At 38.0% G+C, this 144,179-nt stretch overlaps 1 protein-coding gene and 1 long non-coding RNA gene across 2 annotated transcripts; one reads left to right on the forward strand and one right to left on the reverse strand.

Annotated features, from left to right (window-relative positions):
* Window positions 1-12,999: 12,999 nt before the first annotated feature.
* Window positions 13,000-92,938, forward strand: tdrd3 (tudor domain containing 3). The gene is made up of 14 exons (XM_039745315.1): window positions 13,000-13,301; window positions 34,385-34,472; window positions 36,980-37,045; window positions 55,771-55,931; window positions 57,026-57,167; window positions 57,717-57,788; window positions 61,548-61,697; window positions 62,391-62,537; window positions 65,951-66,107; window positions 66,306-66,431; window positions 72,003-72,865; window positions 78,618-78,743; window positions 79,871-79,995; window positions 92,677-92,938. Exons 1-13 carry the CDS (start codon window positions 13,264-13,266, stop codon window positions 79,985-79,987), a joined length of 2,253 nt encoding a protein of 750 aa, XP_039601249.1. The 5' UTR covers window positions 13,000-13,263; the 3' UTR covers window positions 79,988-79,995; window positions 92,677-92,938.
* A 31,938-nt stretch (window positions 92,939-124,876) lies between these two features.
* LOC120524661 lies at window positions 124,877-138,302 on the reverse strand. The gene is made up of 3 exons (XR_005632808.1): window positions 138,216-138,302; window positions 133,680-133,750; window positions 124,877-125,243 (listed from the first exon to the last, which is right to left on the reverse strand). It is a non-coding gene; the product is annotated as an uncharacterized LOC120524661 (long non-coding RNA).
* Between the last annotated feature and the right edge of the window lie 5,877 nt (window positions 138,303-144,179).

A 144,179-nucleotide genomic window follows, 5' to 3' on the forward strand; every position in this document is an offset into this window, starting at 1 on the left:
TTCATACTGTCTTGCAATCTTGGTTGATTTTAATGTTATAGATTCTATATGAAATAAATATTGCTTGATTGAAAGTGTTTCCCAAGGATTTTGAAAGCTTAATGATCCTGTCTGGAGTAACATTTGGAAGAAAGATTAGTCGGAAAGAGCATTCATTTTCGAAACAGTGCAAAGGCAGCCATTTGTGAATCTGGAAAGAATGCTACAGCTTTAGGAAAAGGAAAAGGTGTGACATGCATTAGGAGAGATGAACCTTCATCTGTTTAAGTCACCTCAGTTTGCTGCTGATTTAAAGTGGGCAGTATTCCAAGCACAGTTTCTGTCTGCTTCTGAGCTCATGAAATGAGTGGGGGTTCCTCAGTGCTACTTTCAAACAGCATGTCCATACAACAAAGACAAAAAGAGAAAATTTTACAGTATCTGAAGTGTATTTGCTTGTCAAAAGATCACATTTGCTTCACACTGCTGTCATTCTCTCCTCTTTTTATTCATAATACACACAACAACATAGTCTTTATCATTTTTTTGGTGAAGGAATGATGTATGGCAGCACTTAAGAAAGATTATTATCTTTAAATTTGTTTGGGCAAACAGTACCATACACAAGGGGCAGTGGCTAAAAGCACGCACACAATACAAAAGAGTAAACACCTGTGTCAGTTTCTGATTGGACTAGTGGCTCTGACAGACAGCACATTTGCTTTGCTTATCCACCTTTGCTTTTCATAACTATTCCCTCCAGACTCATAATATGCTGCTTTTCTGCTTAGTAAATGAGACAAGACGTGTAGTCCACTATTTCAGGAGGTAATTGGTGAATTTAGTTCTAAAATCAATCACTCCAACTGCCTCAAAAGTGGATATAATGAATTATCCATGTCCACCTCAAAGTACCCTTGATTTCTGCCTTTGTGCCATGGCCATCTTCACTTCTGTTCTCTAGGTTTATATGTTGTGGAGCCGACCCGGACACAGACAGGCGGACATGTTGTTTGTCACCACCACACGTTTTTATTTACAATATTTACAAATATACGTGTCACTCAGACACCGAATAATAGTCCAGTGCACACTCACAAACCCCAAACACACACAGTCCAGGCCTCGCAATGCCTTTCTTCGGGCCGCCTCCACACTCTCTCTCTCTCTCGTGCCTCGTCCGTCTTCCACACAACTCCAGCCCTGAATGAAGGGAGACGGCACCTTTTATACTCTCCCGGATGAGCTCCAGGTGGTTCCCGGCATTCCCCTCCCGGCAGCTCTCCGGGTATCTTTTTAATTCTTCCCCCCAGCACTTCCTGGTGTGGCGGAAGTGCTGAGGCAACAGGTCCCCAAGGCATTGGGGCGCCTCCTGGCGGTGACCATGAGCCCCTGCAGGGTGGGCCTTCCATGCCCTCAACTCGTGGCCCCCAAAGCAACCAGGAAGGCGGCCCCCACGTGATCCAGGGTGGGCGTAGACCCACATCCGGTCCCTCACGGCGTCCCGGCCGGGTCGTTGCCCCTGGCATCCCTGACAATGTCTAAATACAGTTCACAAGTGTCTATCACTGGTCTTGGATCAGGCATGGCTTTTGCTCTTCTCCTTGCTAGTAGTTAACCTGTATGCTGAGTCCATATTGCCAGACTTGACCAGGTTACTTGTATTATCTGGGTACCAGATGCTTGATGGCACAAATAAACTCCAGGTCTGGCTCCAGCACTTGACCTTGATACCTCTGTTCTGCATGAGTGTTCATTTATTGTAATCAGAAATATCATTAGATACATCACATTTTTGGACATATGGCCCTTCCATTAGACTTTTTTGTTAAGTTACCCTAAAAAGAGCATATACTCTCCAATCACATAATTCCTTTATCCCTGTATTACTGCAAATATTAGTTGTTAGTATCTACCATTCTAGGAAGGACTACATAGTCATTTCTAAGGCTCTGGAACTCCACTGAACTACCAAAAAGAAAACACTTGAAACAGCAGTGAATCCTCCCAGGAGTGGTTGGGCTGTCAAAATGACTTGCACAGCATAAAAAATTGCAGGAAGTCCCAAACAATTTTAAAAATTATCTTATGATGATGCTTGCTCTTCTCTGGCTATAACAATGGTCAGTGTTCATGACTCCATAAAAATGGGCTGAGTAGCAAGGTGGAAGTCATTAACAACCAAATGAAGACAAAAATTATTTTATCTTATTTGCCAGGAAGTAACAGAATGATCCTCAAACCTTGACAGAATGTTCTATAGACAGATGAGACAAAAGTGGAACTGTATGGACAGCATCAGTCCCATATATCTCTCTATTAAAAAAAACCTGGAAAGCAAAAGCAAGGTGACGATATGTGATCTTCTTGGAAGCTCTCAGAAGACATTTAAAAGACCCGCGAGACAAAAGAGACTTGCCATGGAGCGTCTCGCGGTGACTGTAAACATGAGACTTGGTGCAAAGAGATTGTCCCAGGGCTGTCTCATGGGGACGTGGAACAAGAGATTCTTGCAAGAAACGCCCTACTTACAAAAGATATCATATAAGAGCACACCCATCAAAAAAACTCAGTCGTGTAAAAAGCACGTAGTACACATAGATCCTGTGCTCTCAGCACATATAAAGTGTATAAGGACAATACGGAGAATAGAGACCCAAAAGTGTTGGGGAGAAAAAAAGGCAGATAAGAAATTATGAAAGCAGTGGAATTCGAAAGGGTCAAACAAACGATGGCGCGATACACATGCAGAGAAATGTACAGAATATGAAAACAGTAAAATTTGAAAGTATTGTAGCGTCCCAGGCAGGTTGAGGCCTTTTTGGTTTTAAGTGACTGTTCGGTCTGATTGAGGGAGGGCGTAGTACAGCACGGAAGACTGATAGCGGGGTATTGATTGATGCGGTAAGGGGGGGCGAGACAAGGGGGAGGAGGGGTTGGAGAGGGTGCTAGAAAGTTGTGTTTGGGGTTAAGTCGGCGATTGTTCAAGTAAAACTTTTTTTTTACAGTCGCTACAGTATCAAAGAAAAGATAGAAAAGATTGCATTACTGCAAACAAAAGGTGATTAATCATCAGAACCAGGTGTAATTGAAAAAATAGCAGGACAAGTCGAGCTCAGAAATAAAAGGCAAAGAGTAGACAACTAAGTCTTTTCGCATTTGCATCATTCAAAGCACAAAACATGGATTTACACAATAATGGACCAAACGCTATGAGAATCTGTGGTCCTAGAACAGTTAAAGCAATGACAAGTTGAATTTCAAAGAATACACAGTTCGGTCAGGTGTATATTGATGATCACAGAGAAGCGATGCAAATTTTAACAGGCAAAAAGATAGGTAATGTATATATTCCGCAAATAACATTACACACCAAAGGAGATCGTGTTATGCCATTTGTATTAAAATGTTTACAGTTTACCGTGAGAATAGCTTTTGCTATGACAATCAATAAATCACAGGTACAAACATTAGAAAAAGTCAGATTATTTATTAGAGAAACAAAAACAATAGTCACTCACGGGCAGTTATATCAATGATTACAGCATGCCTGTAGAAGGGGCCTGAGTTGCCTCGAAAGCTTGCATATTGTAATCTTTTTAGTTAGCCAATAAAAGGTGTCATTTTGCTTGGCTTTTCTCTAACTAACATACTGTAACTTTTCAGTTACAAGTCCTTCTTTATTTGATGCATCCTCTGAGCAGGTCCTCAGAAATTCATGCGATGTGTGTGCGAGTTACAGTACCAGCAAAAAGTCGGGGGGCGCAATGTGCTAAAAGTTGGAATGTGACGTCAGAGTCTCTGTTTACTATCTACATGTGACAGAAAGCTTTGCGGGTCCTACAAGATCGGTGTTTGCACTTTGATGTTTGATGAATGGTTCGATGAGGTGAAGCATAATGCCGACATACAGATGTATCCGTGGTGCTTTTATATTCAAGCGTTGCATATTCCTGATCATAATGACATGATACATTTTAAAAGTCTCACATACCGTCTTCTGTGCCGTCTTTTTTTCTAGGGCTTCCATCTGGTCCTGACAGCAGCGGATCGCCAGATATAGATCACCACATCGAGCACATTAAATGTATGATATTCCAACTCTCTGCACATTTAGAATCCTTAGATGTGTACTTGATATCACTTTTATGAAGAAATGCATTAAATACGTATGTTACATGTTACAGATAGATCGGTAATTTTGTTTAAATAATGAATACTGTTAATAATTACACACATGGGGGAGACACAGTGGCGGACCGTTAACGCTGCTGTCTTGCAGGGAGTCATGTCGCTGGAGTTTACATGTTTTCCTGTTGGTTTTCCTGTTGGTTTTCCTCAGTGTGCTCTGGTTTCCTTCCACAGATATGCAGATTTGGTTACACTAAAATGACACTAGTGTATGTTAATGCTTGTATTCACCTTGCAATGAGCTGATGCCTTGTCCAGGGATTGTTTATGCCTCGTGCCCAATGCTAGCTGCAATGGACAAATCCCTGGACAGATGGATTTAATCATTAAACATCCTTTTCAGAGATACTGCGGTAAGGTGTCATCAGAATGTAATGGGTGTTCCAGGCAATTCACAACACAGCGAAGCTGAACCTGTTCTCAACGTGATAATATCTTGTACTGCCACCTGCTGGATTCCTCCAGATTTACATGAAATACGCGCCCAAGTTAAACAGTATAATGCTTCCGTAGCAGGAGCGTCCGCTGGAACATACGTCGTGTCACATGAAGTATAACCCCGGCCTAAGACGTCTACCATTGACCGTATCCTGGCCATGAGGGTTCTCATGGAGCGCAAACGTGAATATCGGCAGAGTTTCTTCGCAGCCTTTGTCGATTTTCGCATGGGGGGTCATGAGGTTGCTGGAAAGGGGTGTGTGGCGCTCCTGATATCTATCCAAAAGGTCCAAGTCTTTAGAGTCCTGGTGCTTCCTGTCTTGCTATATGGTTGTGATGCTATCCAGTGACCTGAGATGAAGACTGGACTCCTTTGGTATGGTGTCTCTCTGGAAAATCCTTGGGTACCATTGGTTTGACTTTGTGTCGAATGAGCGGTTGCTCATGGAGTTCCGGATGAGGCACATTACCTGCATTGTGAGGGAGTCTCAGTTACGGCACTATGGCCATGTGGTGCGTTTCCCTGAGGGTGATCCGGCTTGTAAGATCCTCATTGTTGGGGACCCGAGTGGCTGAACCAGGCCAAGGGGTCACCCACGTAACACCTGGCTGCGGCAGATAGAGGGTCATTTCTGGACGGTGGGACTGGACCACATGTCTGCCTGTGGGGTTGCAAATCGGAATACCAAGTTGTTTCGTTGTGTAGTGGGTGCAGCAATGCACTGTACCACTGCATGCTCCCGAACTTGACTTGACTTGACTTGTCCCCCGTAGGATTTTGAGTGGCTAGATCAATTAATAATAGTTTAAAGAGTGGGTTGCTTCTGGGTTTATCAGCAGTGGGACTCCTCAGACTGGTGACAATTCATAGCCAGCCTTTCACTGATCAGTAGTAGCTAATAACAGAGTTAATATACTTGCTCTTCCTGAATTTTGCAGACTGGCAGAAAATGTCTACGGACCATTGCCAGTCCATTGGAAACAATGGCTTAAAGCAGGGGCCACCAAGTCTGGTCCTGGAGGACAACTGTGGCTGCAGGTTTTCATTCTAACCCATTTTTTAATGAGTGCCCTATTTGTGCTGCTAATTAACTTCTTGTGAATTAATTTTAATTGACTTCTCTTTTAAGATTTGTTCCCCCTGAATTTCTTCACCATTCCTCTGAATTGCTTAATTTCTCTTCTTAAATGGCACCCAAACTGAAATGAAATGTGAAGTGAGGGAGTCAAGAGAAGACCAACTAAGTCAGGGCCTCAAACCCCAACCAATTTCACTCCAACCAATTGCTTAATTAGGCGCTGAGTGTTTTCATTAAATAAACTTGTTTTTTAATTCCGTGGCTTGTTACTGCTCTCATGATGCATTGGCAGACGTACAAAACTGTTGATTTTCTCTTTTCTAAGAGCACTGATACAATGTTTTGTGGACCTGAGCAGATCAACATTCCCGAGTCCTTAACCTTTCTTTATTTTCAGATATTGTGTGATGGACACCAGTTGTTTTGGCACATTTTATATCTCATTATTTTTTGGCAGCTAATTAAGAAAAAAGAAACAATTAAGGGGACTGAGTCTGTAAGAGCAAGTCAATTAAAATTAGTTCAAAAGAAGTTAATTAGCAGCAAAAACAGGTCACTCATTAAGAAAAGTTGTTTGAATGAAAACATGCAGCCACGGTCATCCTTCAGGACTGGAGTTGGCGACCCCTGGCTTAAAGAATTTGGTGGTGTGAAATGCTGGTGCACTAATTCTTTTCCCTTTGTGGTCAAGCCCACAAAAAGACTTCATAAAGCAGAAATAACTTGCTGATAGAAAGGTTCCCATGCGCACAAATGGGACTTGCAGATACCAGATTGATTTCCTGTCCAGATGCCTGCGAAAACAGCCAGTGATAGCAAGTAAATTTCTATCTATGCATGCAATTTACTGGTGTTTATCTTGTTTTGGGGAACTTTCCACTGTCAGCAGCAGGTATTGGAGGTAAAAAAGTGGAAAATATACAAAATATACAAGTCAGTGTAAGCACAGTCTAAGTAAAATTGAAACAACCAAGTAATTGTAGTTCAAGTTGTAAAGAATGTTTCTCTGCTTTAAGATGAAGTCCACAGATTCATCAATATTTTTCAATCGAAGATTCTGAAATTTCTAAACTTTGTACAGCCTGATCTGTTTAAGATATCTCAAAGAAACTGAACTATCTCAACAAATTTCCTTGATGTGTGCCACATTTAAACAAAATTGGTCCACTGAGGGCAGAGTTGTTTTGTGCGAACATATGGATGGAGAGACATGGGCTATTGCAATAGGTGCTTCATGTATTATACATACGAATGAACTAAAAATTCAGTCTCTTTACCCCTCTCACTTCATGACTACAGTCCAACTATCACTGCTAAAAACAAATTAAGATAAAAACTGTAAAGGAGATGTGGGAAAATAGGGCGCACCGATACATTAATTGATGCATGCTAAATGCCTGCTGATGCAAAATAAGAACTTTTTATTCATCATTAACCTTCGTTTGCTTCTGGGAAATGAATACCTTTTACATTCACTATATACAACAGCTGTGTACTGTGCAAAATGATCAGGCAGCCATACTGGTAAAACTAGTTTGAACTTTATTTAACTAGTTTGGCATTGGGCTTGGATATTATTTGACCGGAAAGCCCACTGTCAATGGCGTAAGAGGGAAGACAGCAGAAAATTCTTGTTCCATCCCGGGTATGTGGTTAGAAAGAGATATAATATGTAGAATATCATAATAGTAACTGAATAGAATTACTGTCAGGCCTTACACCACACTAAGTAACATTCTAATTGCATGTAGTTTCATTTATGCATGGGCTTGGCTAACCATTTTTCTTAAATAGCTTCAAAAGAATAAATTCAAAAGTGAATCTTTAGTATCAGACTATTCTAAAATGGAAAACAAAGATTTAACAGTCTCAGAGTCTTGAGTTCTATTGATCCTACTTAGAATTTAATAGGGTCTTTCTTGTAGTTTCACGTCAATTTCAGCTTTAGAGGTTTATTTCCCTGGAGGCCAATACACACTGTAGTTTTAAAAGCTGTTTCACAAGACCAGGTTAAATAGGAAAGCAGTATGGTAAACATTTCAGTTAGAAAATATGTCATGTCAGCCAATATTACATTCCTTAACATGCAGCACAAGTTTTAAACATTTTTCTTAAATGCTAGAATCCTATAACGCATTTCCTTGGATCAAATACAATGTGTTGTGTTTCTTTTTTGGTGTATCTTCTAAAACATTATCATTTTAAAATGAGTTACTTTCTTGAATGTTGGCTTTTAAACTGGTCCTGAAATTATGAGAAAAGTTTTTATATAAACTGCTCAAAAAAATTAAAGGAACACTTTGAAAACCCGTCAGATCTCAATGGGAAAAAAAATCCTGCTGGATATCCTGTGTTAGGAACTAAAGGATGCCACATCGTTTGATGGAAATGAAAATTATCAAGCTACAGAGGGCTGAAATCAAAGGCACCCAGAAAATCAAAGTGAAAATATGATGCGGCAGGCAAGTCCATTTTGCCGAAATTTTATTGAAGCAACTCAAAATCGTATTCAGTAGTTTGTATGGCCCCCACATGCTTATATGCATGCTTCACAATGTTGGGACATGTTCTCAATGAAACAACGGATGGTGTTCTAGGGAATCTCCTCCCAGATCTGGACCAGGGCACCACTGAGCTCCTGGACAGTCTGAGGTGCAACCTGGTGACATCGGATGGACCGAAACATAGTGTCCCAGAGGTGTTCTATTGAATTTAGGTCAGGCGAGAGTGGGGGCCAGTCAGTGGTATCAGTTCCTCCAGGAACTGCCTGCATACTCTCGCCACATGAGGCCAGGCATTGTCGTGCACCGGGAGGCACCCAGGACCCACTGCACCAGCATAGGGTCTGACAATGGGTCCAAAGATTTCATCCTGATACCTAATGGCAGTCAAGGTGCTGTTGTCTAGCCTGTAGAGTTCTGTACATCCCTCCATTGATATACCTCCCCAGACCATCAGTGACCCACCACCAAACCAGTCATGCTGAACTATGTCACAGGCAACATAACGTTCTCCACGGCTTCTCTAGACCCTTTCACGTCTGTCACATGTGCTCAGGGTGAACCTGCTCTCATCTGTGAAAAGCACAGGGTACCAGTGGTGGACCTCCCAGTTCTGGTATTCTATGGCAAATGCCATTCAAGCTCCACGGTGCCGGGCAACGAGTACAGGGCTCACTAGAGGACGTCAGGCCCTCAGGCTACCCTCATGAAGTATGTTTCTGATTGTTTGGTCAGAGACATTCACACAGTGGCCTGCTGGCGTACATTTTGTAGGGCTCTGGTAGTGCTCATCCTGTTCCTCCTTGCCCAAAGGAACAGATACTGGTCCTGCTGATGGGTTAAGGGCCTTCGGCGGCCCTGTCCAGCTCTCCTAGAGTAACTGATTGCCTCCTGGAATCTCATCCAGGCCTTGAGACTGTGCTGGGAGACACAGAAAACCTTCTGGCAATGGCACATATTGATGTGCCATCCTGGAGAAGTTGGACTACCTGTGCAACCTCTGTAGGGCCCAGGTATCGCCTCATGCTATCAGCAGTGACACTGATCATAGCCAAATGCAAAAGTAGTAAAAAAAAAGTCAGAAAAGATGAGGAGGGAAAAATGTCAGTGGCCTCCACCTGTTAAACCATTCCTGTTTTGGGGTTGTCTCATTGTTGCCCCTCTAATGCCTCTGTTGTTAATTTCATTAACACCAAAGCAGCTGAAACTGATTAACAACCCCCTCTGCTACTTAACTGACCAGATCAATATCCCAGAAGTTTCATTGACTTGATGGTGTACTCTGAATAAAAAGTGTTCCTTTAATTTTTTTTGAGCAGTATAATATTCAATGACTCTAATTTTTTTCATTCAGCCAACTGCTCTCAGAGAGACTGGCATAGCACTGGTCCTTAAACCAGACACTTGATTCTAGGATTCATATTCTTTCCTTAATTGGAATCATTTTATAAGCACATTAACAGAAGTTAGGCATGTAGTAAAAATACAGGTATGTAAAACAATAAAACACCCACTATATATGCCATGTCAAATCAAGTCAATTATTATTTTCGGGCCTCTCTCCATAGGTTGGTGGTTCCAATGGTGTTCTTTGTTTACTCTCCTTCTATACGAGAGTTCCTCAGTCACCCTTTCTTTTATTTTGTCATTCTGAGTCACCTTCTTTCCTTCTTTGAAATCAACTCCATTCAGTGTTTAGTCACACAGTTTCTCTGTGTAATCACTTGGGATTGGGGATTGTCAGTGGAGGCCCTTAAAAAGCAGCACCTCGTCCAAAGCAGGGGTTCTCAACTTCAGTTCTAGGGTGCCTTTATGGCTGCATTCCAACCAGTTCACAAATAAACGGATCAGCCTTACTTCTAAATTATTTGTCTTTTTCTTCTTTAATTTTGCATTCAAAAATATGTGCTAGTATATTTACATGGACATACAAATCCAGAAATGAGCATTTTTGCCATATATTTAAATGTGAATTTTCTTTTATCATATTTTTTAATTTGCCTTAATCTGTGAAGTTTACCACCTTAATTATATCCAAATACTGATGATTATTGATAAGCAGTAAATACAGAGTTTGCGAGTTAATTAAAATGGAATGTTTAAATATCTAGAATATAACAATGAGCAAAATGTTAAAAATTAAGAAAAAGAACAACAATTAAAGTCACACACATTTCTCCAAAAACTTTGCAAACGTACCATTTTGCAATTTCTAGATTGACACAATAAAGGTAGCAGCTGTGAAATAACAGCTTATTAAATAAAGACTGCCCATTTAAACTAAAGTTGGTTTTATTACTAATTAGGCTATAAATTAATGTAACATTGAAGTAGTGCCTCTGCTTTAACATTCAGAGTGTCATTTTACCGGTGTCTGCACTAATAGTATTTGGATACAAGGAAGTAAAGTCCACAGGAAAAGGTGAATTAAAAATATTGTAAAACAAAGTACATACTGTACATAGTACATAGTGTGAAAAACTATTTGCCCCCTTCCTGATTTCTTATTCTTTTGCATGTTTGTCACACAAAATGTTTTTGATCATCAAACACATTTAACCATTAGTCAAATATTACACAAGTAAACAAAAAATGCAGTTTTTAAATGATGGTTTTTATTATTTAGGAAGAAAAAAAATCCAAACCTACATGGCCCTGTGTGAAAAAGTAATTGCCCCCTTGTTAAAAATAACCTAACTGTGGTGTATCACACCTGAGTTCAATTTCCGTAGCCACCCCCAGGCCTGATTACTGCCACAACTGTTTCAATCAAGAAATCACTTAAATAGGAGCTGCCTGACACAGAGAAGTAGTACAAAAGCACCTCAAAAGCTAGACATCATGCCAAGATCCAAAGAAATTCAGGAACAAATGAGAACAGAAGTAATTGAGATCTATCAGTCTGGTAAAGGTTATAAAGCCATTTCTAAAGCTTTGGGACTCCAGCGAACCACAGTGAGAGCCATTATCCACAAATGGAAAAAACATAGAACAGTGGTGAACCTTCCCAGGAGTGACCGGCCGACCAAAATTACCCCAAGAGCGCAGAGACGACTCATCCGAGAGGTCACAAAAGACCCCAGGACAACGTCTAAAGAACTGCAGGCCTCACTGGCCTCAATTAAGGTCAGTGTTCACGACTCCACCATAAGAAAGAGACTGGGCAAAAACGGCCTGCATGGCAGATTTCCAAGACGCAAACCACTGTTAAGCAAAAAGAACATTAGGGCTCGTCTCAATTTTGCTAAGAAACATCTCAATGATTGGCAAGACTTTTGGGAAAATACCTTGTGGACTGATGAGACAAAAGTTGAACTTTTTGGAAGGCAAATGTCCCGTTACATCTGGCGTAAGAGGAACACAGCATTTCAGAAAAAAACATCATACCAACAGTAAAATGTGGTGGTAGTGTGATGGTCTGGGGTTGTTTTGCTGCTTCAGGACCTGGAAGGCTTGCTGTGATGGATGGAACCATGAATTCTACTGTCTACCAAAAAATCCTGAAGGAGAATGTCTGGCCATCTGTTAGTCAACTCAAGCTGAAGCGATCTTGGGTGCTGCAACAGGACAATGACCCAAAACACACCAGCAAATCCACCTCTGAATGGCTGAAGAAAAACAAATGAAGACTTTGGAGTGGCCTAGTCAAAGTCCTGACCTGAATCCAATTGAGATGCTATAGCATGACCTTAAAAAGGCGGTTCATGCTAGAAAACCCTCAAATAAAGCTGAATTACAACAATTCTGCAAAGATGAGTGGGCCAAAATTCCTCCAGAGCGCTGTAAAGACTCATTGCAAGTAATCGCAAACGCTTGATTGCAGTTATTGCTGCTAAGGGTGGCCCAACCAGTTATTAGGTTCAGGGGGCAATTACTTTGTCACACAGGGCCATGTAGGTTTGGATTTTTTTTCTCCCTAAATAATAAAAACCATCATTTAAAAACTGCATTTTGTGTTTACTTGTGTTATATTTGACTAATGGTTAAATGTGTTTGATGATCAGAAACATTTTGTGTGACAAACATGCAAAAGAATGAGAAATCAGGAAGGGGGCAAATAGTTTTTCACACCACTGTATTTAAAGATATCAAAAATGCAATTTCTGAATTTTGTTTACATGTAAATATATTGGCATGTATTTCTGAATGCAAAGCAAGAGAAGAAAAAGGCTAATTAAAAAATTGGGCAATTTAATTTGTTTATTAAACTGATCAGACTGAAAATTCTCAGTCACTGAGGTACAATATTTTTCTCTGGCAAGATTGGAAACTCACCCAACAGTGTATGTAACAAAATTACTTTATACATTTATTACTTTTTAAATTAGGACATACTACACCATACTATTTAAAATATATTAAAATTGAAAACATTGCATAATACTTAAAACATCAAAGATTACAGAATGAAAGTCGTAAATTGCCAGAAAATATCATAGACTCAAGTAAATACTTACAGAAGAGTACATACGTTTCAAATAACTTATGACAGAGTAACATTATAAATACAGAAAAACCCCAAACTATGTATAAAAATATATTAGTGTATAACTAGGATACATTTAATGTACCCAAACATGATACTTAATGTATTTAATGTTAAACACTAATTACATTAAGTAGCAATCTCAAGCAGACGTCATTAAAAGAATTTTAAAAGCAGAGTACACTTGGTTGTTCCGCATGAGGTTACGCTGGATCAAATAAATTACTCATAATCTACCCGAAAGTGAAGATGAGTAGGAGAATGCCAGCAAATGATATGGCGCTCTTCGGCTTCATACGTCTGCGTCACAAGGAGCATGCGCAGGGGTCACGCACTGCTCTTTCACCCTAAGTGGGCGGTGCTTCCACAGTAGTTTTGGAGTTGTGCTTTGTTAAATAATGAAATTGTATACATGTCAGCAGTATGAAGAAGAAATCTTTAATATTTAAAAAGTAACTGGAATTACACGCAATCACAAACATTGTATTGCACTTAACTGCTTAAACAAATGGAGCAATGAGCGCCCGTGAGTACGGAGCACTGCAAGCATATCGGGCCTTATTGTTCTGAGAGCATATTGTAAAGAAAAATGGCTGATTTTGGATCGGCCTTGTCAAAAGAAGGCTGGTAAGTAAAATCTGGTAGACGAGATTTCAGATTTGATGTTAAGAAACTCCCTTGCGCCGCCCCAACAATGCGCTGAATTTTAACATTGACGGAGATATATTTGCAGTTGGCTTTTGTGTCCCGGGTCATACCCAGGCCTCGACTTTTGTGCAAATCCTCTTAACGAGTGCAATTTGCAACCCGTGGCAGTTGTGAGAAGAATTCTCACGTGATGTGTTTTATTTTATTCTGTTTAATTATGTGTACTGTTCAGAACTTTTTTTTTTTCGCTTGGCAGTATATGTATCGTTAAATGATATTTGGTGTGGACAATAACAGTCATTACAATTTGCGGCCGTCGAACACTTTCCTTCTTATTCCTTAATTTATTGTTAGTATTTTTTTTGAGTGACTTCTACTTTATACGACGTATACAGGTGGAGGTGATTATGCCTAGACGTGTTTTTGTTTTAATTTAAAACTTACTCTTTAATGTATTCTGCATAAGGTAACATATGTGCCTCGTGTCTTGTTTGTTTTGTATCATAAACATGATGAAGAAAGTTTCCATCTGTCATTTATCTTGCCACTTTGTGTCGCCATCAGATTGTCGTTTTATACGTTTTGTTGCTAATAGCTAACAAAGGAGCCCAAATTGTAAGGTTGCTGTTAACTAATTTGTGGTGTGGCAGTCCAACTGATTTCCAGAATATGGTTAAATTGTCGAGAGTTAATAGTAAACGTCGTCTTTGACAAGTTCAGTAGTCAGTTTCTCCGCCCTAACTAGTTTATATTATAGTTTGCGGGACGCACCCGGTTATACATTATTATTTAGCTTTGAAGTCATGAGACAACGGTGATGTTCTAACGTACATACCAAGTGAAACAGTTTAGCTAAATGTGTAGGTGACAGTATGTCAAAACAGTTTTTGCTTTTTGTCATTTAGGACGTTCCACTTAAGGGGCAGATGGCATGGTGGTGCAATGGTTGGCCTTCATACTGTACAGTGTCATAGTCCAGTGTTCAGTTCCCAAGTCATTCTTGATCCGCGTTGTATTTCTTTCGGTTACTCTGCTTTTATCCCACATCCCAAATGACAGCCTTGCACATTTTGATGGAGCGTTATGTGTGACGGAAGTGACCTATGACCTATTAAGTATTTTGGACTTAATCCTACCTTTAATGAGAAGCCAGTGGGATAGGCGGTCCCATAAAACAAAAACTCAACAATGATGAAACAGTTGACCACTTTCTTCAAAATTGTATTTTTTTTTTTTAATCAGAATCTCATCAAAGAGAAAGCTGCTGCATAGAAGCAGGCAAAAAATAATGCCCCAATTTTTTTCTTCTTCAGTAGAAAGCCCTTTTTGATTTCAGTTTAAGTGTCATTCTTTAAGTAATGTAAAAATGTGACAATGTATACCAATGTGTAAAATAAGTCTTGTTAAAACATATGAATCAATAATGAACTTGTGTAATAATCAGTCTATAATCCTTTGAGGTGTCACTAATTCTTTTCACCTTCACTTTACTCACATTGTCTCTGGCTGCACCATAGAACTCCTCGTCATCACAATACAATTCATGAAAACAGTCATTTCTTCAGTTTCTGTTTAAAATGTTCAGGCCACCTCAGTTCATTCAAATAGCTTTAATTATTACACCTTCTCATTTGTGGCAGTGAACTGTTGTTTCCTGTCCTATTACATTTGCTGAACAAACAGGCCCTAGCCTAATGTCACATGATTATTTTTGCTTCTGTTGTAAGCTGCTTTGGATAAAAGCACCTGCCAAGTGAATAAATGTAAATGTATTGTACTAGCTGTGTAAGCCCATGCTGTAAAAAACCCGGGGTCCTAGAAACTATTGAAATCGTCAGAAAAAAATTGAAATGTAGAGATGTCAGGTAATTAAAAGGAACTACTCTGGAGGAGGTTTCGTTTTGCTGACATGCTCGCATCGCTTGTGCATTAGCGGCAGGAGGAAAAGTTAAAGGGATAATGTTTTGCTGATGTTAGCGGCTAAGTGACTTTGTCTTTCTTCTGAAGTTTTCTTTTGCTGACGTACTGGCCCCGCTTGTGTATTAGTGGCTAAGCGGGTTTGTTTCCCTCGGAGATGCAGCTTTTACCCCAAATCCACATTATACTTCCGGGCTGGACGGACACACACACTTCCATGCGTAGACATTTATTTATAAGAAGACTTTCCTCTTCATCAGTTTTTCCTCATTTTATTTGTATTGCTCTTTCTCAGACGGATACAGCACACTACCACCACTTTGTCAATTCCAGTTTAACTTTGTGATCAGTTTTGTCCCTGTTTCACATACAACATGTAGCTATTCACTTGTATTAACTATATACTTAATGGTCTAGTGGGAAACCAGTTGATAACAAAGACACAATTAAAAAAAAATACTTTAAAGAAATAATTTTAAATGAATTTAATTATTTTTCTTTTTGAAATAGTTGCCTTATCAGGCATTTTTAAATATTTTGATGTGTAATAGTTGATTTATGTTTCAGTAGCTCTTGATCATTCTCATCTCTTGTGTGACCAGTTATTTTATATCTTGGTATGATTTTCATACATAGTTTTTTGTAAAATATAGCTGGGTTGTCATTGCTTACCTTCGATCTGTAGTGTTTATTGGACTTGTGTCTTTCTTGATTTCAGAAGATGCAGGTATCTCAGTATAACTTAATGTTAACAGGTAGTTCTTATTTATCGTGGTGCTGGAGAGTGTATACATTGTTACATGTTGGCTGGAGATTAAACAAGAATTTCTTATGTACTCTGTACATATTAGTTAGTACCATTACTGCTATTTTTCCCCATTTTGCATGTCAGTTGAGAAAGAGAACTCCTTTTCTGGTGGGATGCACAAAAACATTTCTTGTTGGCCAACACATAGTTTGATAATTAACTTTACAGTATTTCATTTATATCAATATTAATTTTTTGTTATGATTTGAAATGTACTTATCAGTATATAAGTGTATCCTGGTATGTGTGCCATAATTGCTGTTCATGTCAATCCTAGTATACAAGTTGCATGACTTTAACATCCAAGAAGAGTCAGCAACCAGAAGCATTGGTTGGGGTTGCAGTAATTAAAATCTTTTTTGTAAAATATATCAGAAAAATAGCAAAGTGAAAGATTGTATTTTGTAGGTATTATGAAATATACACTCACCTAAAGGATTATTAGGAACACCATACTAATACAGTGTTTGACCCCCTTTCGCCTTCAGAACTGCCTTAATTCTACGTGGCATTGATTCAACAAGGTGCTGAAAGCATTCTTTAGAAATGTTGGCCCATATTGATAGGATAGCATCTTGCAGTTGATGGAGATTTGTGGGATGCACATCCAGGGCACGAAGCTCCCATTCCACCACATCCCAAAGATGCTCTATTGGGTTGAGATCTGGTGACTGTGGGGGCCATTTTAGTACAGTGAACTCATTGTCATGTTCAAGAAACCAATTTGAAATGATTCGAGCTTTGTGACATGGTGCATTATCCTGCTGGAAGTAGCCATCAGAGGTGGTCATGAAGGGATGGACATGGTCAGAAACAATGCTCAGGTAGCCCATGGCATTTAAACGATGCCCAATTGGCACTAAGGGGCCTAAAGTTTGCCAAGAAAACATCCCCCACACCATTACACCACCACCACCAGCTTGCACAGTGGTAACAAGGCATGATGGATCCATGTTCTCATTCTGTTTACGCCAAATTCTGACTCTACCATTTGAATGTCTCAACAGAGATCGAGACTCATCAGACCAGGCAACATTTTTCCAGTCTTCAACTGTCCAATTTTAGTGAGCTCGTGCAAATTGTAGCCTCTTTTTCCTATTTGTAGTGGAGATGAGTGGTACCCGGTGGGGTCTTCTGCTGTTGTAGCCCATCCGCCTCAAGGTTATGCATGTTGTGGCTTCACAAATGCTTTGCTGCATACCTCGGTTGTAACGAGTGGTTATTTCAGTCAAAGTTGCTCTTCTATCAGCTTGAATCAGTCGGCCCATTCTCCTCTGACCTCTAGCATCAACAAAGCATTTTCGCCCACAGGCCTGCCGCATACAGGATGTTTTTCCCTTTTCACACCATTCTTTGTAAACCCTAGAAATGGTTGTGCGTGAAAATCCCAGTAACTGAGCAGATTGTGAAATACTCAGACTGTCCGGTCTGTCACCAACAACCATGCCACGCTCAAAATTGCTTAAATCACCTTTCTTTCCTATTCTGACATTCAGTTTGGAGTTCAGGAGATTGTCTTGACCAGGACCACACCCCTAAATGCATTGAAGCAACTGCCATGTGATTGGTTGATTAGATAATTGCATTAATGAGAAATTGAACAGGTGTTCCTAATAATCCTTTAAGTAAGTGTATTGTTGCCACATTTAGAATTAGCAAAGCAGTCATTCAGTAAAATTAGAAGCCATTCATTGAGTTGAATCAGCATCTGTAATGTTGAAGTCACCCAGATATGTGTATTGTCTTTTTAATTTAATTTTTGGGCGTATTTTGATTTTTTATATCTGTATTTCTGTTATTTCTAATGAGCACTAGACATTTCCCATGGATGTCAAAAGAGATTTTTAAGGTGAGATATCTGTAATTAAATTTTGACCAGTGGAGATTACAATTACAGATATTATTAAAATCTTATAAAGTAAACATATTTTAATATAATTTAAGATATCAAAAATTGTAAGTTTTTAACTTTGCAAATTCTGGTTGACCATATCAGTTATTCTAATTTTTTTTTCTTTATTTCACCTTATACAATTTCATGTATTAGGAATTTGTTAGTTTTCGCATGCCCTTTGGTGTCAGAGCGCAGGGTCAGCCATTGTACAGCACCCCAGGAGCAATTACACGTTAAGGGTCTTGCTTATGGGCCCAGCAGAGTAGGATCTCTTTTGGCAGTGACGGGGATTCGAACTGGCAACCTTCTGGATACCAGCACAGGTCCTTAGCCTCAGAATTACAGGTTTCTCTGCAGATGTCTGGAATTATAAAAGAAAACTTGACGCGAGAGCTTGTGTGTATTTATTGCGACTCCGGCCTAGCCATACTCAACATTTCAGGAAAACTGGGAAATGACGAAACCCTGGATCAAGTAGGGAAATGCAGCCAAACCAGCTACAACTTACACTAACAATATAATAATTCATATCGCCTGTAATCCCCGCAAATGCAAATTTTTAATATACAAATTCCACACACATATTTGTTTGGTAAGCACTCCTTGTTGCAAGAGTATTCAACACAAATTTTTAAATAACTATTACATAATTACGTCAGATTTATTACTTTATACTGCTCTAATGTGTAGTAAAAGGAAATGACATTAGTTATCTAACTACTCGCATCTATGTACTAGCTCACAGCCAGCTTCTTATTCACTTAAGTTAGGAAAGGAATCCATATTTCACATATTGATTGCATGTGAAGTGTACACAGACAATTAGGGTATAGTAATTTAATTCTTGGGTAAACTTGACACACTCTTGTCTACGCCGATGGACTGTGGTATTTGATATGCATTGTCACACTTGGGTCACAGAATTGCACAGAAACACAGGAGATTGTAGACACAGGATCTTTATTGAAACACTTCAGAGAAACATGTCTCTTTCAGAAGTAAAATGAGCTCAGTATGCAGTTAGTTCTCGATTAAAGATTAGGCAAACATCATAGGGGAGCACAGCGGGAGCGGGACCCCCAACAGGAGCAGAGGACGTCTGAGGGATGAGAGAGAAACAAAACAATCAGCCAAAAAGGACAGGTGCTGTTCAGGCTTTTAAGTATGTGAAGCGTCGCACGAGAAGCATATCATGCGACAGAGCAGCCACAAGTAAGGGAGCAATTTGAAGGTAGTCTTATCAGCAGTTTTTAAGAGGGGTTTCTTGAGGAGCGTCCGTGTCTTCTAGGGTTGCGTTCAGCCCCCCTGCTCACAGCATCTGAAGAGTTAAATCCAAAGTGGGCCACTTTAATTCTCACCATTTTCAGACAAGAGATGTGCCCTTTTGTTAAAAAGTGAAATTTGAATATTAAATCCACTGGCAAACCTGGCACACTGGGTTATCTCTAGATTCAAATTTTGAGGCTAGTGGGACATCCCTTACACTAATGGATAGATCATTCCAAATCTTGGTGTTCTGTAGCTAAAAGGCTCTGACTTGCGCGTTGGATTTTAATGATATAAGAAATGTATGCATTATTTTAAGTCGAAAAATAGAAACTCATTTAATTCCAAAGGAAGTTGCATAATGTGCAGCAGCAATCATACCACATAGAATCGTAAAGTACAAACAACAACTGAATATCTTTTCACAGAATAGAAGATCAGCTTAACCTCAGCAGCCTAGAGATTCATTATATTTTTTTGGCTGCAGGTAGAAATGTGCTGTGTACAGCAGCAGCACACTTGGATCAGTCTTTTGCTGCCACCTTGCCAAAATTACATGCAGAGGATGAGTATCTTTGTCCATAATGTGTAGTAGTTTCTTAAGGCGCCTTTCAATCACTGCACTCAATCTGTCTTTCAGGACAGAGGCAGCATCCCTCATTAGTTTATTGCATTTGCTGATTTTACCTAAAGCAACACTTTCTCTAGGATTTCCTTGTAAAAGAGTGCACTTGCTACAATAGAATGATTAAACAACTGTAGCAGAGGCTTGTATAGTGCCAAGTACCCGAGTTTTCTCCTAAAATAGAGACAAATATGACACTTTTTGTTTGTAGTCCACTACTACCTGTTCTTCAGATGCATCCTCAGTTACTTGTAGATTGTCACTGCCTCTACACCTCTCTATAACTATTCATTGAAGATAGAGGAGACTTCAGGAAATCCACACCCATCTCCTATGTTTTGCCAGCACCTTATTTTGTTAACAACAAAGTCACCTTCCAAAGTCATACATTTATCCTTTGGACAATGTAGTATAGTACAGTCTGAGGTGAACGTGAAACTGAAGTAATCAAAGTAAAGTAAAACCTTGATTATCCATCAGGGGTCAGGACCAAGGCCGTTACAGATAGACAGATAAAAGAGGAGCTATTTTAAAATGATACACACACTGTAGATTAGTGAATAGTCATATTTATTTACAAAACAAAATATAGTATTAACAAAATTAATTCATATAATATTGTAACAACATAATAAGGAAACACATCTCTGAGGTACTAAAGTTTTCTACGTTTTACTTGGAGTCTTCGTTCTGTAACAAACAGTGCCCTTTTTTATATTCCCTTATCTGGGTTATGTAGCACACCTGCTAAACAAACTGATTGGAAGGGAAAGCTTTCTCATTATCTCCATTCATGTTCCTTTGTTCTCTATACTGCAAACATTTGTGCGTATTATGTTTTGGTTCCCTACTCAAAACTTGCTTATGCTGCACCTTCCTTTTTCTCCTAAATTCTCCTGTTACTCCCCTCCTAACAGATGTGTCTGCCCATACAGAACAGAAGCCCTTCACCCAGTCTCTTTACTTACAGCATTCATTACACACTTTCTGCTCCCCAACAGCACATCACAAGCTGCCTGCATGTCACAATATACAGGTAGTCCTCAAGTTACGGACATACGACTTCTGAACAGGGCCGCAGCTGCTCCTTCATCTGTCTGGGGGATGCAATGCAGGCTCCTCAGTAACTGCTGCTCTGTTATCTCCATCCTGGGGACACTGAAAGTGGTGGATGGAGGGGAGCGGTTTCGCTGCTCGTGTAGTGTATTGTCCCTTAGGCGGCTCCGGTTGATGAATGGGGCAGTGGGGGCCGCACCCCATTCATTCTCAGTGGGCGGCTGGGTGTGCGGCAAGCGCCCCTGTGCAGGGCAGAGGCTTGATGGGGTGGATGGGGGAGGTTTGCTACCAGCCCATCACAACGCTGCAGCTACTGCTCCTGACTGGATTGAGATTGGGTGGGGCAGAGTGGGGCGTTTCACTGCCTGCCCACCACACAGCCTTGCATTGTTACTCGAACGGCATCCCCGTTCATTCTTGGTGTGCGGCTGGTGATACTGCAAGCGGTGACCCGGTTATGGGTGAATTGGGTTGCGGGGGACAGCATTGTAGTTTGCCTCGGGTGGCTGCCTGTTGAATGGGGTTGGTGGTGAGCGATTTACTACCCTCCGTTGGCTGCACCCTGTTCACTTTTGGTGGGCTTACACTGCAGGCAGCATACTGTGTGCAAGTGGAGGTGATTGTGTGGTGGGTGGTGAACCGCTCCTCGCTGCCCCTATTCATTCTCAGTAGCAAGCCTGCTTGTATTGTTACACACATAGCAGAAAGTTGTCTCTTGTCAGTACATCAGACGTGTTGACGAGGGGTGCCTTCCTGCTGTGATAGCGTGTGTAGTGCTGTGCAGATGAGCTCATCTTAACCTTTTGTCTTCACCCTTCAACAATGTCTCTGAAACACAAATCTGATGCAAGTGCTGGTGATACAGTAAAGAAGAGAAAAACCATCACCATGGAAATGAAGTAGAAATAATAAAAAGATCAGAGAGAGGTGAAACTCTCATCATTCATTGGCAGTGCACTTGGTTACAGTCGGTCAACAATAGCATTTATTAAAATAATGTACCTGTTCCAGTAATTTGTGTATGTATGTTCCAGCATCACGTCCGAACAGCTGGAGCAATTTTCATAAAACTTGGCACATGTTTCTCAATGGTTGACTAAAAATACTGTAGGGTGAAATCAGCCCTAACTCTCCCCCTTCTGGGTAGGGTGGGGGGTGATCTTGCGGTCTTGTATGCATGTTATCATCTAGTTGACACTTGGAACGACCACCAGAGGGTGAACTGGAGGTGACTGCCAGCATTCTTTATGTTTGAGCACCATGGTGCCCCAGTTGCTTTTGAAATTAAATAGAGTTCTACATGTGCAAGTGTGTGTGTCTTTCCGGCCTGGAAGTGAAATATAGAGTTGGGGTGAGAGCGCCAGCTCCAAGGATATGCAAGCGATGCCAGCACACCAGCAAAAGGAAACCTCCTAAGAAAGACATTCGCTTAGCTACTAATGCACAAATGATGCGAGCACGTCTGCAGTATGAATCCTCATAGCAGAGAGATGCCCAGAGTAGTTCTGACGATTTCAATACTTTCTAGGATCCCGTGCTTTTAACAGCATGGGCTTACAGAGTTAAAGAATAATGGCAGTCATCTATCTATCTATCCATCTATCCATCCATCCATCCATCCATACTGCTCAAAAGAATTAAAGGAACACTTTTTATTCAGAGTATAGTATAAAGTCAATGAAACTTATGGGATATTAATCTGGTCAGTTAAGTAGCAGAGGGGGTTGTTAATCAGTTTCAGCTGCTGTGGTGTTAATGAAATTAACAACAGATGCACTAGAGGGGCAACAATGAGATGACCCCCAAAACAGGAATGGTTTAACAGGTGGAGGCCACTGACATTTTTCCCTCCTCATCTTTTCTGACTGTTTCTTCACTAGTTTTGCATTTGGCTACAGTCAGTGTCACTACTGGTAGCACGAGGCGATACCTGGACCCTACAGAGGTTGCACAGGTAGTCCAACTTCTCCAGGATGGCACATCAATACGTGTCATTGCCAGAAGGTTTGCTGTGTCTCCCTGCACAGTCTCAAGGGCATGGAGGAGATTCTAGGAGACAAGCAGTTACTCTAGGAGAGCTGGAGAGGGCCATAGAAGGTCCATAACCCATCAGCAGGACCAGTATCTTCTCCTTTGGGCAAAGTGGAACAGGATGAGCACTGCCAGAGCCCTACAAAATGACCTCCAGCAGGCCACTGGTGTGAATGTCTCTGACCAAACAACCAGAAAGACTTCATGAGGGTGACCCAAGGGCCCATGTCCTCTAATGGGCCCTGAGCTCACTGCCCAGCAGCATGTAGCTCGATTGGCATTTGCCATAGAATACCAGAATTGGCAGATGCACCACTGGTGCCCTGTGCTTTTTACAGATGAGAGCATGTTCACCCTGAGCACGTGACAGAAGCGAAAGGGTCTGGAGAAGCCATGGAGAACATTATGCTGCCTGTAACATCATTCAGCATGAGCAGTTTGGTGGTGGGTTAATGATTGTCTGGGAGGCATATCCATGGAGGGTCACACAGACCGCTACAGGCTTGACAAAGGCACCTTGGCTGCCATTAGGTATCAGGATGAAATCCTTGGACCCATTGTCAGACCCTATGCTGGTACAGTGGCTCCTGGTGCACGACAATTCCTGGCCTCATGTGGTGAGAGTATGCAGGCAGTTCCTGGAGGATGAAGGAATTGATACCATTGACTGGCCACCACACTTTCCTGACCTAAATCCAATAGAACACCTCTGGGACATTATGCTTTGGTCCATCCAATGCCACCAGGTTGCACCTCAGACTGTCCAGGAGCTCAGTGATGCCCTGGTCCAGATCTGGGAGGAGATCCCCCACAACACCATCTGTCATCTCATTAAAAGCATGCACCGATGTTGTCAGGCATGTATACAAGAACACAGGGGCTATACAAAGTGCTGCGTACAATTTTGAGTTGCTGCAATTAAATTTTGGCAAAATGGACTAGCCTGCCACAAAATTTTTTCACTCTGATTTTTGGGGTGTCTTTGAATTCAGGGCTCTGTAGGTTGATCATTTTCATTTCTATCAAACGAAGTGGCATCCTTTCGTTCCTAACACATTACCCAGTCTATATCAGTATAGATATCCAGGAGGATTTCTTTTTCCCATTGAGATCTGATGCGTTTTCAAAGTGTTCCTTTAAATTTTTTGAGCAGTGTGTATATGTATATATATATATATATATATATATATATTATAATACACTAAGGCAAGACACCCATGGAAAGTACGCCGGAAGGGGCGTGGATTCACTAAGCCACCGACAAGTGAGACACCTATGGCGTACGCAGGGATGAGCCACGCCCACCAACTCCAAGACCATTGGATACGAAGACAACTCGCAGAGCCACGCCCACCAACTCGGATGCGACGACATAGAAAAAACGGCGTCATTTATATTCGTCTATCGTAGAGGCCACATGCACCTCAGACCCATGCTGACTGTTCATAGAGGCATGTTTCTCGCGGAGGTGAATCGCCATATGCAGCGTGTAAAACGGTTTCGAGGGGTATCCCATGGGATCCTTAAAACATTCCTTTACAACTGAGGTTAAAACACAATGAAGAAAGCAGTCTTTAAAAACCGAGTTTTTGGTTATGACGCACGACTGCATGCACCATAGCAAACTGTTTTACACGTTACATACAGCAATTCGCTTCCGCGACAAACATGCGTCTTCTTAGATGCTCCTGCACTTTGTACACAACCCCCTCCCACCTCGCTACTACTGTGGTCGGGTGTCTTGGTGGATTATATATAGAAAGGCAGCCAAAACCGCACAGAGCAATGAGAAGTCTACGTGAGTCGCAGGTGCATCTGGACTGTGCAAAGACAACAACTCGAGTGACGAGTTGGAGGTGGGCACATGAGCAGGCAGTGCATACTGAACGAGAAATCAGCAGACTAGCATGACGGAGGAAGCGGAATGGACGTCCTTCTTCTCTCCTCCCGTTCCACCCTCCACGCCTGAACGCCGCACAGACGATTGTATGTTGGTTCGTTCCGTGCATTGTTACAATGTTGCTTTTCTTGCTGATTTATTACATTACCGATTTTTCAAATGTTATTTTTCTCGCTGTGCTTAAAAATCATTAAAAAACCGGCCTGATTATGCGGCGTATGGTATGCCGTGGGTTGGCTAGTATACTATGTTTAAGCAGCACTGCGCCCCTGTTGCTTTTCAAATTAAATTGAGTTGGCTGGTTCCGAGTGTCAGCTGGATGATAACATACATACAAGACCGCAAAACAAGCACATTAGTGAGTCTTTATTGTTTGTTAATTTATTTTTATTTTTAAAGTTGTGTTTGAGTCACTGATAATCAAGGTTTTATTGTACGTAAAATTTTGCAGGATTTTAAAATTAGCTGTAATTCAAAATTTAAATTTGAAGCTATGTTCTCCTTATGTGACTGTTGGTAATCCAACAAGATACTGGAGACCTGTATTTATTGGCCCTGTCTGTCAGAAGATGGGTGTGTGATAAATGTTTAAATGAATCAAGTCCAATTCGAAAATGATAGGATGGGTAGAATTTTAGCTAGAGAGAATGGGTACAAAATCAGAAATTTTTAAGGGACTTCCAGATTTTATAAGTGCCACTGTAAGGCAACACTTGGGCACTTCTGGTATTGAATTTGGTTAGAAATCCAAATTCTTCTGTACCTTCTGTGTCATGTACTGTACTTGGTTAAGAGTTGGGTGCTGGCAGTAATGTACAGTAGGTCATATAAGACATCTGACATTTTGACTCTAGAACCTTTAGAGATCAAATGTGCATTTTCACATCAAATTGCTCAACCTAAAACATGGATCTACCAACTAGTGCTTTTGTTGTAGTATCCTTTGTAACCTGTTTGACCTGTATTTCCAGCCAGTCAATAAAAAGTCTTAGTCATCGCTTAACAATGTGCCAGCTTATATCACCCAAAGTCTAGCTGTTAAGTAACATGTTAGGATATCTGAATGCTAAATTATTAGAAAAACTCAGTGGTATGTCATTTTGCTGCTATCACTCCCTCTATTTCATTTTCATAATGCTATTAATGATTTCAAATATCTGTTATATTACTCTATGTATTGTAATCTTAGCCCAGAAATATTTTGAAAGATTAATAATGTATACATAAGTTATGGGTTTTTCACAATACTGAGAAATTTCTTACCTTGTGAGCAAAAAACATTTCTGCATTTGAGTTGAATGTTGTCTTTTCCTTTATGAGGAGGAAAAAAAATAAGATTTTGAACTTGATTCTAAATAAATCAAGTATGCACTCAGTAATAACTATTTTTGCAATTAAAGTATTTTTATTGGTAGTTTTTCATAATAATTTTGAAATGCTAACTTTTGAAAAACTTATTTTTGAGAAAACAACTTATGCAGGAGCCTTGTAACCAATTAAAATGAAATTATAAAAATGTTGGTATGCAGATTTGTAGAAAGAGAGATATATTTTCCTCTCATCAGTTAGGTTGTAATTTTGTTAAAGATTTGGCACGCATTTTCTGATTATTACAGCAGTGCCATTACAGAAATGTCACTCCGATCACAGTAGGTGCCTTTTTGAAAACCTATATGAAGTACTGTTAAAAATGATTTATTTCATTTTGTCAAAAGGCACATGAATCTTAAATTTAATTATTATGTTGACTTTATCATCCAGAGACTTGACAGAATAAATTGCGTTTCTCCATTGTTGTTTTAATACATTTTATTTCTGAAAAACAGATTTAAAATATGTACATTTTGTTACATTTATTTCTTTGATAACTTTCTATTGGTAGCAGGATGTCAAGGTGATAAATAGTAATTTTATTTCTGTATTTTAAATACTCTGCAAATTGTATTCACTTCTTTTTTTAATAGAGATGCAGTTTCAGGCTTTTTTTTTTTTTTTTTAACTCTGCTGCTAAATCATTAAACCACATCTATCTTCAAAAAAACCATGAAAGGCTTAACCTGCTAAACATCAGAAGAAGAATACTGTGTCTGATAACAGTTTAAGCAGTTATTTGTTAGATATATTTAGAATTTAATCATTAAAAACTCTAGAGCAGACCTTAGTGTACTCTGAAAAATTAAAAGTTTTAAGTATTCATTGGCGACAAATAAATAAAGAGCACCCATGGAGTTTTACTGCCCTGATATTTTCTTCTCTATGAAGCTGAATTTAGGGTCTGTGCTTCAGAGAGTTGACCCTGTATGTTTTGGTCTAGGACTCCCTTACGTAACTTACATTACTTACATGCCATTGCACCCTGGGCATTTTTTAGTCTCCACCTGAAGTGGGGGATGTACTTGGCACTTTTTACACCATCCCCTTGCTTCATTGTTGTGCCTCACTGCCCAGCTCATTTTTTTCATGTTATAGTACTAATGACAAAATGTTAACATGAAGTGTATAATATGTAAAGACTGAAGTCCAAATATTAAATAAACACTTTCACAAAAGGTATAATAAAACAAGTGCGCTTTAATTCAAGAATATAACTGAAGAAAAAGAAATTGGGTTAGGGTAAGAGGTAGACATGTCCACTTGGATGGTGCAGAGGTAAGATCTGCTATCTCATAGTCAAGAGGTTTCAGGTTCGGTCCTGGGTCCTTTCTGCGCTTACAGTTTTGAGTAGTGAGCTGCTATTATTATTATTATTGTTATTATTATTATTATTACTATTATTATTATTACTATTATAGAGTAAAAACATGTATTTGATTTGAGTCTGTTACAGCTGGTGTAAATTTAAGGAATTTGTGAAAGATATCGCTGAAGGTGTATAAGTAGACACACAAATGCTCGTTAATCATGTCTTCTTGGTATCTTGTTGTCACTTGAATTTTTTAGTAAAAGCACACTTGTTTCATTATAACTTTGTGGGGGTTTCATTCTACCTTTGTGGGTGTTTTAAATGGTTTTAATAATTACAGCAAAATCAGTATTATGATATTTATTTTCCATTTGCAGTAATGAAAATGTCTTGGTATAAATCAACAGTCAGGGATATTTGGTTTAAGAGTGAATAGGATCAGGATGAGATGCAGAATTATATTTTTTATTTTACAGGAGATGTTAAAAAATCTGCTCTGAGTATACTTGTAGATCAAAAAAGAGCAGTTGGGTAGAAAAAAACTCTGCTAAACCACATTATGAAGGTGTGTTACTGTAAGTTTTACTAATGAAGACCACAAGCTAACCATTCAAAATTACGAAAAGGCTGATCTTGTAATTGATGTGCAAAAGCAGATCTGCAAAATATCAGAGCATTGTGTAGCACGTCTAGAGTAACACAATGCCAAATTAGGGCGAGGTAAAACGAACAACTATGATTTTGCAATTGAATGTCAGCCTTTGACTTTGAATAAGACCTTTTTCAAATAATTTCTAATTATGTATGAGTAGTGACATTCAATCTGTCTGCTGTACTGTATTTAAGTGTATTTTAAGAAATTCAGCAGCACAAAGGGTATTATAAAAATAGGTAGTACAGAAAGAGAGAGAGAATTTGGACAACTGAAGTTATTGAGTACTTTTACATAGACTGTTGCCTGAGGATGTCGGGCAATTTCCTTTATTAGTTGAACTTTATTTTCTAACCACTGCACGTGCCATCTTCCCCATCCTGCCAAAGACCTTGTGTTCAAAATTTCAAAAAATGAATTACCTGAGTGTGATATAGTGCTGCCACATTCATAGAATTTCAAATATAATGTTTTTACAGTTTTAATATTCAGAGGATGTGTCTGATCCATATCTCACTTGGAAAACATTTGTTGACATTTCAGGGTGAGCCTGTTTGTGTATAGCTACAAGTATCATCTTTTAAATAATCAGTTTAAATATAGAAAACAACCATTTCTTTTTGAAATGTTAGCTGCTTTTTGAAGTGCCTATATAGCTTAGCTGTAATTCTCCTTTCAGCTGCGGTAGGCGTATGGCACTTGGGTCTTAAATCTCTAAACTGTAGAGTTCAGGAAGAGTGGTGTTAGGAGACGTGAGTTATACGTCATGTAGAGATGAATTTTAAAGTCCCTGCATGAACAAACTGATATAATCAACAGGAAACAGGAGAAATGTGCATTTTGCACTTGGGGTCTTTGTTTCTCTATATGTCAGTTTTCTGCAGTGGAAACACAGGTAAATGTAGAAAAACAGAAAAAAAGTTTTCTTTCAAACCCCTCAGTGTTATCCTGTTTTTGCTGGTGTTCTTGTGCTTGTAGCAGTGGTGCAGAAACTGTGCACAGTTGATGTTTGCAGATGCTAAATTCTGTCAAAAATGAAGCGTAAATAAGGCTATAATGAAATGCTGAGATCAAGAGAAAACCTTTATTTGATGGCTGATTTAACCTGGCAGTTTGATTGGTTTTCCTTCTTTATCAACTATTCCAGAAGAGTTTAAATAATGTAATAAATACTTCTATACATTTTAGCTACTATGATCTCAATCTTTTTCACTTGAAATTTTCTTCTAACCTGTGATTGGATGATTGCTGTCTTTTCTTCATATGGCAATTTGTTATGGCCAAAACAGACAACTGTGTTCTGCATTTAAAGCTGACTTTTTCCAATGATATATGTCCACAGCAAAGGAGTAAGAAAGACATTAAAGACTTAAGTACAGGTGTACTAATTTTAGTACAGTACATCTGTTATGCTATGATATTTATAAAGTGGCTGATTTATTTTTGAGTTGTAGGAATTTGCTGTTAACTTCAGTAATCATTTTCCAAAATGATTCAGTATGTCTGTTTAATAAAATGATTTGCTTAAAAAGATTTATTTCTCTGGATACTATACATTATTTACAGTATTGTGGGCAAATAAATAAGCAGCTTTTTTGACTATTATGTAAGATCAGTGTCAGAGAGATAAATTTAGCAATTAAAAGAAAAAAAATGTGGGTTTTATTGCTCAGGATTGTGTAAGCTTATCATAATTTTGCAATTTTTGATAGAAGTCTTTTGTTGACCTTAACTCCAAGAGCAGTTAGGGGTTGGTGATCTGTTTTGCCAGGTGTGTGTATTTGCAACAATTATGTAGGCTAGCAGAGTTGGAAGTCTTTACGTGGAAATGGGCAAAAATTTCATGGTGAAGCCCATGTGCAAAGGGTTACGCTAAGGCAACCTACATTTAATAGAAGAATTATTCTTTTTTTCCCTCAAGTTTTCCTCAATTGTAGGGTAAATGTAAGGGGTCTTATTTAAAAAAAAAACAAAAACAAAAAAAAAACCACTTTTTTTGCTTTTTTTCCCCCAAAGTAATGTGAAATAAACCCTTTAATATCATTTCAACTAACCATAAAAGAAATTCCAGAGATAAAGGGATGTAAAAAAAATGCATGGGTACTCGGCATGTAGCTAAGAACTCTTAAATGTAAAAATTTCATAAATATTAATGTAACTGGAGATATCACCTACTTTCTTGTTATAATCATAAAAATGTACTTTTGTGAGTGGACCCAGGCAATGTAATTACTTTGCGATATATAGTGAGAAGCATTCCTAAGAAGATCAAACAAAAAGAAAACTACAGAGCTGCAACATGATCAATTAAACTGAGTAATATGGTGGCAGTGTAGTTAGTGTTGCTCCCTCATGAATCCAGCATTCAAGGTTTAAGTCCTGCACCTGGTCATTATATATGACAGGTTTACACATTTCTCTCAAATGTGTATGGATTTTCCTCCATATAATCTGGTTTTACTCCCACTTTCTCAAAAATGTGTATGTTAGGTGAATTGCTAATTCTCAGTTGGGCACACTGGTGTCTCTATAACAGAACCCAGGGAAGAACTGGAGTCATATTACCAGCTGAAAAGCAAATTTCCAAAGTTGAAAATGGAGAATAAAAAAGTTTTGCAAAACTGTTGAAACAATCTCCTTTAATAATAATAAACAAATCAGTGCAAAGGAGCTCTACATTATGACTTGTGCTGCTTAGATATACTTTGAAAGACTGTTGTTAGTGCTTGGACATTTTAGTAATACAGTGCATTAGCAGCAACAATAAATGAGTATACAAAAATAGTCAGGCTCCCTCCCCCCCTTCAGTAGAGTCCGACAGGTCACATAGTGAGTAGGAGACAAGGTTATTATAGTTTTGCCTTTTTTATATTAGTTTTTATTTCTATATTTTTTCTGATCTTACTTGGAAATTTAGTTTAGTTTTAGTTTTCCTTCATCATGTATTTTTAGTTTAGTTTTTATTTCACAAAGGCATTTCTATTTTATTTTTATATATATATTAGTTTTAGTAATTATGGCATGGAGTACCTAGTTTTGTGTCACAATCAGGCATAACTGTACTGTACACTTAACAGATTTGGATATGAGTTTAATGTTAGTGGAAGGTAACTATACAGCCTGGTTTATTATCTGGTTTTATTTTTGTCTGATAAAAACAAGCATAATCAAAACTAGACACTGAATATGAACAATTTTACACAATTTTATAATTTTTAAAATATTTTCTCATGAAAATCACAGGGGCTTAGGAAGAACAGGGCTCTTAGACTTGAATCAGTGTACAGACCCCACCCAGCTGTATTGAGGGAAACAAAGAACAACAAGCATGTAGTGTCAAGGTTAGGGGTGGTGAGTCTTGAATAGCCCAACATAAAGGACAGTAAACCTATAATGAGCAGGCAATAGGAGTACAGACAGGCATAAAACAACAGAGACAGCATCTGAGATTAGGAACAATATATACATTATCTAAACCTGTTTATCCATAGTAGGCTTTCAGAAAATCTGGAGCCTACTGCGGCAGGTTTGGATGCAAGGCAAGAAAAATCCCTGGTATGCAGTATGTATGATAAGGCTAAGAACAAAAAGAATATGATATTTCAACTGTCTATTTTGGGAGAGAGAGAAAGACATTGAAAAAATGGAGACAAATATTTTAAAATATTCTGCTAATGGATTACTTTCACAATATCAGGTATTTTGAGTTGTGAAAATGATCTAAAAAAGATAAATTAATAAATGTGGAATAAATACAAAAACCCATTTGTACTTTTTCATCACTTGTCAGACTTTCTGCCTTTGTTCGTATGGCTTCGTTGTTAAACAATGTTTTTAAAGCAAAAGTGATTGGTCAGTAACAATATGCTGATCTTGTATGATGACCTAGTCAGTCTCTCGATTGCCACCGTTTTATTTTTAAAAATCGGGAGTGATCTCCCCTCGACTTTCTTGTATACTCAGATATTGGGATGGATATCTGAGGAGTAAACTGCAAGACAATGATTATGTTTTCATATTATGTACATTAAGGAACCATCAACAACAAATCAAATGAATAATATATTGAACAATTATTAAAAAAGTAAAGTTGAATAAATCGGACTCTGCAACTGTATAAACAAAAAAAAAATGAGTATGTGTTCAGATAAAGTAACACTTCTGGGTGATGGATTTGGCCCAAAAGTTAATACAGATCTACAATTGTGGTGTAACAACCACATGCTGAATTTCATCCATTTATCTAGTTATGTTTTTGAGTTATCGTGTTTACACATGCACAGAGACGTGCACACAAGCAATTCCAAAAAACAGTATTGTTGGACACTGGTTAGTGTATAACATCAAGATTCATCAAAATATCGAGGTCGAATTTTTTCATGATTACTATACTTTCTGTATATTTCGTATATGAGAAAGTAAAAACGATTTCTTCTGTGCGAAGTGGCAGGTGAATTACTGTCAACAAAAAGCAGACCCCTGAGAAATAAACTGAAACGTTACTCACTCGTGATTTTTCTATGGTAAACGTTTTGTTGACCAGCACATTCTGATTTCAGCCATTTGAATTACATCTTGATATACAAAAAGCACAAAGAAAGGCAGCACGCAAATCGCTTTCTATTTCTCATGCTTTACGCACCCACACTCGGCTTGCGCTGTCACCACAAATGCTGTGTGAACTGCCGCCCACCTTCACCAGCTGCCGTTCACTGGATGAATATATGCGGGCGGCTCCTGGTGGATGACTTTCTGTTTTAGAGTTAAAACTTACAAGGGTTAAAGACTAACAGCAATAATGTTCATTCAAACACGAAAACTAAAAATATTTTAGTAAATTATTATTTTATTTCAGTTATTTTTTCCAGCTACTTTAATAGTTTCGTTTAGTTTTAGTTTTTCATTTCGGTTTTGTTAATTATTTTATTTCAGTTTACAAAAATGTTTTTTTAATAATAGTTTCAGTTTTAATTTTGGTTTTCGTTAACTATAATAACCTTGGTAGGAGACAACATTGCTTGATGAAGTCTGAGACCAACTTTGTATTAAAATGAAGTGAGTTGCTTGTGTATTTTGAGTGAGTGCTCTTTTTCTTTTTACAAATTACTACAGCTCTTGCTATGCTTTATTAAAAACCCAATTTTGCAGGTTGGTGAAGTAGTGGAACATTTCCTGTGCATGTTTTGATTAGTGGTGTTAGTTCTGTTACTAGTGTGCTTGATGAAAAGCACACCAAGTATATTCACTGTGACAGTGTATAGAAACCAAGAAAACCTTTTGTATGTACCCCATGTTCTTAAGTTGATGTGGCAATTATCACAGCAGATGTGTGTAACATGTATGCCAGATATGCAGTCTTCTTCATGTGCCACTTAGCACTGCAAATATAAGCAGCATGATTTTCTACTCAATGTAAATGTAAGTTTGTCATCTTTGGATTTGAATGGAGGACAAATTCTATCTCACAAGCCATTTGTTGTGTCAAAGTATGCACTATTTGAAGATGACTCCTTTTTATACCGTGCTTTATGCTGGGTTTCTTCTTCAAATCTGTGTTTCGTGTTGAAGTATTTGGTGGTAGAGCCTTGCATAACCATAGCTTATCACAAAAAACTTAGCATTTAAGTTGCATTGAAGCCAACATCTGGCAGACTTTGGATAAATAATGTTAGCATCGGTATAGAATAAAACAAATAGAGCCACCTTAATGGTAATTTAAAAAAATATTTACCAAAGGGGTGTAAAGATTGCTGTAATACCAATAGAAAAGTGTTTTCACAAGTTCAAACACTTTGCAAACCTTTATTGATGTGTGGGCCTTAGTTCGCCCATAGCTTTGCCCCTTTGTAAAGTTGCCTATATTAATACATATTGCTATATACTACATAAATAATGTCCAAAAACTGCCTTAGGTAACATCATATAACTTTTTCTTCTTAACTACCTTATGTATGTTAAGATGTTTGTTGTGTATACTGTGTAAAGCTAAGTGATGTCTTTTTTTGATAGCTAATATCTGTCTATTTAAAAAAATAAACAAGCAAATAAAATGTAATGTATTTTTACTACCTTCTACCAAGCCTTCTACAGACATACCTTTTATTGCTTAACACCTTTAAAGCCAAAATTTCTTACTCTAGGACTGGTGCACAGTTATTACCAGTTTACTGTTGAACTTTCATTTTATACATTATTCTTCTTTTATTCTTATTAATATTTTAATGTTGTAGGTATCTGTCAGATGAAGGAATTGAGGCATGTATTAGCTCATTGGACAAAGCACCTGCTGTTAATGACATAATCCAGATTGCACTTAATGTAGGTATAATCTTATTTAATATTTTTATTATTAGTTTTGTCTCGTTAGAAGAGGTACTGGAACTTCTAATGGTGGTTTTATTCTTAGTCAATTTTTAATGTACCATTATGCTACATTTCACCCTGTGGTAAAATGAAAATAGTGCTTATATACAGTACATTAATGTGACTAAATCTTACAATGTCATTATGTCTCATTCTTTCAGGAGCCCCTTTTGACCATTCATTTTCATTCCAGTATGATCACTATTAGAGTGCATTCTTATTTAAAATATAATTTATATATTTTCATTTCTGGCACAGTAATGTATCGAGGAATATTTCCTTCATTACAGGTTATCATTAGTCCTAAATGAAGATTTTAAAAGCACTTGGACAATATAATCCTTTTTGCATTTCTCACCCATAAATCAAAACTAGGAACCAATAAACAGAACAGGGATTATAACAGAACAATTCCTAACAACTAAGGATACCATAGATATTAAAACTGAAAGGAGAATATGTAAAATTATAAAAAAACAATTGAATAGTATGATTTGCTTTTACAATCTTACAGTACAGTCATGCACTGCTTTACGGCTAACTGAGTTGATGTGATTTGTACTTGCAACTGAGCATCTTAGGAAAACATTACGGTAATATTGTTCCAGAAAATGCTAAAACCAGTCAGCCAGTAATAAATCTTTCATTATTATTAATTATTATTAATATTATTTCACAGGGTCTTGCATGTTTTCTGACTCTTTCAGAGAGCCCTTGAAGGTTTGTTTTCATCAACGTTGTTTCACGTAGCTAATTCTTATGCATTTGGCCTGCACCACCTTCCTTACACCAGTGTTGCTTAACCTTTATGGTTCAGTGACACAGCTTTGTCTTTTAAAATTCATTGACGACTTACTAACAGCTATCTCAAACCGGTCCCTTGGTGAAATGAGCATGATCGGAAACTTCTCCCCACACTGGTCAAATGAACTCGAGGGACAAGGCCAAAAATCAGTATTGAGTGCCTGTGATCTTCAGGCCCTCGGGCGGCACTGCATTAAAAACAGGCATGATTAAGTCACTACAGTGTCAGTGTGCCATCCACAAATGCAGTTTAAAGCTCTGTCATGTAAAGAAGAAGCCATATGTTAACATAATCCAGAAATGTTACCAACTTCTTTGCGCCAAAGCTCATTTAAAATGGACTGAGGCAAAGTGGAAAACTTTTCTGTAGATTGACGAATCACAATTTGAAATTCTTTTTGGAAAGAATGACCACTGTGTCCTCTGAACTAAAGAGGAAAGGGACAATTCGGCTTGTTATCAGTGCTCAGTTCAAAAGCCTACTTCTCTGATTGTATTGGGGTCCATTAGTGCCTATGGAATTGGTCAGCTTGCATATCTGGAAAGGCACAATCAATAATGAAAATTATATACAGGTTTTAGAGCAACATATGCCCCTATCCAGACGATATGTTTTTTCAGGGAAAGCCTTGCATATTTCAGCAAAACAATGCTAAATCTAATGCTGCATCTATTACAACAGCGTGGCTTCGTAGTAGAAAAGTCCGGGTAATGAACTGGCCTGCCTGCAGTCCAGACCTTCAGTCAGTCAGTCAGTTAGTCATTTTCCAACCCGCTATATCCTAACACAGGGTCACGGGGGTCTGCTGGAGCCAATCCCAGCCAGCACAAGGCGCAAGGCAGGAACAAATCCTGGGCAGTGTGCCAGCCCACAACAGGGCACACACACACACAGACCAAGCACACACTAGGGACAATTTAGGATCGCCAGTGCACCTAACCTGCATGTATTTGGACTGTGGGAGGAAACCCATGCAGACACGGGGAGAACATGCAAACTCCATGCAGGGAGGACCCGGAAAGCGAACTCAGGTCTCCTTACTGCGAGGCAGCAGCACTACCACTGCGCCACTGTGCTGCCCAGTCCAGACCTTACACCCATTAAAAACATTTGGCACATCATGTAACAAAAAATACAACAAAGAACACCCAGGACTGTTGATTTTCAAGAATCCCGAATCAGACAAAAATGGGACAGCATCCCTCTCCCAAAAGTTCAGCAACTGGTCTCTTCAGTTCCCAGACATTTACGAACTGTTGTTAAAAGAAGAGGGGATGCTACACAGTGGTAAACATAGCCCTGTCCAAACTTTTTTTGAGACGTGTTGCTGCCATCAAATTCAAAATAAACTTATTCTTTTCTTAAAATGATACATTTTCTCAGTTTAAACATTTGATATGTTTTTGATGTTCTGTTGTGAATAAAATATGGGTTTATGAGATTTACAAAGCATTGCATTCCATTTTTATTTACATTTTACTCAGTTTCCCAACTTTTTTGGAATTGGGGTTGTACAATAAATTCTTGTAGTATGCTTAAAGAATTATTTTAATAGCCAATGTAGGCATCATTTGTTCTGTCAATATATAATTAATGTCTCTTACAAAAATAAAATTTTCAGCTTGTATTGCTTATAATAAAATATTTTTCTTTCCAGAGTGATCTTCGGCCAATTGGAAGGAAGTTTCTACCTACTGATATCAACAGTGGAAGGGTAGAAAAGGTAATTTACACTGATGATTATTTATTGATTTTTGTAATGTAACATTCTCCAGCCTGCTTAGTCCACTTCAGTTTAAATACATTACTACTTCGTGTAATTCAGCAGCTTTGAGTAAAAAAAAGCTTTACTCATAAACAAGTAAAATTCATATGGAATATTTTAGTTTTTAAATGTTTTATGCTTTGAAGCTACTCTTTACTTGGGCTGGTTGAGATGAAAATTTGCATGTAGTCTGTTTTAGAGAAATTGCTTGTTAAAAAGTGAAGTTGTCTCTGTGCAGTATTGATGTTTAAAAAGTGTACAGCAAGTAACAAAAGTGTATTTGTAGATATTTTTAATTAAATATTTATGAAGCAAGAAATTAAAATATTGCTGTGTAAAGGGAAAATGGAAGGACTTTGAGGTGAAGAAAACCACTTGCTTCTCCTCAGCCCTTTTCTATAACTCAAAATCTATGAAATCCAGTCTCTATGTATAGAATTTTGGGCATTATTGTTTCTAGACATTTCTGGTAACACTGCTGGCTTTTAGCAGATCTGACACTTTTCATTTTGACACCAGGCACTCCTGGTTCTGTATTACTTGGATAATAAAGGTTCCCCTGAGTAGCCTTTTAGATAACCTCTTATCTTATTAGTTGTAATCCTCGCTGATCCAGTCCATTCTTTAAGCTGCTTCTCCAGACTCCTGCTATTTGGCTTCTGTCTGCAGTCATCTAGGGTGCCTTGATATATGTTACTGTTCCTGAGGTGGTTGTTTCATCTTGTATGTATCTTTATCAGCATCTCCATCATAGCACATACATTCCCAAGGCCTGCTTCACATAATCACAGCTGGAAGTTCACCTGGTGCCATAATGTGAAAAGCAAATGTGGTTGCACTCTGACTTGCTGATATTATGTGCTTGTGGTATTCTTAGTTAAGGCTTCCTTTCCTATATGGTTCATTGGTGTAATTTCATCTTTGTTTCAACTTGGTCCTAACTTGACATAGAAGTCAGAGCATCTTTCAAAAAGTGAATGGGGAAAAAGTGTTTAGTGCAGTTGTGTAGTATATAATATAAAATAACATTATTGGGATAAAAATCAACATTACTATTGCAAACACTTCTACCTGCTGAATTCTAATAAAAAAATTAATGCAGTGTTCCCAGTTGAATTTCTCAATTGGAATTCTCAAAGCTACCTGATTCTAATCTGTTGGGTTAAATTTTAAAAGTTTTCTTTAGTTCCTTCAGTTCTGCTTTATTACTACTCTTACAGCCACATAATTATCGCACCTTAAATCAAAATTTAAATAAAAAATATAATGAAAGTGATTTATGATTGTTTTTAATAAGTAATATACAGTACAAATCTGTGTGTATGCTCACACTGTGTTTTTTCAGGTGTAGGTAAAATGAGGAATATAAAACAATTATTAAAGATGTAGAAAAATATATACTTTTAAATATTCTACCATTTGGATAGATGGGAGTGTAGTTCTTCAAAACCTATTAGAGGTGTTTAATAGGTAAACGGTGAAATCTATGCAAAAACAAAGCCTTGATTGCTGCTAGGCGTTTACTGATGCTCATGTCAGTATACTGAAGCATTGCTGAAACTTAGTCTTGCATAATACATGCGTCAGGAGTCAGCCATGAGTACATTTTTAAAACTGAGTGAGAACAATTAGACAGCCCACTGAGTGTCATATTTCTAAACCAATCCAACACCTTATGAAGGTGGCCCTCAAATTAGGGGTGGTGATCTTGAACTGCAGAGAGCAAATGTGCTCATGTTAAACTAGTCTGACAGAAAGCAAGCTTCTGATTACAATGAAAAGTCTTTTTAAAAAACAGAAACAAATAAGTAAACATATAAATGTGTGTTGTGTGTGCAGAGAGTAAATTGCATGTTTTAAATATAAATGTAACCTGTTGCAAGAGAAAAACCTTTCTGTAACATCAGATTATACATTGGCATTCGAACACATTAATGGACAAGTGCTAAACTTGAATGATACGTTGTCATAGGTACCTTGTGTGCTTTCTGTTGTTCAGTTACAGTGATGGTGTAGGAGTTGATAAAAGTTTTAAATAATTTGGCAGCTGTATTCATAAAAATATGAATAACAAAATATGCATTTGAAGTAAAGGTATGTTACACCCCAGCAAAAGGATTGCCATTAAGCGAGATGGTAATGAAGAACTACAGAGATGCTGATTTCAGTACTCAGAATAACACAAATCAACAAATCTGCATGATTACACCAGTAAAGGATAGACATGGCAGCACAGCCTCACAGAAAGAATACATACGAGTTGCACATGTATAGACCACAATGCTGTAATCAAAGTGACAGAAAGATATTGTAGTTTTCAAACATGGAGCTCAGTAGATAAGACTCCTTTTATATATGTCATGTGAATGTCAGCTTAACAACATTAATTGCATTGAATATTTAGAAGAAAGTCATTACTGTTTTTTTTTTTTTTTTTTATAGCCTAATCATTTTACCTTTATTTTCAGATCATAGTTACTCATTTATATCTTTTTACTGAACATGGCTATATCTAGCAGTGCCATGCACAGCCGTGACTGTTTTTTTTTTCAGTGTCAAAAAAACACCTGATACGTTGATTTAAAATGGGATGAAAGCTCAGTATGTTTTAAACTGAAAGTAGAGGGCAGTTTGTTAAAACTTGTAAGAATGAAAAAAAGTTAGAATCTTTTTACTTAAACTTGTAAAATATTTTAAGATGCATAAGAGTTATGATGCTAATACATACTGACTTTTACTGCATTTTGCATTTTATGGTTTAACAAGTAGTTTTAATAAGTATATTAGCCTATGTTTACAATGTCCACTAGATGTCTCTCTCTTCACTTTTTTCCTAAAAGTCACAGCTCAGAATCTTTTTCTGTTTTACCATCAAAACTCCTGTACATTTAGCAATTGCCTTGTGTGTATTTAATGGAGCAAAGTTAATATCAGGTGCAAAATAGAGTATGCTTCCTTATTTATGAAGTAATGGCTAGTGGAATTTACTAATCCAGTTGTGCTTATTACCCCCAATTTCTTTCAAAATATTTTTTTCAGTTTAAATGTGACTCGAAAGATCCAAGTCTAGAGATAGTAAGTTTCAATTTTAGATCTTAGTAGAAGATGAATATTTTATGGCATAGGTTAATTTAAGGAATTGGGATATTAATCAGGGTAATCATTTCCTTGTAATTGTGAAAGTACATTTAAATTCATTTTCAGGAATTGATTTTAATAGTATTGTTTGAGGGTTGTATTCTTCATGTGCATAAGACAGCTTTAGAAGGATTCTTCAATGTCAGTATTTGTACGAAATTAAAATTAGTGAGAATTTATTATGATAAAAACCTAAAAGTCCCTTTTAGGTTGAGTTAATGATGTAGTTTACATTAGACTGAGCAAATTAATAGCCTCAATCCACAGAAATATCAGAGATATCTTAATAGCATTTTTGACTATGGTGATTAAAAGCTGAAGGAATACTGTTTTAAATTGTGACTGTACATAGGGTACATTCTCATGTGTTACTGCATATATTTTGACTTTAAATAAGTAAACATGCATTCTTAGTGAACGTAATTGTTGAATAGATATTTGAATTTCTGCCCAGATTCCCTTATATCATTCTGTTCACTGGCTGCACATCTAGCGTTGGATTATCGTCATACATATGAGCTTCCTTCAGTTCACAAGTTTTGAATGCACCCAGAGAAAATGACATAATTTTGTGCATAGGTTATTATTTACTCATGTGGAACATGCTCTTCCTCCATTATGTGTCACCTGGGCTCAAGCCATGGACAGCTCAGCTTTGCTGTTGATAATTTTGGAAGATTTTAGATAGCTAGATAGAACTGTATTTGTCCCCATGGGGCAATTTAGCTTTTTATAGAATTTCTTTAAATAAATAAATACATTTTGATTAATTATATGTGGAGAATGTTAAACATTGCGACTAAATGTCTAATATGTAGCTCTAGAAAAAGTAATAGGTTACAATTACAAAAGTAAAAGTAAAAAAAAAAAAAAAATCAAGCAGTTAAAAGTGAAACCTCAGTAATATGCTAATCTTTCCTCAAAGAATCCTTTAAAGAGTATCTTTAAACAAGTCAAAGAAATAATATGAAGAGACATAGCTCTGTTAAAATTATTTTTAATATTATCATTTGTGACTGTGGCAGAATTTAAATTACAGATGTATATGCTTACTAGTACACATCCAAGGTAACCTTTAAAAATCTTCATATTACTTACTGTATATAGGCATACTATTTATAGAAGATTAACAGTTTTCTTTTAGGCAAGCTTTAAATAATAATCGAGAAATAGTTGTGGAACAGTTCTTTATGGATCACGAACTTCGACTATAAGGAAAGAAGACCTTAAAAACTGTAGGGTTTCAAAATGTTGGTAGGACAAAAAAAAAGAGAATTGAGACGATTTTAATGGAGATGTGAAAGGAAAGAAATACTTCTGCAGAAAACCCCAATGTGCCAACTCTAGACAAATAGTGATCAGGGATTTGAGCCTGTGTTTGTAAGAACTTGTTCATTTTTGTAAGATTGTGCTGTAGGTTTTGTATTTTTTATTTAGTTGCTACAGCAGACACATGTGACACTGTGCTAGGATATAGCGGGTTGGATACTGGATGGATGGATGAATTGTACTCACACAATAATTGTATAGTGTATATGTGTTTCATGTTTATGTTATTATTTTTAATATTCTAACCTTTACTGAATTTTTTATATACATAACTATTAATTGAAAGGAGCAAGTCGAAATGGTTCGGCATCTGATTATGTTGCCCCTGCATGCCTCCCTGGGGATGCGTTTTGGGCATGGTCACCCAGAAGGAGACATCATGGCAGACCCAGGACATGCTGCAGAGATTGTATTTCTCGACTGGCCCATAAAAACACCTCAGTTTCACCTCGGAACTTTGTAAAAATATATTTTGATGGCTAAGTAGCTGCACACAAGCCTAAGATCACTGTGCGCAATGGCAAGTGTAGGCTGAAGTGATGTGAACCTGCTGGTGGGTGGCCATCGATAAGTGTGCTAGTGGCTCATGGGCTGTGGGGCACATGATATTTATCCCTTCTATTGATTGACAATGATCTGTACCTGCTGTTACATGCACACTTGTCTCAACCGTGAGGGTGCAGTGAGAAAACCAACCTGTTAAAGCATTCACAGTCTTTCAGAAAAAGGGAAGACACCCAACTTTTACTTGCATGTTTTTTTTTTTTGGTTTCTTTTTACTGAGAATGAAAATCCCATTCCATGCCTCCATGTTGGCCACAAATTTGGCAGATGCCTGGAGAAAACTCTTTTCCTTCCAGTCTGCATAGTGCCTGTTGGTGGAGTTGGAGATAATGGCCTTTTCAGAGTTTGGTCTAGTGAAAGGTACTGTTAACTTTAGAAGCGACACGGCTGTTTTGTTTGTTGATCTTTAATTATTTTATCAGTGTGCATGTCACACTACTGTCCTTCCTTGATTTTTCCTAAATTGCTACATTTGAGATGCCCATGTTGTTTCAGCTCTAAAATTTTGTTTATAAAGTGAGATTAATAATTTTTTTTTTTTTTTTTTATGCATGGAAGACCCCTGTTATAAGCAATTAAATGCTGGTATCCAGGTGTGAATCGCTGTCTCATTCCTCTGGCTCACACTTAACTGCATTTGCTTATCCTTTTTACCTTGCCAAATCCTCTCGTACCACTGTTCTTGACATAACAGAAAGCTTCTCTAGTGATGTAAAAGTATAATTTCACATCTGAATAGACTGAAGAAGAAAAATTGGACAGATTGTATGACCCTGACTTGTTACAGCGCGATTGCACATTTCTGATGAGTCCAAAGGTGCCAACTGCCTTTTTTTTTTTTTTAAAATGCTCTTATATTAAATGCATCCTGCCACTACCCAATGTTTCTGTGAGCACCTTCAAAATCATAAAACTAGTCCTCCTTCTGTTTGTGTACTGTTTTACTTCAATCACTATTCTCAAACTGTCACAGTCTCATTAAGTGACTGACCATTATTTGTCAGGATAGCAGCCTCAAAAAGAAGCCTAAATCCGTACAAGGCAAACATGCTGGGGTGAGGGATAAGAATGTGCTTTTGCGCCAAACAGGCTTTGCAGTTTAAACATAACCATCTAGACATCATTAGTAGATTGAAAACGAGACAGGGGTACTGACTGATGCTTCCATTTCCAATACTGAGCAAAATTCCTCTGCATACTAGCCATGAGTTCTTGACAAAAAAGAAATATTTGTAAAAAAAAAAAATAGGAGCCAATATCTTTGATTAAGGTGCCAAATGATGAAATGTGTAAAATATTGATCTTTCAGTCTCTCACCTTTCTAACGTCCATGTATGTGTGCCTAATTCTTTTCCATCTCCTGTGCAATGCATCCTTCTATTGTGCTTTTATGTCTGCTTTGATGGTTTTGATTACTTTCAAACTACAGGTATGTACAGTCATTAAGAACTGTGTATTTTACTCAGGCTCCGAGTCTGTGTCACTAACCATTAGAATGTTAATGTCAGAGGGCCATCCATTGTAATTTGGTTTTCTTTTCTTGTTGTTTGAAGTGAGCTAGCGTTTGATACAGGGCTCAGGAAACTGCACGAGTGATGGGTCTACTGTACTGACTGTAACTAAATTCTCCAATGTTGAGACATTGAGTGAGTTTTGCACTATTGATTTTATTCTGTTCTGTACTGACAGTAAGCCTTCCGACAAACTGTTGTAAGACTTGTCTGAGAATTGGCCTTTTATCAGCATTTTCAGCAACCTCCATTCCGTTTGTACAGCCCTGACATTCTTGAACAAGACTTCTTAATACCAGTCTCATTTTCTCCAAAAGTGGGGAAATCTGGCTATGAATCATGATAAAAGACTGAGGAGCAGCGAATAATCTCATACCCATATAAGCTTCCTTGCTGTGTATTACCCCTAATGTTTTTATGCTGGCTTTCCAGTTCCTTAACTGTAACCTTCACTGCTTTCTCAACAATAAATTAAAGGCTATCTCTGAAGTTGGTGAGACTTATGCTTTTGAGTTGGATAGTCTAAAAAGGTGATGCCTATCTACCTGTTAGTAAATACTCACTAACTTTCCCTGCTTTTAGTTTTAATTCTGTCTGGGGTCTGTTTGTTATTCTTGGGGCACCTCGTTTTTTAAGCTTAGCAAGTGACTGTAGCCCATTGTGCTGCAGAAACGCCTACAGATTTTATTGTGAGAACACAGTTGTCAATAGGTGTTACAGTTTGAAGCAAAATCAAAGAAGATGGGTGGTATGCATTTCTACAGCTCTGCTCAAGCTGGGACAATATGTGTCCCTTCCAGTGAACAGGACAAAATGGCACAATAGAGAAAAAAAAATGACAGAAGACTTCCTGGATTATTTAAAGAGATTTAGCTCACTTTTAGCTGTCCTGTCACAGTGTTCATTTTTTAAACAGAAGAGTCATTTCAACCACAAAGGCTCAGCTGTGGAAAATTAGTGTCCCTTTCATTGGATTGGAGTGTCACATTAAATATTGAATTAAATATTGTTTTGTTGCGGGAAAATGGTTCAAGGGATTAGAACATAAGTAGGCAAAGAATCAGAGAGAAGAGGTCCAATACTTCTATTTTATTTACTTAATCAACTATAATAATCAAACACATATAATGCAGACATACAAAACAAAACAATACTTACAGACATATAAAAAGACATAGAGCCATCATCCCAGACCAGTAGACTGAGGGGGCCCGCTTGTCAGTCTTGTCAAAGGACCAACCCATTTTGCCTTTCATTTACCGGGCGGTGCGCGCTGTCCCTACGGTTGAGCCTCCAAAGGAACTGAGGGCGAAACCTTCCCTTATATACTAATTGAGCGTCCTTGCCGAAAGCGGCTTACGTGTAAGCAATGTATACAGAAGTTATTAGTTTCAGCACACACACCTTTACACGGGACACGGTGTTGTTTTGCACTTGGTCCTGATGATGACGACACCTGGTACCAAAAGGCACACAAAAATAGTGAAGCCCTCGAAGTGAAAAACAAGTGAAAAACAAGTCAGCATAACCCTCTGGCCATATTCCCAGTACTTTTCCTTCTTGAAGCTGGTTTTTGCGCTGAGCGACCAACGCCCATCTGCTCTCTTGATCCCCCCCTCTCTTTAGAAAAATCCTTCCATTACATTCGGCCCCTCGCTCAGCGCAAACCCAGCGCTCTTGCCCTTCTTGTTCTGATTGCAATTTTTCGTAAAGCACAAAATACATAACAGTTAAATATAGTCATTAAAGCAATAATAATAACACAATTGTCCATAATAAATGCTTTTTCTTCACTTGGAGAAATATTTTTCCAGTGAAATTACAATTTTTCTTCAACCCAGGTACTTTGCGCGTGAGGGTCACCTCCTGGGGAGCGTTACTAGCACTTCACCCAAGGAGTTTCTTCTGATTTGGTATTTCATCATCCACATTGTCATCAAGAAAAGAATAAAAATCTTTAACTGAAGGTGTCCATGGTTCAAGAAATTGGGTGCACACCTGTTTGACAGCAACTCTAGTAATAACTAATTAGGAAACTAGTAACAAGCAACAACGTACTATTAAGAGAGTAATTTCTGCTTCACTAACATGAACCCCCATAATACCCAGGTTCAAATAAAGCTAATACTAATTAATATTATTGGTGATGATACAGATGGCATAAATATTTATCTTAAATAACTCAAAAGTTCTCAGTTTTAGGTTGCCACCGCTGTGCACAATGATAATCGGAGATAAAGTCCTTACACACCTCACCATGCTCACATCTTAACACACTCATTCATAAAATTGCCCAAATATACACCCAGCTGTGGTCTCAACCTTGAGCCACCTTTATCACATTAATTCAGCCATCTTGTGGACAGTAGGTGTCAATCCTCCCTTCGGAAGATGTCAGCACTACTTCCAAAATGCAAATCACTGGGTCATTTTTGAGGTCACATTCATTTCAATTTCAATTTCAATTTCAAGGGTTATACCCAAGCTTATTCATATCTTCAGAGATCTTCAAACTTCATTTGGACTTTTTAATTCACGGACCTCACACTCACCACTGTATGTATAGGACACTCCATCTCCTATGGGCCAAATTATTACTTCATTTCACTGATTTCCATAACATATACTCATCAAGCCATGATGTTAATCATTTGACCTGTATCACCATCAACATGCTAGCCTAAACTGTTTTATCCTCTTCTAAAAGCTATAGATGTCCTGACCTATAGTATGTGTCCCTTTTCCCCAAAATACTAGTCATGTGTGTCATCCCATATGCTTACTATTATTCTTTTCAATTAATTAAATGTACCTAAATGTAAAGCTCTACATTATTTGCTATAACACTACAATCAATAACCTAGAATATCTAAACTGGACTGACCCTGACTAGTAATAGTGCATTGTCCCTTCAATGACAATCACTTAACAATCTCTAATAGATCCCTTATGTTAGATTAGATTCAATTCTGATTAACTTTACAAATAACCAAATCATTGGTCCTTAAAGGTGACTTATCTCATACAAAATATCAGAAGGCATATCAAAACATTTATCTAAAAATACAAATTATATAGTATTCCCATTAATACAAACATTCATTAAATACATATTATTTAGGAATCCCTATATTCTGCTTTGTTTACAAATAATTAGCTTTCCCTTCTATATCTTTCATACTTCACGGTTCAAATACTTTTAATTTCAAAGATGTTGCCATTTGTCAAACAAGTGGACAGTCAAAGCAGGCTCCAGCAAGAACATTGAGCCCTGCAGAGTAAAAGTGTGACAGATTTTTTTTTCTCTAATAAGGACCAAAGCAGGTGTTGGGGTCCAACATCCCAAGCAAAAAGGACCCAAGTAGGCAGATGTCATCTATGATTCGGAATCCACGATGATCTTTTGGGCTCAAACATCACCAGCATAGTTGAGCTCTTGGCAGCAGGTATCCATGATGTCTGGAACTGGAATCAAGTCGTTGTCCAGTAGTCAGCTGATCGATGGCCTGATTCATGACTTGATTCCCTCTTTGGTATGGCTGGGTTCTCCTTGGAGTCAGATAATTAGTTTATCTGCAGACCTTTATCACAGCCCAATCTCTGGTTCAACTTCAAATGCTGTCATCTACGATGCACTAGGAAAAAACAGCTTTCACCTGCATATGTAAAGACTTAAAAACGCTCATTTAAATAGTCAGCATATTAATTCTTCATTGGTAGCTACTTATGGATCCAAAAAACAATATGTCATAAGATGTCAGATCTGTTTCGTTGGGGTACCCCTATTAAAAATATTGCTAGCAGTGAAACAAACGGTCAGTTCAATCCAGTGCTGTGCTTGTCTAAGTCAATTTGTCTTTAAACAGTCAGAGTAAAAAATTTAGATTGATAAGCACAAAGTTCAAGTCCTCCTTTATAGCTGTTTCCAGTTTGGCTGCGTTGCAATTTCCACTCAATTAAAAAACATGTCCCAAGTCATTATTAAAATAAAGTCAATCAATGTATTACAAAAGGAAAAGTACTCAATAATAAATCATTACAAAAATTGGTCCCAATAATATTGACATAATATTCAAATTATCTGCATTTGTTCCAAGATTTAAACTGGTTTCAAAATGTAAAATTTAAACAAAATTAAACATAACATATCAAGCAGAGTCAAGAAAGAAATCCACAATCTAGACGGTAAATTCTTAATCTTTTCCTTGGTGACATTAAATAACAAAAAGTTAGGCTCCACATTTCTTCCCCATGTATCTAATCACAAACCATTGTTCAGTTATGCAAAGTCCTAAAACATTTTTCTTTTTACACAAGGTGTTCATTTTAAAGTTTCTATACATGTATAAAAGTGAGCCTTCCATTAGTTTTGTTGTGATACCAGTATTCCACTGTATTTCACACAAACATGTCAATATTACACACAAAGGAAATGAGGAAAGAAATCAATATATCAAAATGCCCTATAATGCAAAATGTGTCTTTATTTACTATAAAGCCCTCTAAGAAATTTGCACATTTCTACCCATATTTAGAATGAAGAACCCACTTGTTTATCAGGTAAACTAAGAAAATACTTCAAATCTACTTCAATTATATACACTGATTTTCTTTTCCCCATAACCTTCTGTCAAAGACAGTTGATCTTGCACATTCTTTCATTGTTATCTTCCAGATGTTTTATTACACGTCTTTCAGAATGTTGACTCCAAAGAGCACAGTCTGTTTTCCTCTTAGTTAACCCTCCTTATTCCCTTTTTTTCACTTACAGTTTGGCATTGGCTGTTTTTATACTGCCACATGCCATTCTTCATACCAGTTGTCACATTTGACCATCACCAAACAAATGCACACCATATTGTCACTTACACTTACCTTCATTACCACATACAAGTAACCCTCACATTATAACAGCTTTCCTTGTACTCTGCCTCTCCAATATACAGTAAATTTTGTTTTCTAAGCAGCACTAATCAACATAGGCTTTGAAAGGAGTATTACCAATAACCTGCTTCATTTTGCTAAAAGAATGTCTCCTTCAATCGAAATTTACTCATTTTAATTAAAATCCTCCCTTTTATCAGAGTCTGGCCAGTACTCAAATAAAAGGGGTGCTCATATAATATGCTTAATCTGGAGACCTTTTTACACCACCTGTTCAAATCTTTTTTTTTTAATTTAGAATTAAGAGCTCTTTTAATTTCAACATTTACATTCACAATAATATCAATTATTTAATTCTTGCAAACAACATATATTTTTACACATTCTTTTAAGCACACTGAAACCTATTTAACATACACACACATAGGGATCCCTCTAATACACTATATAACATACACAAAATCACCCAAACCATTGTTTTAACACATTCAACTTTACCTCAGTTTTGTCACTTATTATCACTTATTATTTATTTTAACCCATATTTACTCAGAGCTCTGGAAGTTTATATGCACACGGCAGCTTCAGCAAATCATAGTTGAACTACATTACCCAGAAGTCTCCATGTTTTTGCTTTCTTACTCCCAAACACACGCACACACCCACAGAACAAATAACAGGTACGCTCACACATTTTTAGCACAAACATATTTACACACACACAGAGAACAATTAATGCTCAGGCATACACATAGTATACAGGCACACACATTGAATAAGTTCAGCACAGACATATTCATATGCACAGACATTAGCGAGCGCCAGGTACCTTTGATGTTAAATACAGTGCACTTTTTCTTTTTCGCGCATTATATTCTTCTCAACGCTTGTTATTCTTTTTGGTGCTATCCTCCTACATTTTTCTGAAGGCTGCTTTACTTATCAGACTATAATATAAAACAGCCTCTCATAGCGTTAGCGGATGTTAACTCTAACACGATTCTATTCAGCTCGAAACGGCGCTGGTTTCTAGATCAAGGAGACTCCATTGGCGAAATGACTCGGCGACAACGAGGAATTGCTTCCGTGGCGATCCATTCCTGTGACAATTAGGGCAAATCCAACTATCAAGAAATCACGCGGTTCGATACTACAGCAAGACGGCACTCTCGTCAAAAAGACTAAACTGTCATTGAGAATATTAACTCAAAACAAACAACATGTAAGCTTCAACATAAATCACAAATAAACTCGAATCATGGCATAAGTGCTAACCACTGCGCCACCACACACTTTAACACTGAGCAATCGTTGCTTAATCTGTATGGCATTCTCTTTATACATTGCTACATGTACTGCTAGCTGCTCGCAAATTTTTAGCCAGGTATTTATCTTGGCTATGCATAAGGCTACCTTTTCCGTCATCCCCTCGGCCCGCTGTACCCGCGGCAATAATACAGCTACCTGGGATTCGGCCATCAAACGCACCCACCAAGTCCATTTGCATTTTCTTAAGCGCGGCTAGTACATTCACTGGTGTTGGGGGGCCTAAACTTTGCCAATATTGTGCTAATCCCCCCCCATGTCCCAATTCTCTAGCGCAGTATTCCCATACTGTTTCCTCCCAGCCGGGAAGAGGTAAAGGAGCCGTGCCAGGGTTTTTATCCTTTTTCTTAGACATCTCTGATTTCTTTTTGCCTCACTCAATAGTTCAATATTTTACCAGATTCCCCAAAATCCTGCAAGTGACGCCAAAATGTTTTGTTGCGGGAAAATGGTTCAAGGGATTAGAACATAAGTAGGCAAAGAATCAGAGAGAAGAGGTCCAATACTTCTATTTTATTTACTTAATCAACTATAATAATCAAACACATATAATGCAGACATACAAAACAATACTTACAGACATATAAAAAGACATAGAGCCATCATCCCAGACCAGTAGACTGAGTGGCCCGCTTGTCAGTCTTGTCAAAGGACCAACCCATTTTGCCTTTCATTTACCGGGCGGTGCGCGCTGTCCCCACGGTTGAGCCTCCAAAGAAACTGAGGGCGAAACCTTCCCTTATATACTAATTGAGCGTCCTTGCCCAAAGCGGCTTACGTGTAAGCAGTGTATACAGAAGTGATTAGTTTCAGCACACACACCTTTCCACGGGACGCGGTGTTGTTTTGCACTTGGTCCTGATGATGATGACACCTGGTACCAGGAGGCACACAAAAATAAGAATTGCGTGGTGAAGCCCCTTGAAGTGAAAAACAAGTCAGCATGCCCCTTTATCCTGACGGAGACGGCGTCTGGTACCAAAAGGCACACAAAAATAGTGAAGCCCCTCGAAGTGAAAAACAAGTGAAAAACAAGTCAGCATAACCCTCTGGCCATATTCCCAGTACTTTTCCTTCTTGAAGCTGGTTTTTGCGCTGAGCGACCAACGCCCATCTGCTCTCTTGATCCCCCCCTCTCTTTAGAAAAATCCTTCCATTACAAATATGAAATTAATATGGAAGACTGTATACAGTCTTTACGAATACATTTTGAATAATTTTAGATGTACAGTGTTCATTTTGCAGACAGCTTACAGGTACACACATTTCTACAGCAAAGACTGTGGAAAGGGATTCAGGTACGCGGAAGATGTGATTGTGGAATAGAAGACTGCCCAATGGGCAAATTTAAAAATACAGTGCAGCATTTAACTGCACAGTGTTTTTTCAGTTTGGTCAGTTTTAATCTGCTATGATCAACTGTGCATGTAATATACAGGAAAAATAGTTTGTTATATTCAATGCTTTTTTTTTTGATGAACTCCCCTTAAAGAATTTTTTGGTCACAGAACATATAGTGTGCACGCCAAGATGAGTAAAGTAATCATAAGTCATAAAGTACCTCAGTAAAATGACTACGTAATACACCTGTAACCTTAAAATACAGACTTCATGACATTGCTGTGCATGAAGAAACAGCGGGAAGGCAGCTGCACATGCATGTTTATTGGAGCATGTGTTAAATCAAAAGAGAAATGGTATGCAAAGATGCGTGAACATGAGAAGATATGAAAATTACACCTTAGTGTGCCTGTGTCAAATCAGAAGGGGCAACTGAATTCCTGAGGGCACAGATATCTTCATAACCGGGGATCTACATGATGGGCAGATTAATTTCAAATGTTTTGATTGCTTTCCTTTTGTTTTGATTATCGGTTGAATCATACTCTGCCCTTCGTTCATTATTTTGTCATAGAGTAACCAGACTCTTGTTGAAATTCACCATTTGGAATATGCGGCCAGCTGCATCAGCAATGCCATGTACAGTAATCCCTTGCTATATCGCGCTTTGACTTTCACGGTTTCGCTCTATCGCGGATTTTATATGAAAGCATAAGTAAATACATAACGCGGATTTTTCGCTGCTTCGCGGGTTCTGCGGACAATGTGTCTTTTTACTTCCTGTACATGCTTCCTCAGTTGGTTTGCCCAGTTGATTTCATACAAGGGACGCTATTGGCGGATGACTGAGAAGCTAACCAATCGGAGCACGCAGTTAAGTTCCTGCTTGCTGAATGCATTGTTAACCAGGAAGTCTCGTCTCGCTCATTCAGCATCAACGTGTTTCTCTGTGTAAAGAGTTGTGCTCTTTTGTGTTTATCTTTGTGCATAGTCAAGCCCTTCATTATGGCTCCAAAACGATCTGCTACTGCTTCAGAGGCCGTGCCCAAGCGCAAACGGAAGATGTTAACGATTGCCGAAAAGGTAAACGTTTTGGATTTGTTGAAGGCTACGATTCTTTTTATTTAAAAGTAGGAAAGGAATATAAGATCTACGGCCGCAGTGTCCTTTTAACCAGGGTGCAAAACAAGTTGTAAGTGGATGTAATAAGACAGTAGTCTAGATGGAATCTGCTTTAGGGATTTGGGTTGAAGACTGCCAGAAGAAGAAGAACGGCAGTGCTACACAATCGCCTGAAGTGGCTCCTTTAAGGGCTGTAACGCTCTCCTTTGTTGTGCAGTAAAATAAAAATCATTGTTATTGGACAACTCATCGTGTCATTGTTGGTGAGTAACCATAATTAATTTTCTACTTACAGTACTTAGTACATTTACTGTATACTATTTTTGTTGCAATGTACGTATTTATTGCTGGTGGCATGTCTATCGTAACGGCTGTAACATGTGATATCGGAGACACTCAATATCTTTAAAATAATATTTAGGTTTTACTGTATATAAACAGTGTGTTTATATACATAATTTCAATGAATCTTACCTAATATCTAAGAGAATACAAAGGGATTATGCTGTATAACTCTGCAGGGAATATTTATAAACAGTGTGGGAGAGTTTATAAGGGATTAAAATATATAAAAATAACCATAGAAACATATGGTTTCTACTTCGCGGATTTTCACCTATCGCGGGGGGTCTGGAATGCAACCCCCGCAATCGAGGAGGGATTACTGTACTTAGAAATATTTTCTCACGTGCATCATCAAATCTGACTGCATTTTCTCTGAATTCCTTGTATCTAGCGCAAACACCTGCATTGTACAAACCAGCCTTATTTGGCCATGGATATCCAAGGGGCAGCCGATGCCAACGCATGTTATGGGCACATCTACGCAACAATTAAAAAAAAAAATGTTGTTTTGCATCTTGCTTCGATGTAATTAGTTTAAAGTTTCAATGATTTAATTTGCCACTGGTGAACTAAGTACAAATGATAAGTGCCAATGCCTATTTTCAGTCACATTTGCAATCATTTTAGTTGCAATGTGCCAAGCAAGTATCATGTAAGGCTTATGTTGTTTTGAGTAATTTTAAGATTCTAGATGTTCGGCATCATATCCACTAATGATAACCTTTATGAAAAAAGTTAAAAAGGTAAATGTTAGTTATCTGCAAATAAATTTTTATTTGAAAGTGCAATATTTAGATTTCTTGTGTAACATGTAGATTTTATTTCTATTATAGTTTGAGATCACTTGTTTGATAATTATTCTGTAGTTTGTCAGTTTATAACCTAAATACTGGATATCAGTAAATAACATTATATTGATTACAAATTATGAAATATTTAGACACTCTTCCTAAGCCACAAGTCACAGCTTTGGTGGTAATTGTTTTTTGTTTGATTGTTCAATGCTATGCCATGAAAAAATGTTATAAATAAATCATACTTACATTAGAATATAAAGTAGTTAATATTTTGATGGCATCTCATATGGTAATACTCCATCATATTTTAAATCTATTACACTAGCTGTATGTGGTATTTGGGACAAAAAATAACCTGTAAAACGCCCCAGCAGTTTTACTATATTTAATGAACTTGGAGAGGCATCAGCTAACTCTTAAGAATTACCTAGTGCAGAGGATGTGGACTCACCTTGTGCTTGTTACCCCACTGGTTTTTGTAAGAAGACACTGGCAATACCATATCTTAGCCATATTGCTGGCATATGAGCCCTATTAATCTTTGTCTTGAAAAAATACCTCCAGATAGACAATGTTTTAGTCAAAACTTTAAGCCTCCATTGCTGAGGTGTTGTTGAGCCTTGGCAATTGTTTCTTTTCAATGTTGTCCCTCTTCACTTTGTTGAGCCTTGGCAATTGCTTCTTTTTGACATTGTCTCTCTTCATCTGTGTCATTAGCACAACATTGTTGTTGCGTGGCTGCATTTTCTGAACACAGGTCTTTTGTAGCAAGTGCCGAAAAAATGTAAAAGTGCATGCATAATCTAGTGGCTGTGGTTGAGCATGAGCAGAGTGGACTGCTCCATACATACACACACCCACACACGTCTTTTATTTATATATGTCTAACAGTGTATACTGAATTGAAGTTTTGACTTTTAAAAATTATATTGCAAATTAAATTGCAATATCTGTCAGAAATACCGCATTTAAATATTTTCCCCAAATCATTCAGCCTGAATGTATGTTTCCCTTAACTTTCTTTGGATGGTAATGTATTCTCCAGACCAAAGTAAGATATTGTGTTTTGTCATTCCTCCACATCTCTCATTCATGATGTGTGAGGTGTGCACACAGAAAAGTACTTGTATAAGATGTTTGCAATTAAATTGAATTTAATACATGGATTTAAACTGTTTTGGCCTGTGTTTGTTGAGGATTGAATGGTATAGTTCTTTGGGATCATAGCCAAGGTCACTTTGGTTTATCTTGGGCATTGATAGTCATGAACTGAGGACAGACAAGTGAGATTTACTTCATTAAAAACATAAAGAATAAAAAGTGCCAAAAATTGTGCATAACAGTGCAGTCAAATCAATGAGTAAATAGTACATAAATAATACATAAACTCGTAAAGCATGTGTAATTTAAATAACTGGCAGAGTCTGGGGTGTTTAAAACAATAAATTAAATCTAATAAATACTTTAAAACCCAGATATCTTTCCCTGCTCTGCTCATTCAAACTTTGTTATTACTCTGGGAGATCCTAAATTGCAGCCTGCCACTGACAGCTCCCAGGGTGCCTTGCTCCTCATCTACCAAATGCTGCCTTACTTGGCTCCTTCCACAATGTAGCCCTTGGAATTGAGTCTCCCCACAACACTACCACAGCTCCCAGAGTGTCTTGCTCTACTCTGGATGCTGCTGTGCTTAAGCCTTCCTCCTTCAACTTTGTCTGGGGGACTTTCCCACTGTAGTCTGCTGCACTTATCAGCTGGCTAGAGTGATTCCACCACACTTAATCAACACACAACCTTTGACCCTGCTGATCCTCACAGCAGTCCGCATAGCCATTACTACTTTACTTTACCTTCTCTCCCTTTCCTCCCCCCTTTGCTCCAACAAAAAAAAAAATCACAAAAAAGAAACTTGTTTCCTTTTATATTTCATTCATCTTGAAACAGCTGATGCCTGCTGCTGATTCTGCTAACAAGGCAATCTCCTTATTGAGTGTGGCACAAAAATGGTTTTGGCTAAAAATTAAATAAAATTAAGCAATTAAAATATTTTCCATCTAACCACAAAGGACATGTGTGCTAAATTTTTATCTCAGTAACAATGAATTTAAACATTTTGTGTTCATAGGCAACTTGTATGTAGATTAGAAACATTTTTGTCTGAAAGCAGTCATTCTTTTTTTCTTTATTTAGACCACTAGAAAGTTTTCTTTCTTTGTGTATTGTCAGTAAATTTTTCATTATACCTTCTCATTAAGAGTCTCTTTGTCATTCCCTTTACTAGTTAAATTTTATTCCAAAGTAAATATTGTTATCTTCTTTGTTTTAGCTTGAAGGGCCATGCATTCTTCAGGTACAGAAAGTAAGAAATGTGTCAGCTCCTAAAGACAATGAAGAATCCCAAGCTGCTCCACGAATGTTGAGATTGCAAATGACAGATGGTCATACAAACTGTTTGGGAATAGAATTCAAGTACCTGTCAAAAATAAGGTGAGAAAGGAAAAAAAAAACAGTTTTTAAATTTAATTTTATGTTTTGTAAATGATAGATTATTAGTCTTAATTATTCAGTTTAAGTAATTTTTTTTATTTTTATTTTTAGCCATCGATTACCAGACAATTATATAGTGAGCATGATTTGCAAAAATGTATAACATTGAACATATTTCTCAGTATTCTTTCTTTAAAGTTTACTTTATAATTCATTTATTAGATATATGGTGGGCGGCACGGTGGCGCAGTGGTAGCGCTGCTGCCTCGCAGTTAGGAGACCCAGGTTCGCTTCCCGGGTCCTCCCTGCGTGGAGTTTGCATGTTCTCCCCGTGTCTGCGTGGGTTTCCTCCGGTGCTCCGGTTTCCTCCCACAATCCAAAGACATGCAGGTTAGGTGGATTGGAGATTCTAAATTGGCACTAGTGTGTGCTTGGTGTGTGGGTGTGTTTGTGTGTGTCCTGCGGTGGGTTGGCACCCTGCCCAGGATTGGTTCCTGCCTTGTGCCCTGTGTTGGCTGGGATTGGCTCCAGCAGACCCCCGTGACCCTGTATTCGGATTCAGCGGGTTAGAAAATGGATGGAAGGATATATGGTGTTTTTAAGTATAGGCTTTTTGAAAATTATCCTAGCTGGTCTTGTATTGTATTAACATTAATACACCATTTTTTTTTTATGTGAATATGCTCGCCGCATAACCCAATCTATATACTTCGTATGGTACCAGCATGTTCTGTTTCACAATATCTAGAGCAAGACACTTGGATTAAACATCTGTATTTATTCATTATTTTATGTATTTAAAATTGCTGCTTTACCATAATCTTGTCATGTAATGTATATAAAGGACAGGACATATTTTCATTTGTTGTAGGCTTACTGAAAATCTAAAACTTATAAAATAGCTTGCAAGCAGTACATACAATAGTACTAATGCATGGATAATGATGTAATGAGCTACCTGAAAGGAAATGTTGTTGCCCAACCCTTAATTTTACTAATTTACCTTCTAGTACTTTTTCCTTTATTTCATTAGTGTTATATACCTATTTTGTATTTTGATTGTCTGAAAGAAATACTTTTTTTATTTAAAAAAGCTTGAACACTGCTCCTGGCACTAAAGTAAAACTTCTTGGAACAGTTTTGATAAAAAATGGCTTCCTGTTGCTTGAAGACAGCAGTATTTCCGTCCTTGGTGGAGAGGTTGATCATATGATAGAAAAATGGGAACTGCAAAGGGTAAGCATATTTTCATTAAAAACTTCTGTCAACATAGTTTTAGTTTTTCTTAAATGATCCTATACATTTAAGTTAAAGTGATCATATTCACTAATAAGTATAAGAAATATTCACTAATAAGTATTTTAAGATATGAGATACAATAAGTGTCTTTTTGAAGAAATAGGTAAAACATTAAAAACAAAATTAACACTATTACATGAAATATATATTTTTTACATTTCTCAAATAAAAGTGAATTTACTTCATTGAATGATATTGTGAAAAGTTTTTTGGGGTATTAAATCTATAAGACTATGAGTTCAATTTAGCAAAACTTCAATGTGTTTATTTGAAATACAAACTGATATTCCTGTATAAACTTTTTTAAATATTCAACTTTCAAGCAAGTTTCAGCTATGAAACAATGCTTGGTGGTATGTAGAGTTAAAATGTTAACATAAGTAAAATTAATGCAGAAAAATGTAAAAGACATCTCATTTAAACAAAATGCTAATAAAGTTTTTGATACCAGTTTACAAATATACTGTCTTTTTTCCTCCTCAACAGAGTTTGGCAAAGCACAATAGAAGTAATGTAGGTGCAGAAGGTGGACCACCTCCTTTTATTCCCTTTGGTCAGGTATTGTTTATCCTATACATAAATCTCCAAAACTTTCATTGTTAATTTTTTTTTTCTTTTTAACTATTAAATAAAATTCCTGTGAGAAGCAATATTCTGTATAGGAAGAACTTACTAACATACTGTTTGTACTTTTTTTTTTTTAATAAAGGATACTTTATAAATACTTTTTTCCCCTTTTTTGGAGAAGTTGTCAGGGAAACCATTTTTTTCACATTCTTTATTTTACCTACAAATGATTTTTCTTTGAAAATTTCTTCCTTGACGTTTCCTTACCTCTCTTTCATTAAAGTGGTTTGGATCCCTAACTTCTGTGGTTTTTGCAGTAAAGCTCACCATTTCTATAGTGTTAGTGTGCAGATCTCACATGCCACATTGCCAGTTGCAAAGACTGCTGTCACAACAAAGAACATGGCAGCATCCATAAAAAGATGGTTAAAAAAACAAAAGTGTTGTTAAAACAAAACAAAAAAAAACTGAACCAATAATAAATCACTCAGATAACGAAACCAATTGACTAAAAGAAGAAAATTTACTTCTACATCTTACACATGTGATTGTGACACAGAATGAAGGGTTTCTTCCTCACTTTAATGTTAGTCTCTTTATTTGACAAGAGAAAAATAGTTCGGATTTCGTCTCCCTGCTGTGAAGCTAACCAATGTCAATTTATAAATGTTTATGGATTGTTAGGAATACAATATTAGTTTTCTTTTTTATAATTACTTATCAGTACAATTCACTTATTAAATATATTATCTAGTAATTCCATTCAAAATCAGATAAAACAAAGGGCTTGTTTTAAAGGGTTATACTAAGAAAAAATCGATTTGGGATCTTAGTGGATGATTGCTTTAAAGAGTGAGAAACAGTGCTGATAACGTCGGTAGATGTTGTGCACTGAAGTTTTTGTTTTGTTTTAATTTATTATTCAACTGTAAAGCTTTTTTTAACGAAACCTGGTCCAAAACAGCTTTAATCTATACAAAATACCATTGCTTGTTTTTTTTTTTTCTTTTTTTTCCTCAATTAAAGCTTTTGAGTAATCAAACATATTCATCTTTAGAAGAGATCTATCGATTTATCATTATTAAAAGTAAATTGCATCCATTTTTTAGGTAAATAAACTAAGACTGTTCATGTTTATGTAGATGAATGTCCTGATGTGCACACTTTTTCCAGTGTTTTATAACTTCATTTAGAAGCAATATTATTAGTCAGTGTTGTTTCCTAAAAGGTCATTGATGTCTCTTTACTGGATATTTACCAAGTTTGGATCATATTATTTCCTGTGGCAGTTACTTAATTAGACATAAAAGGTGTGGCCATAATATAGAAACAAAAAATAAGATTTAACTTTGAAATAACTAAAATCACAATTCCAAGTTCCAAAATTCACAGTTCCAAGTTGTTTTAAAGGTAATTTACATTTGGTTTATTGCCAATCAGTTTGTGTCAGCAACAGGTCTGACAGTTATCATTATTGTACTCAAAGATTTTCAAAGTAACAGAGTTCTGAAAAAGCCAAACAGTAAATACTTTAATTGTGGGTGTATATGTTCATAGAAACTGCAAAATTATTTGTGTCATATGAGAATCTCTGAAATAATGACAGAATATGCCAAACATAAACAAATAGCATTGCCAAAGAGAAGCAATGGTAATAAATCGGAGCTAATCAGTTGGGTAGATTTGCACTTCATAACATAGTTGATAAATGCCATAAAAGCATGGTGTCAGAAATAACCACAGAATTGAAGCGTCACCACATTTTTTGACAGGACTGCCTTTAGAAACTACTTGCATTCATTTCAGTTCCCAAAGATGCATGTCCTAGGGGTAATGATTATAATACTAGGACACCTGAGCAATGGAAAAAATTAATATGGTCTGGTAAATCATCTTTCACCTGATTTTCTACATCTGCATTAATTTACATTTCAAGAAAGTTAAAGGATGTCTTCGATCCGCAATGTCCCTTCCAAAATTTAGGCATAGTGTGGAATCTGTAATGGTATGAGCAGCTGTCTTATGGAGGCCATTATTTCCAGTTATTTCTCTGCATGGTTTTAATACAGCCAAGAAACACGAGTTTATTTTCAAAGTCCGGTGCACTCTGTTTTTTTTTTATGATGCCCCTATTTTGAGGTGATAAAAACTCTGTCAAAGTAAAAGCCATATTAGTAGTCTCCCTTTGAGTTTAATGAATTTTATAGATTATAGAAAATGTAAAAAAAATATAAAATTACACCTTTCCCTTAATTGGTGAATTTATATAATCTATTCTGCAAATGCTTTGTGTGTCTCTTTGTCTTTAAATTTTAGATTGTTACATGCTCCTCTAAATAAGTGTTGTTATTGTTAGGGACAGGTATATTTATCTTTAACTCATGTGTAACATATTGAATGCATCTATCTGCAGATTTTAAAGGCAACAAATTATAGTGGTCTCTTATTTTTCAATTATTCATTTTTGTCTAGATGCTTCAAATTTTCAAAATAATTTACATTTTTAAATCAACTAAAATAAACGTGAACATTTCAGAATGGCTGGACTGAAGACTAAACAGGATTCATCTTCAGGAAAAGGTTGTCATTATTCTGCACAGGAAGCCAAAGAGTCTAGTCCAGGTTAGGAAGCAGCAAAAGAAATAAAAGCATTGCTAAAACAGTTCTAAAAAGGTTTAAAGCCACTTCAGAGGAATGCAGGATTTGGAAGCTTTATATACCTTTTGACCAGCCAATAAAAAAAAGCTTACTGGAAAAAGTTAACAATTTGCGATGCTGATACATAGGGTGGAACTGTTCTGGATGGACAATAGGGGAATAACTTATTTTCATTTATGCCTCATATGTTACCATTGCTTGATTTTGTTTTTCTCTTGTCAGTCATGCAAGTTGTGAATGAGAATTCACTAGTGCATTGAGTGAACAGATAAGTGTGTGCAGTCTGGGCAAGGATGAGTAAATGTCCACAAGCACAAAGACCAGACACAGTATTCAAACCCATGAACCTGTAGAATTAACTGTTGTACTACTCTTTTTAGCTTCATCCAGTGCTACCTCTGCTAAACTGGATGACACATATTTTTTTAAATCACTTACAGAAATCTGTTTTTATGTAAGCATTAGGTTCATGACACAACCACAGGTATAAACACAACCTCATCTTCAAGTTCAGAACTATGCAGAATTGTTTTAACTATAATATATATAATAGTAGAAATATTTATTATAGTAATAATAATAATAATAATAGTAATAATAATAATGGATTAGTAACAATAATAATACAAATAATAATACTTTTTACTTATATAGTGCCTTTCTCATACTAAAAGTGCTTACTATATAGCCTGTGTCAATAGAGGTGTAAGAGAGAAAAATAACTGAACAAAGTGTCTGTCACACCTCAAGCCATGTGTACTTCAGTGGCACTAATGCCAGTTGTTTCTGATAATCTTAAAACCTTCAAAGTTTTCAGTAGAAGATTCCAGTAAAAGCAGTCAGAAATAAAATAGCCCCCTTCTGCTGTATAGTGGCCTAAGTCATCTTCAGTTGAAGGACAATGTAAGATTCTTTATGTAGCCTCTGTTTGCAGCATTTGTTTTATACAAAGACATTTTCTATAAAGCCCTAATGAAGACGTGTTTAAGGTCATATGGCCTAAAATAATTCACTACTGAATATTAAGTTTAGTTCTTACTTTAGAAAATGCAAAGTTTTGGTTTTATACTTAATGTATTCCTCATTTCACAGAAATGTGCTGCCCAAGAGCAAGTGGACACCAGGGAGCTTGATCAACGAAAAACACTTCAAGTTACTAATACAGTAAAGTCTCCTGAAGAAAACGATGAATTTGAAAAACAAAGGATAGCTGCTATTGCTGAAGTTGCAAAGAGTAAAGAGGTGGGAACAGATTTAAACTGGGTTTAAAAGTGACATTTATTTTCAATATGTATATAATTTACTGTATTGGAATTTTATTTACAAAGGTTTCCAAGGCAAGAATTTAGAAATACATGTTGTTTTTATGATATTAATTTTATTCATTAAGCACATTTTCAAATCATCAGCATATTAGAAAATCTGAATGAATGCCAATATGCAGAGTCATTTAGCTAATTTGGGGACAGAATTTGCCAGAATTACATTGGATCCATCCAAGGTGTAAGATTTTTCTAGTATTCAGTATTATTATAATAATAAACACAGTAGGCTATATATCTAAGTGGCACATGAATTTGTCCATATTTAATAATTTTGATTTGATAAGTGGTCGGGTGATATGCTATCTGCTTAGATGGTTCCACAATTGTGGACAAATCTACCCTTTTGTGTAAGATACAACCAGTTGGTCTCGGCACTTAAATCCAGGCTGAAGACCTAAAGGTTAGATATTCGTAAAGCAACTGTTGGCCATTTGCTCAAAAAAAGCATGATGCTCACGAACTGATCTGCCTCTATTTCATTTGCCTAATGGTTAAAACATGCCACATTTTTTGAATGCTGGCCATAAATGCACACAATTTTATATTTATTGTTTTGCTTAGTTCTGAAGTAAATTATTTTGGTTGATGTTTTTATTGTGTTCATTTGAAGACTAGGACTTTTGGAGGAGGAGGAAATGCTGGAAACAATCTCAGTACTGGAAGCGTTAACTCTAGAGGCAGAGAAGTATCAGTTAAAAAACGAGATGATAAACCTGTATATTCTGAAACCCGTTCAGATGGAGTTTATAGAGAACTGGTAGGTAATCGTTTTTTACATATACTTCGTAAATGAATAATTTTTGAAAAGCTTCTTTTTTTGCTTGTGTTTTTGTTAAAATGCAGTTAGCAATTAAAATAAAATTGTTACTTGATAGATTACTTACATGAAGAAAGTTTATCAGACTACTGCTTTATGCTTCTATTTTCATTATGTATTTTGTGATGATTATTGATGTAGTAAATATTTTCTTTCTTCTAGGTTCTACCCAAAATAAATTACCATGTTAGTTCTATAGCTACACTGATGGCAAAAAAGAAAACTTATATTCTTTGTTAGATATGAGGTTTCAACCTCATTTGCTCAGATAACAATGTAAATTAGAATAATAGAAAAACAAAAGAGTACAGCAAAAACAATCTGCCTTTATGGCCATTGTTTTGACGTCCATTCGGTATCTTGTGTGTTTCCTCTTGTGTATAGAGCCACTGAGCCTCTGAATCAGTACTTGTGGGATGTTATTTCATTACTGCAGAAAGGCAGACTGACAATAGCATCTTTGAATGCTGTTATCCAAGGTGTCCCAAAGGTACTCGATGATAGGGTCAGATGAGAAACCTGGCCTAGGGAGTACTTTCACGCAAGGATAGTTAGGATAACTGTGATCACATCTGCTGTAGAGTCTGGTTGTGTTGCCTCACATTGGGGAAGATGATTTACTGTACAGTGTCATTCCTGTAATGTGCTATGTTCTGCCTTTCCTTAATAAAGTGGAGCTGCAAGTTGCCTCTATTGTGAATACCAGTCCATGCAATTACACTGATTCCATCCCATGGGTGAGTTTCTGCACAGAGTCATTAGCATTTCTTTCTTCATTCCTTCTCTCTACTCTGTCTGGAACAGGCTAAATAAAGCATTACTCCTCTGTGAAGTGGACCCAATAACACTGCTGATGAGTTCATTGCAGCTTTTGTCTGACATAAGCCAGTTAGGTGTGACATCTGCTTGCTTTGGTGGTGGTTATGAGTAGAGGGCCTTTGATAGATTGCCTTTTCCTAATGATAGCCACATTGAGGCTTTGCATTATGTCCTGTCACAGTTGTGAATATTGTGTCTGCTGGCAGTTACAGCATATCTGAAATGATTTCTGCAATGTACCACTTTATTGTGTCTATTCTGCTATGGTATGGTTATTTGAGGGTGGTCAGCTGTCCTGCTGGTATACACAAACTCCTCTTGCAGTCAGTGCACAATGGATCATTTTGTCTGTAAATGCTGGAACATGTCAATGGCCCTCTCTTGTTCTTCGGCAATCTTTAATTCGTTATGTAATGTACAAAAGGAAAGCATGACAAAAAAGACTTAGTTAAGTGTGGCTTTTGTCTTCTTACCTCAATTTTGAATTAATGCTTTTTTTTTTAAAGGTTATCTGATCAAGATTTGTTCCATCTGAACCTTGTTGGGCAAAACTGCATCTAGCAGACATTAATTTGTTTGATATAGATAGACAGATACTTTATTAATCCCAAAGGGAAATTCACATACTCCAGCAGCAGCATACTGATAAAAACAATATTAAATTAAAGAGTGATAAAAATGCAGGTAAAACACAATAACTTTGCATAATGTTAACTTTTACCCCCCCTGGGTGGAATTGAAGAGCCACATAGTGTGGGGGAGGAACGATCTCCTCAGTCTGTCAGTAGAGCAGGGCAGTGACAGCAGTCTGTCGCTGAAGCTGCTGCTCTGTCTGGAGATGATACTGTTTAGTGGATGCAATGGATTCTCCATGATTGACAGGAGCCTACTCAGCACGCGTCGCTCTGCCATGGATGTCATACTGTCCAGCTCCATGCCTACAATAAAGCCTGCCTTCTTCACCAGTTTGTCCAGGTGTGAGGCTTCCTTCTTCTTTATGCTGCCTCCCCAGCACATCACTGCATAGAAGAGGGCACTCTCCACAACCGTCTGATAGAACATCAGCAGCATCTTACTGCAGATGTTGAAGGACACCAGCCTTCTAAGGAAGTATAGTCGGCTCTGTCCTCTTTTGCACAGAGCATCAGTATTGGCAGTCCAGTCCAATTTATCATCCAGCTGCACTCCCAGGTATTTATAGGTCTGTGCCCTCTGCACACATTCAGCTCTGGTAATCACGGGGTCCAGGAAAGGGCCTGGGTCTCCTAAAATCCACCACCAGCTCCTTGGTTTTGCTGGTATTTTGTTGGAATTTTTCAGGTGTAAGTGGTTTAAGTCACACCATTTAACAGTCCTTGATTAGATTCCTATACTCCTCCTCCTGCCCACTCCTGATGCAGCCCACGATAGCAGTGTCGGCAGTGAACTTTTGCACGTGGCAGGACTCAGAGTTGTATTGGAAGTCTGATGTATATAAGCTGAACAGGACCGGAGAAAGTACAGTCCCCTATGGCGCTCCTGTGTTGCTGACCACAATGTCAGACCTGCAGTTCCTAAGACGCACATACTGAGGTCTGTCTGTAAAATAGTCCACAATCCATGCCCCCAGGTATGAATCTACTCCAATCTCTGTCAGCTTCTCCCTAAGGAGCAGAGGTTGGATGGTGTTGGTGCTAGAGAAGTCCAGAAACATAATTATTACCACATCACTGCTTTTGTCCAAGTAGGAGAGGGATCGGTGTAACATATAGATGATGGCATCCTCTGCTCCCACCTTCTCCTGGCATGCGAACTGTAGAGGGCGTGGCGGACCAGTGGCCTCAGGTGGTGAAGCAGCAGCCACTCCATGGTCTTCATCACATGTGACGTCAGAGTGACACGCTGGAAGTCATTCAGCTCACTAAGACACGATACCTTTGGGACTGGGTTAAAGTTTATATAGAGTTTTAGAGTTTATAATTTCATTTAAACTGCATACTTCATATGGAATTTTATTTTTTTTTGGTGGAATATTATAAATGGTGATCCTTGATTCATTCAGTTTAAACAGTTGTTGAAGGGCACTATGAATGTGTTTAGGCTAATGTGGAAGATTTTCTTTTTGCTTTAAGAAGCATAAATATATTCACAAAGACAGGTGTACTTTGTATTACAAATTTTTAATTTAAAGGATTGAAGTTGTAGGCTAAAAATCAACATTTAGTAATAAATGTCTAATTTTGATGTTAATAATTTAATAAAGTATTTTGTCTTTGAATTAAACTATTTTATTTTATGTGTTTTCCTCAAGAATATTTTTTTCTTTAGTGAATAAAACCTTCATGTAGTTTAATTTAAATAAAGATATTAGAATAAGAATCAAAATGGTGTTGAACAATATTTTATATAATAGAAGAGAACCAAAGCAAAAAAAAGAAAGTTTTTTCTATTGAAAAGCTCAAGATTCCTTTTTTTTCAAATTTAATTATTTTTTTTAACTGTTTAGGACTGATTTGAATTATATAGTCTTCTCTCATAATTTTATTCCTTTACAGGTAGATGAGAAAGCATTAGGGGAAATCATGGAAATGGGATTCAATAAAGAAGCTGCAAGACAGGCTCTCATGGATCACAGTAACAACCTGGAAGCTGCATTAAATTTTTTACTTAATAGCAACAAACCAAAGCCTGCTCAGGGGTCAGCACTCAAAGGTAGTGACACATTATTTAAATGATTGCACTAGTTAGATATATGCAGCTCATGACAAGCTTTATTTTTTTTTTCCTTTACCTTGCATCATCTCTCCCTAAATTGCATTTTTGTATTTTCATGGAACTTTACATAGAAAAAGGCAGAAGTTTAACAAGTAAAACATTTTATTTAAGATGATTTACACTTTACCCTTTTAGGAAAGGGAAGAGGAAGAGGTAGACCAAAACCAGAAGATGAAAATGACCTTTCTGCAAGCAGACCCTCAGGACCCAGCACATTATTCGATTTCCTGGAGTCAAAAATGGGTGCCTTCTCATTTGAAGGTTTGAGTACTTAAAACAGTTTTGTTTTTAGTATTGAAGTTTAGCTAATTGTTTTGCTCTGAAAAAATGAAAATACAAGACAAGCTAATGTTAATTTCTTAGTATACTTTTGCACTGCATATTCTTTTAACATGCCCGTTCATAATCATAACCAGCTATCAAGATGTTTGTTACTTTTGATTATATGTAGAATGAATAGTTTTGTGTATATACACAGGAAAAAAAAAATCATAATACACTCATAAGGCAATCAATAATATAGTGAATATTTAGGTAAACTTTTAAAAAGTATTATTTGAGAGCTTTAGTATTTATAATTGTAACTACTGTCTCTGCATGATTAATTCTGTTCCACATAATTGTCCATTTTAGCTTTAATTTTTCTCTATTTATTCCTTTAAGGGTTAGTAATTTTTCAAATGCAATTTATCTGGGTGGGATAGTAGTTGTAGGTTAGGTTAATTAGCTGCTACAATTTGGTCGGTGTAAGAGAGCCAGGGTATGTATCTAACTATGTCTTGAAATGCATTTCCTCCTACTTCAGGATTGGTTGTTTTGCCTGATGCTTTAAGGATAAACGTTGCAGAATAAGTAGATTTGGAATAAAGAAATGATCTTGACTCTCTTCCACTAATGCTTACTATTCGTCGCATTTTTAAATTCTTTATTTTTTATTTGATGGCTAATTTATTAGGCACATGTATTAGGTATTTTGATATTACTCTAAACTTATAATTCCTCAGAGATGGTGAGTTGTCAGGTCCCATCTGTAGAAATGTAAACAAGGATTAAATTTTAATCTCAGAAGAATATTTTTTAATTCAGATTCTGCTTTGGGTTTTTTGGTGGAAGAGGTCTGAAAACAATTAAGTGGCCCTTAATTGACCTTAAATTTTCTCAGTTTGCCTTAGGGCTGCACGATAACAGAAAAAATGATTATCACGATTATTTTGCTCAAAATTTTTATCACGATTAATAATGACGATTATTCCTTTGGTAGTGAACTTTTATTCACTTGTGTATTCTTATTGCACTTTACAGCCACAAATAAAGAAAAATAAACAAACCGAACATGTTTAGAATGGAGAGTTTTTCTTAGCTGTGGTAAATAAATAAAATTAAACTGCCTCTTTTACATCAACTTGTAATAAAATCAAATAAGAATAAAAATTTTTTACAACATGTTACAGATTTTTGGCTAAGAACACAAGCCTGTCAACTTGATCGGGCTTTAGGGAAGACCGCAAGCAAGTAACTACATTTCCACCGGAACTAAAAGCCCTCTCTGAAGGAGAGCTGGTATGCACAAGTATTTTTTTGTCACTCTTGAAAGCCTTGGGTAGATCTTTTCATGTTTTTTCCACCATTTTAATGGGTTCCCCTCACTATCCAGGTAGTTTAACTGCAAGTAAGATTCCAGCTCACAGGCTACACTGGATTGCTGGTTGTTAGGTGGCAAGGCTTGTTCAGCAGTTTTAAAGTAGCTTCCTAAAGTCATCTTTTTCTTTGGGGCACATCCAGCTTCAGCATCCTTCTGGCTGGTCTCTTGTGCTGTTTCTTGGGGTGGCACCTAAACACAGAAAAAGGCATTTAGAACAAATTTAACTAATTGAGACTCAAAACACTAATCTAGATCTCAGTGCAGCTCATTTTTATTACGGTCATTGCCAAAGTCTGCTTCTCAGCTTTGAGTCTGGATTGAATTGTTGTTTTGTTGTCCTCAGCCGTGTATCTCATCTTAAATCGTGGATCCACCGTAGATGCCATGTCCAATAGAGCTTGGATGTCTGGGTCACTGTATTTTTCGTTTAGGTACTCCAAAATTTTAGACTTGATTGCTCTTGACAGGTCAGTATCATCATCCTTAACTTTCAAGATTGATGCGCTGAAAAGATGAAGAACTGGCTTAACAAATGACACGCTGACGTACTTCTCGCCAGACAGTGCATCTGTAAAATTAACTAGAGGGTGCAAGGATTTGTTGATTGCCTCTAGTACATCCATGTCCTGCCATGTTGGGATAAGATGACGAGACTTCTTTTCAGAGGACAGGACATGTGCAATGGCCTTTTGCTGCTCGATGGTTCTCTCTATCATGGCCTGACGTGATCCTCACCTTGTTGGAAACTCTGTTTTCAGTGAGTGCTCTGGGAGTTTCATCTCCTTTTGTGCAGCTAAAAACTCTCTCTTACGCTTCCAGCTGTAAGAGAAGGAGCTCACCAACTTTTTACAGAGCCCCACAGCCCGGTCAATTCTTGGATCCTTCATGGCATTCTCTTCAGGAAATAAACATGATCAGAAAAAAAACAGTAAGACACAGGAAGACTCTTGTTGTTTATGCAACTTTTGATCAGAAATAAAAAAAAAATGTTTTTTATTTCACTAATTATATACACCTACATAAGACAATTATCAAACATTTATTAATAAATAATAAACACTCACTTATTCTAAACTCATCTGGGTTCACAAACATTAATATAATAGTATTTGACTAATCCAATATTTTTAAACTTTTAAATGTATCTAATTTGATAGATTAGCAGAATAAAAATGATGATTATTATACTGTAGACATATGACTCATTGTCATTATAATGTGTCATTATAATCAGGGGTGCACATAACTTTTTGAGTGTGTTCCTTAGGTGAGTAGCAGGAGCTGGTGTTTGGTACGCACTCCGCAGCGAGGTCTTAAGTACAGATCACTCCCTTAAGGTTTTGTGGTTTTTATCGTCATTGTGCAACTTGACGGAACACAAGGTTGCGTCTTGAGCGTAATATGCATTAAACAAATGTATTGCGTTTCATTAAAAATGGTATGAAAGAATCAGTTGTTCTTTTGTGATAAAACCGAAATAAAATAAAATAAAATGCTATTTGAGTACGTATCTAATATCACGTGAGTGCGTGGCGCTTAAATATCATTTAATAAATAACGTCACTGACTAAAGACTGTTGGTGAAGAAGGCACTGTCATTTGGCCGTCTTAAAGTAGCCGAAAATGCACACAGCTATGCCTAATTTAAAAATTACCACTGCCACAAGCGGAAAACACGCACAATTATTTTATTTCAAAACGAAACCACTTTGTATGGTGCTTTCCGCCGGTGCAGAATAGGGTCCTGAGTCGGAGGAATAAACACTTTTCGAACATAAACGCAGTGCCTAAACCGAAAGACATAAAACAAATGGTGTAGGTGAAATTTTAATCGCACGCTGTCAAAAAACGGTCACAGTCAAGAGCTCTTCTGTTTTGTACACGAAAGCGCTGTAGTAACAAAATGACGTTACACGTTCATCATTTTTGCCACGCATGCGTACCCGCGTACCAGTTATGTGCACCCCTGATTATATCACTAAAACAACAACAGCAATTAATATTTTTAAATTGTCAAATTTTTTCCATATATCTGGGAAAAAAACATACAACTTACCGATGGCTAAATGAAGTCTGTGACCAAAGCAGTGTAGCCTCGTTCAGTTATTCACAGATGCTGCCCTAATCATATTAGCTGCGTTGTCCGTTGTGATGCACACAAGTCTTTCTTCCACCAAGCCCCAAGCGGACATCGCTTCTTTGAGGCCCACTGCAATAAACTCCGCTGTATGGTCTTGTGGGAAAAATGAAGTTTGCAAAAGCTTGCTTTTCATCTTAAACTCGCTGTCAATAAAATGAACTGTCAAGGTCAAATACGGTTCCGCAGTTCTGCTTGACCATAAGTCGGTCGTGGCAGCAAAATATTCAAGGCTGAGCCTGAGAATTTCTCTTTCTATTTCTTTTCGGCATTTCGCATACAGCGAGGGCAGCGCAACATTGGAAAAATGGTTGTGTGAGGGAATGCTATATCTTTTATCAAGTGTTGCGATCATTTTTTTTAAACTCCTCACTGCTCACGGTGGTTATTGGACACATATCCTTGGCTATATGGTACGTGATCGCCTCTGTTATTTCCCGGTGTCTTTGCGAGCTAGGCAGATATGGTATTGTGTTGAACAATGTCCCTGATATTATTGTCTGTGTTGTGGATGGCTGGTAATTTTTTGTTGTTGCCGTTTGTGCCTTCAGTCGTTGAAATTCTTGGTATTGTACTTTTTGGTGGCTTTTAAGCTGGTTGATGAGGTTTGTTGTGTTACCTTGGGACGTTTGGACGGAACAGGAGCAAAGTTTGCACAAGAATCGTACCTGATCAACATCACATTCCTCGAAACCGAAATAGTTCCAGACAACTGAGTATGACCCCCTTTTTAGGAACTAACGATTGCACTTCTGCACCTTCCTCACGTTGCTCCGCCATCTAATGTTTATTCTGACTGACTGTTATTGCTGCTATTGACTTCTACTGCTTCAGAAAGCGCTTGCAATCTAGACGCAGTAACGTCTTAGTGACGCAGTCCAGTCCGTAAACTCCGCCCATAAAAACAGTTTGGTCTTTATACTGTAAAATTGCGACGATATTTATTAACTGATCGTGTGTCATAAATATCGTTATCATGACAAAAAAAAGATTAATCGTGCAGCCCTAGTTTGCCTGATAATGTATGTTCTGCCAGCGCATTATATTTAGCCTGTTGAGCGAGTTGTAGCAATGAATTCTTGTGTTCCATTTATTTTTAAACATAGTTAATCTTTCAGGCTTCTTTTTTGGTTTTGTACTTCTGGTGATATAACAAATGTAAATAATGTTTAAATACAAGTCGTTTCTTTTTTAATAGTAAAGACTAATTTTTAGTATTTCCTAGTAGGAATGTATTTTTAAAGAGTTCTTAATATCTAAAGTAATTGTATTCATAGGTTAATTCTATTGAACACATGTAGTTTAAATGTTAAAAATAAAGTCTGTTAGTGACAGCATTGTCATTAAGAAATAACTGAACTATGATCTGAACAGGTTATTTTTTTAAGTGTATTTTCAGTTCACAGCCTAACAATTTTGTTCAAACCAGTAGGGAAAAATAGATTTTTCAAAGATTGTAGAAAAGGTATTTAATTTCCTTGCAGACATGTGCCTTTTGCACGTGGCCATCCAGTATTATTCTGAGCAAACTGTGTACTTTCTGTATTTTTTGATGATTTAGTGTTATAAAAACTCTGGTTCCAGTGCTGCGAACTAATAACTAACAGCAATGCCTCAGCTTGTTATGCACTGTAAGCAGTCCTTTTTAGGTAGCAACTCATGCAAACTAATCACTGACTTATTCGTGCAAACTCACATGAGAATTGCATTTTTGTTTAAGTGGCATTCCTGTGTTTTTGCTGAACAAAGGTCAGCTCTGAGTTACAATAAAATTATAATTTCATTTTGTTTCCAAACACATGCCCTACTTGAATATTCTTTGTGAACATTTTTGGAAATGGCAGTATGTAGGATGTAGTAAGCCATCTACTTTTTATCCTTAAGCTAGTGTACTTCAGTTTTTAGTGTCTTTAGTGTATAAATATAGATTTTATTTTCAAACCTTCCTAAAATGTAACTACTCTTTATTATTTCAGAATGCTACTTTTGACATTTTTTCAATCATTAAAAGATTATTTACTAACCAAATATGTATTTTGTATTTTTTTTATAGAACCTAAACCACAGTCTGTACAGAGTCATCAAGTACAAGGGAAAAAGGTGCCTTATACAGGCCTGGACTCAAATGTTAGAGAAATGAATCAGCCAAAGTACTCTCAAAGAAATGAATCGAGGCATCAAAGAAACGATAAACCACCTCGTTTTCAAAAAGATAATCAATATACCAAGCCACTGCCAGAAAACACTACAATACGTTGGACTGGCTTTGAAAAATCTGCTAATGTAGGGTCTGAAAATAGAGGTGAAGGAAATAGAGGTGATGAAGGAAAAAGAGGTAGCTGGCCTCAGTTTCCAAATGCTAAGTCAAAAGAACATATGCCAAACTACTCTCAGCAAAATGAAATGATTGTAAAGAAAGCCCAAAAGGATATTTCTATGCAAAACAAGTCCACCGAATGTAGCAGTATGTCAGATTCCAAAGGAAATTCTTGTTTGGACAGCAGGTTTGAATCGTATCAAAAAAAAGGTAAATATGACCGTTTAAATTCAGATACATTAGACAAAAAAATAAGATCATTGGACTCTGGAAATATGATTCATTTAAAAGCTGACAGAGATAGCAGTAAAAGAACTTTTACAAATAGAACTGTCAACAGTCATACAATTCAGAACGGGGAAATGGACAGTCTGAATCAGAAAAGAACCGGGCCTATTAAACCTGCAAATAATAACTACATTGAAGAATATGACAGCAAACCTGTTTTCCATAATACTGGATCCAAAAAAAGATCAGGACCCATCAAACCTGACAAGACCTTTGAAAGTTCTCGCAATTCTTCAGAGTCTGGTCGATTTTTATGTGATAACTGGAAGCCAGGAGACCAGTGCCTTGCCCTTTATTGGGAGGATAATAAGGTAAACAGACTTCTTTTGGTTAATGTGTGTTACATATAATATGACTTTTCCAAGAACAAATTCTGTAAATTGAGTTACTAATTTAGTTGCACAATTACTTAGCATTTTTAACAGTACAGTGAAGAAAATGTTCTATGTATATACCAATGTGTCTCTAAGCAAATATTTAAAATAAATTTAATCTACTGAAGCCATTTAGAGCACTTGTTGGAGCTGGATATTAACTGTGATGCCTCTAACGCACTGTTCAGGAATAAGAAGCCCCAGCAGTGCTCTAATGCCACCACAAGAGAGGAAGAAATACTGATAAAAGATGAGTCTGTGATTAGGGGAATATACATGCAAAAGTGCTCCAATAATAGGTCTGGCATGTTGCAATCCTGGTGCAGTAGTGTAAGACCATTCTGGGTGTATGGATAAGCTCATGTCCAAAGCTGCGGCTGATGCAAATGTGGAATAAGTGGGAACAAGTTGTACAAGTTCTGTACAAAATTAAAGAACTAGGTGCTAAGCTTTTCTGCAAAACCATCAGAGTGGTTGTTGAAGTTCTACCTGTTGCATGTGCAGGTCCTTGTAAGTATTAAGAGGTCAGATGATTTAGCACCTTTAATCAGAATATACTGTAATGCAATTTAGACTTTAGTACCGGTAATAGAGACAAAAGATTGTTTATCTTATAATGGAAAGTATTAAAAATTTTTAAGTTAATTGAAGTTGTATATTGTAGCCCATTATTACTATGCATTACCAGTAACAAAAAGCTGGCTGAACCCTAGAAATATTATTGTGTTCAATATTATTTGATAAATATAATTTAGAAAATACTGGAATTATGGAGTGGCTATTTACATAAGACACCACCCATGTGGAGATTGCACGTTGAATGGGTCTTGTGGAAGAAAAATATGAATACAGAAAATCCCCACTAGAATGCGCCGATTTAAGCAGTAAAACACAGGCAGGAGAAAGCATCAAACATTATTCTTTATCTAAATCTTGCAAGAGGCAAAAGCATGTCATATTAGTGTTTTTACCAAGAAAAAAGTGTCCTCAATATTTATACAATCCATTCATTGGGCCACTATTCAAAAAGGAATTCATTACATAAGCCAAAAACTTTTAATGTGATTTGTTACACCCAGTTGCTAACAGGACATGACAAATATTGATACCTTAAATAACTACAGTCAACCACAACAACTAGGTTTACTTATAGTCCTTAAGAGCATGCAACTTTTCAGGAGGGTTAAAAGTACAGCAGGATGTTCTTTCATTTTTATGTTCTGAACCATATGTTTCCTAAATTTGCCATCAACAAGAAACTTGGCGCATAACAACAGAACAATGATTATACCAAAAATATAACATTTTCTCTTAAGGGTTATATAAAATAACAAAAAATGCATTTATCATAGTAATAAATAAAATTAACAGCATCAGCTTTTTCGAATAAGCTCAGAAAGATATGTGACTGAGACACATGCTAGGTGCACATTAGACCAGGATTCAAATTCAGCTCTTACAATCTTTACAGTGTATTCTGATTTTCTTATTTTTAAACTCTAAATCTGCCATATATGACTGTTTACATAAATTGGATAAATTATATACCTAATTTTATTGTTGAAATAATTCTTGTACAACTAGATACTTGAATTAATTTAGTTCAGCTCTTAAAACTGCAGATTATGAGGTTATACAGGGCTCAACACTAACTTTTAAAAGTGATAGCCTGCCTGGCTCGGCAACCAAGCATCAGCTGTTGCCGAAGCTGAAGGTAAGGTTGCCATTTTTACAGTCTATATTTGGAGTACTTAAATTGCTATGCAATTATACTTCAGCTTACTAATGAAACTGTAAAATTTTAGTTTTCTCGCTTTACCTTTTGCTTTACAGTATTTCAGTTTGAATTGTTTTTACTTGTCAGACAGCAGCAAAAAAGTAAAATGTCGCAATGTTAGCCCTCAGTTTCAGGTTGATTGCCTGGCATTCTTTCTTTTCACAGCAAGTAAATGAAAAGCTGCCCTAAATAATCTTTTTGTTCTTTACACTCCTGCAAGGGCATAAAATTGTGTTCTTGCTGCTTCTGAAAGAGTAAAGAAATACGCCATCTTGGCTTATCAGTAAACAGTGGGTTGTTCACCTCCAGGCAATGGTGGTTCTGATAGTTAGGTTTGAGGTTGTGTTACAGAACTGCTGTGAGTGTTAAACTACTCCATCATCTTGGAATGAATTGCAAAAAGAGGTTTTAAAGGTATTTATGTACTATGAGGGCACTCGTTTGTGTCATTTCTGCCCAGTTACTTTTTCTTTTACATCTTTTTTTCTCTAAAATATATTCCAGGGCATTTCTTTATTTGCTCCTTTATTGGGTTTTTAAAATATCCATCCTTGTATCTTTTATTGAAATTAAAAAGAAAGAATTATTTCTTGTAAAATATATTGGCATTTAATGAATTTTATTAATATTGCAGTACTTTAACACTAGAATTATCAAAGCCTACAATAAAACTCATAAACCCGGCCCACCTTAAATCCGTTCGCACCTCTCCGTACGCGTCTTTTGTGTTGTGAATGTGTCTCTAAGCACAAGCAGCTTACTATCCCATCCTCTCACCGCCACAGAAATGGCAAAAAGCTGTCCCAGCTCAAGCCTTGTTTATCAGGGAGTGAGGTACCATAGTGTAAAAAATATATCGTTATTTGGAACACATATATTCCATGTGTGTTCTGTGTCTACAAATATCTGTGTAAGTGTAGGATGATAGGAAATGCAAGAAATGTTGAACACATACCTAAAAGACAAAACTTTTTTCATGTTTTTAGTAATAATGACAAAATTTTGACATGAAGTATGTAATGTGTGAGGACTGAAATCCAAATATGAAATACAGTGGCTTGCAAAAGTATTCGGCCCCCTTGAACTTTTCCACATTTTGTCACATTATAGCCACAAATATGAATCAGTTTTATTGGAATTCCACGTGAAAGACCAATACAAAGTGGTGTACACGTGAGAAGTGGAACGAAAATCATACATGATTCCAAATATTTTTTTACAAATAAATAACTGAAAAGTCAATACTTTGTAGAACCACCTTTTGCTGCAATTACAGCTGCCAGTCTTTTAGGATATGTCTCTACCAGCTTTGCACATCTAGAGACTGAAATCCTTGCCCATTCTTCTTTGCAAAACAGCTCCAGCTCAGTCAGATTAGATGGACAGCGTTTGTGAACAGCAGTTTTCAGATCTTGCCACAGATTCTCGATTGGATTTAGATCTGGTCTTTGAGTGGGCCATTCTAACACATGGGTATGTTTTGTTTTAAACCATTCCATTGTTGCCCTTGCTTTATGTTTAGGGTCGTTGTCCTGCTGGAAGGTGAACCTCCGCCCCAGTCTCAAGTCTTTTGCAGACTCCAAGAGGTTTTCTTCCAAGATTGCCCTGTATTTGGCTCCATCCATCTTCCCATCAACTCTGACCAGCTTCTCTGTCCCTGCTGAAGAGAAGCACCCCCAGAGCATGATGCTGCCACCACCATATTTGACAGTGGGGATGGTGTGTTCAGAGTGATGTGCAGTGTTAGTTTTCCGTCACACATAGCGTTTTGCATTTTGGCCAAAAAGTTCCATTTTGGTCTCATCTGACCAGAGCACCTTCTTCCACATGTTTGCTGTGTCCCCCACATGGCTTGCGGCTAACTGCAAACGGGACTTTTTATGGTTTTCTGTTAACAATGGCTTTCTTCTTGCCACTCTTCCATAAAGGCCAACTTTGTGCAGTGCACGACTAATAGTTGTCCTATGGACAGATTCCCCCACCTGACCTGTAGATCTCTGCAGCTCGTCCAGAGTCACCATGGGCCTCTTGGCTGCATTTCTGATCAGCGCTCTCCTTGTTCAGCCTGTGAGTTTAGGTGGACGGCCTTGTCTTGGTAGGTTTACAGTTGTGCCATACTCCTTCCATTTCTGAATGATCGCTTGAACAGTGCTCCGTGGATGTTCAAGGCTTTGGAAATCTTTTTGTAGCCTAAGCCTGCTTTAAATTTCTCAATAACTTTATCCCTGACCTGTCTGGTGTGTTCTTTGGACTTCATGGTGTTGTTGCTCCCAATATTCTCTTAGACAACCTCTGAGGCCGTCACAGAGCAGCTATATTTGTACTGACATTAGATTACACACAGGTGCACTCTATTTAGTCATTAGCACTCATCAGGCAATGTCTATGGGCAACTGACTGCACTCAGACCAAAGGGGGCTGAATAATTACGCACACCCCACTTTGCAGTTATTTATTTGTAAAAAATGTTTGGAATCATGTATGATTTTCGTTCCACTTCTCAAGTGTACACCACTTTGTATTGGTTTTTCACGTGGAATTCCAATGAAATTAATTCATGTTTGTGGCTGTAATGTGACAAAATGTGGAAAAGTTCAAGGGGGCCCGAATACTTTTGCAAGCCACTGTAAGCACTTTCACAAAAGGTAAAAATATAACAGAACAAGCTTGCTTTTATTATGACTATAACCAAAGAAAAAGAAATCAGGTTAGTGTGGTTGGTGTAGCTTGTCTTTTAAGTATACCAAACCAAATAAAGCTTGTGGCTTATTTGTAAATATTTTCTTTTTGTATAGAAGTGTAGAAATCTCCTATTTATGATATTGTTTTGGTGAAGGTATTTATATAGACTTTGGGTTTGTGGTGCTCTTTGTTTTTCTTGTATGTAAAACTTTTTTTTTCCCTTGTAAATATTTTGTGGGATTCTTTCAACTTTGTTGTGTGTAGTTTCTCCCTGATTGTTTTCTTTCTTTAGGAATACTACCATTTTATGTATATACGTTTTTGTCTTTATTTTTCATTTTGGGACTGGCAAAATTCTCTAATTATCATTCATTATTTTTGATAGGGACATTTTTTTGTGAACCTATAAATAAAACCCACTTGTTGTTTTGGAAAATAACACATTTCTGTGTCTGTCTTCATGTCTGACTTTTCTCAAATAAAATCCCAGTTGGTCCCAAACTACAAGACACCCACTGTGTAGTCTGGTGTCAACCTTGTTACTACCCGAGCTGTCTCACAGACTTGTAATGAAAAAGGATGTCTGACTATTTTTGACATACATTTTTCATAAAAATCAGAAATGTCATAAACAAAACTCTGCTCTAGACATACGCACAACTACTTTGTTTATCTATGTGTCATGAAAAAGGCTTTACAAGTAGATGTATTTTTTCAGTTGACAGTTTTTTTAATGTAAGTAAGACCAATTGTGTCTGAACATATTAAAATTCTTTTCATTTAAAGTTTAGATGTATGGCAATATAATGTCTCCTGGTAACAGTTAACTTCAGTCACTTTTTCAATTTTGTGTAGTATTGTGTAAATGCTGCTCTGATTTAAATATAAATAGCAGTAGAGTATTGTACCGTGTTAGCCATAGATTGATACAGGAGAAAGTTGGGTGAAATGACAGCTTTTATTGGCTAACTAAATAGATTTCAAATGCAAGCTTTCGAGGCAGCGAAGGCCCCTTCATCAGGCAAGGTGTATATAAATGTCAGAAATGGGATTGGCCCTAGAGATTTAACAGATATTCAGAATAATACTTAGAAAAAAATCAAATCCTTTTCCAGATCAATTTGATAAAGTTAAAGAAAAATGTATCTATTAAGTGCAGTTAAGTTGTACTTAAATGTATTAAGTTACAGTATGTAATTAGATTTTTTTCTTCTTTTGACCAAAAAAAAGTTTTATAGAGCCAGAATCAATGCCGTTCACCCATCAGGAACAACAGCAGTGGTAGTTTTTAGTGACTATGGAAACTATGAAGAGGTGCTGCTCAGTAACATCAAACCACTTCAAGCAGAAACTTGGGTAAGTGTTAACTGTGTCGTGAACAGTTCATAAATCTGGCCCTCTTGTGTATTATAACAAGCTCACTTTGACTTATTTTTTTCTTTTATAGGTGTAGTAAATGTCTTTGGAAACTACATCCGTACTGCATGAGTTACACTGCAGTATTTTTCAAATACATATTAGTGGGGTTTTTTCACCTTTTGTCTTATTTTTTTTTTTAATGGTTACTTGCAAGTGATATTTTCCTTAGAAGGCTTTTGTTACAGCAGTGTTAATTATAAGAAAGATTGTGTGTCAACAGGTTTTTGTTTTAATAAGCATGTGGGCATTCTGATGTATCGGAATCAGAACTTTTGTCTCTTTGACCTGCCAACTAACGAGCTCCTTGGAGTCTTGTTATGCAGTAAGAGACATGTAAAAACACCTGTGATTGATTCAAAGGATGATCCCATGTGCGGCAGACTTCTAACTTGCATAAACTTTGAAAAGAGCCTCATTTCCAAAACTCTGTAATCTCTATATGGTACAGAAATGTGTTCAGTGTTTTGTTTAGGGTGTAATGTAATATTACTACTAAAAGATCAGGATTCTTGATTCCCAACTAGTACTTGGCAACTGCATATGTGTTGTTTTATCCTTGTTGCCATTGTAACAGATGTGCACTAATTAGAAATAAGTGAATTGTTCCAGAGTTCAGAAGTAAACATGAGGCAAGAGGTGTGCAGATTAACCACCTTCATTTTGATATTTTGTATAGCTACTTTTATTAACACACCATATAATCTCATAGCTATAGTATAATAATTTGTGTATATATTTGTTATTTAGTTAATATATATGACAAACAATTGTTTATTAGTTATATGGCTTGCACACAGAATTGGTTGAAGAAAGAATGTTAAAACCCATTGCTTCAATTACCGAGCTGCTACAGGCATGATCCTTTTATAGAGGTGTGTAATATTCACCTAGGTTAATGCTTTTTTTTCACTTAACAGCTGGTATGGTAAATTAATGTTTGTAGCTTAAAGTTCATTATGGGCCCTTTGATTTAGAATAAGTAACTGTGTGATTAAGAGGAAAATAGTTAAGCAAGAATCTGAAAATGTGAAGATTTTGACTTGCAAGTTATTGCTTTTTTACAGGATGATGATGATGTTTATTATGAAAATTCACTAGAATACCGTCGAGGTGGAGATGGGCAGCCTAGACGCTCAAGGCCTACACAACAGTATTATCAGCCACCTAGAGCTAGAAACTGATGTGCAAGGTAAAACTGTAGGTTTTATAAATATGTTATATCTTACAAAATATTTTCAGCCACTGCAACTTAAGACTGGTATCTCTTGGTTATTTTAACGAAAGTCTTCTCATTTCTAAATAACTTCATTCTCTTTATTTTATGTATTCATATAATTGGTGTTAAAAGCATTTAAACCCTGTGTTTACATGGTGTACCCCTTTTTTGGCAATGATGACAACATTGAGCGAGAACACGTTTGGGATGTGAAGCAGATTTTGTGCTATAGCACTTGTATTCATATCTGTGTTTTCAATTAGTTTGAATATGCATTACACTTACATTTTTCAGAGTTCAATTGATAATTTGCAGTGCATTTTTTTAGATATTGCTGTGCAACAACATTTTTTAAATATGGGTCACTGTTGAGAGCAAGTGTCATTCTACTTATGAACTGAAAAGGGTTTGGGATTGGTGATGGTCATTTTACATATAGATACAGTAAAACCTTGATTATACGTATATTAATGTGCAAAAGTCTTGTTTTTATGAATCAGTATATTTCGTAGTAAGTGCAGTAAACAAAGAAAACATAACATGAAATTAGTGTTTACTATGACAGCCTTTTTCTTAAATTGGCAACAGTTTACTTCGGTCCACTTGAATGTACTGTAGTTTCCTAAGGTACTCGATTGGTTGGCTGTTTCAAGCCTCCTAGAAAATTTGCCACAATTTCGAAGCAGATTTTTTGCTTACTTCTGCCTCTAAGTAATTCCAGACTATCTCGATGTTTCTCTGTTTCTTTTTGTGCTGCAGATTTTTTTAGTGATTTTTGCCATGTGTTTGGGGTTATTGTTTTGCTCCAGAATGAAATTTGGGCTGATCAAACACCTCTTTGAGTTTGAAGCTGTAACCACCAAATCTATATGCATAAATGCAGTCCTACATCTGCAGTGAACCTGTACTGTACTGTTGCATACCCCAACTTCCTGTCCAAAACGTAGGGTCAGCTATTTATACTTGCCCGTGGAGCAATTGCAGGTTAAGGGCCTTGCACAAAGAACCCAACTGAGTAGCATTCCTTCCATCACTGCCATGATTAGAACATGCAGCCATTGAGTTACCAGCCCAGTCCAGACCCTTTAGTCAGAGAACCACGAAATCCATCCTGGAGACCCACCACTTTGCTGTAGATATCCATTCATGTATTCTTGCACTTCAGTGGACAAGCAGACTTCTGATTGATTGAAAAAGTTCTAATTTTAACTCTTTAGTCCAGAGCACCTACTGCTGCCAATTTTATGCACCATGGTACTTGTATTTTTTGGCTATTTCCACCTTGGAGGATTGGCTTTTTGATTGCAATGTCTCCATGAGCGGCAGTTTGAATTAGGCTTATCTGAGTGGGTGTACAAGGGTTCCGGTGATTTCTGCCATTAGTGTTGCTGAACATCATCTGATTTTGAAGGGACTTGGTTAGTTTGCTACACTGAATTTCTTTGACAAATCACTGCATTTCCAATCTTCTGCTTTACCAGTTTGTTTGTGCTTCTTCTGAAGAGCTTAGACAGCACATCTGAAAACATGTTACATCCATCCATCCCTCCATCCCTCCTCTTCCGCTTATCCGAGATTGGGTCACGGGGCAGCATTTTGAGCAGAGATGCCCAGACTTCCCTCTTCCCAGCCACTACTTCTGGCCCATCTGGGTGAATCACGAGACGTTCCCAGGCCAGCCAGGAGACATAGTCCTTCCAGTGTGTCCTGGGTCTTCCCCGGGGCCTACTCCTGGTTAGACGTGCCCGGAACAACTCGCCAGGGAGGCATCCAGGAGGTATCCTGATCAGATGCCTGAGCCACCTCTCGATGTGGAGGAGCAGCGGCTCTACTCTGAGCTCCTTTCGGATGACTGAGCTTCTCACCCTATCTTTAAGGGAAAGCCCAGACACCCAGTGGAGGAAACTCATTTCAGCTACTTGTATTCGCAATCTCGTTCTTTCGGTCACTACCCATAACTCGTAACAATAGGTAAAGGTAGGAACATAGATCGACTGGTAAATTGAGAGCTTTGCCTTATGGCTCAGATCCTTTTTCACCAACAGAGAAGCATGTTTCTCTCACAAAATATCTTCTTGGAAGAAATCTTAGTGATGTAGGATGACCACCTTATGTCTTGTTACTATACTCACTTTTGGTGTAACATTTGCATCATCTATTGCAACCACATCTTTTTAGTACAGTTGTCACTTTCCCATGTTTATTAACTGTGTACAACCTTGTTCTATATTAGTTATTCAGTTTGGTTGATCTTGTCATTGACCATTAGGATCTGTTTTTTACATTGGCTTAATCAAGCATTGAACTAAATGTCTGCAAATATATCGTTTTTTAATTGGAAAGTGTTCTATTTGTTTGTTTCTTTATTTATGGACATTTAAATAGCTCATTATCTTGCCTTCCCTTTTTCAAAAGGAAAATTTGGAGCTCTTAAATACATTGTTACTATTGGCACACTAATCCAGAAAACATAAAATAACAATCAAATTTTTTTTGTGAACAATCTAAATGCCTAAGACTTTTGTACATATTTATGCAAATCCAAGAATATTTTTACTCCAGTCCTGATAAAGCATCATGAGCAGTCTGTTTTCAGAACACTTTGATGAATAGAGTGCACTCAGTTGCCCCATTTGTGAAACATCTAAAGACAAATAGTGCCATTTATATAAGAGATTGACATTTTCAGGAAAGCCATGCTAAGTTCAACATAAGGATTTTAATGACCTTAAGGAATTATGAATGAAATGATTGAGAGGTCACTTGAGTTTATTATGGGACAGCAGCAAAAAGATGTTTGATTATTTTTTTCTGTGTGAAATGTGTCATATACAGGACATATTTGAAAAATACAAGGGAAACAAAAATGTCATTTTCTATTTAAGGGATAGACATTTGTCTTCATCTCAAGTACAGATTAGAATTTAATTGCAAGTAAGCTCAGCAAACAAAAAGCCAAGAGGTTAATAAAAAAGTGTGAAGCATGGAGAATGTCAGGATTACTTAACATGGAAATTGAATCACTTTTACAAACAAAGCTACCGTTAAAAATTATATGCATTAGGCTGACTATTGTATTATTTTTGTTTTATTATTTTAGGCCTTTTTTCATTGTCTCTCTCCTTGAATGTCTACTTTAATTCCTTAATAAACTGTTTGCATGATGCTTTATTGCCATGCTGAAGTTTTGGTTTTAAAGGAGTTTTTTTGTATTTTTGAGTAGATAGTGTACTCTACGAGACTTCAGCTTTACTTCAGTCATTTGAGGATTCTTAATTAGAGTAGTCCTGCTTATGAAATCATGTTAGTCTCTATATCATTTGCTCTGTATGTACTGTGTTCTGTATTATCTGACAGTTCTCTTCAAGAACATTAAAAGTGAATTATGCAGCAAAATGACACAGAATATATGAGTGGAAGGCACATCTATAATGATTTGTGCTGCCTTGTAGGTTACATATCTCCTTTACTATACTGTTACTGAGTTTTTTTTGTTGGTTTTATAGAACTCTCTTTTTCTGACCTTTTCAGATTCATCATAGGTATATGAGCTTTTGTGATCACAGTCCTCATTTAATTGTGACTAGGGCAGTGTGTTGCTTTTTGATTGGTATTCTTTTTTTTGTTGTTGCTGTTCTGTCATTGTGACACACACTTCCTTAGGATGTTAGGAATTCATCATCTTGTTCTTGTTTAAACCTGCCTTAAAATATAAAATCATAATGTTGGTTATATTATTGGTAAGTTTTTACTAATTTTATTACCTTTAATTTAATCTTAGTTATGCTATGATTTTAGGTTGTCTTAATCTTATGTTGGCATCAGTATAATATGTAATTTGTACTCTATTTAATTATTATTTTTGTTGGCAAAATTTTGTTTTAATTTATTCAGCAAACTGTACAGCAAGGGATGTCTGTATAAATGAAAAAATATATTTTTAGTTTTATAGAAGTTTGTTTTGCAACCAAATAGTGACTTTTTTGTACAGTGACTGTAAAAATGCACTTTTTATTGATCAGAGGGGCCTTTCTTTTACAGTACTCCCTCAAGTTTACGCTGCAGATTCCCCTTGACCTTCACCTGGCAGTTCTTTTTCAGGTCTCACCTACCTGCATACATACACTGGATACAATTTCTTTTATTTTTTTCTATTACTATATATAGGTGGGAGATTCCTTTTATTTAGGCTCAAGATAAGTTGTTAGTATGTTAGGCCTGTGAGTTTTATTTTTGTCTATTCAAGAAAAATATAAAGGGGGGTCTTTGGGTTACGACACAGTTCTGTTCCTACAACAGTGATGTAACCCGAAACACACCCTAGAAACAACCCGCTGATGAGTATTGCCATTTAATAAAATTATATTGAATAACAAATTTTAATGTACATTATAGAAGATTATGAAAGAAATACTTTGGTATTATTATAAACTTTGGTTTCCAAACAAAATATTGATTGTAAATCACTTTTTCTGCCTGGACCATTATAATTGAATGAATGAAAAAGCCCGATTAATGTAGAGTTTGAGTAAATATTGTGCAGTTGCACTTCTCTGTTACATTATAACGTAACTCATTATATTACATATAGACCATGCCTAAATAGAATTTTTATTTATGCTTCATTGTGGGCTGTCTTTTCAACAACAAGTTTTTCATGAAGCTGTCACTGTATCTTCCTATGAAATACCTGCTTTCCATTTCCCTTTTAAATGAGGTGGCTCACTACAAACAACTTATACTAGGGCTGCAACAATTAGTCGACGTAACTGATGATGTTGACTACAAAAAAATCGTTGATGGAGATTTTTTTTTATTGTCGACGTGTCATAAACAAAACCTTCAATAGAAGCTCCAGTCACAAAGAACCACATTGGTTTTTGTAACTGCAGTGCACTACCTGAACGTCTGGGGGCAGTATTATTTGTTATTGTTCGTCAAGACTGCACACAGTCCTACCAACGAAGAAGAATGTCTGAGGAGAAGAAGAATGTAGAGGAAAAGAAACGTGGTTTCAATGGAGAGTCGGATAGAGGAGGGGGAAGGAGATGGAAAAAATTGAGACAGAAACTTTCTAAAGTATGAGAGTGTTTCCTCTACAGGTTTCTTAGCTTCCTAGTTGGAATAAGTTCTTTTGTAATTGCGGCATTTTAAGTAACCCAAAACTATATAGATATAATGTAAAAAAGGCGCTATCCCTCCCATAGTGATACAGCGGTAAAAATCACATTAAAGAAAATAACTGTTTTCTTTAATGACGATTTACGCGGCATAACAGATGAAAGGAAGCCATGACAACACTGTGTAGTGTTTGTCATTTTTTGTCGCTGCACTGAAAGGATTTTCAGGACGGATAACGTAATCTTCCATCCGTCCATTGGCTTCAAAGTGTTTGGCTGCTGTCCAAATCTTTTTATACTGTCTTCTCCACATGCAGGCCCTTACTTAGGTTCCAAACAAGGCCAGGAGAGGATTCAATTTCATCTCTAACATATAGAAATAATACAATGCCCATTTTCGTAGTTCTACCTTTCTCTCTTCAAATGCTTGCCTAGCAGTTCTAAATGCTGAGAGCCCCTGTATCCTAACTTTGGCCTGACCTATACATATGAGTGGATTTATAAAATAATTTTTGTACAGAGCACAGTGACATTAAACTTATATTCTTATTACAGTGAGCACTTCTTTGAAAAAGAAAAGAAAGTTGAATGCCGATTATGCAAAGCGGAGCTTTCTTTTCATGGCAGCACCACCGTGATGCATGAGCATCTGAAACACAAGCATCCTGGAGCTGTGATGCCGCAGTCTCTTGAGAATTTATGCGGGTGCTGTTAGTTAGTTAGTTAGTTAGGGTCTTATCAGGAGGGGAGGGGAGAGCATGAATGAGACTGAGAAAAGTGAAAAAAGCTAACTTTTACAAGTAACAAATTTACACCCGATCTGTTAGTTTTTAAATAATATTGCATTAATGCAATGATGTTTTCTGATTGGTACTATTCAGGTCATACAGTATATGTGACATTTTGAAGAAATCATTGTATTTGTCTCATTCCTTTTTTTTTTTTTTTTTTTTTTTCCCTGGTGGTACATGCTGGCACCAAGAAGGCATGACCTTATTCAGTGCTAGCAGGAGCACGCAGGTGGCCGGTTGCTTGTGCTATAACAAGCTTGACCTGACGGCGATTAAAGCACATGTACTGTGCAAGGCATGTACGGGGTCCACTGAGAAAAGAAGAGCATTTATGGCTCACCTTGCAGAGGAACATTCTTTCCTCTGCATGTCCTGGAGTCCTGTGTTGGGGGGCATGGTGTGGCAGAAACGCGGTCACTGATTACAACCACAAAAAGGTACATGAAAGAATATGAATAATGTTGCATCCGTGCCACAGTGCATTCCAAAATGTACTATAAGGTCATAAAATGAATAATTCCAAATCTATACTAATAAAAAGCAAAGTCCAAACTGACTGACGCACGCACGCACTCACGCACTCACTCACTCACTAATTCTCCAACTTCCCTTGTAGGTAGAAGGCTGAAATTTGGCAGGCTTATTCCTTACAGCTTACTTACAAAAGTTAAGCAGGTTACATTTCGAAATTCTACACGCAACGGTCATAACGGTCGATAACAGTCGACAACGTCCGCCATGTTGAACTTTCTTATTTATGGCCCCATCTTCATGAAATTTGGTAGGCGGCTTCCCTGCGCTAACTGAAACCGATTTACATACTTATTTCGATGGTATGACGCCACTGTTGGCTGCCATATTGAACTTTCCAACGTCACTAATTTTCCAACTTCCCGTGTAGGTAGAAGGCTGACCCCATCTTCACGAAATTTGGTAGGTGGCTTCCCTGCGCTAACCAAAACCGATATACATACTTATTTTGGTGGTATGACGCCACTGTCGGCCGCCATATTGAATTTTCCAAACGTCACTAATTCTCCAACTTCCCGTGTAGGTAGAAGGCTGAAATTTGGCAGGCTCATTCCTTACAGCTTACTTACAAAAGTTAGGCAGGTTTCATTTTGAAATTCTACGCGTAACAGTCATAACGGTCAACAATGTCCGCCATGTTGAACTTTCTTATTCATGGCACCATCTTCACGAAATTTGGTAGGCGGCTTCCCTGTGCTAACCGAAACCAATGTATGTACTTATTTCGGTGGTATGACGCCACTGTCAGCCACCATATTGAACTTTCCAACGTCACTAATTCTCCAACTTCCTGTGTAGGTAGAAGGCTGAAATTTTGTACTTATTTCGGTGGTATGATGCCACTGTCGGCCGCCATATTGAACTTTTCAATGGTCTTTGTTACTTATTGGCCCATCTTCAAGAAATTTGGTACGTGGGTTCCCAACACTAACTGAATCCTACTTATATACATATATACGTCCATAGCCTGCAGCTCGGTCACCGTGTGAGGCGGCATTGGGCCCCCCATCCCAACGCCTCCCACGTTGTTGGCTGCCTGCCTATATAAGGCTGTCCATCGCGCCAGTCTCTACATTCCCTTCCTTGCTTTGCCACGGGATTCACGTCTCCCTGCTGATAACTACAGCCTTTTTATTTAATCCACGGCTTCTCCGCTGTTTTATTGTTCGTTTATTACGAATATAGTTATTGTTTAGGTATTTTAGACTTACTTTATATTGTTCAGGTACCCATTTTCTTTATCATTCCAACCGTACCCCCATTAACATGTCTTTCGAGACGATCACCATCGATCAAAGAACTGTCACTTACTGAGTGGTTTCCATGCCCGGAGATGGCACCTGCCTTTTCCATTCTCTTTGTTACATATTGCACGGCCATATCAGGCTCACTCTTGATATCCGGAGGAACATTGTGTCTTATGTATTGAATGACTGGGACAGGTTCAAGGTGTGGACTCATGACGGTACAGGAGATAATTATACTACACAGGAGCACTATAAGAGTGAAATGCTTAAGCCTTTCACCTATGCATCTGCATGTGAGTTAATGGCTGCCACTGTATTGTTCGGTTGTCACTTTCAAGTGTACCGAAATGGCCAAATATTTTACACCGTTCGACAACCGCCAATGCCTCTAAAACATCTTAGATTGACAGGTGACGATTTCAGTAGTGGACACTTTGATGTTTATAAATGTTTAAACTCTCAAAAGCTGGATGTGAAGTTATCGAAGAAACCGGTTGTATACTTACAACGCTTGACAGATGCCGAATATCTCTTCAACACAAGTCCTACAAATACTGTCGTAATTGAAACAAACCATGAAACTCAAACCGATTATGACAGCAGCAATCCAAGCTGTGAGATTTGAATCAAGATTACTGTTCACATGGCCAACTGTACGTTGCATGCTTAAGAGTAAGCTCAGCGCACAGCTTGGTCATATTACAACCAGAGGGCCGAACTCACAATGTGGTCCATCCAGATCAGAGAATTTCCAGTTCGATTGCCTCAAAACACCACTCATATCTACAGTTATTCCCAGTTTCAGATCGTGATTGTGAACGTGACTGAGAGAATAAAAGTGAAAAAAAAAATAGTAACTTTTACAAGTACTATACATTTACAGTGGCTATTACAGATGCAGATCAAATGTATGTGTTTATTGTATAATAACAATAAGAGCAACTCACTACTCAAAAAGATAAATATACGAGGCAGTCAGGATTGAACCGGGGGACTCTTGATTATAAGTCAATAATTCCTACCACTGCACCACAGAAGCTATTGTATCATCGTTGAACCTTTTGTGAAAGTGTTTATTTGATCTTTGCACTTCAGGCTTTACACATTAGATAGATAGATAGATAGATACTTTATTAATCCCACATTATATAGTTTATATCTACATTTTGTCATTTATTACTAAAATATTAAAAATGGTTTCAGTTTTAACGATGTATTTTTTGGTTAAGTTAAATGCACTTTTTTTGTTTAAAGACTACGTGCACTTTAGTTTGTATTGTTTAACATGCACTGGAGCCCAGAACAGGATGTGCAACCACAGGTTGCAGGCATCAAAATAGTTAGGCATGAAATAATCGTGACTAATCGAAAAATAAATCTAACGATTAGTCAACTATCAAAAAAATCATTAGTTGCAGCCCTACTAAATAGTATGATTTTCTTTCTTTCTTTTTTTTTTTTTTTAAAAGAGAGAGAATGTTTTTTTCCACAATTGGCAGTATACATTTGTGTGAGTTTTAAAATTGCAATCATGGCCTACTGTGTGTGTTTTTCTTTTTTTTTTTTTTACTACAATAAAGAACAAATTAAAATATCATTTTGATTTATTTGTTTACATTGCTTTTACTTTTTTGCATAACAAAATGTTAAAAAGTTTGAACCTGCTATTTATTGTGAACAGTTAAACACAGACAGCTGAATATAAAAAAGTTGAATAATCAGAACAAAATAATACAGTGTAATACGGTAATGCTTTTCAGAAATGATGTTAAAGTTCATTCCTATTTTATAATTTTTATTTTACATATAGCAATAAACATTTTATCACCAGGAGAATTTTCAAAAACATTATTCAGTCGAACAGGTTAATATGAAATTTAGTGAGAAGCTTTCTTAAAATTAATTTTGGAATTGCCTTCTTAACCAAGCTGTGAAAAAAAATATGTTTTGCTTAGTGGGTAATGTTTCAGAACGTGACCAGGAAGTTCAAATTAAGATTATGTTTAAAAGGTAGTAGCATTAGTTGGAGTGTACAGTAATTCAGGAACATTTATTTCTTTCAGTGAATCACAAGAAAATTTAGATTGTACATTATGCTTGTTTTGGTACACAATGTACATATTTTATTTTGTCCTTTTTTGTGAAATGTAGCCTGCAGAGGACATAAATCTTTACTTCACAGCAGGTTTCAAATATTTATTTATTTATTTATTTATTTTTTGCATCATTGGAGACTTCTGCCTCCAAGCATACTTATTTAGAAAAACTGTACTGTGGTATTTTTTCCTCCTGGTCTTGATTAGCTTTTTGCATGATGTGTATGAAAAATATTTTGGAAAATCAGAATCAAAGTCTGCAAGTTTTCTGAAATGTTACCACTCAGTGTGTCGCCAAAAAATCGGTACTTGTGAGGAGCTTAATGCCAGTTTGAAAATGCAAAATCAGAGGTAAGACTATAGCAAGATGTATCTACACTGTGAAATATTGACTTACCATTCATTAGAATGTGTTACATTTCTATCAGCTGTTTAACTTCCCCAGGCCTAGTTAATATAAAATAATGTGTTAATGTTTGTGATTAATGTGGCCTGTTTATCCATCCATCCTAACTACAGGGTTATGGGGGTCTGCTAGAGCCAATCCCACCCAACACAGGGTGCAAGGCAGGAAACAAACCCTGGGCAGGGTGCCAACCCACTGCAGGGTGCACACACACAGACACACCCACACACCAAGCACACACTAGGGACTAGTAAAAATCGCCAATGCACCTAACCTGCATGTCTTTGGGCTGTGGTAGGACACCGGAGTGCGCGGAGGAAACCCACGCAGATATGGGAAGAACATGCAAACTCCACACAGGGAGGACCCGGGAAGCAAACCCAGGTCTCCTAACTGCCAGGCAGCAGCGCTACCCACTGCACCTGTGGCCTGTTTGATGTGTTAAGAAATATTGTTGCATCTAGGGCAGGCAACGAGGTTATCACCTCAAAGAGTATTTTGGTCAGGGCAAAATTTTACTTGTATAGTATGTTTAAAATTTTATGAAATAAAAATTTCATTCAAAGGTTTAACATTTTGTATTATGCAGTTCACAATGCTACATCACATGTCAATCCATATCACTGGAGTTCATTTTCTTGATATATACATACTGACATAGATGTCAGGGAGTGGGAAAGGGGGGTTTATGACAGGCCTTGTACAATGATAGATGAAAGTTGCAAAGGTAAAATTATGCTTTTTTTCATTTCATGTTTCTGTAATATTTTGTTAAAAGTTCAGGTTTAAGGCCATTGCTTTAAGTTTAAACTATGTCATTGTTTTAAATTCCTGTGTTGATTCTAGGTTAAATTTGTGATTCAGTGTGTATTTACTTCATGATTTATGTATTCGTTTTATAATTACATGTTTTAATCTTATTTCAGTTAATCTTGATTAATTACGTACATTTATGAGATTATTATTTTTTAATTGATTCCAAGGCCTAATTAACACAAATATTGTTTAAATAAAAGTCAGTTAAACAATAAATGTAATTTACATGGTGCTGTGGGTCTTGGTTCCAAAACATAGTAAACACTGAAATATAACATTTACACAATATAAGAGCAAACTGCATAATATTTTTGTAGTTACATTGTTTTTTGTAAGCAGTGTGGTAAAAGACTGTGGCATGAGCATTTCTCTGTATATTACTAATGTAGAGTTTAGTAAATAACTTGTTCATTTTGTGAGGCACCATGGGAATGGAAGACATTAATAATTGTATGTACCACTTAGGTATGAATCTGTAATAATTTTATAATAATTAAAGCTTCAGAATATTTGTTTTGCTTATTGGCTTTTATTTATTTAAAGATTTTCCCTAGCTTACTGAGAATCAGTTTTACACTAGCTCTATATCATACATTTGTTCTTCTCAAAACATTTAAAAATGTACAATAGTTGACACATAATTGTGAAAGCACAATGAACAAAATAATTTTGCACCAGGAGGACAATTGGCACATAATATGTTAATATGTTGAAGTACAGCCACTGTGAAAAGAGGATTGAATTTCCATTTTGTCAGATGCAGTGGCTGAGATGTCTATGCTAGCCAGCAGGTGAGGATGCAGGTTTAGTTATGGCCCGGGTCTTTATTGCTCCTTGTAAATTATTGAATATTTAAATCTAAGCATCCATCAGATTGTGGATGGAACAAGTGGCAGTGATTCTTAGATGCATATATTTTAAAATGTGTTTTCAATTGAGCTTTTTCTAAAGCAGTTATTTAAAATATATACTTTTTCACATTTTATTAACTACAGAATTAAATCTATCTTTCTTGAATTTTATTGAAAACTATAAATTGCACTATTCATTTTGATTGTACTCATTAATTTTTTTATAAAATATAGTTTGTTGTGTGCTGTGCAGAAGGTTAATCCTAAATATGAATGTATAGTACAATGAGAGTGCCACATGAAACTAATTATTGCATTGTATCTAAATACAGCTGCAGCAAAGATATAAATCAATTAAAAAATAAATGTTATATATTGGTTTTGGTTTTACAATAATAATAAATTAATTTAGTAATGCTATGTTGCACTTTTAATGAATAATGTTCAAGAATCTGAAAAAAATTACGAAGTAATTTTTAAACTTTATAAATGACTCAAAGGAAAGAAGCATTTGGCCTTAAAGCTGTTATATATCTTTTGTCTCATAGGTTATCTGAATTAATTGATAAATGCTCTGTACCAGTCCATAATACTTTAATATTCAGTTTTTAAATAAAGTATCTATTCTCTGGTGTTATGTGCAGATGTACTTGCAATGAAAATTGTAGGAACACTTTTTATTTTCATCTTTAATAACCTACATGATTTTATAGCCGATAATATTTAGAGAAATTGGAATTAAACTAAATGTCCAAAGGCCATATAAACCCATGTGTTTTGTATTTTTCTTCCAAAGGTTTTCCTTTTCTGAGAAAAACTAAAAGAAGCACAAAAATCACTGCTTTCATGTAGCCAAGAAGAATTATCCTCGTTAAAGTCCAAAAGCTTTCTTCCATTGTGTGGTGCAGTTCTACAGAGATGCAAACAAAGGGCTTAACAAATGTTGGATAAACTCTTTAAGAAGTTGACTGGAAACTTTGTAAAGAGCTAAAATGCTTTTTTTCTACTTGATATATATCTATATATAACTGTGTTAATAAATACAGTGCACAATTGTATGTTTGTCTTTTATTTATTCATTACTTCTTAGCATTTGTTGTTGATTTATTGCTGAAGGCAAACCCCATATATTGTAAAGAAAAACATCATAAAGACACAAGTCTCAAAAGTGACTGCTTAAGGTGGCAGAGCTTTCAATCTTATGGGGTCCAGGCAGGTGGACACTGGAAGTGACACCAGAGATGTCATGATCGTCAGTCTTCCAATCTGCAGAGAGAGGAAGAGAAAAGGTATCAGTCAACAGTGGCGTCTCGCATTCCAGCAGGAGATCACAATTAACTGAGCCCTTAATCTGTCTACCATATGCTCATGTGTGTAGCAAATTAAATCACAAGTCTTCATTCAAGGAAAGACATTTGAAAATGCTGTAAGACTGGACATCAAATACCTCAAAATTAAACAAATAAATATTCAGGTTGATTTCTACAAAGGAGCTGTGCTTTCCATTTATATTCCAACACAAGATTTTAAATCATCTTTCTCCAATATGCTTCTCTCCACTGAGGTCAGACCTGAAAGTAAATTTTCACCCATTATTAAAAGTTGGATAAAATGACATGTCCTTAACTGACAGAATAATCGCCCTCAAGGAAGAATAATTCTACTCGACTCCTATTCACAGTGATTTTGACCCAGCTGCCCAATGTTTTTTTTTTTTGCTCTTAATTTCATTCTATGAAATTTCTTGTATTAGGATTTTGTTAGTTTTCCCATACCCCTTGGGATCAGAGTGCGAGGTCGGTCAGTCATACAGCACATGTGCAGGGTAAGGGACTTGCTCAGGGGCCCAGCAGGGTAGGAACTGTTTTGGCAGTAATGGTGATTTGACCCAGCATCTTTCGGATACCAGCACAGATCCTTGGCCTCAGAGCCACCATTCCATCCTTTCATTCTAGCAAAGTTGTTCAAGAAAAAGTTCATATGTGTCATATAAACACTATGCCATCTGTTGGCAGCATGTGGAACAAGAAGAAATAGTAAAAGCCTACTTCGTGATGTGTCATCTTTCACCTGAGGCCTCCTATATAAAACTTTTGAGTGGATTTTAGTGTTAAAATACGCGCATGCCAAAAAAAATAAATAAATTCAGATTTATAAAGGCTAGCATTCACACATTTCCATGCAATTTACTATTTATAAATCACAAACCCCTTGTGCATATGTGCACTTGAGCATATATTGGACACTGACCTGAAACATCCATATATGGAGAATGCTAATCAACCTCATGCATATGCAACCCTCTCAGCGATTCTGTTTATTTTTTCTGAACTGTTGCTATTATATCTTTCACTAGGCTGTTATAAGTTGCATTGAGTAAATATAACTGGAAAAATATTTTTGTGTGGGTCTTCATTTCAAGCTGCAGATCAATAAAATGTGAATATTTTGAATGGTGTGATTTTTTTCTAAACACATTGTACACCCACACCACATAAAAATTGATGTAAAGCCTCACTGGTCATTTAATGGCTTCCAACACAGAAAGCGTGGTGGAGTGAAACTTAACTGAGATATTCCAGACCTATCAGCCTGAGAAGTGACGTACAGTTAGATTCATAAGTATTTGGGCAATGGCAAAATTTTTCACAGTTTTGGCTCTGTGTGTCACTGCAATGGATTTGAAAAGAAGAAATAATTGTGTGATTGAAGTGTAGACTTTCAGTGTTAATTCAAGGGGGCTAATAAAAATTTCATATGAGCTGTTTAGGAATGACAGCTATTTTTATAAATGGCCCCAGGTTTTTCAGGGGCTCAAAAGTATTTGGACAATTGACTGACAAGCTGTCCCAAAGCCAGGTGGGAGCAGGTCCCTCATTATTTCATTAACTATCAAGCAGGTAGAAGGTCTGGAGTTGATTCCAAGTGTGTGATATTTGCATTTGGAATCTGTCCCTGTGAACACTCAATATGAGGTCCAAATAGCTGTCCATGCAAGTAAAAACAGGACATCATCAGGCAGAGAAAACAAAAGAAATCCTTTAGAGAGACAGCAGAAACACCAGGGGTCTCATGGATAATGCCGTGCGTAGAATTCACACTAAAACATGGCATACGGACAAAACACAAAAAAAATCCAGATGCATAAATTAGAACTTCCCTGTTCTTCCGCCTCATAAATCCTGGTCAGCGTGAAAAGTAACACACGTGCATGCGTCTGCCGCCACTTCCCAACTCCTCCAAGAATTACACCTCTTTGGATATGCAAATCAATATAATTAGCCCTTAAGCTCAGCGTTCTGTGAAAAGACAATGGCAAAAGCATGGAGGTAAAAATAGAAGAATTTCAGCGAATACTAAGTGAAGGCATGGAAAAACATACTATTTTTTCGTTTAAATAGTGGTATACCAGGGCTGTCAAACTCCAGTCCTGGAGGGCCACAGTGGCTGCAGGTTTTCATTCTAACCATCTTCTTCATTAGTGACCAGTCTTTGCTGCTTATTAACTTGTGTCTTAGTTTTAATTAACTTGACTCAGACCCCTAAGTTCTTTCTTTTTCCATAATGAGGAGCCAAACAATAATGAGACACAAAACAAGCTGCCACATCACCAGCTAACCACATTATCTGAACATAAAGAAAGGTGAACGTCTCATGAGGTTGATCTCTCAGGTCACCAACACATGGTGTTCTTAGAAAAAAAAGAAAATCAACATTTTTGGAAATGTCTGCTGTGGCAGAAAGAGAGCAGCAACAAATCGTGGAATTAAGTAATTGGTGTAATTAACAGCAAGAATTGGCTCCTCATTAAAGAACTGGTTGGAGTGAAATTGGTTGGAGTGAGTTGGAAGCCCCAGTTTAGATGGTCATCTGTTGGCTCGTTTCACATCTCATTTCTGTTTGTCTGCCATTTAATGAAGAAAATAATCAATTCAGAGCACTGAATCCTTAAAAACAAGGCTATTAAAATGATTTGAAAACAAGTTGATTAGCGGTAAAAACTGGTCACTGATTAGGGAATGGGTTAGAATGAAAACCTGCGGCCCACCAGGCCTGGAGTTCAACACCCGTGGTATAAACAACAAAAAGAAGTTGATCAAGTGACAGAGTGTCGGAGAAGCTCGAAAGTTCAAGTTCACAAAGTCGCACAGTGCCTGAAATATCAAAGTTGCTGTGAAAAGTTGAGTCGTAGGCCACCATCTGAGAGTCATATGGAAGCTTATTACGGTACAGAGAAAAGAAAAAAAAAAGGCACACAGTGGGGTAAAAAAGCTTGAAATGTCAACTTTAATCTCAAAATTTCCACTTTAGTCACAGTTTATTAAAGTAGAACATCATAAACTTCATTTTAAAATCGTTAAATTTACTAGTTTATGAAATCACATTGTAACTAAAGTACCATTTTAAATGCTTTTTTTCTATGTGTTCTACAGTTGTGCTTGAAAGTTTGTGAACCCTTTAGAATTTTCTATATTTCTGCATAAATACAGTATGACTTAAAACTGGAAGACTATTCATTTGTGTTTAGACAACTGGGATTTTTTAACTGTATTATCATCAAGATTTTTTTTTTATTTTCCCTGCCTTTCAGAATACTCATTAACAGGTCACATATGAGGCTGGAGTACACAAAAACCCTATTGCCAGCTTTTGCTACCTATATATACCAAGTCTTCACCATCTCTCCCAGTGGTCTTATATACACTAATATCCCACTCTGTAATTCGAGCCACGAGCCACGAGCCAAACCAGCCATGTGATGTGAACACGCTGTGAAGCTTCACACGTCATCAATTACACCAAATTTTTAAAATGATCCAAATTAGTGTGGACTAAGCTATTATGATTGTCACTTGTGGAGAGAAAGCTGTCAAAAAAACCTACAGCCACCAGAAAGCTACAGATTCTTTATTTATTATTTATAAATTAAAAGAAGGCTGACTACAAAATTTTTATTTCAAAAATCCAAGAAAGAATGTAAAAAATCTGAAAGCACAAAGTAATAAATAATGGAAATAAAACAATACTTTATAATAAAAAAAAAACAAAAGCAAATACAAAAGAATAAAAAAAAGTTGCCAAAATTTCTTTAAATAGTCTGCAGGTGCTCAACAAGAAGAACCTAAAGCACGTGGAGCCAGTAATTTAATTGAAGTGTCTGCCCTTTACTGTCTAAAGCTGTGTTGATCAACTGATGTGTCACAGTGGGTCGGGAGTTGCTATTGTTTCTAATAGTAGCGGGTCACAAAGTGGGTTGCGTTCTTTTGTGATTTGGTCACACAGTACATACAGAAGAATACAAAAGAAATCTGACAAATGAGAGGAGACCATTCAATCCATCAAAATTGTTGGTTTAGCTAGTAACTAAGATGTCCCAATATCTCATCCAGATTCTTCTTAAAGTTTGTTAAAGTTGTAGCATTGCCACATTGATAAAAATATGTTTTTCTATGGCGGTGCAGTGGGTAGCGCTGCTGCCTCACAGTAAGTAGACCTGGGTTAGCTTCCTGGGTCCTCCCTGCGTGGAGTTTGCATGTTCTCCCCGTGTCTGTGTGTTCCGGTTTCCTCCCACAATCCAAAGACATGCAGGTTAGGTGCATTGCCGATCCTAAATTGTCTCTAGTGTGTGCTTGGTGTGTGGGAGTGTGTGTGTGCCCTGTGGTTGGCTGGCACCCTGCCTGGGTTTTGTTCCTGCCTTGCGCCCTGTGTTGGCTGGGCTTGGCTCCAGCAGACCCCAGTGACCCTGTGTTAGGGTATAGCAGGTTGGATAATGGATGGATGGATGTTTTTCTGCTGTCATTCGGATTTTGTGGGGATTGTATTTACAGACTGAGATTGACAGCGGTGCCCCAGAGGTGGGACTTCCGGTTTCCTTTTTTTCATTTTCGGGGAGCAATTTGTATAAAGTGCACATTTAAAGAGAGAGAAGAGAGCCAAGAAGAAGACGAGAAAAATCAAATGAAGCAGATCAGCATCTGCCTGGGCCATGAGACAAAGACCTGGCACTTCTAAAGTCCTGATGGTTAGGTGGAAGTCTTTTTTGACTGGTGAATTGGGCGTTTTGCTGTTTCCCACAGACTCGGGTGAGCTTCTTGAAGAACTTACTGTTTTTATCATGGTGCAGACTGACTGTATAGCTTTTACTGTGAAGATTTTTCACTGCTAGGAGTCAGCATCTCTTAGTACTATTCGTTGCACCTGCTGCCCACAGTGGCTGGAACTGTGGACTTACTTATATGGTCTGCAAGGGGAACTGGGGGAGGGATATTCTTATTGTATATAGATATATTTTTTGTATCGTCTCATATAAGGGTTACTTTGAGTTCTTAGATGAAAGGGATTGTTATGATTTTTTTTCTCCTGTCTTTTCTGTGATGTAATATATTCCTCATGTGTTTGTGGATATTGACCACTAGACTTTTTTTTGTCTCAGACTATAAATGCTTTGGAATGAGGGGTGACTGAACATTTTAAAATAAGGTGTATATGGGGGGCTCTACAGGGTGCGATATTGACCTATCCTTCTTATCATCTGCCTCAAATTAGGTCAGGTTAGCAGTAACGATTGTCTCATGTCAGTGTGACGGACCGAATTGTTACAAAGTCTCTGCTTCAACTACATGTCTTGGGAGTCTGATCCAGAATACCACAATTCTTTGCATAAAGAAATGCTTTCTGGCTACAGTTTTAAATGCACTTCCCCTTAATTTCCACTGATGTCCTCAAGTACATGATTCACTGTCAAGGTGAAAGAATGCTGCTGAATCTACTTTATCAATGCCTTTTAGAATTTTAAATACCAGGTATAAATGAGAGCTGGTCTCAGTATGACAGGCTGGTGTAAGAAATGCGGGTGAGATAAAGTCCAAACGACTGTAGACACGATCATAGATATCTGGCCATGGGAGGTGCCGCTATTAACTCCACGGTGGTACAACTTTGTTTGTAAACTCCCCTTTCCAATATCGACTTAAGGATTAATCTCAAACACAATCTGAACTCTGAAAGTACTTTAATTCCTGTTGCTGTGGTCTGTAAACAAAATTAAATACATACACTAAGTTACAACGTTACGTACAAGAACACATTTTAAATACTCTGAACGTGTAAGTTTAACAAACATTTGAACCTCTTTATATCAAATTATCTATGATTAACTTACTTTTCCGCAAGGACGCACAGCATTAATGGCTCAAGTGATAGGAGAAAAGGACAAACTATTCTCACAACGTGCAGCAAGTAAACAAAGGAGCGAAAGACGTGCAAAGCCTGAACTTTCACCCGGAAATATGTAGGAAAAGTTCTACAAGTGTTTCTAATATTCTGCCATTAGAGTTCGCAATTCAACCTGACAAAGGACTTTCTGACACCAGGATTAGGTCTGCATGCATTCTCCTCTGCTGAACACCAAACAGGATTAATTCTCTGAATTTGTCCGAGAAGGACATGTCCTTTAGTCCTGGGATGCACTTGGTCTCTCTTCTCCGTGATATTACTTGGGAAATTGAGGCTTCAAACCATGATTTAAGTAATCCATAAGATATTCAGTGAAGCCTGTATCAATGCTTGTATCATTTTGGACATTTTGGTAATTGATGACGTGTGAAGCTTCACAGTGAGTTCACATCACCTGACTGGTTTGGCTTTTGGCTCGAATTGCAAAGTGGGATATCACTGTACATAAGACCTCTGAGAGAGATGGTAAAGATTTGGTATATGTACTGTATGTGTGGAGAAAAATCCAACAACGACAACCCTGTACTGCTGCATACATTAAGACATGTTTGCAGGAGGAGTGGGACAAAATAATAACCTGAAACACTTGATCGCTTGGTATCCTCAGTGCTTAAGTGTTGTGAGAAGGAATGGCGATGTTACAAAGTGGTGAATGCTTTACTATCCCAGCTTTTTTTTTGAATGTGTTGCAGGATGGAAATGAAATGAAGCTGACCAGACAAAATATAAAATATCTTGGGTTCATACTGTCTGCAATGAAATAAAAGTCAAAGTATATATATATATATATATTGTGACGGACAGCCGGGTCCCATGCCCGGCCGTTTCGCCTCTGCTGCATACGTCCCGGGGGAGCCATCATGGACATTGCAGTACCTTCCCCGGGGCGCTTGGGGGCAGCCTCCTGGCCGTGGATCCCTCCTCAATCTTCCCCGCGGCTCCATGGGACATGGAGTCCACCACAGCAGCCCGGTTGGGAGATGGGGTGGCCGCTAGGGGGTGCGGACAACCAGCCACCACGCTGGACGGTTTATAAGCCCCACCTGGAGGTTCAATTAAGACCAGCTGGTCAGGCACCTGGAACACTTCCGGGTGGGGTATAAAAGGGCCTGCCTCCCAGCAATCAAGGCCAGAATCGGGAGGAAGAGGACGAGGTTGCCTGGGAGGAGTGGTGGTGCCAGAAAGCGTTTGGTTGTGTGGGTTATTTTGTGCTTTAGACTGGGTTGGGCCTGTGGGACACGGGGAAGGTGTGTGCCCACGGCTGAAGAAAATAAAAAGCCCTTTGAGTGTGAACACGTGCCTCTGCGTTGTCTGTGCCAGGTCGGGCGCTATATAGCCTGTATCATATATATATATATATATATATATATATATATATATATATATATATATATATATATATATATATATATATATATATATTATATATATTTTGCATTTTCCATAATGTCCCAACTTCTTCAGATTTGGGGTTGTATAAAGGACAATCCCTGTTTAATTTTTTTCCTATTCTTTATGCACAGCTTTGTTTTTGAAGCGTCAGACTTGAAATATGGCACAGTGGTCCTTCTTTGTATATGTCAGGTTTTTGACCTTTAACTTTCATTAGTGTCCCACCAGGAGAATGGGAGCAGTCTGGGGTTGGAGGGATGGGCAGAAATATTACAGTTTGATCTGTTAAAAGAGAAACAGTGCCATGTGTGGTGTGATGCTTAACACACTTGTCTTTCAACCAAGACATCCAGTTTCAATTCCTAATCATTACATTTCATTTTTTTCTGTCATGAAGCATTTCTCCCACTATTTTGTTATGACCCCAAGCCATCACAGATAGGGTCATATTGTTACCAAACTTAGTATATATTACAGCTTGAGGTTCTTTGTATCAAGAGGAAAAAACAAGAATATTTTAGACAAAGAAACTTTCCAATACTAATAATAGTTATGTACTAAATGAAACAAGTTTAATGGTGTTAATAAAGTTCCACAGTAAAGAATTTGTAATTACATTTTATTTTATCCAATGCTGAATGACTCGGACAGTAGCATGAAAGAGAAGAGAACAATCAAGTAAATATCCAACACTTAATAAAAGCTAGACCACAGCATCCATCTCGTATTTTGTATTCCTACTTCTCTAGAAAAGTTCACATGAAGCATAAGTGCACATCATGCAGGACGCCTTCAGGACACCATGAATAACTACAGGCAGGAGTAAGGAATTGTGTTGTCAGAATTCTTTATATACTGAAAAGGAAACAAAATATAGAAAACCATTGCTGACTGCATAGGGCCCTAAAAGCTTAGATAGACAGACAGACAGATAGATAGATAGATAGATAGATAGATAGATAGATAGATAGATAGATAGATAGATAGATAGTGTGAAAGATGTCCAGACACAGACAGGCACTGAGACAGCCAGATGTCCAAAAAGCACTCTTTTATTCTTCTTTTCTTCACACACAACACCAACCACAACAATACTCTCACGATTACTTAGTCCTTTACTTTCCTCCTGCCACCTTCACTCCTCTCTCGCAAGCTCTGTCTTCTTCCACCCAACTCCGGCTCCCCGAATGGAGTGAGGCATCCCTTTTATCCCACCCAAGATGTGCTCCAGGTGCTCTGTGATGGTCTTCTGGCAGCACTTCTTACACTGTAAAAAATGTCAGTAAATTTAACAGTACAAATACTGTAAATGGTGAAAGGAAAATACCTTTTCTGAAAAAAAGGAAAGTTACCTTATGTTCAACTATATCTTAAACAATGCATTTCATTATTTTTTAAAGCCAAGTTCTGTAAAACTGATACTTTTCTACCTTCAAGATATGCTACATACTGTTTACTGATGCATTACAATTGGCGGAAGTGCTGCCCTTGCACCCGGAAGCACTCCGGGTATACATTGTTCCTGTTCCAGCAGCACTTCCTGGTGTGGCAGAAACGCTGTTGTCTTTGGCTCAGGAACCGTACAGGCATCCCCCTGGTGGCAGCCACAGACCCCCACAGGGCTGAGCCATGATGGCCATGATGGAATCCAGGGGGGCTCTCCTCCGGTGTCCAGGGGAATATATTGCCCCTCTCTCGGTTCTTCCCTGTTCCAGGCGCCCTGGTGGAGCAGGTCCCTGGTCGTCTGCCACAATAGATAGATAGAAATATACCTTTTTACAGAAGCTCAAGAAATATTAAAGAAAACAACAACTGCACCTGTCAATCCCATACAAAAATTACAAAAAAGAAGAAAACATCTGGATTGGCTAAATATAAAAAGAACAGTCAAAATTGGTTGTTACATTTGCTCATTTGGCTGAAGCCTTTATTCAAGGCGACTTACAACGTTGATTATACAATTGGTTACATTTCATTTTGTCTTTCCAGTTGTAGCACAGGCAGGTTAAGTGACTCGCTCATGGGTCACACAGTGTCAGTAGCGAGATTTGAGCCCAGAACCTCAGGGTTTGTAGTCCAGCGCCTTAACCACTAAAACACACTGCATTTTTTTCACTACCCAAGCTTAATTCGATTGTGGGGTTGTGGTTAGACAGCACCCTCAGCAGCAGCTTTAGTCACCAACCTGCGATGGGAATCCATCACTATTTAAGCATCCATCCTTTGTCATACATACAGTTTAGAGTCACTGTGACTGGAGCCTATCCTGGGCTTACGATGGCCGAGGTGCTAATGAAATGTGGGGGGGACTGCCTTTACAATATAGGCACTCAGCTACCCATAATCAGAATTTTTGTTCATTCAGTCTATAGTCATGAGGCAGAGGTTTAAAGATGAACCCACCCTGTCTCTGTTTATCACTTAAGCCCATATCACTGACACTGTGCCAGCTTCCAAATAGCTTAGCTTAAATAACTTATCTTTCATATTTTTGAGATGTGGAGGGAATCCCCCGATGTGAAAATGTGGAGAATGCACAGACTGCACCCTGACTCAGACTAGACCCTGTATAGAGCTGTAAGGCAACTGTACTACTTGCTGCACCACCATACTGCCCAATATGTAAGCAGGCTATCCCAATGAATGATCCGATTTTTCACGTCAGAGTAAGTGAATCAGCATGGAATGGGCATAGATCCAGAATGTTCTTTTGGCACTGATGCTGGATTCTTTTGGAAAACTGCCAAAAGTTGAGAAGAAGAAATACTGCATAGGCAATGTGAGGTGAACGTTTTACTAAGCCCGTAACTCTGGCTAGGCTAACAGGCCTTGCATGCTTAAAAATTACTTTATATGTTAGAAAAAAGATCTTTGTTTAAAAATGTGGTAATATCATTGCTGTGATCCACCCTTTTGTGTAACCCTGTACTGGAAACATTGAGGTGATTACAAACTGGAGTGCTATTTAATAAACTATGATTGGTTGTATTGATTAGGTCACACTAGAATCCACCTTTCCAATCTCTTGTAAATTACCTTTGCTGGAGCTGACGCTTTAAAGAACTTGCATGGCTTCCTCCAGGCATTCTGTTTCATGGTAAGTGTCCTTAACTTTTTAAGTTAAGGTCTAAAAAGTGAAAGAGGCTTTCAAATTGATTCCTTCAATTCTGAAATTAAACATCGATCATAGGGAGATTCAATTTGATTTTTTTCTTGTAAAGATGATAAAGAAATGTCATTAAATGTCATATCTTAGAAGTCAGTGGTCAATCAATCTTATTATAATATAGTGTCTTTCAAAAAAGAACCTTACCCAGAAACAATACAAAGTCATAAGGTAGAGTAGAGAAGTGGAGGCAGGGTGGCACAAGAAAGCACAAAAAGGAGGAAAAGGAATTGTGGGTTTCTGATAGGGGACGGGCTGCACAGGCACATTACCATTCTCGATTATTGCACACGGGTAATGCAAAGTGGGGTGCAATGTTATACCCATTTTAATCTTGAGATACAATTTGGTGATGGTGGAACTGTTCTGATGAGTGCAGTAAGGTGAGGGTCATAGCTCTTTAATCCAGGGAATCGAGTACTAGACATTGGAGGAAGCAGACAGGCACACCCCTCTCCCTGTCCTAACCACAACCCATTCTTGAATGCCCTTTAAATCTGTGGATGTGCCTCCTGAGGAACGGTCACATTCACAATAAGGGAAAGATTCTGCAGAAATCCGGGTTTATGAAACCACCAAGAGAAAAGAGACGGGTATATTAGACACAACTGGGGATTGGCAAATTAAGATACAATCCTTAGCATAATGCATGAAAGAAACAACAAATGTCTCTGAAAATGAACTGGCAAGAGTGTAGAACTGAGCTAGAAATATTTTGATATGAGATATGGGTTTTCTATTACTTTGACTTTAGGGACTGTTGAAATATGAAAGAAACAATTTACATATCTGCATGAGGAAAATAAGAGAAATCTCACAGTACTATAAAGGTGTAATAAAAGACAAAAAGAAAGCATAAAGACTTGGGACACCACCAGATGTTCCCGGTATAACTGAAGATATTGTGAAAAACAATAAATATGCAATAAATGCGGCAACGTCATTCCAGAGCTGAAGATGGCAGTGGAGCTGTTTATCAAGCCAGAAACATGAAATTGACATCATGGGTCTTCGTCCATCAATTTTCTGCTCTGCAAAAGGGAGGAAGAGGAGAAGCATTAAGAGACAGCACCATTCCACAACTCGGTATGGAGTTACCATTAGATGAGCTGGACATATGTAATAATGGATATATCTGTCAAACACACAACAGCTAAAAAACTAAGAAAAATAATGGTCACACCTCTCAACAACTCCCATATTAATCTCCTTGTTCCCTGTATCCAGCTGACAGAAAGGTGTTCTTTTAGAATTGCAGCCATACTACAACCACTATATCCCATTCTAATAACCACAGTTGAGATATTAACACAATGAAATATGGCATCTAAATAAAGGACACGTTTTCAATTCACTTTTACATGCACCTTTCATTCATCTATACAGCACAGGGTTACTGATGGACACTCACAGGACAGTTCAGATGTCTTATGATGTTTTACAGGATTTTGTTGAGGATAAGTTTATCTTCATCTTCCTGGGAGTAAGGTGCATTTTTCTAGGTGTGGACATCATGGGGTGTCTTTTATCAGTTATAGGCATGCTTCAAGATTCCATAAAGCTGTGCCAGTTATATTAAACCATTACAACAATTCCTTTTCTTTTCAAAAGTAACCGATCAAATAAGATAACATCTGCAGAACAATACTGCGCATTATATCATTTTCCCTTAGTTATCTACTGACTATCTCTACACAATATATCCATTAACCTTCATTAAGAATACATTTTACATTTTGCCAACCAACCATGTCTATGTTAATAAACTTCAAATTACATAATGTTTTTAAACTCTGTAATTTGCAATACTTAAACTGTTCTAATATGTTATTGAAATCCTAATACCCTAGCTTTAGAACAAGTAGGGCAAACAACTCATAGTTCTGTGGCTTACCTCATTCCTGGACGTATTAGATTTGATGGAATTACTTTGTCGCCGTCTTGTTTTCCTATGGGCACTGCCAGGCTGCTGCTATCCATGACAGTCTGTGGCCAGACTTGTGCAATGCATGATGATATTTAAACCAGCATCACATTATTTCTGGCGTCTAGGATTGTAGTTATTAAAAGTGATTTTTGTGGTGGTAGTTAGTGAGTTTTAATGGACTTAGCACAGATTCTTGTGTATGTTTTGACAATGAATTTTGACTAACAATTGGTCTTTAGTGATTTACTGTGACCTCACACAATTTATCGACTTTTCTTTCAATTTTCTGGTCCATTTTATTTGGTTTTAACCATGTTCTACCTTGGCAGGGTAAAAATGAAGCATTTTAGTCATATTTCACCTCCCTTAAAAATGTAATTATATGAAGGTAACAAGTACATCCCCCTTTCCAACAATGTATTTTTTTCAATAAATACATCAAAACAATAAAAAAATAAAAAAACACTTGATTATGTATACTGTCTATATATACTTTATATATATATATATATATATATATATATTTACAGTCATAAGAAAAAGTTTGGGAACCCTGCTTAATTCTTTGGATTTTTGTTTATCATTGGCCAAGCTTTCAAAGTAGCAACTTCCTTTTAATATATGACATGTCTTATGGAAACAGTAGTATTTCAGCAGTGACATTATGTTTACTGTGGTGGGCTGTGCCCTACCTGGGGTTTGTTTCCTGCCTTGCACCCTGTGTTGGATGGAATTGGCTCCAGCAGACACCCGTTACCCTGTAGTTAGGATATATCGGGTTGTGTAATGGATGGATGGACATTAAGTTTATTGGATTAACAGAAAATATGCAATATGCATCATAACAAAATTAGTCAGGTGTATAAATGTGGGCACCCCAACAGAGATATTACATCAATACTTACAGTAGTTGAGCCTCCTTTTGCAAATATAACTGCCTTTATATATATACCTGTATATATACAGTATATATATATATATTTATATTTAGCCTTTGATGAGTATCTGGATTCTGGATGGAGGCATTTTTGACCATTCTTCCAAACAAAATCTCTCCAGTTCAGTTAAATTTGATGGCTGCTGAGCATGGACAGCCTGCTTCAAATCATCGATCATAGATTTTCGATGATATTCAAGTCAGGGGAATGTGACGGCCATTCCAGAACATTGTACTTCTCCCTCTGCATGAATGCCTTTGTAGATTTTGAACTGTGTTTTGGGTCATTGTCTTGTTGTGATATCCAACCCCTGTGTAACTTCAACTTTGTGACTGATGCTTGTACATTATCCAGAAGAATTTGTTGATATTGGGTTGAATTCATCCGATCCTCAACTTTAACAAAGGCCTGATCCCCTGAACTAGCCACACAGCCCCACAGCATGATGGAGCCTCCACTAAATTTGACAGAAAGTAGCAGGTATTTTTCTTGGAATGCAGTGTTCTTCTTCCGCCATGCAAAGCGCTTTTTGTTATGACCAAATAACTCCATTTTTGTCTCATCAGTCCAAAGAACTTTGTTCCAAAATGGATCTGGCTTGTCTAAATGAGCATTTGCATAAAATAAGCAAGTCTGTTTGTGGCGTGGGTGCAGAAAAGGCTTCTTTCTCATCACCCTGCCATACATATGTTCTTTGTGCAATTTGCGTTGAATTGTAGAACGATGTACAGATACACCATCTGCAGCAAGATGTTCTTGCAGGTCTTTGGAGGTGATCTGTGGGTTGTCTGTAACCATTCCCACAATCCTGCGCGTATACTGCTCCTATATTTTTCTTGGTCAGATATGGGTTTAACAGCAACTGTGCCGGTGGTCTTCCATTTTCTTATTACATTCCTTACAGCTGAAACTGACAGTTTGAACCTCTGAGATAGCTTTTTGTAGCCTTCCCCTAAACCATGATACGGAACAATCTTTGTTTTCAGATCTTTTGAGAGTTGCTTTGATGATCCCATGCTGTCAGTCTTCAGAGGAGAGTCAAAGGGAAGCAGAACTTGCAATTGACCACCTTAAATACCTTTTCTCATGATTGGACATACCTGTCTATGATGGTCAAGTCTTAATGAGCTAATCCACCCAATTTGGTGTTGCAAGTAATCAATATTGAGCAGTTACATGCATTCAAATCAGCAAAAAAATTCCAAAGTTTTGCACAGCCAATTTTTCACATTTGATTTAATTTCATACAACTAAATACTGCTTCACTAAAATCTTTGTTTGGAAAACACCCCAGTACTCAGATGTTCCTAGGAAATGAAAGACATACCACTGTTATCTTTTTTGTTGAAAGTAGATTAAATTATCATGCAAGCTGAGAAGGGTTCCCAAACCTTTTCATATGATTGTATCTATATATAAAAGTCAATGTATGTGTGTGTGTGTATGTATGTATAGGCCTGGAGCGATTGCCATGAAACTTGATACACATGTTTCTCATTGGTCAACTAAAAATACTGTAGGGTCAAATCAACCCTAACCCACCCCATTCTGGGTGGGGAGGGGGTGATCTTGCAGTCTTGTATGCATGTTATCATCATGCTGACACTCAGAACGACCACCAGAGGGCAAATTGGAGGCGGCTGCCAGCATTCTTTATATTTGACCACCCCCACACCCCTGTTGCTTTTGAAATTAAACAGAGTTGGCTGGTTCTGAGTGAGTCTTCATTGTTTGTTAATTTACTGTTATTTTTAAAGTTGTGTGTTTATTTAATTAAATTTTTCTCAAATAATTAAAAAAAACACTTTATTTTCCTCCCTGGCCATGCAGGGTATTTCAGCTTGTATATACTGTATGTATATATACATACAACATGCTTCCACATTTAGATAATCTTCACGTTGAATTCCTCCCACTCAATTGCACAGCAGTGCTTCAGCCATTGGGTCTGGGCATCATTCGCACCCTGAAAGTATATTATGGCAAGGAAATGCTGGGAAAAATTCTCGTCAGCATAACTTGTGGACAGATTAAAATTAACACGAAAGAATCTATTGAAATGATTGCAAACGCCTGTTTAAAGAAAGCAAGGAATCAGGAAGATGGGAGGCACCGAGTGAACAGAAAGGCTTTCCAGCCAAGAGAGCGAAGGATGTCACATCCGGACAAGGCTGCCGTAAAGGATGGGTGGACATCCTCAGCAGAAGAGACGATTCCTTAATTGGGCGGGAAGCCCCAGGCAGATACACAGGCATCCCGAATGGACATATTTGCAGTACCTTCCCTGACAAGGATGAAAGGGTAGGACAGGGAAGAACTGTTGCTAGGGACTATTTATTTCCCCAGGATGCTAGGTAGTAGTGGCCCTGGATATTGGTACCCAGTTGGAAATCAGCAGGGCATGCTGGAAAATGTAGTAGGGGAGAGCAGCCCTGCTAGGGTCCAAGATGTGCTCCCTGCTATATTGGACTTCCATATGACTCATATAAGTACTTTCAACAGACAACAGCCCTGGCAACGGAAGTACTCTCGGGTCCTCAATGAAAGGGACTGCAGTCCCTTGTCTAGGTGAGTTCCCTGAGGAACGAAGGCAACACTCAACTGGAGGGGGGTAGTACTGTAGAGAGAGGAGAGATTACTTGTGTTTGTATTTATGGTCTTTCTGCTTCATTTGAAGGTATTCTGTATAATTAGCACCTTTATTTGAACATTGGATTGTATTTGTGTAGTTGTGTATGTATGAATATACATATACAGTGCATCTGGAAAGTATTCACAGCGCATCACTTTTTCCACATTTTGTTATGTTACAGCCTTATTACAAAATGGATTAAATTCATTTTTTTTCAACAGAATTCTACACACAACACCCCATAATGACAATGTGAGAAAAGTTTACTTGAGGTTTTTGCAAATTTATTAAAAATAAAAAAACTGAGAAATCACATGTACATAAGTAGTCACAGCCTTTGCTCAATACTTTGAAGGTGCTCCTTTGGCAGCAATTACAGCCTCAAGTCTTTTTGAATATGATGCCACAAGCTTGGCACACCTATCCTTGGCCAGTTTCGCCCATTCCTCTTTGCAGCACCTCTCAAGCTCCATCAGGTTGGATGGGAAGCGTCAGTGCACAGCCATTTTAAGATCTCTCCAGAGACGTTCGATCGGATTCAAGTCTGGGCTCTGGCTGGGCCACTCAAGGACATTAACAGAGTTGTCCTGAAGCCACTCCTTTGATATCTTGGCTGTGAGCGTAGGGTCATTGTCCTGCTGAAAGATGAACCGTCGCCCCAGTCCGAGGTCAAGAGCGCTCTGGAGCAGGTTTTCATCCAGGATGTCTCTGTACATTGCTGCAGTCATCTTTCCCTTTATCCTGACTAGTCTCCCAGTTCCTGCCGCTGAAAAACATCCCCACAGCATGATGCTGCCACCACCATGTTTCAATGTACAGATGGTATTGGCCTGGTGATGAACGGTGCCTGGTTTCCTCCAAACATGACGCCTGGCATTCACACCAAAGAGTTCAATGTTTGTCTCATCAGACCAGAGAATTTTGTTTCTCATGGTCTGAGAGTCCTTCAGGTGCCTTTTGGCAAACTCCAGGCGGGCTGCCATGTGCCTTTTACTAAGGATTGGCTTCCGTTCGGCCACTCTACCATACAGGCCTGATTGGTGGATTGCTGCAGAGATGGTTGTCCTTCTTGAAGGTACTCCTCTCTCCACAGAGGACCTCTGGAGCTCTGACAGAGTGACCATCGGGTTCTTGGTCACCTCCCTGACTAAGGCCCTTCTCCCTCGATTGCTCAGTTTAGATGGCCGGCCAGCTCTAGGAAGAGTCCTGGTGGTTTCAAACTTCTTCCACTTACGGATGATGGAGGCCACTGTGCTCATTGGGACCTTGAAAACAGCAGAAATTTTTCTGTAACCTCCCCCAGATTTGTGCCTTGAGACAATCCTGTCTCGGAGGTCTACAGACAATTCCTTTGACTTCATGCTTGGTTTGTGCTCTGACATGAACTGTCAATTGTGGGACCTTATATAGACAGGTGTGTGCCTTTCCAAATCATTTCCAGTCAACTGAATTTACCACAGGTGGACTCCAATTAAGCTGCAGAAACATCTCAAGGATGATCAGGGGAAATTTTGAGCTTCATGGCAAAGGCTGTGAATACTTATGTACATGTGCTTTCTCAGTTTTTTTATTTTTAATAAATTTGCAAAAATCTCAAGTAAACTTTTTTCACGTTGTCATTATGGGGTGTTGTGTGTAGAATTCTGAGGAAAAAAATGAATTTAATCCATTTTGTAATAAGGCTGTAACATAACAAAATGTGGAAAAACTGATGCGCTGTGAATACTTTCCGGATGCACTGTATACACATGTCAATCTAGAGAGCTGTACAGCACCACCTTTTCACAAAGCATGCAATGACGCACAGCTAACTCTCTGGATACTTGGGGCGTTTCATGTATTTTGGTGTTTTTAAGTTTTTTTTTCCATGATTTATTTCTTTGGAAATTAACTTTTATCAATAATTTTCATGCTTTTGTTATCACATTGATGTCAGCTGATGATATATGAAATGCCCACTTATTTAAGCACAAAATGTATATAAGACTCTGTACTTTATGTGTTTTTATTTCATAGTTACAGGCTCCTGACAAAATGTTCAACTGGAATTATTGGCTCACCACCCTGGTAAGCCGCGTTTAATAGCCGTCAAACAGAAAACAAACTCAATGGCTACAGCTATGCTTTAGCTAAGGAGATGTGCTGAAGGACAGCAGCTCTGTGTCTCTTGCAAGTGGCCATGAATGTACAGCTTTCACCCTGAAAAGTGTGGGCTTTCTGGATGCCTTTGGGAGGTCAGTTGTGTTTGGTGTTTGGTGTTTTCCGACAGCTGGGGATGAGAAAGAGGCGCAAGAGTTTGTTAGCAATAGTGGCCCCTCTCCTTTAGGAGAGAAAGTGCTTACCCTGCCAGAGCCATGAAGGTGCCCCCTTAGCAGACGTGTGTGACAATTGCTTAAACAAGTTTTAGCCTCCAAAAGGTAGAGGTAATGAATGAATCCAAAAACAGAACAAGACTGCTTTTAAGATGTTCATATCAATCACAGACTCTCTTGCAGGTAAAAATTAATGTTAGGCTCACCGTGCTCAGGAATTTAAACTTGGGATACAATAGGCTTTTCAAAGTCAGTGTAAACATGTATTTATGCAAAGTAAAAATCAGTAAATGCCAGCGAGGGAAAAGTTAAGAGTAGCAAAGATAGTGATGAGCGTTAAATAACAAATGAGGTACCATCAAAGAATGAAGTCACTGGAACCACAAAAGTGGAATAATCACATTTTTATACATATTAAGTTCCCCTCAGCTACAAAGCCCTTTTGTCACCTCTAGATGTAGGCCTGGAAAGCACTTTGTGAACCTGGACACAAAGCCACAATTAAGTCTTCAGTGCTGCCAAACAACAACCACAAGCATGTCCACATGAATATGACACTATAGATAAGTGTTAGTGATAATGCACATGCTGTATCATTTGTGGGGTTTCAGTTGGCAAAAAGTGGGACAGGAGCTTAGAAGCTAAACCCTGTTGGGGTCCGTGGCCTCCGCCAGGGGGCACCTAGACAGCTCCAGAGCCATGGTCTGCAGCACTTCTACCACATTGGGAAGAGCTGCCAGAAATTGATAGGAAAAGCACCTGAAGCACTTCCAGCGTTTAGTATAAAAGAGGCTGCCTTACTCCATTCATACAGTGGGGCCGGAGTCGGGATGCAGAGGACGGAGCTTGCGGGAGAGGAGTTGAGGTGTCTGGAGAAAAGAGAAAAACAGAGGAAAAGAAGAAAAGACAGATCAATGTTGGTGATTTGTGTATTGTGTGTGCAGAAGAGAATATTAAAAGTGTGTGTTTTCGGACTTTGTGTCTCAGTGTCTGTCTGTAGCCGGGCTGATCTTCTACAGTGGGTAATTTCTGCTTTTCCAGTTGCCACAAAGATATGAGATATGAGTCAGTAAACAGAATCTTTTACATCATTTCAAGTAATGTACTCACACTGTATGCACCAAAGGTTTACAAACACAGTAATGTCAGACGGTGAACAATCTTAGAACTTATTCCCTATAACTTATACAATATTAGCTGCTGTGAATCAAGAGAGTAATGAAGTCAATAAATCTGTTACAGTGGTGAGGTTAAAGTCAGCAAAGGTGCACAAAGAAATAGAAACCCAAAATGCTAATTGGATCAAAGCATGGAGTGCAGAATAATTTATGAAAAAAAAAAAAACATGGCGAAGAGATTGATGGATCTCCTCTTACATGAATTCAACTTTAGGTGGACTGCTTATGGAAACAAATTGCACAAAAATGAGTGAGATACACTCATCCAGTATCCTCTTCCATCCTCTTACACTTAACTCGCTTACTTTTTCATGAGTAGGTAGTAGTCTTATTATGTCGTGTAAAAAGCACAGGGAGATTCTTACTTGGATATTCAATGGACATGCAGCACAATGCTGCTGTCCAGCTGGAAACTTAGAAAATGAAAGTATAAAGAATGTTTACTAGTTTACTAGATATATCCGCACGGACAGTTTTCTTTTTCAATCTTTTTATCTCTTGCTCTCAAGCATGTCTATAATTATAGTAAACTGCACAATTTAATTGCAAAAAAATAAGAAGTAAAGAAATTCTAAAAGAGATTCTAAAAGACATTAACGTCTTTGGTGTTAACCTCAAGCATTTTTTGCACTCGGAATTCTATGCAATTACTGCTCTCCCCGATCCGCTTTTACAGTGTTAAGCCCGAATAATTCTCAGGACGCAGTAAATAAAATAATCTCATTCTGCAAAACAAAACAGAATATTTTTATGTCACTCTACTGTAGTGTAACTCATTAATATTCATGAGTGGGGCAGAGCCTTCAGCAAAAACACAATAGTGTGTAAACAAGTCAGCTTTACAACAAACCGAAGCGTTAGTTGAAACAAGCGATAGTGATGAAAATGTGAATTGGTCATCAGAAGTTGACACAGTTAGTGACACTTATGGCACTGTATGTCAGATCTGCCATGATATACATGCTGAGTTCAGGTGTGTAAGGCGTAAGGCTTCGGGCTGTGCATTGTTTGACTGTTTCAAAACATGTCACACGAAGGACATGTAGTAAATATGAATCAGTGCAGCAGTGGACAGTATACATAACTTTCCTACTTTATGTTGACATTTTGGTATCTGCATTTTTCAGTTATATGCAATAACATTTTTTTCTTGTTGAAAAATATTCAACATTTTTGGCTAGTTTTTCCAGGGGTTGCAAACATAACATTAAGGTGGAGATTAAATGTGCCTGCCTACCGTGACATCAAAGAAAGATTCTCAAGTGTAGTAGATGCAGGTGGTCAGCCTCAGGCTTTTGTTTTATTTTGTAATAGTCTGATGAGTTGGCATCAGTCATCAGTAGTATGAGCTGTCATTTCATCATTCAAATGAGCAGCAACAGGGTAGCCTATAAAAAATGCCAAGCCTGCCACAGTCTGGCAAATTCCAACTACTGTGGCAACAGTGAGCCATACTTCTAAGGACAATGAACTACCTAAATGAGTGAGAATCATTTGGGTCGGTGCCAGAGAGCACCACCATAGTGCTACATTTAGAAGCAGGACAAAGAGACTACCTACAATCCGACAAAGCAAAGTGCTCAGTGCCATGGAGATATGGAATCTGGAATGCCAGTTGCAACATCATTACGTGAAGAAAGACAGACTGATACCTTTGCAAGCTCTCCATTGCTTCTCTGTCTACTAAGGTTCCTTAGCCTGGGTATGTGGCCTTTAAAGATCCTTGAAGTTCCTTAAAGGTCCTGGCTCGAACCAGCTTATGGATCTGAGGAAAGTGTGACAGATTGTGCTAACGCTGGCAGCAGTTAAGCAGCATGAGACAGAGTCAGAGACGAGGCCGTGCAGGCAAAGAACGGGGCAAATCAAATAAATTTTTTTTTTGTCACATATAAATTATATATATAGTATGATATGTAGTAAAATATTTAGTTGCTCAGCTCCAATGACTACCTTTAAGAAGATTAACAAAATGACAATAACAATATTATATGAGTTTATAAATATCAAAATCATTCATTGATAGAATGTTAAATATGTGGTGGTAATAAATAAAATCTAAATTAAAAACTTAATAACAGAAAAAAAGTTAATGTGAGAGATTAACAATTGGTCATCATGTAGTTCTGGACACTTTTCTTATTCAAGATGTGGATGGACTCTGACCGCAGTACAGAAAAGAGGCTGCTGTTAGGCTGGCTGGTGTATCATTTGTAATTTTCTTTGCAAAACAGGCAGTAATACTTCATGTCAGAATGCTTTCATTGGTGGATGTGTAGCCTGAAATCTCTGCGGCAACTGAGAAGGCAAAGATGTTGTTGTGCCTTCTTTACCAAGATGTCAGAGTGTTTGGACCATATTAGGTCCTCTGTGATGTGGTAAGCGAGGTATTTGAAACTGTCCACCCACTCCACCCGAGTGCTATTAATACTCAGAGGGAGGTGGTGCCTCTGCTGTTTCCACCCAAAGTCCACAAGCATCTCCTTTGTTTTTCTGACATTCAGGAGTAGGCTGTTTTCCTGACACCAGTATGACTGATTCTCCATTCATCCAGGTAAGCCTGTTCATTTTTGTTAGAGATCAGGCCAACCACAGCTGTGTCATCAGCAAACCTGCCAATGGTGTTAGAGTTTTGTTCAGCCATGCAGTAATATGTGTAGAAGTACAGCAGTGGACTCAGAACCCAGCCCTGTGGAGCACCTGTGTTGAGAATGAAAGATGATGAGGTTTGAATCCTACCTGGCAGGTAGAAAATTCTTTGTTAGTTGTGGTAATCACAACTCAAAGACACATGATATTGTATATGGTGTTCCACAAGGCTCTGTCCTGGGTCCGCTGCTTTTCTCAATCTACATGCTTTCGTTAGGTCAGATTATCTCAGTTTACAACGTGAGCTACGACAGCTATGCTGATGACACACAGCTGTACTGATCAATACCACCTGATGACTCCGACTCTCTCGATTCACTAACACAATGTCTTACTGGTATTTCTGAATGGATGAATAGTAATTTTCTCAAACTAAATAAAGAGAAAACTGAAATTTTAGTAATTGGCAATAATGGATTCAATGAGGTTATCAGAAATAAACTTGATGCATTAGGATTAAAAGTTAAGACGGAAGTAAAAAACTTAGGGGTAACTGTTGACTGTAATCTGAATTTTAAATCGCATATTCATCAGACCACTAGGACAGCATTTTTCACTTAAGAAACAGCAAAAGTTAGACCTCTTATATCATTGAAAGATGCTGAGAAATTAATTCACGCTTTTGTTTTCAGTAGACTAGATTACTGTAACGCACTTCTCTCAGGACTACCCAAAAAAGACATAAATCATTTGCAACGAGTGCAGAATGCAGCTGCTAGAATCCTAACTAGGAAAAGAAAATCCGAACACATCTCTCCAGTTTTGATGTCACTACTCTGGTTACCTGTGTCATTCAGGATTGACTTTAAAATACTGCTTATGGTTTATAAAGCCTTAAATAATCTCGCTCCATCTTATATATCGGAATGCCTGACACGTTATATTCCAAATCGTAACCTTAGATCCTCAAATGAGTGTTTCCTTAGAATTCCAAAAACAAAGCTTAAAAGAAGTGGTGAGGCGGCCTTCTGCTGTTATGCACCTAAAATCTGGAATAGCCTACCAATAGGAATTCGCCAGGCAAATACAGTAGAGCACTTTAAAACACTGCTGAAAACACATTACTTTAACATGGCCTTTTTATAACTTCACTTTAACTTAATCCTGATACTCTGTATGTTCAATTCTTCATAATAACTATTCACAGTGGCTCCAAAATCCGTACTGACCCCTACTCTCTCTTCTGTTTCTTTTTCCGGTTTCTTTGTGTTGGCGGCCTGCGCCACCACCACCTACTCAAAGCATCATGATGCTCCAACATTGATGGACTGAAAGCCAGAAGTCTACGTGACCATCATCATCAAGTCCTTCCATGAGAACCCTAAATACAAAGAGGACTGTTTCACTTATGTTAGGTAGAATGCCCAGAGGGGACTGGGCGGTCTCTTGGTCTGGAATCCCTATAGATTTTATTTTTTTTCTCCAGCCTTTGGAGTTTTTTTTTTTTTTTCTGTCCACCTGGCCATCGGACCTTACTTATTCTATGTTAATTAATGTTGACTTATGTTTATTTTTTATTGTGTCTTCTATTTTTCTATTCTTCATTTTGTAAAGCACTTTGAGCTACATTTTTTTGTATGAAAATGTGCTATATAAATAAATGTTGTTGTTGTGTTGTTGAGGTGTGGCCACTCTCTCGAACCACTTAGGTTCTTTGTGTCAATGGATTTAAAAACACAGATGGCTGCTGAAGTGTTTAGACACAGTTCCTTGAGCAGAGCTAAAGACTATAAATAGTGGTGTTACAGAATGGCTAAGGAGGGACAGTCTCAAAGCAGAGATTTTGATCAGGAACCCTGGCTACAGCATCAGTTTAGAAAACAAAGACAGCTGAGAGACCGGTACATTATTATCTGCAGCAGGCCCGTCGCGACAAGGCAGGCAAACCAAGCAATTCCTGGGGCCCCAAGACAATGACTGGTTAAGAATAAAATGCAGCGACAAACTGTGTGAGCGCCCCATTGATAGTGAATGCAGTTAAATGCAATGACACTGTTATCGGGATCTCCCTCAAGGGGGCCCCCCTCGCTGACAGCAGCCAGCCAACCACGCGATCTCTGCTGCCTGCAAAATACAAAACTTCCTCGGCAGTCATGAAGCGGAATTATGCTTCAGGAAGCCAAAAAAGAAAGAAGAGAAAGTAAGAGGAGGATAAGAAAAAACAAGACAGTGGTAAGTGATAAATTACACACATAAAATAGCTCTACTTGTCTTGTGCAAATGGTGCAATTTTGCAGCAGGTAGGCTAGCAGAAATATGTACAGTATGGCTATGCTGTGGTTCCTTTGCGTGCGTGCGTGTGGGGGGCCTCCATGTCCATTTTGCTTGGGGCCCCCAAATTCCTTCAAACGGCCCTGATCTGCAGCTCCATACAACAAGATTCACCTACCCAATGTCACACACGTGCGCATGGGAGGTAGCTAAAGGGCTTGAATGAGGCTAATTCCGAGCCAGAACAGGAGTGCCTATCTTGGCCTTTAAAAGCCAACTCCTTTCCCCTATTCTCATTGTTTTATTTTGGACCCTTAATCGTGCATCTCAGTGCTATCATTTTTTCAATTTTGCAGCCAGGAAACAATATACGGGTGGCTACCCCAAACCTTGCTATAGCTCTTGGTCGAGTTTGTGACACCATATATAATGTACAGATCACTGCAGAAAAGTGCAGCATTATACACTTCTGCTGCACTACATGGCACATCAGCACTTTAACATTCCTGCTGAGTTCAAGCCCCCTGTCAACACACCATTCGAGTGTCCTAGTCATTAGCCACACAACTACAATGAAAAAGAGGACTACCCGTGCTGTTTCAATGAGTTTGTGCACTCTTGAATTGAGTTGGGGTACAGCGACTTTGAAGTTAGGTTATGTAACGGTCCTGCCAAGTTAAATCAGCCTGAGGATGACATTGGTGAGGAGTCACCAACAGTCATTCAAATGAGTAGCTTCAGATCAAGCCTGCCAAAGTCTAGTGTTGCATTAGAGAGCCTTCTGTTGTAATATGGAGTCTCAGACATGATGAAAAGGGTATGAGGCCACCTAAAAGTACCAACCAGCCAGAACCCTCACCAGCCTGACCAGATATGGCCTTACCCCAGCTTCACCCCCTTATCTTCTATAAAGGACAGGAATAATACATAAAAGTCTTAACACAGAAGGAATAAAATATCCCAATGTGTGTGTTCAATCTGTCCCTGGGACTCTTCTTGCCATATTTCTTGCCTAAAATGTAAAGCCTTGTAAGTAAATGTTACTCCATTCTTGACTAGTGTCAGGATCAGTTTGCGTTTTCTATTTTTATTTTCAATTTCCCTGGGTGGCACTCTTTGAAGACAACGGTAAAATGATCCCATCTGCATGTAATCTAGATGCTGCCATTTCCTGGATATCAGTTGCAGATTACAAGTGGTGCCGACTATTACAGTTTTCTTATTTATATACACACTGAACTTGTTAGCACAGTGAGACTTTGAGCGCCCCGCACTTTCATTCCGTCTTTTCTTGATTATTAATGCTTTCGCACCTCACTGCTCTTCTGCGGCTGTAGAATCTTTGATTGGCAAAAGCAGTGAAGCTTTAAAAGAGCTCAGCTAATAGGTAGCCATGAAAAAACTGACCAGAGGAATGTGCGATTTGATGTCCCAGTGGAAAATAAGAAGCAGAAGCTAACAGCCCTTTAAGGGAGTACCGCAACAATGTAAATATTATATCACATTTGACAGCAATTATTTAGCAGTATATACAGAAAGTAATACTTCTATAAAACATTTTCAGTTTGCGTATCAAATGGTGGCACTGTGGCACTGCAGCTTCAACAGATTTTTTGGGGTTGGGTTCAATTCCCTCACTGTACGGTGCTTGCAAATACTTTCTGCGTCTTCCAGTGTTTTAGCTCTTACATCCCAAAGGATATGAATTCATTTGACTGACAACTTTGAATATGAGTGAATATTTTTAATTAGATTGAGGGCAGTAAAAATCATGTTTTGAATATCACAAATAAAAAATAATAAGATACAATTTGAACCAAAAGATGACCAGCAGTCTCAGTGATGTCAGGCTCACCCTAATTCTAAATTTTAGAGGTCCTCTAGCCAGTTTCCAAATTACAAGCTGGTCCTTACTTTTAATGAAAGCCATTATTTAATTTGATGGCTTGTTAGGACTCTCGTTCTGCCACATCAGATATTTCTAGAGCTCTTCACTTTTCTGTTTCTTGGAGTCCCATTCAAATGTTTTGTGGACTGCAGTAGGGGCGGCATGGTGGCGCAGTGGTAGCACTGCTGCCTTGCAGTTAGGAGACCTGGGTTTGCGTCCCGAGTCCTCCCTTTGTGGAGTTTGCATGTTCTCCCCGTGTCTGCGTGGGTTTGCTCCGGTTTCCTCCCAAAGTCATGCAGGTTAGGTGTATTGGCGATCTGAAATTGTGCTTGGTGTGTGTGCCCTGCCTGGGTTTTGTTCCTGCCTTGCGCCCTGTGTTGGCTGAGATTGGCTCCAGCAGACCCGCGTGACCCTGTAGTTAGGATATAGCGGGTTGGACAATGACGGACTGACAAATAGTACAGTATATGAAACATGCAAATGGGATCAAACTAACTGATCATCTGTTGGCTCAGTTTGCAAATATTTATTGTTTAGCTGTTGGTTATGGAAAAGCAGGGCAGTTTCTAGCTCTTATTGGAATAAACTGTTACACTGGAGCCTTCACATGCATGCACAGAATGTACACCTCAGTTAATGAAACAGATGCATTCAAGAACTTGAATTCATTGTCAGAAACTTTATTCTTAGAAGTACCACAGCAGGAATATGGATACATACTGTTAGGAACCCGCCTCTGTTGGTGGCAGAGAAATGGAGCAGCACTTCAGACAATGTTGGTGGCCCTTAAAGGAACATCAGTTATTTTGTCCAATGCCACTGCCACCACCCTGATCTTCCACAAGTCCTGTCATGGGCTCCACATGCTCTCTACACGCTTCACCTCATACCTCACCTGGGGGTCAGTGGTAACATCATCTGCCTAATATGTTACAGACAGCATTCATTCTCTGGCCTTTGTGTAGTTCCCTTTTTGTTGTTTTTGAATTATTATGTAATGTATTTTTATGTACTGTGTTTAAAAGTGTCCTTGCATTCCTTGTGTTTTGTGGGTGAAACCCCAAAAGGTGGGGCAACCTTGATATCATCTGCTGAAGGACAAGCCTTTATATATTAAGCTGGAGGGTTGGCCCTTCAGTGCACCACTGAGTGTTACTGGAGTTAAGTCTTGTATTGTTTTCTCTGGATTTCCTGATTTTGGGGATTTTTTGCTTATGTTCTTAGATATTTGAGATATTTTTCAACTTTTAAAGCCTGCTTATAGAGTTTGGGCTTCCTAGGGATGAGGCTACATCTCGACAAGCTGGGGAATGTCCTGGCTCTGCTTTTCGAAAGCCTCAAACCCTTTACATCATGTGTATGTCGCTCTTCACAAGTCTGCTTCATTTCCCTCAGTTATGTGAGCAGATCCAAGCCAGCCATAATGACCTCCTACATGGGCTGGTGGATTTGAACTGAAGAGAAGTGACTACTAAATGCTTGCAGGTAAGTGCTCTCCCACCTCCATGATCTAGCTCCTTCCATAGCCAGATGTCAACCTAATGATTCTGCTATGTGGCATTTCTTTTCTCGAGTTTCTACCCTCTTTATATTCTTCATGTTTGTTTCTATAGATACTCCTTTATGTTTTAATGACATACTGAAAAAATTATATTTAATACTTTATAGAATAACTGCTGTACGAATCAAATCAATAAAAATTCTACAGTACATACAATATCAATTACAGATAACAACCATTCTTGTAGGGAGGTTACACAATGACTACCACAGCACTATACTTCCATACTGCGATTTATGCTGCCAACTTTATAAAGGAGCTTCATTTTCAGAGGATTTGTTTATCAAGGCTTTAGTGTAGATTTTTGTTTTTTTAAATAACATATTTTTGCCTTTTGATGACAACACTTAGTTCAGTTTAGGATTCTGGTGGGCAAAGGGAGTCCCTTTGTCATCTGACAAGAAGAAGAATCGGTATCCAAAGGTACCAGGCTCAGTTAAAAGTGGGAAATATACAACTGAAGATGAAGCGCACTTATCTGTCAGGAGCTGGAAAATGCAACAAGGAAAGACAGAAGAAGATTCACAGTCCCAATATACTGGTAAGAAACTACCTACTTCAATTTAACACTTTTGTGCCTGCATGCTGGTTACCAGATTGAGTAAGAAGTAGCATAAAAATGATCATACAAATTCATACCCAAATCTGAAAATAGTGCTTGAGAGGTGCCGATGACACGAAATGCAACTTCTTACAATTTCTTTAGCCTAGTACCTCCATTATCATTTGAAGTGGTGAGCTACTTTAAAGATTGTTTTGAGGCAGAAATCTGTGGCTTTTTGGTAAGTACACAATTATTTTAGAATTCCCCTTCAGGACTGACACAGGGCAAAATAATAGAAAGACTGGGAAAGTTAGCCTTTTTGGTGTATGTACTCCCCCAACACACTAGAGAGCAACATTCTTGTGTCACTGCTCCCATTTTCCAGACCATGGCACAGGTAGTCCCTTGGGCCAGACCTGTTGGGTGTCATGGGTGCTGCCAGGGGGAGCTGTAGGCATGGACATCCTTAACTAATGACATTCCCTCCCGACCCTGAAGTATCTTCTCCTGACCATGCACAAATAACAGAAGCACTTGAAGGCTCTGGATTAAAAACAGCCCTCTGTCTCCCCTCAGGTAGGCGCAGTCAGGAGGCAGTGGATAACACCTGTGTGGAGTAACAGGAGTTGGGTGAAAGAGGAAGGATTCACTATATGCACTGGGCTGTGGAACAGTCCTAGAGGAACTGTAAAGATATTTGAAAAATATTTAAAAAAATGATATTTCAACGATCGACTGCGTTTGTTTACGCACCATGACACACTCCTAATAGTTGGCAACTTTAACTTTCATATCGATAATCAGTGGACCTAAAAGTAAAAGAATTCATGAACCTCCTGGACTTTTTTGATTTGAGACAGCTCGTAAATCAGCCTACACATAAAGCAGGTCATACGTTAGACTTAGTGATTACCAAAGGACTAAAAGTTGATGTAAAGCAGATCATTGATATTGGTCTATCAGACCATTTTCTTCTACTTTTTAATATAGAAATAATGATAAAAAACACTCATGAGAAGCATATTGTTAAAAAACGCTTCTTTGACTCGGCAGCAGCTTTAAAACTTACAAACATTCTAAGCAATCAGTCCGTTTATAATGCCAGCTATAATAGCGAGGACAATGTAAATAGTAAGGTGGAAAGATTTAATTCTAAAGTGAGAGCTGCTGTTGACATAGTTGCACCTGAAAAGACAGTTAAAAAATCTTCTAGCATTGCTATTCCATGGAAGACCCAAAGAGTGTCTGATTTAAAGAGAACATGCCGCAGAGCTGAGCGTAAATAAAGGAAAACTAAACTAACTATCCACTATGAAATATTAAAAGTTAAAATAACAGAATACAATAACACTGTCCGTCTTGAGAGGCGCTGCTATTTCTCCAAGATTATAAATAACAATGCTAGTAATCCTAGAGTCTTATTTTCAACAATTGATCGCCTACTAAACCCAGGTAACTCAAAGGAATGCCTCCTAAGTACTTCCAGTAAAACCTGTGAGGCTTTTGCTGTATTTTTCAATCAAAAAATTAATGATATTAGAAATAACATAGTATATCTCCCCAACACTAAGGATCCTCCTAAACCCCAACATCCTGTTATAAACAAATTAAACTCTTTCACTAGGATAGATTTACCTGATTTACATAAAATAATTTCTCAACTGAAACCCTCCACCTGTGTCCTTGACCCAATACCAACAAATTATTTCAAAGAAGTATCAGGCGTGCTAATTGATAATGTTCTTGACATAGTAAATTCGTCATTAGATACGGGGGTCTTCCCAGACTGTCTTAAGACTGCTGTAGTTAAACCCCTACTTAAGAAACATAATCTTGACCCTCGGCTCTTGAAAATTTTAGACCCATCTCTAACCTGCCTTTAAGTAAAGTTCTGGAGAAGGCAGTCATTATGCAGTTAAATGACCATCTCAATAAACATGCTATTCTTGATAAATTTCAGTCGGGTTTTAGAACAAATCACAGCACAGAAACTGCACTCGTTAAAGTAGTAAATGACTTGCGGGTAAATGCAGACAGAGGCCATTTATCTGTTCTCATCCTCTTAGATCTGAGTGCTGCATTTGACACCATTGATCATAATATTCTTAGAAATCGCCTTAGTCAATGGGTGGGCCTCTCTGGCAGTGTCTTAAATTGGTTTGAATCCTACCTGACAGGGAGAAAATTCTTTGTTAGTTGTGGTAATTACAACTCGAAGACACATGATATCCAGTATGGTGTTCCACAAGGCTCTATCCTGGGTCGCTGTTATTCTCAATCTACATGCTTCCGTTAGGTCAGATTATCTCAGGGCACAACGTGAGCTACCACAGCTATGCTGATGACACACAGCTGTACTTATCAATAGCTCCTGATGACCCTGATTCTATTGATTCACTAACACAATGTCTGACTTGTATCTCAGAATGGATGAATAGTAACTTTCTCAAGTTAAATAAAGAGAAAACTGAAATTTTAGTGATCAGCAATAATGGATACAATGAGGCTATTAGAAATAAACTGGATACATTAGGATTAAAAGTCAAGACGGAGGTAAAAAGCTTAGGGGTGATTGTTGACTGTAATCTGAATTTTAAATCGCATATTAATCAGATCATTAGGACAGCATTTTTTCACTTAAGAAACATAAGTAAAGTTAGACCTCTTATATCACTGAAAGATGCTCAGAAATTAGTTCACGCGTTTGTTTTCAGTCGACTAGATTACTGTAATGCACTCCTCTCAGGACTACCCAAAAAAGATATAAATCATTTGCAACTAGTGCAGAATGCAGCTGCTAGAATCCTAACTAGGAAAAGAAAATCCAAGCACATCTCTCTCTGTACCAACCCCTACTCTCCTTTTACTCAAAGCACCGTGATGTTCCAACAATGATGGATGGATTAAAAGCCAGAAGTCTGTATGACCATTAACATCAAGTGACTCCATGAGAACCCTAACTACAAAGAGGACTATTTAATTTATGTTAGGTAGAATGCCCAGAGGGGTCTGGGCGGTCCCGTGGCCTGGAACCCCTGCAGATTTTATTTTTTTTTCTCCAGCTGTCTGGAGTTTTTTTCTGTTTTGTCTGTCCACCCTGGCCATTGGACCTTACTCCTCTTCTATGTTAACTAATGTTGTCTTATTTTAATTTCTTATTTTGTCTTTTATTTTTCTTTTCTTCAGTATGTAAAGCACATTGAGCTTCTTTTTTGTATGAAAATGTGTTATATAAATAAATGTTGTTGTTGTGTCAGTTGTGTCCAGAGTTTGGGGCTCAGTGATGTCCCTGCTGTCCACAACCCATATATATATTGCGATGAAATAAAGTCCACAAACAATTTTAAAATGTTGGGTAATTGCCCCGTATATTGCTAGGGTGGAATAGCTGGTCAAAATTGATTTGAAAATCAGACATTCGACATACATTGATGTGAGAAGCTTGTTTTTATACAGTAAGAAAATAGCTACAGGAAATGATTTGGCAGGAAGTTAAGAGATAATCGGAAATAACGTCATCCAGGCTGGACAGAAGTGGCGTCATCGGCGAGGGACCAGAAATGATGTCATCTATATGCACCGGAAGTGACGTCGTCGGCAGGGGACCGGAAGTGACGTCATCTGCGGGAGTCGGACATGATGTTGTGGTTGAAGAGGAGATTGTTGTGGAGCGATTTTCAATGGTGAGAATTGTTGATGGTGCATGAGGATTATTATTTTTCTTCTTTGGTTCTAGAAAGGTAGAGAGAGAGGCATCAGTACCACAATTCAACCCCCCCATCTGATAATATATTGCTCACCTCTGGACTTGTTGACTGCCTCCTAAGCGCACGTGTATGGCAATGTATATATACAGTTGTGCTTGAAAATGTTTGTGAACCCTTTAGAATTTTCTATATTTCTGCTGTCACGCACGCACGAGTAGGAGACCGCGGACGGATTCGAACGCACCTGGGGACACATTCACCGGCAAGGAATGGCGGGGTACTAACTTTCTCCCTTTGCTTCCTCATAGGAGAAAAGACCTTCCTCCACCATAAGCCAGGTTTTGACTGCAGTACGGTACTTCCGCCCTTCCTCCACCATCTTGTCCTGATGTCATCAATCCCATCCTCCCTGACGGTCCTTCCCAGCATTCCTCCACTTCTGGCTCCTCCCTAATAAAATGGCCGCCGACGCCATGATAGGCCGTCGTGCATATGAATTGTTTGGTTTATATTTTGACCTGCTTTCATTTGATTTATTGTGGATTGTCTACAATATACAGGGCCGGAAAACCCCAAACCTTTATGCTGTGTGCTTCTACATCTTTTACACTGCATAAATATAACTTAAAACATCATCAGATTTTCACTCAAGTCCTAAAAGTAGACAAAGAAAAACCAGTTAAACAAATGAGACAAAAATATTACACTTGGTCATTTATTTATTAAGGAAAATGATCGAATATTACATATTTGTGAGTGGCAAAAGTATGTGAACCTTTGCTTTCAGTATCTGGTGTGACCCCCCTTTGCAGCAATAACTGCAACTAAATGTTTCCGGTAACTTTTGATCATTCCTGCACACTGGCTTGGAGGAATTTTAGCCCATTCCTCCGTACAGAACAGCTTCAACTCTGGGATGTTGGTGGGTTTCCTCACATTAACTGCTCTCTTCAGGTCCTTCCACAACATTTCGATTGGATTAAGGTCAGGACTTTGACTTGGCCATTCCAAAACATTAACTTTATTCTTCTTTAACCATTCTTTGGTAGAACGACTTGTGTGCTTAGGGTCGTTGTCTTGCTGCATAAGCCACCTTCTCTTGAGATTCAGTTCATGGACAGATGTCCTGACATTTTCCTTTAAAATTCTCTGATATAATTCAGAATTTATTGTTCCATCAATGAGAACAAGCCATCCTGACCCAGATGCAGCAAAACAGGCCCAAACCATGATACTACCACCACCATGTTTCACAGATGGGATAAGGTTCTTATGCTGGAATGCAGTGTTTTCCTTTCTCCAAACATAACGCTTTTCATTTAAACCAAAAAGTTCTATTTTGGTCTTATCCATCCACAAATCATTCTTCCAATAGCCTTCTGATTTGTCCACGTGATCTTTAGCAAACTGCAGATGAGCAGCAATGTTTTTTTGGAGAGCAGTGGCTTTCTCCTTGCAACCCTGCCATGCACACCATTGTTGTTCAGTGTTCTCCTGATGGTGAACTCATGAGCATGAACATTAGCCAATGTGAGAGAGGCCTTCAGTTGCTTAGTAGGTGCCCTGGGGTCCTTTGTGACCTCGCCGACTATTACACGCCTTGCTCTTGGAGTGATCTTTGTTGGTCAACCACTCCTGGGGAGGATAACAATGGTCTTGAATTTCCTCCATTTGTACACAATCTGTCTAACTGTGGATTGGTGGAGTCCAAACTCTTTAGAGATGGTTTTGTAACCTTTTCCAGCCTGATGAGCATCAACAACTCTTTTTCTGAGTTCCTCAGAAATCTCCTTTGTTCGTGCCATGATACATTTCCACAAACATGAACCCTAACACCTGATTGTCATCCCATTGATTGAAAACACCTGACTCTAATTTCACCTTCAAACTAACTGCTAATCCTAGAGGTTCACATACTTTTGCCACTCACAAATATGTAATATTCGATCATTTTCCTCAATAAATAAATGACCAAGTATAATATTTTTGTCTCATTTGTTTAACTTGCTTCTCTTTTCTACTTTTAGGACTTGAGTGAAAATCTGATGATGTTTTAAGTTATATTTATGCAGTGTAAAAGATGTAGAAGCACACAGCATAAAGGTTTGGGGTCTTCCTCTTTTCAGTGTCTTTGAGACACACTCCTTGATGATCGTCTGAGATTCATGGACAATCGTCATGCCTTTTACCCCTTTCCCAATCATCAGAGCTAACAGTCATCATAGCAAAGTAATTTCAAACCATACATGATCCATTCCCATTAAATACAACAGTTACACGCAACCCTACTCAACCCAAAGATGTCAACCCATAGTATTAGAACCTACAGTCATCCAACAACCCCATGATCTAAAATTCACATCACATGATAAACCAGAGTTTCATTTGTCATGACAGGTTTTATTGAACACAAAAATAAGGGAATGGGCAAAAGCTATGTGTGAAAAAGTAAAAATACTCCATAGTTCTGTAGTTGTAGACCAAGCTTTAGCAACAATTGCTCAAAGTAAAAGTAATAATAAATGAGTTTATCAGTCCCTATCATGAGGCTGGAGAAGTTTGACAGATGTTATAACTCAGAGGTACCTGCAGAGCAGGCCCTAGCAGCTCATCTGCCTGGGAAAATAAAGCTGAGGGCTCTCTGGCAAACACTCTCGAGCTATGCACTCATTCTGGGGACATTCTTGTGTTTCCTGCGCTGATTTTTGAGTCATTGTAGGGCATGTTTCAGACTCAAAATCAATGCACTTCTTTATGATTTTCTATTAAGAAATAAGTCAGCCATTTGTGTGTTGTTTATACTTTAAAGGTAATTCTCACAAGACATTCTGTATTACACCATGAGCAATAATGTCTAATTACTGGCACTTTGTAATGTGACCTGCCTTCTTCCCTTGCATTGGCACTGTGGGGAGGTTGTCTGATATAAGTTGAAGGGTCCTCAATGGACCAGCCACCCCATCTTTACTCAAATTACAAAAAAATTTCTTTGACGTCATTAATGATACAGTACTTGCAATGAGATGCTCATTTTTAACTCCTTTGCCTGAGCTTGAGAGTCATTTTGCTTTTAAGAAATGTACTCAAAACTGTAAATTTTTTTGCTATGTTGTGCAGGGCTGACTACAGGTATGTTCATTGTTTATAGCTACAAATACAACGTAACCCAATCCTGACTGGAATATATCATTGATTCATCACTCAGAATTAGCCAGTGGTTAATGACAGAGTAGTCATCTTTTTAAATGGAAACCTGTTTTTCAGTTTAGCACATTATAGATGGGGAACACTAATTAGGTAAATATTGAAAGCTGATTTATTTCATTAGTTATGGATGCTGAAATAATGAATCAAATAGCACTCTGTCTTAGTTAGGGTCATGCAGAAGATTGGTGTGTAAGATTAGACCTCTGGAATTATGGGCTGAATGGCTAGAAGGTGAGACTTTGGTGTCTTGTATGGAATGCTGATGAATGAATAGCACAGCTTGCTTATGTTTCATGATAAGCAGACTCTAACATCACGTGGGTATTAAATTATATTTAAATATAAGTAATTATAGCCAGATTATTGTGATTAGTTCCACATTTTTGAGGTGAATTGGATAAACATTAAAAGTCACCTCTGACTTGGCTGTGTTTGAATGTGTCTGCTGGAGTCCCATTCTAGGCCGACAGCTGACTTGGTCTCCTCACAACTCTGTCAAGGACAGGAAGATTTCACAAAATAGACAAAGAAAGATATATTCATTTTTAGTAAAAGTCTTCTTTTTTATCACCTCCTTTTCCACACAAGGTTAATGTATATCATGATATATGGAAATATTGTGTTATTTCACTTCAGTATTATGATTTTTTGAGCCATTTAGGGACTTTGTGTTGTGAGGATGCCATCTTTCAAAATGTATTCCTTTGAATATCAATACTTTCTGTGAAATCTATATTAGAAATCTTACTTTTATGTCTGTTAGACCTTTTCCTAGCTTTGTGTTTTTTATACCAGTTTGTGAAATTAAGTACAGTTTCTTCTTTTTTGCTATATGGTTGTGAGACATGGACACTATCCAGGGACCTGAGACAAAGACTGAACTATGAACTCTCTACTGTGTTTCTTCAGAGAATCCTTGGCTAGAGCTGGTTTGACTTTGAGCCATTGCTCACGGAGTCCCGAATGAGGCACACTACCTTTGATTTTTCAGCAGGGCATGCTTCTGTCTGAAAACCTTTCTATAAACGTGCATGTAGATGAAGTAGACCTCAGGTACGTTTTCCGAGGTACAAAGCTCCAAATTTATGTAGTTCACATGGCCATACTTTGTCCCATTAGATGAGATTCAATCACTGCTTTTTTGGAGGTTCTCATTAGCATATAAAAAGGATGGGTTTGTAAGTACAGAATGAAGACAAGTAATTATTTCTTCTAGAATGTATGTTAATGCATTTCTAGTATTCTTTGTTTTGCTTTGTTTATAATTTATTCTGTTCTGTGCTACTGCATGTAATGCTGAGTTAGCTATTAAATAGTCAAATATTGTAAGATCTGATTGGTTATTTTCTTTTGTTATAATTAAGGCTGGAAACGTATTGTCTTTTTCTGCGAACACATGTTGGAGTTCAACAGCTGAGGCTTGCGATCTGAATATCTATATTTGGTGAGAACCTTTAATAGTCAGGCCTTGAATCAAATGTAACACATGTTAAATCATGCTGCCTAGCCTCTGAGGTTTTATTCTAAAACACACCAAGAAAACTGCACTAAGCCTCTGAGGTTGCATATGATGTTTTACTTATGTAAAAATGCTAATTTAGCTAATTAGCCCCTGAGGTTTTATTAGAAGCATGCACATATTAAATAGAGCTTAAACACAGGTTGCATAAGAAAAAGCGATTATTGGTCATAGTCAGATTGTTTTCTTAGGATAACAAACTTAAGCTTTGTAAACTCAGATCTTATAGTAACTGTGGTGTACCGGGTCCACAGCTCATGTCAAAAAGGCCACTTTTTAAATATAAATAATTATATGCGGCTTAGAGAGGGGGCGCGGCATGTGTGGCCGGAGCGGTCCCCGGGTGATGTGTGAGGTGGACGGTCCTCACTTAAGTGCAGAGGTGAGGAGTCGTCCGCATCCATAATTGGTGCCAGGAGCTGCTAATTGCCACATCTGATCCACGTCCCCGTAATAAATAGAAGTGCGAGGCAGCTAGGAGGGGAACAGAGGAGAGAAGAGGAAAGAGAGAGAATGGGAGGTTAAGGGATAAGAAGGCTGGAGAAGTGGGGAGCCGGTGCAAGCGTGCAAGCGACCGACAGCAGGCTCACTTGAGCAATGGCAGGCAGGTGGTAGGAGAGCTCTGGAGGAGTTTGGCCAACTCTCAGAGGGGGTGGATTAAAGCAGTCACTCCAGCTGAGCAATTGGGAGGAGCTGGAGTGACTGGCAGCGGAGACAACTGGCAGCTAAAAGGAGCAGAGTCGTGGAGGCTTTGAGCAAATTGAGCCCCAGCGTGAATACCCTGGCTGGTGGGGACGGAACCCTGGTCTTGGTCTGGCTGGAGACCGACATAGCTGGGGATTGGAGGGCTACCAGACCAGTATTGAAGGTGCTGCATATGCTGGTAGGGCAACTCCCATGTGGCGGGGCCCAGAAGGGAGAGGCAGGGGAGTTGTCGGGTTAAAGAAATATGCACCGGATTTTTAAACAAAAGATTACTTCCAGTCGTTATTGTAACTTCGTTGTTTTTTTTAAGATTTTTAAGATTGGATTTTAACCTCCACTGTTCACTCTATTTTATTGGATTATTTATTTATTAACTTTGAAGCACTGCACTATTTATTTAGACACTTTGATTTTTGTTGTTTTTAATAAAAGCACTTTTTGCACCACCCCCTTGCTTCATTGTTGTGCCTCACTGTCCAGCTCATCGGTGACATTACCGATGGTGTTGGGTTTGAGGGCTCCCAGAAGGAAGATGGGAGCTTGGACCGGAACCCGCATCGTCACAGTAACTTATTATCTTATAGTAACTAATTGGTCCCTTAAAGTCAAAATTAGTCATCTATACTTAAAGCAATAATTTTGATTCAGATTAACGGTCAACACTCCTATTAAGTTAATGTTTTACAGATGTGAGGCTGTAGTAAAACTGATTGAGCTAGAACAATTAAAATCTATCTAAAGTTTTAGAGGTACCTAATATTCCTTCCTTACAAAGGTAGCTGCTACAGGAGGCTTCACTCCCACTGAGCCTGGATTATGCAGATTTGTTGATTGAGACATGTAGGTGCTAAGCATGATTTAGATATCGGCTGAGACTGAACTCCATTTTTAAATGCTATAGTGTAGGCAGGCAAAAAGCCAGAAGAACCTGCCATCTTGTCAGTTTTAGCTTCATGCTGGCCCTCATTAGTCATTTGCTAGGCTACTTTGTGATGATCAGCTAGACTGATAGTCTGACGTTTTGGCCAGGGCTCACGTGTCACTGACCTTTGAGTTTTCATATCCAAGTTTTTTTGGTGAGATGTCGTAAGGGCCTAAATCTGTCAGAGAATGTGGCATTTGTATGCATGGGTCAATGATTAGTTTTTGTTAGTCGAGAAGAGATGAGAAAAGCAAATTAAAACCAGAAGGAGAATAAAGTTGTCAGGCATTATTGATAAGCTTAGGGGTGACCAATGCTAAGACCCAAATGTAACTCCCCAACCTCATCATTCACAATTAAATTTGGATCTACGTATTGGACTCAGATGAAACGCGTATAAATGAGAAGCTACATTATGAGACATTAGGCTTCTAAAAATAAAAACCTCAAATTATCTAGATGCCATTTTAAAGCTTATTTGATCTGAAGGAAATCCTGTGTTTAAAAGGAGTCTAGTCTATGTCTGGAGCACACAAAGTTCAACAAGGATCTTTTCTAAACTTTTATCACAGATACAAAAAGAAAATATTTAATATTTAGGCATCTTGAAAACAGAGGTTACGTTCATAAACACAATTATACACTTCTTTATCTTGAGATGTATAAATAATCAAAATGCTTATATCAGGTTAACTGGCGATTTAAACTGGCCTCCTATTAGTGTGTACATGAAGGTCTATCTCATCCAAGTACGTCTCCTGCCTTTCACCCAGGAATACCTGGAAAGACTCCCTGTGGGGTTCAGAGGAAGGATGGATGGACAGCGGAAGAAGTAATATACGAAGTTACAGTAAATAAAACTTTTATTTAGGACACTGTCGCCTGTTATTAACCCTTCAGATTTCATACAGTCAGTTGAACATCTGTTGAGTGGTCTTGATGTGACTAACAAAGTGCATTCTGTTTGCTTTTGACATATTCTTATTGGAGCTGCATTTTAACCTTGTAAAATATCACATTTTTAATTATCTGATAAAATCTGATAATGGATAGTTGGATCAAACTGTGTGCATTTGACTATTGATTAAGGTTACCTATGTATGTTAACTGATGGTGGATAGTTAAGTTTATAGTACTTGAAACAAGAGAACTTTGCTATCAATAAGTCCTTGTTCTCATTTTTTTTTATACAATACAATACAATACAGTTTATTTTTGTATAGCCCAAAATCACACAGGAAGTGCCGCAATGGGCTTTAACAGGCCCTGCCTTTTGACAGCCCCCCAGCCTTGACTCTCTGAGAAGACAAGGAAAAACTCCCAATAAAAACCTTGTAGGGAAAAATGAAAGAAACCTCGGGAAAGGCAGTTCAAAGAGAGACCCCTTTCCAGGTAGGTTGGGCGTGCAGTGGGTGTCAAAAGTAGGGGGTCAATACAATACAATATACAGAACAGAACAATTCCTTAAGACAGCATAATAATAAAAATTTTAGAAGTACGGTTTAACAGTAGATGATATGACATAATTAGGTTTGGATATTTTTAGAGTCCTGGAGACCTCATCCATCTAGCTGCCTCCCCATTTGGCCATGCCATGGCTGAAACGTTGCTCCGATGAAAGGACCCCTCTTTCCCATGATTCCTGTGATCCTCCATCAGGGATGACTTTACCATAGGCAGGCAAACAACTTGGCAGGTGGGCCGTGGCACCAATGGCCACATTTGGGTACCGAGAACAGAAACAGAATAGGTGAGGGTTAGTATTCAATTCTAACTATCATGTTACTTATGTTTTAGTGCTAATGACTAACAACAGAGATGCAGTCTGTACAGTTAATCAGCAGCTCTAGTCAGAATATGCTAAACTGAAGTGGTGAGTCTTCAGCCGGGATTTAAAGGCTGAGACTGAAGGGGCATCTCTTATGGAAGCAGGAAGACCATTCCACAGTTTAGGGGCCCTGTTTTTCATTTATTGTTTAATTTTCAAACAAGAAAGGGATCAACACAGAGAAAACACAAAGTCCCTCATAATCAGGAAACGGAAGACCCTCCTGGAAATCGACTGCTAAAGGCTTCACTGCAAATTTGTATCTGGTAAGGTAACTCACCGACTTGCCTGCTTTCGAAGGACCACCTCCGTCTCTCTCAGCTCCAGCCTCTCATCCTCCTGCTGTTCTGTCTGAGAAGGACAAGGAGAAGAGACACGGTAAGAAAATTGTACTTGGAAGTCAAAATGATCTTTTGACAAATCCTAAACAATGACCCAAAAACACCAGAAAAACACCCAGAGAATAATTCACTGAAAACCTCCAATGTCCAGACATCTGATAGTGCATACTGATCTTTATATTATTGCTTCTGTCATGTCACAGGCAGCACACCTCCTGATGCTTTCTGGGTAAAATTCCCATGGAATCTCCACTGCTAATAACAGAGAATGGTGGCAAACAAAATGGCTTTGTAAGATAGCAATAAAAAATACAACTTTACTTACTCTAACAAAAAAATAATGTCAGAAACAGATTTCCTAAGGTTTAAAAAAGTATAATTTATCCAAACAATGTGCATAAAACTTGTATTAAATTAATGGGAAACGTCCATCATAACCCCTGTCTTCACCTCTAGTCTCAATGGGGTCTTTAAACACCTCCAGCCAAGCCCCTCTTTGGTGAACATCAACAGTCCCATTGGCTATGCACTTCTGAGCCCTAGGTGTTATAATTACTGGCTCACGAAACTCAGCAGCAGAGTTTAAACAAACTTAGGCCCAAGAGCTCCTTTGAGGCGTAGAAACAAGAAATAGTTTGGTGTGAAGAAGTAGGCTTTGGGACCTGCACAGGCGTAAGAGAAAAGGGGTAGGAGGACAGTGAAAAAAACTCTTTTGGTGATCTTCTGCTCACGTCTCTATTCGCAGTAACAGACATTTTGTGTAGCGGGGCCCAGTCTTTTGCATGTCATTATAGGTTATGTAAAACATGCCATATGTTAGGCTACAGGCTATAAATTGAAAGAGATCTGTTGGATCAGAAACACCTCCCTCAGAAATTCATTTAAGATTTAAGAGCCAATGAAATTCAGTAAAGACATCTGTTTAAGTACCAAATCTTAAGTGTGTAAATTGAACCAGAAAACATAAAGATCTAAGATGTTAACAAAGTAACTCACAGTAACAAACTTTTAAATCAATGTAAAATACAAAACAACTTCATGGTTTCTTACAGTAAGCTGGTAATGGATTAGAATTGCACCTTCATGGCTATATGTTGATGTAAGGCTATTTTATTCTGTGCCCTCTGCAGGGTTTCGAGTAATTTCATGAATAAATGAACAGAGCAGAAAAGCTACAGAATTTTAACCAGCGAATAAATGTAAATATCCGTACATTTTCTGTTATGGTTTGTTTTCTTTCACACACAATTTTGAATTGTGCTGCCTATTGCACCGCTGAGGTGGGTGTCCCAAAGCCCACTGGTGTTAATTATGCACCAACTCTTACCTATCAAGTACCCAAACAGACCAGCACCTCTAAAGTTCTTATTTATCTCCACCTTCTTAAAATTAAATAACTAACATACAATCTACTGATGAAATAGGAAAAGAAAAATTAAATAACCAGTGCAGATTAATGCATTTAAGTTTACATGTTACATGTTAGGAATTAGGGTGGCACGGTGGCGCAGTGGGTCCTCCCTGCGTGGAGTTTGCATGTTCTCCCCGTGTCTGCGTGGGTTTCCTCCGGATGCTCCAATTTCTTCCCATAGTCCAAAGACATGCAGGTTAGGTTCATTGGCGATCCTAAATTATCCCTAATGTGTGCTTGGTGTGTGTGTGTGTGTGCCCTGTGGTGGGCTGGCGCCCTGCCTGGGGTTTGTTTCCTGCCTTGCACCCTGTGTTGGCTGGGATTCCCTCCGGCAGACCCCCGTGACCCTGTAGTTAGGATATACCGGGTTGGATAATGGATGGATGTTAGGAATAAAATGAACACAGAAAATTGAGAGATAAGCTACTACACTATAACTGGTTCCAGAACTGTGCTTATAATTTGAGGAAAGGTTGAAGGAGTTAAATCTTTTCATTTTAAGCAAATGAAGATTAAGATGTATTAAAAATAGAAGTGTTTAAAATTTATGAAGGGCGTAAGTAGTGTGGATGCCAGCTGTTACGTTAAAATCGCTTCTTCAACAAGGACACCTGGGCTTTTTAAGAGGAAATTTCACACAGATGTTAAAAAACACTTTTTCACACTTTGTGAAATTTAATCAGTTGGCAGGCAGTGTAGTCAAAAGTTGCACCTTGGGGGGCTTCAAAGTCCAGCTTGATATTGATTTGGAAACACAAACTGAATAGAAATTGGCAGGATCTGTTGATCTAAATGTCTGATCTTGTCAAACTTTTTTTACAGTGTTCTTATTCGACTTTGACCTTAAATAATGGAGAACTGTGCTGCTGCACTCTCTCCAGGTTCTCAGAAATGTGTTAGCTGTACCTCGCAGCTATGTAGGAAACAACTGCATTTTTCATAAATTAACTTATTTATGGTAAAGCTAAGAAATCAATTGTCATCACAGAAGCTGGCTATAATTTAGAAAGTGAAGACTGCTGTAAAGGTTTGTGTACTGTACTTAAAAATCTCCAAAGAAGAAAAATACTAAAGGACAGCACAGAGAGTGGGTCTTATTTATCAAATCTTAGCAGTAGTAGTAAATTGTCTTTCTTCAAGCAACTCATATTGCATTAATCAAACCTAGTCATGTATAATTTGATTTTTGGATAAGAAAACGTATCTTCCAAACCTGCTTTCTCCTGAGCACCAGTCCATCTGATAATATCAGTCGTTTTATATTAATGATTCAAATACTACTGTACAGGATGAATTGGAAGAAAACATGGTGCACATAGGGGACAGTTGAAGGGTCCTGGTGATGATAATTCTCCACCATTCCAGGGGTTGGCACTGTGTGATAGTGCCTTCTCTTTTCCTCCCTCTGCAAACCAGAGAATTGATGGCTTTTTCACCACCAACATCACTTCTGGTGTCCAGGTTCTCCCTGGGCCCACCTCTTCCTGCCAGTAGTCTACATAACTGGAAGCTCCACAGTCTTGATTCAGTCAGAACCAATCTCCCATCTGAAAAGAAGTTTCTTTAATGTACTTAATCACATTTTAGTTTTCTTTGAAATTCAATTATACTGGGTTTTTCCATTGGGTGCCCCATACTTCTTATTGTGTTCTCTTGTTCTTATAGTAGTTACTGAAGTTCATATATGCAAATCTCTCTATTATATAAAAAAATGTTTCGACATGACGAGACTTTTTAGGAGATGAGACGTTTTGGAAAAGATATTTTCAAGTCCCGTGAGACAAGAATATTGCCATTATGTTTTTAAAAGTCACATCATCCTAGCAAGCATTTTCAAACAAGACCACGGTATGCTCACCTCTCAGTCTTGTGAATGCTTTTGTCAGACAAACTTCTTACGCCCTTAGCTCTTATAAATTTTAACATTTTCCTCACTTTAAGTTCCTAATTAAAGAAGATATATTATGTCCAAATCTTATTGAAGAATTTCATCACAAAGGGTTATCAACAGGAAAAATGATTACATGGGCAATCCTAGCACCTAGAAATGAGGAAATAAAATAAATTTATGCCAAAAATGTCGATCGGTAACATGGCAAACTGGTTACATGTGTATCAATAGACTATGCTGAAACAGTTGGTGGTGATTGTGCGGAAGATGAAAACAACAATTTACAATATCACGAAAAATTTCTACAACCGTTAACACTGTCTGGACTTCCACCGCACAAATTACTGTAGAAACAAGGATGTATCCAAGAAAGGTAATGTAGTACATCTTCCGCAGATAACATTAGACAACAAAGGAGATCTTGATATGCCATTTATATTAAAACGTTAACAGTTTCCCATTAGAATAGCTTTTGCAAAGATAATTAACAAATCTCAGAGCCAAACATTCGAAAAAGTCATTTTATTTAATCGAGAGAAAGAAACGAAATTCAATCACGGGGAGTTATACGTCATGTGAATGCAAATGTAACACTTCACATGAAAATTTAAATCTTTTGAAATTGTCCATCCATATCCACATAAGCTAGTGGCAGAACTGCAAAGAGCGTAGTGCTAGCTAGGGGGTTGGTGGGCAAAGCAAGCAAGCCCCCTTGTATTTTATAAAAAAAGGTGCTTTGATGCAAACGTGTGCTGTCAAGGGTGTTACACTGCTCTCCAACACTGCTTGAATTTGAATATAGGCTAGCAACAGATGACTAACACCATTTACCATAAAATATAATCTGTCATTGAAGTGATTCTGAACCTAAGGCACTCCGTGGTAGGCAGCCTAACACACTTTCATGGATCTTTTTTATGCTGAACTGTCTTGACATTCAAAAGAATCTCCACTGGTGCTAAAACCACTTTTCAGCCATTACGGTGGCTCATGGATCACATGACACATAAACACACATTCCTCCTTAAAAGCTCCATCTAAAATGACAAGATTAGTTATCTTCAATTATTTTCTGCTTGTATATTAGTTATAATAAAATTATTAAGCAAATGGATCCACTATAATCATATACTAATGAAAAGCAGTCATGTATAACATTATCATTGTGCTTACCATAATAGTGAAGGCTCTGGTAGCAAAATGCTGAGCTAAATTAGACGCCTAGTAACCTCCTTCATCTTCTCCTGGGGGAGTTCCCAGATTCTCCTAAGTCAGTCAAAAGATGAAATCCACCCACTGAGTCCATGTTCTGCACCTTGGTCTTCTCCTGGTGTGTCTTTTCCCAATATATCTGCTGTGGGAGGAACCCAGGTGACATCTTCAGTTCATATTTAAGCAACCTCATCTGGATCTTCTTCATCCAGAGAAGCAGTGGTTGACCTTGCACAGATCCACAAATGACAGTAATGGGGGAACAATATTATTTGCATTCAGAACTCTCATTGACACGGTGCAAAAATGCACTACAGTATAAAAAGAAGCTCTACCATGTGTATGGGCTCCAGGAAGGTGGAGAAGTTACCTTTGGGGGGTAATCACTTTACTTTATGGTCAGAATATAGCCCACTGACAAATTACCAGCCAAAAAGAGACTGGGAAGACTCGGAATGTGCATAGCTAGGTAGTCAGCCAGACGCCTGAATTTTAGTCACCCATTGCCAAGCCTGGTACTACTACATCTTATGCAGTATTAGCTTCTATGAAGAGGGTTCTCATGGAAGAATTTGATGATGACCGTCATGTGGACCTCTGTCTTTCAAACCATCAATGTAGGGACATCATGGTGCTTTGATCAGGTGGTGGTTGGCGTAGATCGCCACCACAGAAAACTGGAAAAAGAACAGCAGAGAAAGTAGGGGTTAGGAGCCACCATGAATGATAATGATAAAGCATAAATGCATATACAGAATATCAGAATTAAACTAAAATGAAGCCATGCGAAAGCCATGTTAAAATAATGTGTTTTTAGCAGTTTTTTAAAGTGCTCCACCATATTAGCCTGGTGAATTTTTATTGGCAAACTACTCCAAATTTTAGGCGCATAACAGCAGAAGGCTGCCTCACCAGTTCTTTTAAGGTTAGCTCTTGATATTATAAGTAGATACTCATTTGAAGATCTAAGGTTAAAACAAAGAAGTAAGGACTCTCACTAAGCAAAAGAAAGAGACCATAGAACTGGTCATAAGGAAACCTACAAACAGGCCAGCAAATGGCTTAACAATGCAATAAGATATGCTAAATGAAAACACAAAAGCAAACTGGAAGCTTCAGTTTTCAGTGAACAATAGTTCCTTTGTTTGGAGAAGCCATTGATCTATCACTAGCTATAAAAGAATATCACCCAGTGCTCACTCAGATTCATCCATCCCTGATAAACTTAAATTTTACAGCAGATCTGAACAGCAAGAAGCCAGGTACCAACAATCCATTCGCTCCTCCCATCCTGAAGTGGTTCTAACTCCCATCACTTCTTCACAAAAGCCTCACTCCTCTTCTTCATTTCCAATAAAGGAATATGTTCTGCAAGACAAAACTGCAAAATGTTTGCACATCCAGATTCAGTCAGACCTGCCACAATCAAACACTGTCCAAGCCAGTTTGCTCCTCTCTCCTCTAACATCTTTAACCAGCCTCTTGCACAGTGTACTCTTTGAGATGACCTTTAATTGTTCTATTTCCCCAAACAAAGATTGATCACATCTTGCCTGAAGAAGAGACCTGAGTGGCTTCAAAAGCTTGCATATTGTAATCTTTTAGTTAGCCAATAAAAGGTGTCATTTTGCTTGATTTCTCATTACATCCACAGTGGCTAACACGGTACAACACCCTAGTACCCCACACAAAGGTAAAACAAGCTGCTCATTGATTACAGGCCCACTTCACATACATCAGTTCTTCTGAAAATATCTCAAGTGCTGCTCATCTTTACCCACTTCACCTGTTAAAGAACAAATACTGTAGATCTGTGGTTGACACATTGACATGGGCCTACATTTGTTTACCTAGAGCATCTGAACTATAAAGGAGTTACTCCAGAATACTGTTTGTGGACTTCAGTTCAGAATTTAACACCATTGTCCCTGAACTATTGTTTTCTAAATGTCCTGAATGGAATGCTTCCATTTGTAAATGCATTTGCAGTTTTCTGACAAACAGGAAACAACATATTTGAATGAGCTCCCGCCTCTCAGACTGCCTCTGTATCCGCACAAGTGTCCCTCAAGGCTGTGTGCCTTTCTCACTAATCTGGAGGTCCATTGACCCTTTAGTAAAAATGATTAGGTTCAAAGATGACGTCACCAACACTGGACTGATTACTAACAGAAATGAAACAGCATATAGAAAGGAGGTGACTTGTCTTGGGTCTTGGTGCACTACAAAAAACCAGATGTTCAGTACAATTAAGAGAGTGGAAATGGTAACTCACTTTAAAATGTATGATTCTACAGTCAGTATGGTAGAATCCTTTACATTTTTGGGCACAACTACTGTATTACAAACACTGTCAGTTGGGACATTAACACCACTTCCATCACTAACAAGGCTCAGCAGTGGATGTACTTCTTACACCAACTAAAGAAATCAAATATTTCTCAGCCCATCTTAGCACAATTCTACAAGGTCGTATTTCAAAGTGTGATCATCTTCTCCATTGTTGTCTGGTTTGGCTCAGCAGCAGTGCCATGGCTTTGCCGCCTCTTCTGTAAGTATTCAGTTTTGAGCCATCCCTGTAGATTCAATCTTGAGTCACATTCCAGCCTCAATGATGCGATCTCATTCCATTGTGCCACACTGGCTTTTACTAATGACATGTGCTTGCATTCCAACTGTCTATACTGGACCTATTTATGTCTTTGCATATGTTTTTTGTGCTAAAGTAGCACAGCCAAATGAATACTTATGTTAGGTAGTCCCACATGGTGCAACTGGATAATGAAATAGATATGTGAATGATTTCTCCTTACATTTTCATACATTTGAATTCTTCTTTTGTAATATAACTCAGATGTATTTTATTTTATGTATATTTTTACAGTTTCAATTGGCAATTGGAATAAGGAACTTTGCAAGATATGCAATAGCAGGGACAGAATATGCAGTCCACTCCAAAAATAAATTACAGTGTATTGTGAGGTCTGCTAACAAAATAATTGACTGTGCTCCTCCATTGGTTGCAGACCTGCATGCATCTAGTGTCATAAACCATGTTAAAACTCTCCTCCCAGGTCATCACTTGTTCTATAAGACAATAAGGGTAGTCTGTCAGTTCTGCGATCCAAATTCAAAGAGTTAGGTACCAAGCTGAGGAGCAGAACTGACAAGGTAGTCTTCTCCGAAGTTCTGCCTGTGCCATGTGCCAGTCCAGGTAAGATTGAGGAGATTAGAAGGCTTAATGCGCATTAAGGTTCATGGGGCATTGGGACACCTTTTGGAACAGATGGGACCTGTTCCGCCGTGACGGGTTACATCTGGACAGGAGGGGCACCAATGTATTGGGGAGGCGTATGTGTAGGCTAGTCGAGGATTGTTTAAACTAGGGAATGGGGGGGCAGGGAGTTTAGGACAGGCCAGATTTAGATCTATACATGGAAGAACAAACAATGGTGTAGAAATAAAAATGCATAGTAATGTAAATTCTAAGCAAACACGTACAGTAAATGTAGAAGGATTAACACATTAAAAATAGCTTGCCTTAATGCTAGAAGTATCAAAAATAAGGTAAGTGAGTTGGAGTTGTATGTAGCAGAGCATAATTATGATATTATAGCAATAACGGAAACCTGGCTAAATAACAAAGATGGGGATGAGTGTAACATAGAGGGATACACATTTTTTAGGAAGGATAGACAGAACAGAAAAGGAGGTGGGTTGCTGTTTATGCCAAACAGGGTTTAAATGTAAGTCATCTTCAGTTGGATGATGAGCCCCATCTTAGTGAGGACATGTGGCTTCTCCTTGAAAATATTAGGGAAACATGCCTTATTTTAGGAGTGTGTTATAAACCACCCAATTCAGACAGTAATTTCAACTCACATCTTTTTAATAATATCAAAAAGGCAAGTTTACAGGGGATATTATAGTCATGGGGGACTTTAATTATCCAAATATTAACTGGGATAACCTTGCAGATGGAGGAGCACAAGAGCAGGAGTTTTAGAAGTAATCAACGACTGTTTTTTAACACAGCATGTTAAAGCACCAACACGGGGTGAAGCCTGTCTGGATTTAGTATTCTGTAATAATCAGGATAGAATTGAGGGTGTAGAGGTGATTGAACCACTAGGGTCAAGTGACCATAATGTAATACAATTCTCAGTATTTTGTAAGAGTACAGATGCAAAGACTAAAATTGTTAAGTTGAACTTTGGTAGGGCTAATTTTGAGCAGATGCGACAAAGTCTAAGTAGGATAGACTGGGATAAGCTTTTAAATGTGGAGACAGTCGAGGAGCAGTGGAACAGGTTTAAAAATGTTTTACATGTAATGCAGGACAGATACATACCTAAATTTGGAAGTAATAGGAAACTAAAAAAAACTCCACGATGGATTAATAAAGATTTAAAAAAGAAGTTGCAAAGGAAAAAACTGCTCTATAAGGTATATAAGACTAATGACTGCAAAGAGAACCGTAGCGTATGAGAAAATGAGGGCAACCATTAAGAAGGATATCAGAGAGGCTAAAAGACAGTTGGAGAGGAATATAGCAGATAAGGCGAAAGAAGACCCCAAGAGATTCTTTCAGTATTTTAGTAGTAAAAGAACAGTTAAGGAGGAGGTCAAGTTCATCAGGAATAGTAAAGGGGAATTAAAAGATACAGACAATGAAATAGCAGATGCCCTAAACTTACATTTTTCTGAGGTGTTTACAAGTGAGCAAGTGGATAACCTCCCAGAGGTAAACGCAACTACTAAGGAGGTACTGAGGGATTTGGAAATTGTAGAGGGAGAAGTGCTGCTCAGATTAAATAAGATGAAATCAAACAAATCACCAGGCCCAGATAATATTTATCCTCGTGTTCTTAAGGAGGCTAGTGAGTACATATATAAACCCTTGACATGTATTTTTAGGAAGTCACTGTGCACTGCAGAGATTCCAAAGGACTGGAAAATGGCAAATATCATCCCATTATATAAAAAGGGTGACAGGGCAGATCCAAGCAACTATAGGCCAGTAAGCTTAACAAGCATCACAGGAAAATTAATGGAAGGAATTATTAAGGATAAGATTGAGCAACACATGGCAAGGACAGGAGTTATTCTGAACAGTCAGCATGGGTTCAGAAGAGGGAGGTCGTGTTTTACTAACATGTTGGAATTCTATGAGGTTGCAACAAAAGGATACAATCAAAGTGGAGCTTATGATATTATTTATCTGGACTTTCAGAAAGCATTTGATAAGGTGCCACATGAGAGGTTGGGCATCAAGTTAAAAGAAGTGGGAGTTCAGGGTGATGTTTTTAGATGGGTGCAGAATTGGCTCAGACACAGGAAGCAGAGGGTGATGGTGCGAGGAACCTCATCAGAACTGGCTGATGTTAAGAGTGGTGTTCCACAGGGGTCAGTGCTAGGGCCGCTGCTATTTTTAATATATATAAATGATTTAGATAGGAATATAAGTAACAAGCTGGTTAAGTTTGCAGATGATACCAAGATAGGTGGATTAGCAGATAATTTGGAATCCGTTATATCATTACAGAAGGACTTGGATAGCATACAGGCTTGGGCAGATTTGTGGCAGATGAAATTTAATGTCAGTAAATGTAAAGTATTACACATAGGAAGTAAAAATATTAGGTTTGAATACACAATGGCCGGTTGGAAAATCGAGAGTACACCTTATGAGAAGGATTTAGGAGTCATAGTGGACTCCAAGCTATCAACTTCCCAACAGTGTTCAGAAGCCATTAAGAAGGCTAACAGAATGTTAGGTTATATAGCACGATGTGTGGAGTACAAGTCCAAGGAGGTTATGCTCAACCTTTATAATGCACTGGTGAGGCCTCATCTTGAGTACTGTGTGCAGTTTTGGTCTCCAGGCTACAAAAAGGACATAGCAGCACTAGAAAAGGTCCAGAG

The sequence above is a fragment of the Polypterus senegalus genome, chromosome 2 (genome assembly GCF_016835505.1).
Source record: "Polypterus senegalus isolate Bchr_013 chromosome 2, ASM1683550v1, whole genome shotgun sequence".
Taxonomy (NCBI): Eukaryota; Metazoa; Chordata; class Cladistia; order Polypteriformes; family Polypteridae; genus Polypterus; species Polypterus senegalus.

What these genes read in the sequence shown, in the direction of transcription:
- tdrd3 (XM_039745315.1), top strand. Translation starts at nt 13,264, where the DNA reads ATGGCTGATTTTGGATCGGCCTTGTCAAAAGAAGGCTG. An exon ending in CTTTTATTCCCTTTGGTCAG is followed by an intron (nt 57,789 to 61,547) that starts GTATTGTTTATC and finishes CTCATTTCACAG; the next exon opens with AAATGTGCTGCCCAAGAGCA. An exon ending in TTTATTGGGAGGATAATAAG is followed by an intron (nt 72,866 to 78,617) that starts GTAAACAGACTT and finishes ACCAAAAAAAAG; the next exon opens with TTTTATAGAGCCAGAATCAA.